Source organism: Osmerus mordax, chromosome 20 (assembly GCF_038355195.1).
Source record: "Osmerus mordax isolate fOsmMor3 chromosome 20, fOsmMor3.pri, whole genome shotgun sequence".
NCBI lineage: Eukaryota > Metazoa > Chordata > Actinopteri > Osmeriformes > Osmeridae > Osmerus > Osmerus mordax.
This window is the reverse complement of record NC_090069.1, coordinates 157006-295545: the sequence shown is the minus strand read 5'-3', so window position 1 is coordinate 295545 and position 138540 is coordinate 157006. Positions and strand designations below refer to the sequence as shown.

Here is a 138540-nt window from a genome sequence, read left to right as displayed (position 1 = left end):
ACATTCAGATTGTTTTGTTGGATACGAGTTCCCTGCTAGATGGCATATTTATGTGATCAGAATCTGGAACGTGTTCACACAACTCAGCATGGCCTCCATATTACCACAAAACCACAGTCCCTTGGCAAACTGTCACGTTTTACTGACTCTGCGAACCGTGTTGTCATCTTCCGCTAAATCATTTCCCTCAATGTTTGAAATGGGATTTATTGTGCTACATCAGCACTTCTAATGGATATCCTCAAAATACCAACACATACTTATAATCTGGTGTTTAAAAAAAGAAAGTTACATTTTAGGAAGAGGAAATAATACTAATAATTCCTAGTCTCAAAGTTGATGTACGTGTCAAATTTTCTACTGTCTAACTGAGTTAATACAAGTGAGTGATAAGACTGGATAGCTAGATGGAGGCTAGATGCTATAGATGTGCAAACAAAACAGCTGTTCCCTGAACGAATCATCTTCATGCGGTACAGCACACATAATGACCAAGTGCTATTTCTGCTTTTTATTGTTTAACCCTTGTGTTATCTTCGGGTCATTCTGACCCATCAGTCATTGTGACCCGAAGGCAGCACAAGAGTTAAATCCGACACCCCCACCTATCCCCACCCCCAGACACCTGCCCTGCACTGTACCCCAGACACCTTCCCTGCACTGTACCCCAGACACCTTCCCTGCACTGTACCCCAGACACCTTCCCTGCACTGTACCCCAGACACCTGCCCTGCACTGTGTGCGGGTGGTGTCGGTAGGGGGCTGTTACTGAAGACATCAGCACCATCTGGTTTCATGAACTCCGTCGGCTCAGTGTGGCTGGTGAAGCCAAACCACAGCAGTGACATCCATCCAAGCAAGAATATGAACACAATAGCTTCATTCATGTATGATTCAGTGTTTTGGCACGTAGCACAACCTGAAACCACCTGTTTACCGGTCAACCTCGACTGTAAATGACAACCCTAACCCAACCTCGGCAGAATGAGTTTCACATTGTCCTCCGCTGTCATCTAATGCAGTTAAGTTGTGTTGGTTCAACTCCCCGTACTCTACACTGATGCATCCCAGGAGGAGAACTTTGTAGTTTAGCTGAATCAGTTGAGGATACAGTGGAACAACGTTGAACCAAGCTTGAGTGTTCGGTGAGGCTGGACTGGAACCGCAGGAGATCTGAATCCATCTGCTTCTCTCTATCTCTGTCTCTCTATCTCTATCAAACCCAAGCCAGATTCAAACCCATAGTCGCTGCGGTAACCAGACTTATGGACGTTTCATTTGCATACCTCTAACAGCTGCCGAGCAGAAGAGGCTATCCCATGTACCAGCAGCCCTGAGCTAACCCTGAGCTAACCCTGAGCTAACCTTAACCCTGAGCTAACCCTAACCCTGAGCTAACCCTGAGCTAACCTTGAGCTAACCTTGAGCTAACCCTAACCCTGAGCTAACCCTGAGCTAACCCTAACCCTGAGCTTACCCTAACCCTGAGCTAACCCTGAGCTAACCCTGAGCTAACCCTAACCCTGAGCTAACCCTGAGCTTACCCTAACCCTGAGCTAACCCTGAGCTTACCCTAACCCTGAGCTAACCCTAACCCTGAGCTAACCTTAACCCTGAGCTAACCTTAACCCTGAGCTAACCCTGAGCTAACCCTAACCCTGAGCTAACCCTGAGCTAACCCTGAGCTAACCTTGAGCTAACCCTAACCCTGTCCCATGTGCCAGCAGCCCTGGGTTCTCATATTAACCAGTGACAGTGCTGTTGAAGGTTAGGTTTGTGGAAGGACTTCAACACCAAAGGATTAAGTATTGCATTGGCACAGGAGACCTGTTGAAAACCTCCCTTAAATCTAAAATGTTCCTCCAAAGGAGACATACAAGACAATACAAAGTCAAAGTTTAGGGTTAGCCTACAGCCACTCGGCACCACACTGGTCCAGTCCACAGAAGAGGACAGACTGCAGGGTTAGTACTACTGCACCATACTACTCTCATCATCATGGGAACCAGGGGCGTAGCCACGTGGTGGCCTACCGTCGTATTGCGACAACTTTACCGCATACAAAAACAAAGTGAAGCATTTTCTTTGAACCGTTGGGCTCTCAGACCCCCCACATTGCAAAGGTTAAAATAAAATTATTTTTATTTGTTTTTGTATTGGGTAAAATTGGGTAAACACAACGATGGTTCGTTATGAACCTTTGGGTCATGTGACCCAAAGGCAGCACAAGGGTTAAAATAGTAGTTTTTGACAATCAAGTGCCACCCCAAATAAAAGACTGGCCAGAGCTGGCCCCCCCAGAAATAATGTCCTGGCTACGCCCCTGATGGGAACCTTTCTGGTATCTAAAGCAACAGTCAAGGAGGAGCAAGAGAAAGTTTGACCCATGAGGACAGGATCTCACATCTGTCACCTAGAGGTCAGCAGGAAATGATTACAAAACAGAAATATGAAATATATTTTATTGGTATAAAAGAATACAGAGTGTATGTATATTTAAAAATAGAAAATGATTTACACAGTAAATATATATTCAGGTAAAAAAAAGTCCAGATGGATAGTTTACATTGAGATATACACGCATGGATAAAATACCAGTGTCTGGTGACGAACATCTCCAGCAACAGTCCTACAGCCTAAACTATCAGTGCTAATGAGGCCTCTTCTACCTCAACTTGATGAAGTTATCTGTCACATTTCACTGTACAAACCAGGTACCAGCGGCCTGCACTGGTGTACCACAGCACCTTGTGTTGTCATGCCAACATGAGACTTCATGTGAATCAGCAGGGCTACGTGTCAAATCAACCAAAGCAGGAAACTAGACCGAATGGGGCCTGTTTCACTTAGTGTGAATCAGCATGTAGTGAAGAGTGTAGTGTCTGTGTCTGGTCTGTAGTGAAGAGTGTCTGTGTCTGGTCTGTAGTGAAGAGTGTCTGTGTCTGGTCTGTAGTGAAGAGTGTCTGTGTCTGGTCTGTAGTGAAGAGTGTCTGTGTCTGGTCTGTAGTGAAGAGTGTAGTGTCTGTGTCTGGTCTGTAGTGAAGAGTGTCTGTGTCTGGTCTGTAGTGAAGAGTGTAGTGTCTGTGTCTGGTCTGTAGTGAAGAGTGTCTGTGTCTGGTCTGTAGTGAAGAGTGTAGTGTCTGTGTCTGGTCTGTAGTGAAGAGTGTAGTGTCTGTGTCTGGTCTGTAGTGAAGAGTGTCTGTGTCTGGTCTGTAGTGAAGAGTGTAGTGTCTGTGTCTGGTCTGTAGTGAAGAGTGTAGTGTCTGTGTCTGGTCTGTAGTGAAGAGTGTAGTGTCTGTGTCTGGTCTGTAGTGAAGAGTGTCTGTGTCTGTGTCTGGTCTGTAGTGAAGAGTGTCTGTGTCTGGTCTGTAGTGAAGAGTGTCTGTGTCTGTGTCTGTAGTGAATAGTGTCTGTGTCTGGTCTGTAGTGAAGAGTGTAGTGTCTGTGTCTGGTCTGTAGTGAAGAGTGTCTGTGTCTGTGTCTGGTCTGTAGTGAAGAGTGTAGTGTCTGTGTCTGGTCTGTAGTGAAGAGTGTCTGTGTCTGGTCTGTAGTGAAGAGTGTCTGTGTCTGGTCTGTAGTGAAGAGTGTAGTGTCTGTGTCTGGTCTGTAGTGAAGAGTGTAGTGTCTGTGTCTGGTCTGTAGTGAAGAGTGTCTGTGTCTGGTCTGTAGTGAAGAGTGTAGTGTCTGTGTCTGGTCTGTAGTGAAGAGTGTCTGTGTCTGGTCTGTAGTGAAGAGTGTAGTGTCTGTGTCTGGTCTGTAGTGAAGAGTGTCTGTGTCTGTGTCTGGTCTGTAGTGAAGAGTGTAGTGTCTGTGTCTGGTCTGTAGTGAAGAGTGTCTGTGTCTGTGTCTGGTCTGTAGTGAAGAGTGTCTGTGTCTGGTCTGTAGTGAAGAGTGTAGTGTCTGGTCTGTAGTGAAGAGTGTCTGTGTCTGGTCTGTAGTGAAGAGTGTAGTGTCTGTGTCTGGTCTGTAGTGAAGAGTGTCTGTGTCTGGTCTGTAGTGAAGAGTGTAGTGTCTGTGTCTGGTCTGTAGTGAAGAGTGTCTGTGTCTGGTCTGTAGTGAAGAGTGTAGTGTCTGTGTCTGGTCTGTAGTGAAGAGTGTCTGTGTCTGGTCTGTAGTGAAGAGTGTAGTGTCTGTGTCTGGTCTGTAGTGAAGAGTGTCTGTGTCTGGTCTGTGGTGAAGAGTGTCTGTGTCTGGTCTGTAGTGAAGAGTGTAGTGTCTGTGTCTGGTCTGTAGTGAAGAGTGTCTGTGTCTGGTCTGTAGTGAAGAGTGTAGTGTCTGTGTCTGGTCTGTAGTGAAGAGTGTCTGTGTCTGGTCTGTGGTGAAGAGTGTAGTGTCTGTGTCTGGTCTGTAGTGAAGAGTGTCTGTGTCTGGTCTGTAGTGAAGAGTGTAGTGTCTGTGTCTGGTCTGTAGTGAAGAGTGTAGTGTCTGTGTCTGGTCTGTAGTGAAGAGTGTAGTGTCTGTGTCTGGTCTGTGGTGAAGAGTGTCTGTGTCTGGTCTGTAGTGAAGAGTGTAGTGTCTGCTAATGGAATGCATCTGCATCAATATGCTGAACAGTCCACAAAATGATTTTTCCTGAGATTTTAGTTATGGTGTGTTCCTGTAGTCTATGAGTGTCTGTGGAGGCAGGGATACGTGAGGCAGGGGCAGGCGTGTCTGTGGAGGCAGGGAGGCAGGGCCAGGCGTGTCTGTGGAGGCAGGGAGGCAGGGCCAGGCGTGTCTGTGGAGGCAGGGGCAGGCGTGTCTGTGGAGGCAGGGAGGCAGGCGTGTCTGTGGAGGCAGGGCCAGGCGTGTCTGTGGAGGCAGGGAGGAAGGGCCAGGCGTGTCTGTGGAGGCAGGGGCAGGCGTGTCTGTGGAGGCAGGGAGGCAGGGCCAGGCGTGTCTGTGGAGGCAGGGAGGCAGGCGTGTCTGTGTTCTCAGTGATACGTGGAGGCAGGACAGCCAAAGAAGTCGATGCCAACGTAGCGAGGGTATCCTTCCAGAACATTCCTCTCCACGGGGTCAAACTTCCAGTACTGCAGACCGTGCAGGAAATGGACATAACCTGGTAGGAGATTCAGTACCAACTCTTGAATATTGGATACATTTTACCACCAAACAGAACTATATTGAACCATAATGTGAGTGTTATGCTTTATGTTGTAAGGTATGTAGTACGTAGGTACCTTTGTGGAAAGCCTGAAAAGAAAGGAGATTCAAATGACCAGCACAGCCCTGACTCTACCGATGCACAAACAAGGTGTTTAGTGATGTATGATGTAGTACAGTAGACCAGCACAGCTACAATGCAGTAACAGGTGTTACAAGACTGTTGTACTGGAATAAACTCTGGTAGTGGATGAGTGAGTTTGGGTGATTGTGGATATTTAAATGTACTTTCTTTTGAGGCTTTTCAGAAACTTACTACAGAAAACAGAGGTTTTTGTTTTTAAAACCATAATTCACAGTGGGTCTATGATATATCTGAGTTCAGGATTCCCCCTTGCAGTCTCACCCTGTCTGTCCTGGAAGGCAGCGTCGATGTGCGCGGGCGCGCCACTCCAGTCCTCCATGCTGCTGGGGTGGGAGGACTCCACACGGTTCTCCAGGGGGCTAAAGAGCCAGTACGCCCCAGCCCGGAACAGGAACACCTTCTGGGCCCCGCCCTCGCCCCACTTCAGGGCTGCTTGGAGGTCCGACACCGGCAGCCCCAGACTCCGCACAGAGTCCGGCCCCGTGATCCTCCTCTCAGCGTCAAACACCCAGTAACTGTCCCCTGGACAGACAGACAGGTCACACGTTAACACCCAGTACCTGTCCCCTGGACAGACAGACAGGTCACACATTAACAGACAGACGCATGGATAGAAGATCTTTCAGGTCACACATTAAACCACACCAGGCTGAGCCCCCCCAGGACAAGCTGCAGGAAGTCCACAGCTTTGTGATCCTAAAGCAACAATGCTCACAGAGTCCCACGAGGAAGTCATCTTAAAATTAACTGTTTATGAATGTATTCCAACAGTCCATGCGTTTTGGAACAGGTAAAGCATGTTAAAAATCATGAAAATTATTATTCATCCATCCATCTCTCCATCTATCCTATACTATCCTTCCCTCCATTACTGGTAGATCTGAGAGCGGGAGTACCTTGGAAGAACCAAATGTTCCCAGCGTTGTCCTCGTAGGCAGCGTCTAGGCGCTGGGGCAGACCCCTCCAGTGTCTGGAGGCCTGGGCGGGGTACCCCGCTTGCAGCGCCCGCCCTCGGAGACGCCAGACGTAGCCTGCCCGGAAGAAGAACAGCTCTCCCCGGATCATGGACACGGCGTCGAAGTCCGTCCTGCACGGGTCGGGCTGGGGAACGAGAGGAAACAGCTGTGGTTCAGACCCTGCAGAGGGTGAGGTAGGAAACAGCTGTGGTTCAGACCCTGCAGAGGGTGAGGTAGGATCACGTTTACATGTTTTCACCCTACTTGCCTCGGGGAGAATGTCCCTGTATTTACTGTAAGTCGCTCTGGATAAGAGCGTCTGCTAAATGACTAAATGTAAAATGTATTTCCCAGGCACAGTGTAAAGTAACACCTCAGCTACCAGGCACAGTGTAAAGTAACATCTCAGCTACCAGGCACAGTGTAAAGTACCATCTCAGCTACCAGACACAGTGTAAAGTGACATCTCAGCTACCAGTCACAGTGTAAAGTACCATCTCAGCTACCAGACACAGTGTAAAGTACCATCTCAGCTACCAGACACAGTGTAAAGTACCATCTCAGCTACCAGTCACAGTGTAAAGTACCATCTCAGCTACCAGGCACAGTGTAAAGTACCATCTCAGCTACCAGGCACAGTGTAAAGTACCATCTCAGCTACCAGACACAGTGTAAAGTACCATCTCAGCTACCAGACACAGTGTAAAGTACCATCTCAGCTACCAGACACAGTGTAAAGTACCATCTCAGCTACCAGACACAGTGTAAAGTACCATCTCAGCTACCAGACACAGTGTAAAGTACCATCTCAGCTACCAGGCACAGTGTAAAGTACCATCTCAGCTACCAGGCACAGTGTAAAGTACCATCTCAGCTACCAGGCACAGTGTAAAGTAACACCTCAGCTACCAGGCACAGTGCATCAATAATAATATTAAATACAGTATCATATATAGATCACTGGCTAATGACATGCAGGTAGCTTCCAGAATCCTCACCTCGCCTGTGTCAATCTCATTGGTCTCTATGATAGGGGGTGGGGTCTGGCGGGGTGGGCCGTACAGGGATTGGATGCCCTGCTTGTCATCGTAGCTGAGTTCCAGTGGGTAGGAGAAGCTGTAGAAGGGTGACATGACTGCGCCAGGCTCCAGAGAGTGCTGCAGACCCAGGACGTGGCCAAACTCATGAGCCGCCACCTGGAGGAGGTCTGTGCCTGGGGGTCAGAGGTCAAATAACGTCTTCATTTAGCAGACGCTTCCATCCAAACTGATGTAGAAATAGAGATTTGAACCTGCAACCTGTGGATCTGCAGCCAAATGTTGTACCACCCACATTAACAGGTATTAGTAACAAACTAACAACAGTGCTCTGGGCACAGCTTGCTACAGGGTTGGAGTGGTTCAACAAGAAACATGAAGACAGTGTGTGAGGCCCTATGTGTTCTATGTGTTCAGGGCCCTATGTGTTCTATGTGTTCAGGGACGGCCTGCAGACAATGTGTGAGGCCCTCACCCATGCTGTTGCCCACGGTCCAGCTCTCGTCGTAGTCAAAGTGGATGTCTCCCTGCCTGTGTGTCCGGGGGAAGTACGCGTGGGCCAGAATCCCCCCCGGGCCGTCGAAGGGCAGGTTGTCGCCGTGCCAGTACCTGGGGGGGGGGGGGGGGGGGTACTGTCACATTACAGGTCGGGGGGGCGGGGGGGGGGAGTCCTTATAAAGTTACCAGTAGTTACCTGTTAAAGTCGATGATGATGTCGGCCTGCTCGCTGTCCACCTCTGCGAAGGTGAGGGGAGTGACGTCACTCCACACGCGCAGCGCCTCCTGTAGTACACGACGCACCTTCTCCTGGGTCATCTGCCAGGGGAAACGCACCACCCTGCACACACACACACACACACACACACACACACCAGCATTAACACCTTATCCTGGGTTATCTGCCAGGGGAAACGCACCACCCTGCACACACACACACACACACACACCAGCATTAACACCTTCTCCTGGGTTATCTGCCAGAGGAAACGCACCACCCTGCACACACACACACAACAGCATTAACACCTTATCCTGGGTTATCTACCAGGGGAAATGCACCACCCTGCACACACACACACACCAGCATTAACACCTTATCCTGGGTTATCTGCCAGAGGAAATGCACCACCCTGCACACACACACACACACACTAGGGCTGGGGATATATCGAATATTTGAGATAATATCGCAATAATTTTTACGACGATGTAAAATTTGAAAATTTTGTGAATATAGAATATTTCAAGTTCAAGCATACTTTAAAAAAATATTATTGCATAAAGGCAGAAATTTCCTAAAACTGCCTACATTTTCACTAGACATGTTGTACTTAACGTAACAATAGCTGTTCTATCTAAATAGTTTTTGTTGTTTTCTAATGGGAGCAAAAGAAAATCATGTTTTTTTATTATTTAAAAGAAAATGCAAACATATCGAGATATATATCGAATATTGTAAACATTTTGATAATATCGAGATATCAATTTTTTATATATATCGCCCAGCCCTAACCTACACACCAGCATTAACACCTTCTCCTGGGTCATCTGCCAGGGTAAACGCACCACCCTGCACACACACACCCCAGCCCTACCTAGCCCACCACCCTGCACACACACACCCCAGCCCTACCTAGCCCTGCCTAGCACCCATCCCCTAGTCCCCCCGTCCCCCCATCCCCCCAGTCCCGTTGTGTTGAGAGAGGACCCAGGTTTATTTATTATTATTCAGAAGCCTGACAAGCCCAGACAGGACAGCCCAGCACTGCCACATCTCTCCACCCCCAGCTGGGACCCAGTTCAGCTGTGTAAAACATTTCTGAATCACATGTCATACAGTGCTGACATCAGAGAACTGTTACTTCTGTTGTTGTCAGGGCTAGTGTGCAGTTAGAGTCTTACTTGTAGGTCAGGTGTGTCTTCTCCCAGCGTCCCCCAAACAGGACGAAGCGCTTGCGTCTCTGCTGTCCTCCGGAGCGCGTCTCCGGGTGGGAGGGGGCGGGGGGGTCGGGGACGCCACAGCGCCGACGCTTCCACACCCCCATCCCGTTGACAGGAAGTTCCTTCTCCAGAGAGCTGTGGACTTCCTGCAGCGTGTCCTGGGGGGGGGACAGCCGGCCTCTCCTCAGGCTGGAGTGGGAGGTCTTCAGGTGCCGGCTCTGGGAACACAGCAGGGAACACTGGAGGGTCGTTAACAGGTTCACTCATGTTCAGATGAACTCCTCAGGATTTATGCTTCAAGCATTATTAATCGACTTCCTCTGCAGATCGGATGTTAAGTGACTGGGTAGAGAGATCCCCCACTCCTCTCTGGCCTTCAACCTTCTCTGAGAAGTAATTTAAGTACAGTTCCCTTTCGTCCCCAAGGCCTCCGGAAGATTGTTGTGTTGAGGGTGGAGGGGAGGGTTGAGGGTGGAGGGAGGGTGAGGGGAGGGGAGGGGAGGGGGGAGGGGGGGGGGGAGGTTGCAGGGGGTCCAAGGGAAGCTCTTAGTTCTGGTTGTGTTTGAGTCGTAATGGTCCCATTCATTCATGAATAATGATGTCTCAAATATATTTCTGATTCAACTCCTCCACTCACTACAGTAAGAACTCAACCACTAACCCTAAGCACCACGGCATCTAATCATGGATTAACTCGAGACACACATGTTGTCTTAGTGGGCTGGTGAGGGTTAGGGTGAGGGAAGCACTGACGTGTCAGACTGCAGCTGAACACCAGAAGGTGGAAGACTCAGCGAGGGGGAACTCCTGAGGTGAGACGCTGACGTGTCGTAGCAAGAGACCAACATGTCCAGACCAACATGCAGCCCTGCTGAACACCAGACCAACATGCAGTCCCTGAACACCAGACCAACATGCAGCCCTGCTGAACACCAGACCAACATGCAGCGCCTAAACACCAGACCAACATGCAGCCCTGCTGAACACCAGACCAACATGCAGCGCCTAAACACCAGACCAACATGCAGCCCTGCTGAACACCAGACCAAAACTAACCCTGTACAGAAATCGGGTACAGCAGTGAGTCCCACTCCTTACACACACAAACACATTCACCAACGCCTCCTCTCTCTCTCTCACACACACACACATTCACCAACGCCTCCTCTCTCTCACACACACACAGTCACCTATGCCTCCTCACACACACACACACATTCACCAACGCCTCCTCTCTCACACACACACACAGTCACCAATGCCTCCTCTCACACACACACACACACACAGTCACCAACGCCTCCTCTCTCACACACACACACAGTCACCAATGCCTCCTCTCTCACACACACACACACACACACAGTCACCTACGCCTCCTCTCTCTCACACACACACATTCACCAATGCCTCCTCTCTCACACACACACACACACACACAGTCACCAATGCCTCCTCTCACACACACACACACACACACACACACACACACACCCACAGTCCACTTCACTTTCCTCCCACTCAGCCAGGGCAGGGGAATGCAAGGGTTGGTTCGCAAGCAACCGGACAACATTAGAGCACTTGATGGCGAACACCATATACTCCATATACTCTAGAACACAGACCATATACTCTAGAACACAGACTATATACTCTAGAACACAGACCATATACTCTAGAACACAGACCATATACTCTAGAACATAGACTAGTTATATTGTGTCCTAACCCTAACCTTGTATGCTTTACTATGTCACTCACTCTTGGTATATCTTGTTGATGCCAAGTGATGAGATAAGTAACTTAATATAAGATAAGTAAGTTAAGTGCCCACTCATCTTCACTCATCTCTGCAGGATTATACATGTTCAGATATCTCTGGAGCTCTGGGATCTGGCTGAGGGGAAGGCTGGCAGCCTTATCATCTTAATCTCCCTTAGGAATGGCTATCCATCACTCGAGCCTTGATGGGTGAAAAAAGAGAGTATTCTGTGACCTGTCTGGCTTAGCTGACTGAAGGAGAGAGTAGTAGGGGGGGGTTGGGGGAGAGGAGAGGAGGGTGAGGAGAAGGAGGAGAAAGAGGAGAGGGTAGGATGTGGGGGATAGGGCAAGAGAGGGAGGAGAGTTGAAGAGGAGGGAGGCGGAGAGGGAGGAGGGAAAAGGAGAGGGAGGAGGGAGCAGGGGGAGGACAGGAGAGGAAAGAGGGAAGGAGGAGGGGGGTGGGGGGATGGGGTTGCCATGTTTGGCAAAGTTAATGGAAGTTGTAGTAAAGAGTGCTCAAAGAAGACCAAGTGCCTAATCTCTCTCTCTCTCTCGTCTCTCTCTCTCTCTCTCTCTCTCTCTCACTCACTCATTTTTCTAAGCTATGTTGTGCTCTCCCTTTTCCTGTGTCAGCAAACTCCAGAGTTTGTTATCCCTCAGCAGATGCCAGATGACTTGCCCCTGCCTGCATAATCTCCTCCTCCTCCTCCTCCTCCTCCTCCTCCTCCTCCACTCTTGTCAACAGCACCGCGCAGCGTCTCACGTCTCACAGCGGAGTGACGGAGACAACACAGCGGTGAAGACAGCGAATCCCCAAACTAACATTTCTCTCTAGCTTCTGCTCAGGGTAGATATCAGCTGAACGCTCTGAGACTAGGGGTTTAGAATTACTGAAAAATTACTTAATTATAATATATCTGACAAATTATAAGTAAAGTCACACAGTCACATAACGCGCAGACATCGTCCCATTATGCATGAACTGTGGTTGAACTGGACAGTATCAATGAGGGACTAAGATATGTGGTCAGTTTTCTATTTACAATCATTTAAGAATGCAGTTAAAGAAATGAATTTAACATGACCATGAGCAAAATTTAGATACATGAGATACAATATCACCATAAGACGCAGTATCAATAACACTGTAAAAACAAACTTACACAATATGCACGTTTTTTCCGTTTTTTTCTGTCTTTTGATAAGCTTCTTTGGTTTATCTGCAACAGCCGTTTTATCGGGTGGCATATAGCCCTACCTAACTCAGAACTGTCGCCAGGTGAAATTATTCATCCTGTAAAAATGACTCCTGTGCCAATAGTATACAACAGGACGTAGCCGACTGAAAGACCGTTTTTAATCCACAGATTTGCTGTGGCAATCTTGTACAAATGTTACAATTTAACAATCAAAATACACCAAAGAAATGTTCTAACCAATTAACCATGTGAAAATGCCAATGTCAATCTGCGCATTTGGGTTGTTAACAAAGTTCACTCACCGCCTCCCTGTACCTGTTGGTAGTTTTTCCCGCGGGTAGCGGCACGGAATAAGCGCAGTGCAGGAAATGCAGAGCGAGGATGCTACAGACGAGCCGTGGACTCAGCATCATGTTTAGAGATCTGGCGGACTGTCCGTGAAATTTAGCGGACTGTCCGTGTGCATCCAGCCCGCAGACAGAGAGCGGGAGACGGACGGCGCGCTGGAGTCTGTGAATGACGGGAAATATCTCGCGGGGGATTTTATACTTGCAGATTTCTTTGTTCTCTTCAAATTGCACTTCTTTATGGACAAGTTCGCAAGCGCTCACGTGATTTAACCCCTTCCTGCTCCACATGCGCCATTAGCTAACTATTTACTTCGATGACAAAATATATAGGGTACAAACGAATTAAATAATGCAAAAAGCGTTTCACCCCGAGGACCACAAGCGTTCTTCCAAATCAGAGAAGACATTTGGCATGTATGCCATCGGGGCCGGCCCTGGATGCCATGGACATCATCTCCATAGAGATCTTTTTATTTGACGATTTGGTTTCATTTAGAAAAACAGTTTTATTCAGCTTTTTATAAATCTGATAAATGCATCTTATAAGTAAGGTCGTTGGAACAGTGCTGTCTTAACCTACCGCTGTCATTGTCCCAGGCTTTACTTAGGCTAAGCATGCAGTCGGTTTTGGGGATGGGAGTGAGTAGGAGGGGAGAGTAGGGTTGTGGGGGAGAGAAGGGAGTAGGAAGGGAGAGACTCGGGGGTGAGAGAAAGGGGTAGGAAGGGAGAGACTCGGGGGTGAGAGAAAGGGGTAGGAAGGGAGAGACTCGGGGGTGAGAGAAGGGGGTAGGAAGGGAGAGACTCGGGGGTGAGAGAAAGGGGTAGGAAGGGAGAGACTCGGGGGGTGAGAGAAAGGGGTAGGAAGGGAGAGACTCGGGGGTGAGGTAGGGTGGTCGGTTATTGTTCTGTTGCTGGTCAGCAGATCTGATTGTGTGGATAGGGTTAGCGTTGGGACAACGTGGGACATGAGGGAGAGATAACCTGCTATTATTGTACTAGCTGAATATTAGATGTATTTTTGCAGTGATGTTAACATGCTTTATTGCTAATAGGCAGAGCCAGACTTTGTAAACATTAGGTGCTTATACAAACTAATATACCCTATACTCACCCTACCCCTACACACAGGCGTCCTGACCCCATGTCCTCCAGCTCCTCACCCTACCCCTACACACAGGCGTCCTGACCCCATGTCCTCCAGCTCCTCACCCTACCCCTACACACAGGCGTCCTGGCCCCATGTCCTCCAGCTTCTCATGGTCCAGACTTCTGGCTCCCTTATTAAATACACACACACACATACTAATACACACAGACATACATAAATACACACCTCTCTCGGACCCCCTCTCTCCACACTGGTCGGGGAACACAGGATCTGACCTTTGACCCCCTCGTGCCCCATAAGGAGACACTTAGGGTCAATTATGGGCAGAGTGGTCGGGGGACACAGAGGCAGAGCTGTCTGCCTTAATCGCTGGCAGATTTCCATCAAAGAGCGTTTTATGTGAAGAAAACTAGAAAGTAGAGTCACCTCAAATGACCGGGTGGCTCTTAAAAAAGAGAAATGACAGTGTTAAGGGACCAGCTTTGTGTCCATTTTGCCAGTTTGTTAACAAAGACTCTCCAAGGTGTGTAACTTTATTTGTATATTGAAACATTGAATAATCTATTTTTAAAAGTAGATTTTTGATCATACCATAGATACTTTTGATATCCTTACTGGAGCACTTCTAATTACAAATGTACCCACCATGGAAGTGTTTGTCTCTTACACAGATACACACACACACCTAGACACATACGCACTCACGCACACAGATATATACGCACACACACAGACATACAAGCACACACACAAACATACGCACAAACACCTGAGATCAGAATAAATGTGAAAAGAGCAGATGTCCAGGGAGGAAGAAGCACAGGGGGTTTCCAAGAGTGACTCAGTGACTCAAACAGCTGTAGTTTACAGATGTGACGGCCTATCAGCCCTGTATTAAACTATCAGCCCTGTATTAAACTATCAGCCATGTATTAAACTCCCTAAAGTATTTTGATGAGACAGATGTATGTCGCTGTCTTGGTCTGTGTCTTGGTGTGTGGGGCTGCATCAAATACCCCTTTTTGCTCTGTTAAATTGCTGCACCAGTCCACACTTGACCGGTGGGGATCTCATTCTATTATGACTGTAACTGTTAGCTGCTCCTGGCATTCTCTAATCCCTGCTCTCCTCTCTCTGTCCCCCTCCACACACATCCCTTGTGGTGTGGGGGGTTTGAGTTGTCAGCACCTGCCTGGTCGTCGGTTGGCCAACGCTGGACCTGGTCGCGAGTCTCCCGGTCCTGTCCTACATTTATAAAGTTGAACAATGGATTTTGGTGTTTCAAAACCCATCGACACTGTATGACTATGTTTAGCCTGTGTTCTGCTCCTCTCTCTCACCAACCGTCTCTGGAGGAGGGGATCCCTCTCTGAATTGCTCCTCCCAAGGTTTCTTCCATTTTTTCTCCTGTTGAGAGTTTTTCTGGGAGTTTTTCCTTGTCTTCCTTGAGGGTTTAGGTTGGTTGAGGGGCAGTTCTATGGGCGTATGTGAAGCCCTCTGTGACATGCTTGCGTGTAAAAAGGGCTATACAAATACATTTGATTTGATTTGATTAGATGTACTGAAGTGTTTCTGGTAGTTTCATGTAACATTACAGTTCTCTGTTTTCACATGAATACTAATATCCTCCAAGTTTTGCACCTCTCATAACAAACACAGGCTCCCCCAACCCTGCTCACACACACACAATGTAATTCTAACCCTAACACTAATTCTAACCCCAAATCTTTACCCACGAAAACCCCAAAAAAGCAACTCAAGTTGTCCCCTCAAGGTCAATGTCTTTCTTAATTTACTATCTTTGTGCTGACTGCTTCTTGTACTATCTTTGTGCTGACTGCTTCTTGTACTATCCTTGTGCTGACTGCTTCTTGTACTATCTTTGTGCTGACTGCTTCTTGTACTATCTTTGTGCTGACTGCTTCTTGTCTCATGTTTTACAGATGTTCCTTGTCCAGAGTTACTCATTTCCTGCTAGACACGCTCTGGGAACATGATACTGTTACTGTTCAGTTTGCTGCCTCTCTCATTATCCAGACTGAGTCATGCTCTCCAGGGAGACCTGTCCAGTAAAGTCCTCTATGAAGCCTTTGAAGCTTCACAGTCCTCTATGAAGCCTCACAGACAGTCCTCTGGTGCACCAGCTAAACCCTCTCCAGGCCTCATGACCTTTGAGGTCTGAAACCAAAGATTTCAACTGCAGTGTTTCATGTAAAGCTCAAACCAGCTATACTTTTATAATCAGATTAACTTGAATCCTTTGTATGTCACAGTGAGCGTACAGCACGCTGTTCTGGCTGTATCTTGAAGAACACAGGCTGCATTTAACACTTATCAACACAATAGTAATGTTGATTACATTTCAATCACAATACCTTGCAATTACATATGCATAACATATTATGAAATGCTTCTCCTAACAAAGCAGCCTGAGAGCGCCCTCTAGAGGTGGACTAGCCCCAGCCAACATGGGCTAACTGCGCATGTCGCCTACTGAACCATAGAAAGAAAGACATGCGTGTCAGTAAAATATTATACTTTTATGTCGGGCAATAAACCAAATAGGTCTGATAGCTCTCAATCAGCCTTTGTCCACTGAAAAGGTTGTCAGACTGCACCAGGTAATAGCTCAGTATCTATCTAATGTCATGTATTCATTTACCAGAAGCCTTCACCCCATGCCGCACGGATCTCACCATGCAGAATACACACACAGGCCACTCTCTGTTAGGGCGGACCGACCCAATGTTGCAAGTGTGATTGGAAGTGTGACTTTTTATTTGAACTCTTTAAATAACTCAACTCGCGTCTTATCCGATTCCTTTGTGTAATCGCATTACATTTAGCCTACGTTGTCCTGACCTGTTATACGCACTATAGACCGTGGCAGCGAAACATCTAGAAGTTTGTATAAAAAATAAAATGTCAATACAAATAGTGTTTTACTATGCAGAATTATTAGCTGACATGCTCAGGCAATAAAACAGTTCGACAATGTTAGTAAAAGTAAAGGTCCACAGCTTGCTTTAAAGTGTTAAAGCCAAACATGCGCAGTTGGGAGCCGTCCACACAAGGTCAGACACACGTGTGCTCACTGTCACTCTCGAGCCGCTAAACCCAGGCGCTTCCAGACGAATCTTCAAGAAACGACGGCAAGTTTATCCTGACAGAAGACTTTCATTTTTAAATAATATCTAGTTGTTTCAGCGATGGCGAGGGGAAGCCGCAGTCGTCCTTCAGCTCAAGCTAGGTATGTTTGTAATGTAATAATTCCAGAACTGTCTCCAGACGCCGGTATGCATTCTCTAATAATGGCGGCTGTTTATAAAAGCACATTCAAGCACACTTACGTTATTTAGGAAGATCAGAGTAAATACATACTTTCACTTAACTATGTATTATGTTATGCATATATAATGTCGCTTATACGACGTTAAACTCCCTTTTAAAGTTGAAGTGTAATTTTTCAGGTCTTGACCCCAAGGCCAGTGGGTAAAGGGTCAGAGATGGTTTAGTCTTGAGTGTCAGAGTAGTGGTTATGTCATTGTTTTATCATGTTTTCTTTTAATGTTTTATGTGCCATCAGCCTGCCAGGAACTGCATAGGAAAAGTAGCTGCTAAATCTGGCACATTTACATGATGGACCCAAGTTTCCATGATAATGGATGTGGATTGTTCCTTCTTATATAAAATAAGCATCTACTGTAGGCAACAGAAGAACTATCCATCTTGTTGTTTGATATAAATTGTTACAATCCGTCTTCAATTTGAGATTAGTTGTTTGATGTTATGAATGTACCTCATCCAAGATGGTGTCTGTTACGCAGTAACTAGCTGACGACAGACCAGGATGATGTCATGTTACATCAGTTAGATAAGCTCAGCAGATCTAGTTGTTCTAGATCTAGTGTCCCCTAACCCTAACCCTCTCTTTAGAGGTCATGCTTTGCCAGACTCTAAGTACATACAGTATGTTAACAGTGGAATCAAATAATGTATTTATTAGCATTTAGCAGACGCTCTTTATCCAAAGCAAAGTCCAGGGGGGATTTTACCCTGCCTATGCAGTCAAATGCTCTTCCACTGAGCTATTCCAAGCAACACAAACTATACCGAGCTATAAGAATCTGTAAGGAACTATACCGAGCCATAATAAGTTATACCTACACCTGTGTAGTATCCTTCCTCTAAAGAAACCCTTCTGTGTTGTTCTCTCATCAGCTCTTCCAGCCCGCCTCCGTCGTACTCCCCGGCCCCCGCCCCCCCGGCCGCGCTAGCCGCCCCGGCCGCCCCCCAGCAGCCCGGCCTCATGGCCCAGATGGCCACCACAGCGGCGGGCGTGGCTGTGGGCTCCGCCGTTGGCCACGTGGTGGGCAGCGCCCTCACAGGAGCCTTCAGTGGAGGCAGCAGCAGCCCAGAGCCAGCTAAGCCCAGCACCACCTACCAGGTCAGCAGGGCAGCTAACCCTAACCCAGCACCACCTACCAGCAGGGCAGCTAACCCTAACCCAGCACCACCTACCAGCAGGGCAGCTAACCCTAACCCAGCACCACCTACCAGCAGGGCAGCTAACCCTAACCCAGCACCACCTACCAGCAGGGCAGCGTGCCATCTGCACAGATCAGACAGATCAGCACAGATCAGCACAGATCAGCACAGATCAGACAGGGAAGGTTGACAGGGTTCCAGTGAAGGGTAACAGGGTTCCAGTGAAGGGTAACAGGGTTCTAGTGAATCAATCTTTATTTATATAGCGCATTTCATACCAGGAGGCAGCACAATGCACTTGTGAAGGGGAATGTTCCGGCTGATGTAGCTGAAGCGGTGTTTGTGAAAGGTGGTTGCTGAGTGCAAGGACCCTGGTTCAAACCCCAGAGTGAGACAAGGAAGCAATAGTGATGTGTGACAATGACACCAGTTGCATGTGCATGAAAATATGTTTTTCTAAGGTCTGGATAAATATCTGAATGTCCAACTTCCTGTCCAACTTGCTGTCCAACTTGCTGTCCAACTTGCTGTCCAACTTCCTGTCCAACTTGCTGTCCAACTTGCTGTCCAACTTCCTGTCCAACTTGCTGTCCCCAGGAGCCGTTGCGGCCCGCGCCCCCCCAGACTGGGCCCTGTCACTTTGAGGTCCGGCAGTTCCTGGACTGTGCCACCACGCAGGCAGATCTCAGCCTGTGCGAGGGCTTCAACGAGGCGCTCAAACAGTGCAAATACTCACATGGTAAGAGACCGTGTCTGTCTGAGCCAGGCCACCCAGGTATGCAGCAGGCCGCTGGCCCATAGGAACTACATGGTGTCCCATAGGAACTACATGGTGTCCCATAGGAACTACATGGTGTCCCATAGGAACTACATGGTGTCCCATAGGAACTACATGGTGGCCCATAGGAACTACATGGTGTCCCATAGGAACTACATGGTGTTGGCGAGGACATAAGTTGAAGGAAGCAACAATGTAAATGTAGACATTAGACAAACTCATAACTATACTTATTGTTAATCAGTAGCAATGACAATGTTTTATGGTTGGCAAGCATTGTGGTTTTAAAGTTAAACTGATTACTTTACATTTGCTGTCCCAAGATAATGACCTTGTTAGGTTTATAAGGGATAATTTGTCTTCCTGTGTTTGTAATTATCTGAATTATTGATTATTGTTTACATTTGTGCTTTTTACTAAAATGTTGACAAAAATAAAACTTTGCATAGTCAGAATTGTAGTATAACTATATGCAAACTTTTTTGGGATCTTTTTAGGAGTTACATCCCTGGTGTAAACGTCAACACCAGACACCGTTACTAGGCAGAGAAACTGTACCATGCAGATCACCTGGACAGAAGCCACAAGCCAGGAACTAAACTCTACACCTTCTGTTGTGACCAGGAAATATACGCTAGTCTGTGTGACCAGACTCTTTGTTTGTTGATATAAAAATGTATGCTGTGTGATGTTTTGCTAAAGTATGTGAGAAAGTGAAATAAAGAGTTGCTATTTACTGTATTTGTTCATTTGCATGGCAAAGTTAGAGAATGCGAGTGATACATGATTGTATGCTACTTTTAACAACAATATACAATATCTACAATTAGAAGAGTGTCATTCTGGGTGAAGGCCATTTAAAGCATTGATACTGGATACATTCCTAGCCTTACTGATGTGCTATGGTCACAGGGGTGCTACACTAGTTGTCTACAAACGTTGATCAAATACACCTAAAATGATTATTTCATACGCACAATGTGTAGATTTAAACTCAAAATCCTATTCTGAAGAACAGAATCATAACCTGTTTTAACCTAACTTTAAGAATTAACCTGGATGACATCAAGCGTAGCGACGCTAAGAAGCCTGTGATGAAGATTGTCCAATCAGAGGTCGAGAGGGATGGGCGTTCCTCTGTTCACCAATGAGCATGCGAGGGTTCCAATCGCTTTCCGGGGCATTGTAAGAACCGCTAGTTTTGCTGACCTTTTCCAGATTTCACACTGTTCTTACCTTCAGACACTCTTCTGAAACCCGACCAGAACCATGCCCTTCATAGATTTAGAAAGCAACTTACCTGCGAGCAAGTTCTCGGAGGACTTCCTGAAGAAACTATGTTCAATGACAGCTGCCGCTTTAGGAAAACCGGAAGATGTGAGTATCTTTACAGGTGGAATGATTGTTACTCTTGACAGCAGTCTAAAAATAGTCTTGGCTATCATCCCCTTACACATATAAAAGTATTATTTGCCATGTCTTCCCATTTAAAATGTCTTCACTCTACAATGTTAATCGAGTTAAATAGAGAAATACACCGCATAAAAGTTGCAACCTTGAGGTTTTCGGAGTGTTGTTGGACAGAGGTTGTAACTGCAGTGTGTTGTGTTTTTCAGAGAATGATGTTGGTGGTGAAACCTGGACTGCCGATGCTCATTGCTGGATCTTGCTCCCCGTGCGTGGTACTGTCCGTGTCTGCCATCGGTGTCACAGACACGGCCGAGAAGAACAAGGACCACAGCGCCAAAATCTTTCAGTTCCTAACGGGAGAACTCGGACTTGGAGAGGACAGGTTAGTACGTTGTCTTATATCGTCCCTATGTTGCACTCTCCATAAACGGGTATGGATGTTAATTAAATGAACATTTTACATTGAAAGTTTTTTCGCTAATAATGATGTAGTTCTCTCTGTCAGATGTGTTTCTAACTTAGAACTATGCACTAAACTATGCAATAAAATCAAAGTCAAGTCAAATGAATGCTGAGTGTACAGCTATGTGTGTATTCTGTATATTGAGCAAATGCTCCCTTGTTGAGTATGAAATCTGTGATTTGCCAAATTACAGCATCACTCCCCTACAGCAATAATTTCATTCTCGCTAAGTTTTCAAAATAAACCCATTATTTAGGTCTTTGTCCTGTCGCATCCATGTTGATAGTAGTTAAAGTTGTTACTTTTGGGGAGTTTTCCACCCCTCTGCAACTGTAATAGTAGTCTTCTAACAAACTTGGTTCACCAACAGATGATTTTCCTAAGAAGGGTGTGGGTTGTTACCTACCCAGGGGCATGCTCAGAGAATCATGGGAAGATTACCCAGTCTGAGTGTTCCTACCCAGGGGCATGCTCAGAGAATCATGGGAAGATTACCCAGTCTGGGTGTTCCTACCCAGGGGCATGCTCAGAGAATCATGGGAAGATTACCCAGTCTGAGTGTTCCTACCCAGGGGCATGCTCAGAGAATCATGGGAAGATTACCCAGTCTGAGTGTTCCTACCCAGGGGCATGCTCAGAGAATCATGGGAAGATTACCCGGCATGTCCTGATAGAGAAACTTAATTGGGCACGTTTTAGATCTGTATGTGTAGCAGCTCATTAAGCACAACCAAAAGGGCTTCACAGTGAATTAAAATGACTTATAGATGTTCTTATAGATATTCTATATGGCCCTATATATTCCTTACCATTTACCCTTGCCTGTTTACCCTGACCCTGCCTGCAGCCTGCCACACTCTTTTACAAGGGGAATTATTGTCTCACTATTATTGTCTCACTCAGAATGGTAAAATGTACACTTCCTTCCTCCAGGGTTGTGATCAGGTTCTATGCGTTGGAGCCTCATCAAGTTGGAAAGAAAGGAACCGTGATGAGCTTCCTGTAGAAGTTGCAACAGCTTCAGCAGTGTCAGTGGGAAGGAAACTGAACTGAATTAAATTACTAAATCAACTTGTTTTGTCAGTAAGAGATTTGATCAATTAGTTGTCACATGAACCATGGCAAGTGTGTTAGATTTTTGATCTAGATCATTTAACCATCAAATTTATTGTTGATCATTTGATGTAGCTTAACGTTGTTTATTTTTGGGATGAAACAACTTAATATATTTTGTATATTTGTTCAATATGTATGAATTGAGGAATTGTTATAAATGAAATGCAGAGTTTGAAGGGATGATACTGGTCATGTGTGAAGTACAGGTACATAAAACAACAGTTCTTTGACAATAAGAAGGATGTGGTTTATTGGAATCCGATTAATCTGTTGTACAAATGAACCTTTCAACCATAACCTTTCAACCATAATCTCGGTATTCAGAAGCTCATGTTCCCTCCTAGGATGTCTTCTCCAGATCTTCTACCAGGTAAGGGTCGGATGTTTTTAGAACCTGGTAGAACTCATCCTGGGCTTTGTTTCCCTTCCTTGAGATATTGGTGAGGAGAGCCTGGTTCTTTTTGGTTGAGGTGGATTGGCTTTCGATGTCCTCTCTCTCCTCCTCATTCAGGATCTGCTTGCTCTCCAGACCCCTCAGAAGGGGTGCCAGGCTGTTGATCCTGGTCTCCAGCGCTGCTTTGTGTGTCTTCAGGAAATCCCGTCCAAAGGGCTGTGGAGGGGGGCCTGGGTTCAGGGCAGGGGCTGCAGCTAGGGTCACTACAGAGAAACATACATGTAGGCATCACCACAGAGAAACATATAGGTAGGCAGGGAAGGGGGGTTAGGGGTAGGGGTGGAAGTTGTGGAAGGATAACTTTTAATATTTAACCCTTGTGCTGCCTTCGGGTCACATGACCCAAAGGTTCATAACGAACCATTGTTGTGTTATTTTGTGTTTATGTAAACTACGAAAATGATATATTCACTGAATTTACACTCGTTTTATATTTTATATTATATATTTCACTGAAGTATCTAAATACATCAAATTAGTAATGGCGGCAGAATCGAAACTTGAGCAACATTAGTTGGGGTGGTGCTGTTTACTCCCACACTAGTCAGGAAATAAATCATTTTAACCATCAAATATGTGTAGTTACATAACTTTTTTCACACTCACAGTGTTGCTTACAAGTTAAGAAACCACATGAGCTACAAGGACAGAAAAGGAAAAGTGACTAAAGGGAAGACTGATCCGTCAGCATTTCCGTAATTGTAATGTTACCTCCATAAGCCTTTCGAAGCTCCTCAGCAAGATTGATTTGTTTCATCCTCTCCAGGATGAGAAGGGTGATTTGTACCGACCCCTCAGGTTTGTAGTGCTGCTCCATTTTATCCACCACGTCTGTCCTGTCGGCGGTTTCTAGCTGGCTCACTGGGATGGCGGGAAATCCGTCAATACCATTTTTCAGATGCCACTTAAATGTTTTCAGATTATCTGAGGTTAACTCGTCCAAGATATTCAGCAGTTTCACACTGGCCATTGTTGAGTTCTAAACAAAACATAAAACGGCTGTCATCAATAGTTGAATGTTCATTGTGTAGTCTACTGGGTATATTTTAGTTAGTGTAAACGTATTTAGAACAATGCGATTGAATACAACTGAAAGAACTAAACATTTTTACAAGTATTTTTTACCGTAGCCTACAACGTCTTTAGGCGACACACCACCAATGCTTTCACTTTCTGTGAGTCGTTACAGCCCATCAGGAAGTCCACTGTCTGCGCGTGTGTGTGAGGAAGAGAGGAGAGATTACCTCTTGTCTTTTTCTGCATGTAGTATGTTGTGTAGTAGCCTATCACTGTCTCGACTGCAACCACTAAATAGTTAGATGTTTCTAAAGACATTTGCTGCACTGTACTATGTAGGCTACTAGACTGCTATTGTAGTTGAGATAGTTTTATTGTTGCACCGTGCCTGAGATGTGATTATTCTGCACTGTGCTGCCTGATAAATACAGACAGTTCCTTGACTGACCACCGAAATACTGTTAATTTACTTCTGATCCTTGATTTCCTGCTATGTACTAAATGCACTATTATTATGTCGCTTTTGGTACAAGGTAAATGACAAAAAATGACCTATGGTATCTCCACCTATGGTGGAGAGGGTGGTTCCTGCAGTAGGTGGTGGAGAGGGTGGTTCCTGCAGTAGGTGGTGGAGAGGGTGGTTCCTGCAGTAGGTGGTGGAGAGGGTGGTTCCTGCAGTAGGTGGTGGAGAGGGTGGTCCAGATTATCCAATATGGATAATAGTTTCTTCAGTGTCCTCTCCACCACCTTTTCCAGACTGTCCAGTTTGCAGCCTAAGATGGAGCCGGCCTTCTTAACAAGTTTGTTAAGTTGGTTGGTGTCTCCAGCTCCAATGCTGTTTTCTCATAAAACATTTTTTTAGGTTCTGATAGCATTATTCACATTTTAAGATAGGTTGAGTTGTAAGAGCGCTGCCCCTCAGTGTAAGATTGAGAGATCGAAATCTCTGAACACGTTTTTGTGGAATATGCTTAATGAATACATTATTATTTGATAATGTAGACTCGCGGCGAAGGTTTTGGAACATGCTTTTGCAACCGGGAAAGGGATGGCTATTTGAATGCTGGCAAAACTAGAGAAATATGTATTGTGTACACCTACTCTCTCACATCTCACATCTGTACCTATCTCTGTCTATCTAGCTCTGGCAATCTATCTATAGCCATCTCTGGCTCTGAATGTATATAGCGTCCGTAAATATGTCACCCCTCTAACCTACGAATATTAATGATTTCTGATGTCTTTGATTTCTGAAGCGTTTGAATAAAACACCATTTGTTTCGGATCCTATTAGACTGTAGCACGACACTAGGTGTGTTCGACTTCATGCAGCGCCGGTGGCGCCGACAGCTGGCTGCAGCTGGCTGACTTGAAGCAGTGAATGCCATTGGCTGCTTCAAGTCAGCCGGCTGCATGAAGTCGAACACACCTATTGTGTGATTTTTATCTGTACCCATTGCTTCGAAAGGTCGATACCGCTTCGTGAGCACGCCTTCGAGCGCAACATCCATAGATTCTACTGGTGAATAGAAGTCCAAAACCAGAATGGCGTTAGAAGTTTATTTGGACCTTTTCTCACAACCCTGCCGTTCGGTCTATATTTTTGCAAAAAAGAACAACATTCCTTTTGATTTTAAAAAGGTTTCGCTGATGGAAGGTATGCTGATATATTTCAGGACCATTTCAGTTAGTTTTCACAGTTTTTGTTGTTATAACCTTCGCACAATAGAAGAACAAGCTGTGTTAGACGTAGGCTACGCTAATTTACTTACTTTTTTATAGTCTTAGCAATACTGGTTGAAATGTTAAATGTCGCCTTTATATTAGACTGACAAATCATCCTGACGGTAGCCCATGTCACATTACAGGCAAGTAAACACAGCCTATCGTAGACTAGTGGCCACTCCCAAGTTCCAAGAATCATCAAGTAGGCATTATTATAGATGCCTACTTGATGATTACATTAACATTATTACATACATAATATTATTATAGAAGTAGGATATAATATAATCATTATTATAGAAGTAGGCTATAACAGAACATTATTATAGAAGTAGGCTATAACAGAACAGTCACCATTTCTGGTCCTCTCCACTTCAGGGGAGCAGTATGGAGAAGACTTTGGGAAGATCAACATGATTCGGAAAGCCCCTGCTATACGAGACGGAGACTTCTGCTTGGCTGAGAGGTGAGAATGTCCACATGAACACAGTAACCTGAGTTAGTCTGAAAGGTGAGAATGTCCACATGAACACAGTAACCATAGCCTACCTGTCAACACTCCCGTTTTCCCCCGGAGTCTCCCCTATTTCACACCCATCTCCCGCCCCCTTCCCGTTTTGTTATTTGGGTGTGCTTTGCCTTCGGCAAGGGCACAACCTTTGTTCTCTCACATATATATTATTATTATTTTTATTATTATTTTTGCCCCCCTAAAACTCAGTCAATATTTGGCGTACATAGACAACCTAGGTGTCAAAAGTTTCGTCTTGGTAGCGATTGAGTTGCTTCTATTGGGATTTACGTTCCGTTGCATGGTTTAGGCTCAAGTTAAGTTTTTGTGGCGAAAACTGAAGCTAACGGTGGCTAATTTGCTAGCCACAGTCACTGACGTTACTAACGTCACTACGTCACTAACATCACGAAAACACGAGTGACTACCTGTAGCAGAACATTCGTTTCGCGTCTGTTAACTTGGGGGATAGCTAGGCTAACTATAGCTTTACTGCAAGGCAGCTGCAGAAACTCCACAAGCAAAGAGGCCAGGGTGATAACTATTTACTCATTTTACTTTGTGATGTGAAACACAATTGTGATGTGTAATGTACAATATTAGCTGATATTGTTAAGGAAGTAGGCCCACATCTACTTTCGGAAACGGTAGTCTACTATCACTGAAGCATTAGCATGACATTAGCCTCTGTTGCCCGGGCAACACATACTACAGTGGTCTATGATGCATCTGTTTTCAATCGTTAAAATAAACATTCCTCACAAATACATTTTCGTTGTAGGATTTATTATGACATTACATTACAAGTAAACGATTTGTTGGTGAAATTATAATTCCCTGTGGTTTCAAACCAGTGTTGCTCACTGCAACGCTGTAGCCTACGCGAGACACACTACAAAAACATCTACACAGCTGTTTAGGAAGTCAAACGGCGACAGGACATGTTCGGCACTCCCCTTACTTAAATCAAAAGTCTTTCAATAGGTGAAACTATCTGACTACTAACCTGAACTTCATTGCCACAGCCTAAACTTTGTCAATCTGTTCATGAAAATAATTACTTTCAGCCTAAACCGTACAACGGAACGTTAAATCGAATTCAACCAACGCAATCGCTACCAAGACGAACACAGCAGTAGTCTAGTACTGTACCGTAGTAGTACAATTTACCGGGGCAGCTTCTCCACACAGGGCTATATCACATTTTGCGTTGTTACTGACAATGATCGCTACCAGTGAGCTTTTTATGAATGAGCGATTTTCCACTAAATAAATGTCAAGCTTATTTACGTTTTTGGGGGCATATTTTCAGTTAGCAGATGGTACTGTTTGAATCGCGATTCCATCTTCTACCGCCGGTAACGTCGTAGAATAATCTTCAAAGGGGGTTCTTTATTAATGAATGAATGCAATATGAGTAGGCTAAATGCCTGAAAATATCACGAGAAGGGAAAACTTAAAAGGACGTTTAGATCATAGAGATTAGGTCCATTTTTACACCGGTCTGCCAAATGTATTCGTTGATTCAGCTATGAGGCTGCCTCTTGCAGGGGAAATGAGAAGACATCATATTTAATTCTACACTTCCCTCGTATTTTCAGTTGTAAATGAGCAGCACAAAAAAATGCTTTTAAATCTATGTAATCTTTATAAATAATAAGTATGCATTTTAATATAAAATATACAGATATATCAGTTGTAAAAATGGCATTCGAAAACGGACCCCTGTGCAACCGACGCAAGCAAGCACACCCTACAATTTCCCCAGAAATTGTACCCTCTCTAGTTCTCTCTTGAAACTTCCCGTAATTTGTATGGGCCAAACCTCGTTATATGAATAAACACATCAATATACTATTCCAAGGTTGTCCAGTTGCCAGATCTTGTATGAAACGCATGCTACTCACATAATACATATCGTAAAATTTTCAACCCATTTGTGACCTCAACCTGGCAACCTACAACCCAGTTGCGCTGTTGATATCTGCGCAGGTAGAAAGGAGAATTAGAATAGTAGCTGGCGGGTCTGTGTCCAGCGCCTACCATGGCTGCAGGTCCAGATGCTGCTTGTCTACCCCCCCCCACTCCCCTTTGCAAGTCACATGTTTTTTGTAAATGTAAATGTTGTTGTGCTTATGTGCTGAGGTTTTTGTCTGTTCCCACACTGTACTCCTCTAGGAGCATTGTCTGGGTGTTGCCTTTTTCTCTCCTCCTCTCTCCTCATGTTATGCTGTAACTTTCTAGTTGGCGCCGAAAATGGCTGCCTAGGTAGGCTCTCCTGCCAAAGTAAATTCCTTGTCTGTGCAAACTTTCATGGCGAATACGGCAATGGCAATTCTGATTCTGATTAGACGGGGAAATTTGAATCAAGAATCAGTGGTAGAAATGGCATTAAAAGTCTCAGGTGGTTTTACCGCAAAAAAAAAACTAAATATGGTAGTAATTTTATTTCTTATCTCCAAGCCGCATCGACAATTCCCACGCCTTTTGCAAAGTGTGTCACACGGACCCCTACCGTGTGGGGGTCACGCTGCGGAGGCACAAGCAGTACACAGAGTCAAGGCAGTTTATTACTTGCGGCATTCAGCAAGGAGACAATTCTATGGTGATACAAAGTCTGAAGTCTGAGGAACTGTCAGTCTCCTTTTATCTTAAAGTTCACGCGCGCATGTGTGTGCGTGTGGTGTGCGTCATGGATCGGAAAACTACATCTTCAGTTACAATATTGAGTTTGACCCTGGCTCCAACACATTATGGAGTTTGACATCTGTTTAGCTTACTTGCTAAGTGAAAAATCTTTACATGCTGAGTAAAGGTAACGGTCAGCCTGTTTAAGTAATGGTCAGCCTGTTTAAGTAATGGTCAGCATGTTTAACTTCATTTGGGAGGTTCCTTCTTTCTGCACTCTAAGATATGTTGTACAACAGTATTCTTTTAGCTTGCATAACACGCACATAGAAATATTTCTAACAGTAACCACAGTAACCACAGTAACAAAGTAACCACAGTAAACTGAGCTAGTCTCCAGTTTTCCTGCTCAAGGCTGTGCACCATGACTTTCTTATATAATTAAAGTGAAGCAACATCAGATAAAGGGTTCCTCTGCTCAGATCAAGGCAACTGGGAGTCAGGTGGCTGAGCGGTGAGGGAATCGGGCTAGTAATCCAAAGGTTGCCAGTTCGATTCCCGGTCATGCAAACTGACTTTGTGTCCTTGGGCAAGGCACTTCACCCTACTTGCCTCGGGGGAATGTCCCTGTACTTACTGTAAGTCGCTCTGGATAAGAGCGTCTGCTAAATGACTAAATGTAACTAAACGAGCTTCTGACTGACGACAGAAACAAGGATAAAACAAAACAGAAACGGGATGGTTGATAGTTATCATGTCTCTTTGTGGTAACGGTAATGTAATGGTGGAATGCTTCTTGCTAACATCTGCAGCATTGCCATCATGATGTACCTGGCTGAGAAGTTCGGGACGCCAGAGCATTGGTATCCCTCCGACCTGCAGAAACGCGCGCGTGTAAACGAGTACTTGTCCTGGCAACACATGGCCATCCGAATGCATGGCTCCAAGATATTTTGGGTGAAGGTGAGGCAATAATCACAGCCAGTTCTGTCTATCTGAGAATAAAAGGAAATGTTTTAATTATGTGGTTCTGCTTTGGGATGTCATCCTTCTGTGTGTGCGCTTTGCTGCTACCTGGAAGTCAGAGATCACTAGTGTGTTTTACATCTAAAACTGAATGATAGCAGGGCCCTTTCCACACATTATTTTTCTAAATGAAAATGATGCATCTTCATGTAAATATCTTCTGCTGTGTTGTAGCTCATGATTCCAAAGATAATGGGTGTGGAGGTCCCTAAGGAGAAGATGGACGCAGCTCTGGAGGACTTGAACAGCTCGCTCACGCTCATCGAAGAGAAGTTCCTTCAGGACAGGCCTTTCATAGCGGGGGAGCAGCTCTCTCTGGCGGACCTGGTGGCCGTAGTGGAGGTGATGCAGGTGAGATCTATGGGTACAGTGTGGAGGTGATGCAGGTGAGATCTCTGGGCACAGTGTGGAGGTGATGCAGGTGAGATCTATGGGTACAGTGTGGAGGTGATGCAGGTGAGATCTCTGGGCACAGTGTGGAGGTGATGCAGGTGAGATCTCTGGGCACAGTGTGGAGGGGATGCAGGTGAGATCTATGGGTACAATGTGGAGGTGATGCAGGTGAGATCTCTGGGTACAGTGTGGAGGTGATGCAGGTGAGATCTCTGGGTACAGTGTGGAGGTGATGCAGGTGAGATCTCTGGGCACAGTGTGGAGGTGATGCAGGTGAGATATCTGGGTACAGTGTGGAGGGGATGCAGGTGAGATCTCTGGGCACAGTGTGGAGGTGATGCAGGTGAGATCTCTGGGCACAGTGTGGAGGTGATGCAGGTGAGATCTCTGGGCACAGTGTGGAGGTGATGCAGGTGAGATCTCTGGGCACAGTGTGGAGGGGATGCAGGTGAGATCTCTGGGTACAGTGTGGAGGTGATGCAGGTGAGATCTCTGGGTACAGTGTGGAGGTGATGCAGGTGAGATCTCTGGGTACAGTGTGGAGGTGATGCAGGTGAGATCTCTGGGTACAGTGTGTTCATTTAGCAGATACGGTGTTACTTTAGCAGATAATGTGTTATGTAGCAGATTATTATTTATAAAACAAATTTACGTCAGAAAACGTGGCGTTTGGTCATTTCCACGCAAAGCCCAGCATTTATAATCTTGGACCCTTAAGTCTTAACTTAAGTATGCAACTTGTTGAGTCAGCATGGACTTGAGGTGTAGCACAGTAACTCAGGGTGAACTGTTATTAGACAACTCATTCTGACCAGCAGAAGACACCAGAGGAGTTTTTGGGGCCGCAGGGATCTTTTCATGGAGAGAGACTGGTTCAGTTGTACTTGCAATGTTCTATTTTGATGTCAGAGAAGTTTCTCTTCCTGGAATTATTTTGCATCTCCATGTTGTAAACTCTGGGGGCAAGGCCTCTAAACTGAGAATATGTAGGGTCACGATATGCAAATTACGATTATTCGGCCACCACATTTATCAACGGCCGGTCATTCTTCCGCTGTGATTGGTGGGATAGGAACGTTTCATGAAATGTAAATCACAGATCCTGTGTCTCCAGCCTGTAGGCGCCGGGGTGGATGTGTTTGAGGGGCGTGCGAGGCTGAAAGCATGGCGAGACCGAGTGAGAGAGGAGGTCGGGGCAGAGCTGTTTGATGAGGCCCACCAAGACATCCTAGCTGCCCAGGACATGATCAAGAAGTTGGACGCCAGCAAGATGCAGGGCTTCAGACCCAAAATCCTCAGATTATTTTTCTGAAGGATTATGGTATCCCAATCCGGGTCGTTATCCAAGCCGACCATTCATTTGAATCAGGTGTGTTTCCAGCAGGGAAACATCTAAACAATGCAGGGCAGGGAGGCCCGAGGACCAGGATTGGGAACCCCTGGGATAGAACATACAGCTAGCATACAGATACATAACAACATATGCATACAGATACATAACAACATATGCATACAGATACATAACAACATATGCATACAGATACATAACAACATATGCATTTTATACAGTATAAAACAACCATAATCCATTATAAGAAAAAAAAAAACTTGATTTTTATTTTATTTAGAGTAAACTGTAAACCATTCACTTGCTAATCTTCGAGCTTTCTGTCCCCTATCCCTAGCCTCTGAATGGCCTGGTCACATGACCCTCCCTGTCCCCTATCCCTAGCCTCTGAATGGCCTGGTCACATGACCCTCCCTGTTGGGTTCATCACTCCCAGCTGTCGATTGCTGAGGGTTGTGGTTGGTCAGGATTGTGGGACGGGTCATGTGACATGTTGGCAGGAAATGATGTTTTCTCATGGGAGATAAAGGGATTTGCTAAGGGTAAAATGCAACCTTAGGTCAAAAATTTTGTTGAAATCCTTACGGTAGAGTCAGATAGGTGAAATTTGAACATGTTGGCAATTCATGCCATTCTCCATTCTGCTAGATAAAAACTGTCTTTTGTATTTTGATCTAGGACTGTATCAGTGTTTTGTTGGTAACCTCAATAAAGTTCCTTTCTTGCTTTCCTGTTGTGTTATTTACGTTAAAAGACAAGTAATCGTAAACATTCAAGAGAAACCGTACGCAATCCCATTCTTAGTGAATCATAAATGCAGGTTTTAATTTACATTTTTGTAATATAATAAAAAAGCTTGATAGAAACACTTGGCCAAGGGATTCAGAGAGGGTGTACAACTTTAGTGGAGTAGATTGTATTATAAAGGGACGCTTGCACAAAGCTGAACTGGGTAGTTCGGTAACTGGATAGTTGCCCTTTGATAACTTTCTTTCGTCCTGCTGCCACCTACAGGTAACTTAGGTGTAGTCTACATTAATAATAATTAGTGGTCAATCGTCAATTTACTTCTGACAAACAGTATGTAGTCTAAGAATGAGTTCTAGTATCTAGAACTACTATGGCCCCTACTTACTAATGAGTTCATGATAAAGCGCTGACCAGCATATGCGGAAGAAGGAAGGTGTCGGAAGGAAGTGAATAAAATGCAACAGGTTAATTAGTGTCAACAGCGTGACCAGCGGGAGACAGCCACCGCGGAGAGCTCTCAAAACAAAACTACAGCCCATTTAGGACGCAAATATGACAACGAACAAAGGATTTTGCGCGTCCGTTTGTCGCTGTTTTTTTGAGTATTCAACTCCGCAAATTCTCGTCATCAGGAGTACCAAAGTTGGGACCCTCAATAGAATTATTCAAGCTCTGGTACTGGGATACGTGATCGGGTATGTCTACCGCTCCCCAGAATCAGTTAAAGGCTGATGTTTTATTTCGAATGAACTTATGCTCGACACCTGTGCAGGTATGTCTGCGTTCTCAAGAAAGGATACCAGGATACCGACGGCGTCCTGAGCTCTGTCACGACCAAGGTGAAGGGGGTAGCCGTGACCAACACGTCTGATCTGGGACTGCGTGTCTGGGACGTGGCGGACTACATCATTCCGCCGCAGGTACCAGCAGGATGGGTAGATCCTAGAAGATGGGTAGGATGGGTAGATCCTGGGTAGAAGATGAGGTACAGGCCTGGTCTGTACGGTCTCTATGATAACCCCCGATCTCAATGCTGGTCCTTTCACCGCGTGTTTCATTGCGTGTATCACTGTTTTGGGCCAGTTCTTTATATGTAGCCTCCCCTGTAGGATGCTGGGTTTCAGTGTATGGCAAGCTGTGGGCCATTCCCTATGCAGCTAGGTAACCCGCCATCCCTCCTACTGCAAATCACAAACTGAAAACATATAGAGCGACATGTTTAACTAAAAAGTATTCTCTATTCACCTGCACTACCCATATCATAAATGCATTAACAGGGAGAGTAATGGTCTTGTGATTAATCTCTTACAGGTTACCAGTAGCAGAGCGTTTCAGTTTTTTGGTTTGGTGTTTCATTGCAGGAAGAAAGTTCCTTCTTTGTGCTCACCAACCTGATCATGACTTTGAATCAAACTCAGTCTCACTGTCCAGAGGTAAGGTTGAATAATTAACAGCAAGCACCACTGATTAACAATAATGACTAATATAATAGAGATGTCAGGTTTTTGCGCTGATTTTGCGCAGGCATAACACAAGTGCAAATCCATTGTGAAAACCTCCATGCAGTACCTGAAAGTGAACATTCATTTCCACATTCCATCCTACAGTGCCATTTATAGTTTCAGTTCACTTAAATATAGTTCTAGTAAGAGACCCACAACATTGTTTGATGTTGCACGTAAGAAATGTTTCTACTGTATTATGTGATATTGTAGTTGATGCTGTTGCTGCACTGCAGTATTGTCCTCTTCTGCTGTAATTTCTATATGCATTAAATGTTTCTGATATTTTGCCCTCTGTTGAGCTGCAGAATGTTGGGTTTGACTGCGTCACCGACTCAGACTGCAAGGCTGGTCTCAGCAACACCAGAGGAGACGGTAAAAACCTCATCCACCATCAGTCCATGTTTAGGAAATAGGTTTATGAGCAGAGCATTTATGGTTGACTCTTAACATGTTATTTGGGGAGATATTGTTGGAGATTGTATTGTTACTGTTAGATATGTTGCTGTTTGTTATTAATCATGTAAAGAAACGCCTGTCTCAGGTGTCCAGACAGGGAGGTGTGTGAACTTCTCTAGTGTGGCTAGGACCTGCGAGGTTCTGGCCTGGTGCCCTCTGGAGTTGGACCTGCAGCCGCCAGAGTGAGGGTTTATATTCTCCCAGAGTGAGGGTTTATATTCTCTGTTCCAAAGGTTAAGTTGGTGTAATTAAGTTCTAATTTGTTTCCAACCCTGGTTGTTCCCTCAGCCCTCCAATGCTGGCAGGTGCTGAGAACTTCACCGTGCTCATTAAGAACAGCATCCGCTATCCCATGTTCAACTTCAATAAGTGAGTTCAATATCAAGCTACAGTTACTTGGTTTGAGCTGGATACATGATGGTGCACTCAGGATTCATGTCAAAAACTTCTTACTCTCATTAACACTTCTTTTACTACAGTACTCTACTAACCCTTTAACTACAGTACTGGCACTCAGACCTGGGTTTTCTGTAGATTCCGGATGCTTTGTATGTCATCTACTTTGAGTGCTCGTAAAATGTCAAACTCAAGGTGTGAGGTCTAGTCTTCCTGGACTATAACCTGCATAGGAGTCAGTGCATGTTCTTTGAGAGGGCATTGATGAAACCACTTACTCTCAAAATCTGGCTTCCAGCTGGCCTGTCACCAGTGTGAAGCCTGTGTTTACTGAGTGTGGGATCATGGGGTGCAGATGCAGCTGAGTTGAAGTGTTTAATCTCACTCACAGCATACACCAGGATCAGTATCCCACCTGCTCCATCGAGCTACTAGCTTCACATTGGCATGGCTGGCTATAGCAGTGTGTCAGAGATGGCATCCGCTGGCCATGTGATCTAGACATGCCCAGAAGCTGGTACCACCGTCTGGGTAACAAGGACAGTGGTGATGGATGATGACATGAGGTGATGGATGATGGACAAACCAAGTATCCACAGAGAGTGCAGACTATGATGAAAACTGCCGTGATCTTAGATAGTGTAGAAGTGAAAAACAACGGTGTAATTTGATTCTGAGTCTGAACACATCCTCTGAGTTGTCTCCTGTCCTTGTTTGACTGGCAGAAGGAATATCTTGCCACACGTGAACAAGACCTACCTGCAGCAATGTGTGTTCAACCGAGTCACAGACCCAGACTGCCCCATCTTCCGGCTCAGAGACATGACCACGGAGGCTGGGGAGGACTTCCAGACCATGGCTGTTCACGTAAGCAGATGCTCCCCACCACGTCCACCATGATCATATGTACTACCTCAGGTGTGGACCATGATCACATGTACTACCTCAGGTGTGGACCATGATCACATGTACTACCTCAGGTGTGGACCATGATCACATGTACTACCTCAGGTGTGGACCATGATCACATGTACTACCTCAGGTGTGGACCATGATCACATGTACTACCTCAGGTGTGGTTACTTTGGTTTGCTTTGTTGAAGCACTCAGCTTGACTGTGCAAACGGTGCAAAACACCAAAATAGCATCCAACCATCAAGGACAGTTTGCCTGTTTCCCACCACCCTGCTGTGACTGCCCCTGCTGTGACTGCCCCTGCCCCTGATGTGACTGCCCCTGTCCCTGCTGTGACTGCCCCTGCTGTGACTGCCCCTGCTGTGACTGCCCCTGCCCCTGATGTGACTGCCCCTGTCCCTGATGTGACTGCCCCTGCTGTGACTGCCCCTGCTGTGACTGCCCCTGCCCTGCTGTGACTGCCCCTGCCCTGCTGTAACTGCCCCTGCTGTGTCCTCAGGGGGGCATCATGGGAGTGCAGATCAGCTGGTTCTGTGATCTGGACTTGCCAGCGAGCTGGTGCGTGCCCAAGTACACCTTCCGTCGTCTGGACAACAAGGACCCAGAGAACAATGTGGCACCTGGATACAACTTCAGGTACGGAGAGACGTGTTTACAGGCTGAGCCTAACCCTAACCACATACTAGTATACAACTGACAGCAGATTAAGAAGTATTGGGTTCAAATCCACCCCCTTCACAGTGGTAGGGATTTGGATTAAAGCGTATGCTGAATTAATTTGTTGTTGTTGTTGTTAGTATTAGTGTCTTCACGAAATCATTTGCTGTGCTTTGTAGCCTAGATCAGCAGCACTCCTAGCTTGCTGAAGCGCTGTCAAGCGAAAAACAAATGATGCAATAATGCAGTCCCTCAATATCTGCACACACAATCGTATCTGTTCACCTGCCCACAGCAGAAAGTACAGAAGGTCACCTGTTTAGTCAGCATTCAAATCTTGCTTTTCCCACAGATTTGCAAAGTACTACAAGACTAATAATAACAAGGAGACAAGAACACTAATCAAAGGATTTGGAATCCGCTTTGATGTGATGGTGTTTGGTCAGGTGAGGGTGTTTGATGTGATGGTGTTTGGTCAGATGAGGGTGTTTGATGTTTTTCTTCTCCCATTGGTTCCCAATGCTGCCTTCAGAATTGCCAGTAAACTACAGGTCTACATGTTAGGGTTAGTAGGTCAGTAAACTACAGGTCTACATGTGTTAGGGTTACTAGGTCAGTAAACTACAGGTCTACATGTTAGGGTTACTAGGTCAGTAAACTACAGGTCTACATGTTATTTCTTAAAATTTGGTAACTGCTCCTGCTTCAGGCTGGGAAATTCAACATCATTCCAACACTGCTGAACATCGGCGCTGGCCTGGCACTTCTGGGCTTGGTGAGTGAGGCTTGCCCCAGTGTCATCTCCTCTAGGATAATAAACACATATAACGTTCCCCTTAATTCACATCTTTTTGTTTTGGTTCTGTAATAATCAGGGGTCGGATCCATAAAGCGCGCTGAGAAAAGTGGGGATTAAAGTCCAAACCTAACTTCAGTTGGGGCTAAAGCGGGGGGAGAGCCAGTAACCCTAACCCAGATCAGTTGGGGCTAAAGCGGTTCGATGGAAGCCTATTCTAGTTCACGCAATCAGACTCATTCAAGTCAGATTCATGTAGTCAAGATATTTGCATTCTGTTCTTAAGTAGACCGAAGGGTCGAACATCGATCAAATTGATCCACCATTGTAAAAACCATGTTCACAGCTGTGTGAAACATCCCTGACAGCACTGTCCCAAACAAGGTTAGTTTTTCAGCATGTGTTGCCATAGTGACTGAGTTTGAACCATGTTGAATTTGCTTTGAGCAGAATCAACTGAAATTGAGTCTTTTCATAAAATCGCTTTATGGAACAGGCTCTTGGTGTCACTAAGGTGTCTTGATCTCTCCCTCTCTCTCAGGTAACTGGTTTGATCTCTCTCCCTCCCTCTCTTTCTCAGGTAACTGTGGTTTGTGACTTGATCGTCCTGACATGTATGACGAAACGGAATCTCTACAAGGAAAATAAATATTCATATGTAGATGACTTTGAATTGGTGAGTAATTGAATTTTTAAGAGACAGATTTTAGCAAAATTTCACATTTCAGTTTTACAGATTTGTTTGAAATAATTTACAATAATTATATAAATGGCTCTCAGATCATCAGTTTCAACAAGTTAGAGTTGTCACAGGTCTTTCTGCAGGTGTCTCATTGATGTTAACACATGCTTCCTCTTGCAGCTTCCAGATGGAACGCCATGAGTCCCTGCTGAGGCTGGTTACTGCAACACATCCTGAACATTTCTCTTCAGAATAATGGATTTATTCAACTGTAAACAGACATGTATATTTTTTTGGCTTTGTCTCAAATGTTTGAGTGAAATAAATGCCTGGAGGCAAAATCTGGACAGTAACAAATATTGGTAATGTTTTTACCCCATCAGGGGTCTTGAGACTTTCGGCCCCTCTACCTCCTCACTACAAACCTCCTGAAAGCATCCATTAACTTTATTTACTATAAACATATTGAGCCTGTACAGGTACAGCAGCACCTGTAGTAAACAGCAGAGCCTTCAGTGAACATGATCACTGCTGTTATTGATATCATTCATGCCATTATCAGGAAGGTTGGTGGTGGTTTGGCTGTATGATTTGAACACTTTAGATTTCAGGAAAATTTACAACCAAAAACCCCAGTCACTGAAAAACTATCATTGATGTTCAATCAATGTAATTTGAAACCTGTGTGTTTTAACATCGGAAGGAAAAATAAAATTCTTCAGTTGTATGACACCAAGTCCATTAACTATTAGATCTTTACAATGACACCTGCATTCTTAAGACAAACTCATTCATACAGACGCTTATATGCTGCCGGAGCTGCTGGTGGACAGCTGCCCCTGGGTTGTGACCTCGCTGCCCCTGGGTCGTGACCTCGCTGCCCCTGGGTCGTGACCTCGCTGCCCCTGGGTCGTGACCTCGCTGCCCCTGAGTCGTGACCTCGCTGCCTCTGGGTCGTGACCTCGCTGCCCCTGGGTCGTGACCTTGCTGCCCCTGGGTCGTGACCTCGCTGCACCTGGGTCGTGACCTCGCTGCCCCTGAGTCGTGACCTCGCTGCCCCTGGGTCATGACCTCGCTGCCCCTGGGTCATGACCTCGCTGCCCCTGGGTCATGACCTCGCTGCCTCTGGGTCATGACCTCGCTGCCCCTGGGTCGTAACATCGCTGCCCTCCAGCAGGCCACAGGCGTCGTTCCCGGGGTCGCCGTCATGGAAGCTGCTGATGCGGACAAGGTCCCCGTTCAGATGGACCGTCCAGAGCGCGTCGCTCAGACGGCGTCTGCAGAACCTCCGGTTGGAGAACACCACGCCCACCAGTACCGCTACCACGACGACAGCTACCACGCAGACGGCTACCTCAACAACGCTGAGCTGCGGCCAGGATGCCCCTGTTGTGGTGTTTGTGAGCAGAACAGGGGCGCTGGGCTCCAGAGGCCCAGACAGGGAGGCCTCTGTTATAGGTCTGGACGGTCCTGGCACCACAGGGTCACCCGGGGGGGCTGGGGGGCCTGGCACCACAGGGTCACCCGGGGGGGCTGGGGGGCCTGGCACCACAGGGTCACCCGGGGGGGCTGGGGGGCCTGGCACCACAGGGTCACCCGGTCCCTGGGCTGGAGGGCCTGGGGGGCTATTTCCAAGGGCAGGAGAGGCTAGGTCAGATGGGAAAACAGGTTCAATAAAGTTAGATTATAGGAACATCACACTTAGTCTTTAGTAGCAGAGCTTCAGTAAAAAATAAAGTCAAAATATTTAGAAACTCCTTTCTAGTGCTTCCTCTTACCCTACAGCTCTGCCCCCCGCCCAACCCCCACCATCGCCCTTCCAGGTACGCTCACCTGCAGGGGTGCAGCTGTTGGTGATGGTGTTCCCCTCGTAGCCCTCAGCACAGTGCTCGCAGTGTCGGCCCGCGGTGTTGTCACCACAGCTAAGGCAGTAGCCGGCCTCTGGCTGGCAGCGAGGTGGCGCCCCCTGGGGGAGGGAGTGTCCACTGCAGTTGCAGGGTAAGCATATGCTGTCTGAGTTGTAGAAACCGTCTCTGCACTGGTCACAGTGGGGGCCTCGGTACCCCAGCTTACACTGGTCACACACGGGGCATCTGCTGGAGTCTGCAGTCAGGACAGGTGATGGGGGGGGGGGGGTATAGCTGCAGATCAAGAGGTCTCAGATTCAAATCCCCCCTGTACATTGCTTTGGATAAGCATTTATATAAATTAATACATATATAGACTTCAATCACAGACAACATAATAACAACAATAGTGTAATAACTGTAAAACATTTAATAACCATTTCTAATCCAAATTTCTTTCTCCCTCATATATGGCCATGGGTTATCCGGAATGTCTCTATTCTCAGTCAAGTAGACATCGCTAACTCCCTTTGTCTCATCCGTAACATTAGCCATTCTTCTAGTTGCCTTCTGCCTTGCTCCATAGTAGCTTTGTAGATGAGCTTGCGTTTGTTGTACATGATAGCCAGGAAATGAAAAAATGCGCGCAGTGACAAGAAATCATATTCATCATGCCATCAAATACAGATTGAAACTAAAGTAACAAGCCTAGTTTAAAAATGTAAGTACAAAGTACAGATATTTGTGTACAAAAATTAAGGAGTGAAAGTAAAAAGTTGTATAATAAATAAATTGTGAAGTAAAGTACTGATACCAGAAAAATCTACTTCAGTTCAGTAAGTATTTGTACTTGGTTACTTCCCATCTCTGGTTATAACTATGTCCTGCTATGTTAGCCTATCAGGGTTAGGAGTAGTAGGCCCAGCAGAGTACTAGATTCTGTACCTAAACACTTATTTCCTATTCATCCCAGTAAAACTCAGGCACTGGGGCATTTTCGCTGTAGTAAGTATAACCTGCATTTCTCTATATTCAGCACAACACACCTGTGTTGCTACAGCCAAGCCTTGTACATGATGTCACCTGTGATGCTGTTTCCCGCTAGCTTCCTGGTTCCTGCTGATGCCACAGTGTGTCGAGGGATATGGGCGATGCACTGATTAATGGCCTGGGGTTGGGGCTGGGGCTCGGGCTAAGGCTGGGGTTGGGGCTCGGGGCTAAGGACTGAGGCTGGGGTTGGGGCTAGGGGCTGGGGCTAAGGACTGAGGCTGGGGTTGGGGCTTGGGCTGGGGGCTACGGCTAAGGACTGAGGATGGGGATAGGAGTTGGGGCTGGGGCTAAGGACTGGGGTTGGGGCTGGGGCTAAGAACTGAGGCTGGGGTTTGGGCTGGGGGCTAGGGCTAAGGACAGAGGATGGGGATAGGAGTTGGGGCTGGGGCTAGGGGCTGGGGCTAAGGACTGAGGCTGGGGTTGGGGCTGGGGCTAGAGGCTAGCGCTAGGGCTGGGGGCTCGGGCTAAGGACTGAGGCTGGGGATAGGCGTTGGGGCTGGGGCTAGGGCTGGGGGCTCGGGCTAAGGACTGAGGCTGGGGCTAGGCGTTGGGGCTTGGGCTAGGCATTGGGGCTGGGGCTAGGGGCTGGGGCTAGGCGTTGGGGCTGGGGCTAGGCGTTGGGGCTGGGGCTAGGGCTGGGGCTAGGCATTGGGGCTGGGGCTAGAGCACTCACCAATGTGGCAGCTTCCTGTGGAGGTTATGCTGGAGCATGGGCAGGGGGCACAGCCCTTGGTCAAGACTGAGCCTGGCCTCCGGTAGAACCTGGACCTGCACCGCTCACAGCTGGGTCCTTCAGTGTGGTCCTGGCAGTCCAAACAGACGCCTGAGAGAGAAACGGAAGAGTGAACATGTAGAGGGTTAGGGTATACTATACTATAGCTCTGGCTGTGAGTTAGGGTATACTATACTATACTATACTATACTATACTATACTATACTATACTATACTATACTATACTATACTATAGCTCTGGCTGTGAGTCACTGAGCGACGAGGCAGGGTGTTGCAGAGCAGAGAGGGGCAGGGAGCAGGTTGGCACAGCATGAAGGCCTATAAAGAAACTGACCAAAATGAAAAACTGTGATTGCTGATGTGATCATAAAAAGTGTAGAAGGCCTAAACGTTACATAAGACCACAGACCCCTGTGAGATGTATACACAATTTTACCATGTTACTCTTCACAGTAATGAGTACATTTGAGTGCATGACTTTGACCATTAGAAAATGTGGGACATACAATCTTATTGTTGAACAATATGCATAACTGTCCTTATTCTATTACCTTCTGATCTAAGCAACCTCTGTACAGAGTATACATGTGTTGGATGAGTCTGGGTGGCTGAAATTAGTTCAGATCTACGCCACCACAGGGCATGGTGCGGGCGGGCGGTATTTAGCGGAATCTAAGCAATACAACTTGGTTACACAAGACTGTAAACCATGTAACTGCTAAATTAATCTGCTTATCACAGTATTTGTCTGGGAGTGATGTGTTAAATGTTCTCATTAACAGGAAGGGAAACTTTGGCTGAAGTCGACAAAATCACATTTGAATGCTGGCTGAGAGTCGGCAGGGTTTTGGCTGAGCTTGCTAAACTGAGGCACACTGTGAAGACATATGAATTACGGGACCTCAAATCCTTTGTTATACAAACAGTGTTGTACATAACATCTATAATGTATTTTTTTTTTAGGAATCATTGCATTATTGAATGTACTGGAGGAAGAAAATCTAAGTCGGCTTATTTTCAGATTCAGGAAACTTTATTGATCCCAAGAAGGACAATTCCTTAAAACCCTACATATAATATGGTAACGGTACTTAGGAATGATTTGCTGGACCTGATGCTAGTTGATGCTAGTTTTGTCCAAGATCACAATGACTCTTATTGAGAGACTTGTTGCTCTTGTTGGTTAGTTGTAACGGTTTTAAATTATTGTACTCGCTGTGAAATATTTTACTGTTGATGGTTTTTCTACAGGTACACTCTTGCACTTTTTGAGTTTCATGTTGTTTAATTGTAACTTGTTTAACTGCATGCTCTTATGGTTCTTCCCTTTGGCACTTATTTGGTTTTTCACAAGGTTGGCTTCATGTTTTGGCTGCTCGCAATGTTTGGGGCTATGTCGTTGTTATGATCAGTGACCTATGCTCTTTTGTAAAGCTCTCTCTTGGAAGTCGCTTTGGATAAAAGCGTCTGCTAAATGAATAAATGTAATACAATACTTGGTTATTGAAAACTGAAAACAACTTGCACTGTTGCAACGGTTACCGGCTTGAATGGCATGTTTCTTCAGAACGGTGTAACTGGGTTTGAGGTGCAGCTGGTGTTCAACGCACCACCGTTACATTTAATAATAATTTCACTATGTTTTATCAGGGCTGATGGCGCCCCAGGTGTTTCCTGTCTGACTCACCTGAGTGTGGATGGCAGGAGCTGGAGTGGTTGTTGCAGCGGCACGGCTGACAGCCCTCACTGAGGAGGAAGAACCCTGGCTGGCAGCTGTCACACTCGTCTCCAAACACACCAGCGCTGGAAAACATGTGAACAGGTATTGTTTCAGTGGAAGGTCCCTTAGTCCTGACCGTGCAGGTGTTCCCGCTACAATATTCACTCCTTAAACTAAGGCTTATTAGTGCTCTTCTTTGTATGTCGCTTTGGACATGTGTGCGCTACATGAAAAGAATGTCAACCATGGTGTTCTCAGAACACGGCTCACCTGTCACAGGGGGGGCCGCGTGCCCCAGGGGGGGCCGCGTGCCCCAGGGGGGGGACAGCTGCAGGGGGGGCAGGTGCTGCAGGGGGGGCAGGTGCTGCAGGGGGGGGACAGCTGCAGGGGGGGCAGGTGCTGCAGGGGGGGCAGGTGCTGCAGGGGGGGCAGGTGCTGCAGGGGGGGCAGGTGCTGCAGGGGGCACGCCCAGCTGGGGGAGACAACAGCTGGTGCTGAGTTCAACACAACCTGCCTGTAGGGTCCGGGGAAACTGTGGCGGTAGAGTGTCAAGATCTCCTCACCCTGGAGACTGTCGAGGCTGAGGTATGACCCCGTCATGAAGGAACAGGCACGGTGTAAGGACTAAATGAAGCTGCCAGACTGAGTATCATGATGGGAATTTATAAATGCATCTGATAAATGAATGAAAAGAACGACTAAAATGTATTGCAGAATGTTACGTAAAATGACATTTCCATGTTTCAGTAATGCAGTGCCAACATCAGTCTTCAGTCTAGCCTGGTCACACTCTGTGGTTGAGGGGCTGGAAATGTGAGTGGATTATGCAACGCTGTCAGCATGCAGTATTGTGATCCTGCATGTTTGTGAGACAGTAGATTAGGCAGACAAAATGTACATAGGCCTATACATATAAACTATGGTATACTTATAGTATACACATAGAAGTGACCTTCAAGACTACCCTCCTCCTAATTTATTTTCCAAGAGTTATGCATACTACAAGATGTTAGAGCTGACAATTCATACTAGATTATATTATTAAAGCTGACTGCGACGCGTGCAGTACTGTACCGTCATTTAGTTCCTTTGACAGTGAGTCACTCGTGGTGGTTCTGCCTCGTAGCAGCTCCGAAGGTGGAAGTTCAGAGGATGCATTTTGAATGGTTGAGTTTTCGTACAGCAGTGTGGAAGCATTTGGAGCTCGATTGAGCGATGAGTCTGTGGATCCTGTGAAAGTGTCTGGAAGTGAGGAGTTCAGAATGGTTGCAGTGGTCCTTCCGAGCCCGCTTGCCGGGACGGAACGCTGCCTCAAGTCTGATGGTGCAGCTCGGGATAACATAAATGTCAGAAGGAGCAAAATGAATTCCCCAATAAATGATGAACACAAAGTTACGTGACGACACTTAATTCTCATCTTCATCTCTCCGCGTTAACTGTTTGAACAAATTCAGACATAAGGCGGGACACGGTTGCCGTGTGTCCGGCGCTGCATTCCTCTGCGGTCTTCACTATACTTTCTCTTTGCTGACAAACAATACTCCTCACGCTCTCTCAACCAATCTCTAGCCTACTACAATTATAAAATGGTTGACATGGGGGGACGGACGGACGGACATCAACTACATTACGACGAACATGATGCGTAATAACAATGTAAAAAATAACGCACTCGGTAGCATATTTTTTGTCAGCAATGGTCAAAGGCGTTTTATTTGCGACGGCATAACTGCACTGAAGGATTATTTCCACTACAGGGCTTTCCACTTTGAGGTTTGGGGTTGTGAAACATGGTCAAACGTTGAAAGTCTATAAGCTACAGATCACGTTTTTATTCATTCATAATAAAAACGTGTTTATTTATAGTGACAATGTGTTTATTCATTCATAATAATGTGTTTATTCATTCATAATATGTTTAGTTATTCATAATAATAATAAGTTAATTTAACAGATGCTTTAATCAAAAGCAACTCACAGGGGGATTTGAACCAGAGATCTATTGATCTACTACTGACATCTATAGTTTCAATAAACACTCAAATCTAATCACATGACTGAACAACTGATGGTGCAATCATAACCCATCGACACCTCAAGCTGCTGTTCACACCATGAAATATGAATTCAGCGATGTAAGAGGCCTCACAGGATGAAGGAGTGATCAGAAGTGTGTAGTGGGGTTACAGAGGTTAAGTCAGTGATACAGTTACGTGTCAGGATGAGGTCGAGCTGTTTTCCTGCCTTGTGGGTCGCCGGTGTGTTCAGCAGCTTCAGGTCGAAGGAAGTCAGAAGAGACTTGAAGTCGACGGCCTGCGTTCCTTCGAGGTGGATGTTGAAGTCCCCAAGGAGTATCAGTGGTGTTCCATCATCCGGGAGGACGCTGAGGAGCATGTCCAGCTCCTCCACAAAGTCAGCTAGCGGCCCTGGTGGGGGATAGAGGACAACTAAAAATGCTTTGATAGGATCAGTTAGCATCACATAATGGTGTTCAAATGATTTGGCAGTAACAGAGAGTGGGGTGGATGTGTATTTAATATGTGGGGAAAGAAGCAACCCTGTCCCACCACCCCGCCCGGTTGAGCGGGGTGAGTGAGAGAACGAGTGGTTGACGGAGAGAGCAGCTGGAGTTGCCGTGTTCTCTGGGCGGATCCATGCCTCTGTCAGAGACGTGAAGAGAAGCATGGGATGCAAACGCCGGGATGAAGTCGGGAAGCATGGGATGCAAACGCCGGGATGAAGTCGGGAAGCATGGGACGCAAACGCCGGGATGAAGTCGGGAAGCATGGGACGCAAACGCCGGGATGAAGTCGGGAAGCATGGGACGCAAACGCCGGGATGAAGTCGGGAAGCATGGGACGCAAACGCCGGGATGAAGTCGGGAAGCATGGGACGCAAACGCCGGGATGAAGTCGGGAAGCATGGGACGCAAACGCCGGGATGAAGTCGGGAAGAATTACTTATTTTGGGCTGTGATGCAGAGATCCTATGTCAGTGATTCATTCTGTCATGACGCAGCGTGTCCCTAACATCCACCCATCTCACCCTAACTTCAACCCATTTCTAGTCAGCTACGAGTACTATCCCCTCAAAGGCTGAGTTCAGCTCAGATTATATTTACATGTTCCATTTCAGTGCAAACATCATGAATGTCAGTTTCAACAGGATTTTTATTTGTTTAAGGTTTCATTCATACAATAACAACATTTAAACATAAACAAAAGGGTGCAGATATTGAGGTATATATGTACACAAAGACATTAACACACACACAAACATAATTGATCCATTACATTTGACTCTTTTGCAGATCTGAAAGGACTGTGTTGCATCGTGGCTTTGTCAGACAGGGTTGTTTTAGTATTCAATAAAACATCATATGCAAATGAGGAAACACAAATTTCTAAACTATAAACTAACAAAAATGGAGACAGGTCTTTCTGGACACACCCTGACCAGAGTATTTAGAGCATTAAACTGTCCAAACATTGACTGTAAATAAATGAGTTAAACATGATGCAAGTGATGTCCACTTTCCTTGAATTCAGGAATCCATATTGAAGGGCAAGAGGGTGAATCAGAGACAAATAGAATCAACACGTCTGAACTACTTAATTACTTACAGTACACTTGATTGATGACATCTAGAATGTTCAAAACCTAACCATGGTGACCTGATAACACACACAAATTATTTAGACTTTAAATCTGACAAACACTGTTAACCCACAAGATGTGTTCAGACTTTTAATCCTCTGGCATAATTTCAAACAAAAATAGTGTTAAGGGTGCCTGAATCGGAAATATCTTGTAATGATTGTTTTTGTTACAACCATCAATATATGCAAACAGCAAGACTGCCTGGGAAAACTGAGGAATCGAAATACATAAATATGTATTGCTTTAATTCTAAATAAATGTTCATAAACGTCAGAAGAGACCTTGTTGATAGAGGTGTAAGTTGTTGGAACCCATTTCACCATTGCATTATAATTGTATTAAAATGATTATTCAGCTATGTTCACACAGCTACTCTATCTGTCAAACAGGGTACAGCTTTACAGTGAACTGAGAGTAGAGTTCCCTGTTGCATAACTAGACTATTTACTGATGTATCATTCTAAACATGATGGTACACACGTGTATTTGCCTCTCTGTACATGTTTGGGAACACAGAGTATGTCTGTAGGACTTTGTAAAGGTATGTGCTTGTGTAGCGTTTACACTGAACAGTACAAGTGTTTGTGTGTGTGTGTGTGTGTAAGGACCTATAGGAAGCTCCAGGTGTGTGTTGTGAGTGTGTGTGTTGTGAGTGTGTGTGTTGTGAGTGAGGACCTAGCTAGGGAGCTCCAGGTGTGTGTGTGTGTAAGGACCTAGCTCAACAGCTCCAGGTATGTCACGGGTACTTTTCCTTTCTGGTTGCCTCTCTCTCCCATCAGCCAATCAGGATCCATGCCTGGCACAGTGTACACGGTGATGAGCTGAGAGAAACAAGGATGTCAGATTGGACCAAAAACTCACAAGAAACATACAGTCGCCGTGCTACCTCTTGATCTGCAGTCAAAGCAGATGCTCTAACACTGAGCTACACCCATCCCCATGCTCTAACACTGAGCTACACCCATCCCCATGCTCTAACACTGAGCTACACCCATCCCCATGCTAGGGTTACCCTCCCATCCCCCTCCTACCTCACTCCCATCCCCCTCCTACCTCACTCCCATCCCCCTCCTACCTCACTCCCATCCCCCTCCTACCTCACTCCCATCCCCCTCCTACCTCACTCCCATCCCCCTCCTACCTCATCGGCCAGCAGAGATAGCTCGTAGGCATCGTGGCCATCGTAGTCGTAGAGGACCCTGGCCTTGCGTGCGCCGGTGGCAGGCCGCTGCTCCTCCTGCAGAGCGCCGGGCGTCGGGGCCCGCAGCGACGGGGACACGGGAGAGGGGCAGGAGGAAGGGTTCGCCGAGAACGCGTTCGGAAATCTGATCGGTTTCAGTCAGTAGAAAAAAGACATGAACAATGCTTACAGTGTAAATCAGCTTACAGTGTAAACCCAGTTTACAGTGTAAATCAGCTTACAGTGTAAACCCAGCTTACAGTGTAAATGCAGCTTACAGTGTAAACCCATCTTACAGTGTAAATGCAGCTTACAGTGTAAATGCAGCTTACAGTGTAAACCCAGTTTACAGTGTAAATCAGCTTACAGTGTAAACGCATCTTACAGTGTAAACGCATCTTACAGTGTAAACGCAGCTTACAGTGTAAACGCATCTTACAGTGTAAATGCAGCTTACAGTGTAAACGCAGCTTACAGTGTAAACCCAGTTTACAGTGTAAACCCAGTTTACAGTGTAAATCATCTTACAGTGTAAAAGCAGTTTCCAGTGTAAAGCAGTTTCCAGTGTAAATCAGCTTACAGTGTAAAAGCAGTTTCCAGTGTAAAGCAGTTTCCAGTGTAAATCAGCTTACAGTGTAAAAGCAGTTTACAGTGTAAATCAGCTTACAGTGTAAAAGCAGTTTACAGTGTAAAGCAGTTTACAGTGTAAAGCAGCTTACAGTGTAAACCCATTTTACAGTGTAAACCCAGTTTAGTGTAAAAGCAGTTTACAGTGTAAACACAATTTACAGTGTAAAAGCATATTAGGGTTTGAACCAATACATGAAAAGTTAATCTAAAAACACTTAATGGTCAGATCGTTTTTTCAATGAGTAAACCCAACTTTCATGTGTTTTTAAACCTGATAAACACTTTATAAATACTATTTAAACATGTTGTTTGCGAACCTTAGCTCAAGTATGTCTCGTGTGCTTGCATTAACACACACACACACACCAGGTTGACTAAGTTACCCTCAGGTTACAAATACTTACGTATCTCCATTAGCACTGACAGCAGGAAATTGAGAGAAAGAGAACCTTGTGACAATAAGTTATCAACAGAGGAAAAACTAAATTTTATTTGAGTACAATTTCTGGAGATTTTTCAGAACATTAGGACCTGAGATTAGCCATGTGAAGGAAACTAGAGTTGCTGTTAAGTAACAGTAAATATTTGCGGACAGCATACCCTTCTGCATCTGCAGTTCCCCTGCTAGCTGACATTATTAAGGTATTGGAAAAGCCAATGTTAGGACCATTAAAACTGTAGCAATAAAACATGACGCGTGTCCAGTTTTATTTACATTGTGCAATTTGTGACGAGAACAAACAGAACATTCCTTCTTGTTACACTTGCAAATTTGTGTGATATATTTATGATCCTGTTGTATGACTGTCTTGTAAGAGACTGAACCCATGAAACAGATGTTATTGGAAGCAGGAAAACTGGACCCATTGTATTAATGTTATGGTAAATGTATAATGATTGTCCTGAATGTGAATTAGGCTGATCTGAACGTGATCCTTGAGAGAAGTTAAAGCAGAGCACACAGCTATATTTAATCAGTTGGGAGAAACATGCTCTCACTACATTTTTTTGTACCAGGCCAAGGGCTGGCATAACTTGATAGGAAAGAAATCAGACACCATAGGCTCTAGCATGTTACCAAATGTTAGGTGACATGTTACCACCTGTCACCTGTCTGCCGCCACCTGTCTGCCGCCACCTGTCACCTGTCTGCTGCCACCTGTCACCTGTCTGCCGCCACCTGTCACCTGTCTGTTGCCACCTGTCACCTGTCTGCCGCCACCTGTCACCTATCACCTGTCTGCCGCCACCTGTCACCTGTCTGCCGCCACCTGTCACCTGTCTGCCGCCGCCTGTCACCTGTCTGACGCCACCTGTCACCTGTCTGCCGCCACCTGTCACCTGTCTGCCGCCGCCTGTCACCTGTCTGACGCCACCTGTCACCTGTCTGCCGCCACCTGTCACCTGTCTGACGCCACCTGTCACCTGTCATCTGTCTGCCGCCACCTGTCTGCCGCCACCTGTCACCTGTCTGCCGCCACCTGTCACCTGTCTGCCGCCACCTGTCACCTGTCATCTGTCTGCCGCCACCTGTCTGCCGCCACCTGTCACCTGTCTGCCGCCACCTGTCACCTGTCAGCTGCCTGTCACCTGTCTGCTGCCACCTGTCACCTGTCTGCCGCCACCTGTCACCTGTCTGCTGGCCAGAGGATCTGGATAAGCCTCACCTGCGCAGCTCCGTCTGCAGCTCCTGCATGGCCTGGTGACACTGAGCGTAGAAGGTGGCCTGAGCCTCCACAAACTCATGCAGGCAGCGCAGGTGGTTCACCTGGCGGGGGAAAACACCTCTCACGTTACACACGGACTGGAGCAGCTTTATGCTTGATAATGATGATGGTATTATTGATGATGATAATGGTATTAGTGATGATGATAATGATGATGGTGATGAGGATATTGTGTTTGGTGGTGGTGGTGTTGATGATGATGAGGGTGATGATGATGGGTTAGGGTTAAGACCCTGAGAGTCTGTCCTCACGTGTGTGCTGCTGATACCCTCCAGCAGGAGGCGGGTCACCTCCGCTTGTCTGTCAAACTCAGTCTGGGCGACACGCAGCTCCTGCTCCGCCTGCCAACACACACACACACACACACCAGCATGAGCACGGGCGAATGTACACACACACACACACACACACAGGTACACACACAAACACACATGCAATGCTAACTCCAACCCAAACGTGAACATACATCTTACTTACACGCCTATAGAACCCTGAGGTCTACATACACTGGCCTATAGAACCCTGAGGTCTACATACACAGGCCTATAGAACCCTGAGGTCTACATACACAGGTCTATAGAACCCTGAGGTCTACATACACAGGCCTATAGAACCCTGAGGTCTACATACACAGGCCTATAGAACACTGAGGTCTACATACACAGGCCTATTAGATCCCTGAGGTCTACATACAGAGGCCTATTAGAATCCTGAGGTCTACATACACAGGCCTATGGAACCCTGAGGTCTACATACACAGGCCTATTAGAACCATGAGGTCTACATACACAGGCCTATGGAACCCTGAGGTCTACATACACAGGCCTATTAGAACCATGAGGTCTACATACACAGGCCTATGGAACCCTGAGGTCTACATACACAGGCCTATGGAACCCTGAGGTCTACATACACAGGCCTATTAGAACCCTGAGGTCTACATACACAGGCCTATTAGAACCCTGAGGTCTACATACACAGGCCTATTAGAACCATGAGGTCTACATACACAGGCCTATTAGAACCATGAGGTCTACATACACAGGCCTATTAGAACCCTGAGGTCTACATACACAGGCCTATTAGAACCATGAGGTCTACATACACAGGCCTATTAGAACCATGAGGTCTACATACACAGGCCTATTAGAACCATGAGGTCTACATACACAGGCCTATTAGAACCATGAGGTCTACATACACAGGCCTATTAGAACCATGAGGTCTACATACACAGGCCTATTAGAACCATGAGGTCTACATACACAGGCCTATTAGAACCCTGAGGTCTACATACACAGGCCTATGGAACCCTGAGGTCTACATACACAGGCCTATAGAACCCTGAGGTCTACATACACAGGCCTATTAGAACCATGAGGTCTACATACACAGGCCTATTAGAACCATGAGGTCTACATACACAGGCCTATAGAACCCTGAGGTCTACATACACAGGCCTATGGAACCCTGAGGTCTACATACACAGGCCTATAGAACCCTGAGGTCTACATACACAGGCCTATTAGAACCATGAGGTCTACATACACAGGCCTATGGAACCATGAGGTCTACATACACAGGCCTATTAGAACCCTGAGGTCTACATACACAGGCCTATGGAACCCTGAGGTCTACATACACAGGCCTATTAGAACCATGAGGTCTACATACACAGGCCTATTAGAATCCTGAGGTCTACATACACAGGCCTATTAGAATCCTGAGGTCTACATACACAGGCCTATGGAACCCTGAGGTCTACATACACAGGCCTATTAGAACCATGAGGTCTACATACACAGGCCTATTAGAACCCTGAGGTCTACATACACAGGCCTATTAGAACCATGAGGTCTACATACACAGGCCTATTAGAACCATGAGGTCTACATACACAGGCCTATTAGAACCCTGAGGTCTACATACACAGGCCTATGGAACCCTGAGGTCTACATACACAGGCCTATTAGAACCATGAGGTCTACATACACAGGCCTATTAGAACCATGAGGTCTACATACACAGGCCTATGGAACCATGAGGTCTACATACACAGGCCTACCTAGAGGGTATTTTAAGGACTACTTACTTTGTCCACTTCCTCACTCCAGAGCTGGGAGAAGCAGCATGACAAGGAAATGAGACATTTTCAGAGCAACAATTCCACAATGGTGACATCACACCCCAAGCTACATGCACATTCATACTTCTCTCACTGGGTCCTCAAGGAACTTTTATGACACATTTGTGATGGTTTTTGACAAGTACAAACTATCAGCTGCATTCGGTTGATTTGTAACTGACAAAGGCAACAAAGACTGTCCTTAGTCAACATTCTGTACAGTTTGGCAGCTGCAGAGGACTCACAACAATAGAACCATTAAGACATAAAAGAAAACCAAAAAGACTATAAATCTTAAGGACAAGAAGGAAACATGAAAGGAAAAGACTTCAGTAATATAGGGAGTATTTTCCTGGATTTCATGATTGTGCTCCGATTCAAACCATGGTCTGCAGTTGGAAATAATTTAACACACAGAAGATATATTAAGCAGCATTTACTGACTTTGATGGGAGACATATTCACTTCATGCTTCATAACCATATTTCTCTCGAGCAGTCTTAATCATTGCCATAATGGTGAAGGATTCATAAATTAAATATTGACTGTCATATATCCATCTGTACTCAGAAAGTAAAGACGGCCTACATAAACCTTAACTGGGGGCAGAAAATACAGCTGGTCTGAGCCAGCTGCAGTCACCATGGAAACCAGGAGAGTCCCTCAGTAGACCTTTTTAGTGAGCCAGCTGCAGTCACCATGGAAACCAGGGAACTCCCTCAGTAGACCTGTTTAGCTGGTCTGAGCCAGCTGCAGTCACCATGGAAACCAGGGAACTCCCTCAGTAGACCTGTTTAGCTGGTCTGAGCCAGCTGCAGTCACCATGGAAACCAAGGAACTCCCTCAGTAGACCTGTTTAGCTGGTCTGAGCCAGCTGCAGTCACCATGGAAACCAGGGAACTCCCTCAGTAGACCTGTTTAGCTGGTCTGAGCCAGCTGCAGTCACCATGGAAACCAGGGAACTCCCTCAGTAGACCTGTTTACTCCTTCCAACAGTAAGCTGAGTGCCGCTGGCTGAGTCAGGGGAAGCAACAGGGTGTTTAAATCACGAGGAGGAATCCACACAACACTGACACAAGCTCACACCCGTTTCTAGGATCCTTCCACGTGTAAACAAACACTACACATAACTCCCTAGTACTCTCTACAGAATCATATCCTCTAACTGCGGGTGTCACCATCTACCTAACACTGGCGTTCTTAAACAACATACAACCTTTCTCTCCTCAGACACAGCGGTATCTGAGAAATCCCAGCTCTCCCATCCATTGTTTAGCTATGAGGCATTGGGCCAGAGAGGTGAGAAACAGCAACACAAGTTTATAAACAAATATAGAATAGTCGCAGAACCTTCCCTCTAATTGGTCTGATCAGTGAAACAAAAAAGGCTTAGAATGGAAGTATAATTTCTCTGACCTTTCCTCCAGTCACCACACCGCTGGAGTGTGTATATACTATATACATGGATCTGTGTGTGTGTGTATATACTATATATATGGATCTGTGTGTGTGTGCTGGTCTCCTCCACTACATCTGGCTCTCTTACCGCGGAGGCGCTGGCAGACAGGACGTAGTTTCGAGGCCTGGTTTCCTGAAAGTCTGGGGCGGCCTGAGGAGGGGACAGAAGCGCCATGGTCAGGTGGGGACACTCGCAGCTTCAACAAACAGAAGACCAGAAGAAGAAAAAAAGGACGATGTAAACTTCTACATATTTATAAAAACTTTATATTAATTTGTAAAGAACCACACAGGCCACCTGTACAGTTGTGAGAGTTCAGAGACCTGTGTGTGTGCAGTCAGAACCTATGACACCCTAGTGCTGGAGCTGTTCAGAGACCTGTGTGTGTGCAGTCAGAACCTATGACACCCTAGTGCTGGAGCTGTTCAGAGACCTGTGTGTGTGCAGTCAGAACCTATGACACCCTAGTGCTGGAGCTGTTCAGAGACCTGTGTGTGTGCAGTCAGAACCTATGACACCCTAGTGCTGGAGCTAACCAGGAATCTTCTCACCACAAGTTGTATTGGAGATCATGTACCACTGCAGCATCAGAGACCCTCAAAACAGTTTCATGTTGCACTTCAGATATTATATATCGGATATATGCTTTTGCTGTAATCTACTATGTAATGCAGCCGTTGATATTATATTGTTGCTCTGTAGTAGAGATGTTATATTTTTGCTCTGTACTTGAGATGTTATATTATATATCTGTAGATGAGATGTTATTACATTTAGATTTAGCCATTTAGCAGACGCTTTTATCCAGTGCGACTTACAGTAAGTACAGGGACATTCCCCCGAGGCAAGTAGGGTGAAGTGCCTTGCCCAAGGACACAACGTCATTTTTTGCACGGCCGGGAATCGAACCAACAACCTTCTGATTAATAGCCCGACTCCCTAACCGCTCAGCCATCTGACTCCCTTATTATTGTTGCTCTGTCTGGTAACTGAGATGTGGCTACTTTGCACTGCGCCTAGTTTACGGAAATCAAGATCACATGGAATGTTGTTCATATTTTTTTATAGCAGCAGAAGAATATTTTCTATTCATGACAATAAATAGCCTGCCTCCTGCTGGTCAGGGATACCAAGCGCAAGGGAGCACATGGAAAGGTCTTCTGGAAGAACAAGATGACACAGTAAGAAAAGGATAGGCACGCAAGATTTAAAAAATAAGATTCTTTTTTTAAATATAACCAAAAGCAGAATGGTGTTCATGTCAATACTCACGTCTCCCTCACACTGGGCAAATGATAAGAGAAACAGTTTAGTTAAGAGTCAGCAGGGGGGGCCAAATAAACATAAATTGGAATGATGATGTTCTGGTGGCATGACAGGCACATAGATAACTGGACCTCCAGATCACACGTATTAGCAGACCTCTCTAACCCGAACCTCACCCCTCACCCGGTCCCAAAATCTCTCAAGATGGGTGAGGAGTCCAGGGCAGGAAGGATGGGTGAGGAGAATTAGGGTTAGCGGGGGTCCAGGGTTAGCGTTGGGGTTAGCGGGGGTCCAGGACAGGAAGGCTTACCGCAGCTTTGGCCTCTGCTTGTTTGGCTTTCTTTAGACGTGCTTTACAGATGTCCAGGTCCAGACGACGGTTCTCAAGGAGACGCCTCTCTTTCTGCAAGAGGGAGAAACCATCAGGCAAGGGCAGGAGGTAAGGGGCAGAGGGTAGGTGGCAGGAGGTAGGGGATAGGGAGTAAGACGTAGGAGGTAAGGGGCAGGTTTTAGACCTAGGGTTAACTCACTGAGATGGTTCTCCAGTCTCCCTCCAGGAAGTTGCGGAGAGGTGTCAGGAAGTTGACGGCTGAAGTCTGAAGGAACTCCCGCTCTGCTCCTCCAAGTCTCTTCTGGTACTCTCCCACCGTGACCAGAGTGCTGCCTGTTCACACACACACACACACACACACACACACATCAAGTCTCTTCTGGTACTCTCCCACTGTGACCAGAGTGCTGCCTGTTCACGCACACACACACACACGACCGGAGTGCTGCCTGTTCACACACACACACACACACACAACCGGAGTGCTGCCTGTTCACACACACACACGACCAGAGTGCTGCCTGTTCACACACACACGACCAGAGTGCTGCCTGTTCACACACACACGACCAGAGTGCTGCCTGTTCACACACACACAACCAGAGTGCTGCCTGTTCACACACATCCAGGTCTGCAGCCAGGAGAGCTGCTGAGATGATCTACAGATAATGTAGACTCACGGCTCCTTGGTCCGGTCACATGATCATTGTGTGTTGTTTTGGATAAAAGCTAAATGAATCAAATGTAAGCCAGGTACCGTAGGGTGTGCCGGGGCCGAAGTCCCTGGCCGCGTCCAGCATGTACTGGCCCAGAAGCTCCCCATTTGTAGTCCGGCAGGGGAGCTTCTTATCCAGCTTCTCATAGAAGAACTCCTCTATTCGGGCACCTGGGCAGACATAGACATGCTGAAGGGTTCAGAAGAGGAACCCTAACCCTCTATACAGGCATTTGGGCAGACATAGACATGCTGAAGGGTTCAGAAGAGGAACCCTAACCCTCTATACAGGCATTTGGCCAGACATAGACATGCTGAAGGGTTCAAAAGAGGAACCCTAACCCTCTATACAGGCGCCTGGGCAAAGACAGAAGCATGCTGCAGGTTCAAAACAGGAACCCCTGACCCCATTACCCCTGACCCTACCCGTTAAACCTTGACCCATAACATATAAACCCTGACCCCATTACCCCTGACCCTACCCGTTAAACCTTGACCCATAACATATAAACCCTGACCCCTATTTCTTAAACGAAGGTAGAACGAAAAACCCAACAACTCAACATTGAAGACAATACAATGTTACCGAACAGAATCACCATTAGGAAGGGGGTGGAAGTACTTTCCTATAGTTCATCAGAACAAGTAACAGCCTATTTTGTCTTTGAGAATACAGAGATGTAGTCTATTGAGCACAGAGAGATGGATTCTATTGAGCACAGAGAGATGGAGTCTGTTGAACACAAAGAGATGGAGTCTGTTGAACACATAGAGATGGAGTCTATTGAACACAGAGAGATGGATTCTATTGAGCACAGAGAGATGGAGTCTGTTGAACACAGAGAGATGGAGTCTGTTGAACACAGAGAGATGGAGTCTGTTGAACACAGAGAGATGGAGTCTTGCTGCATTCATGTTTGGCTAACTGGGTCCCTGATGACAGTTGAGGGAGTTGAGGAAAGGCCTGCAGATCACCCTTACCCCCGAAAAGGGAACAACTAAAAGCTTATTTTGTGACTCCTAGCTAGCTGTAAGCACACAGACCTCCATACTTGGTCCTGTATGAAGTAAGGCTAGAAGGAGCAGTTCTATACATCAGGAGATCTGTGCATCGTGAATACAGAACAACGTACCTGTGTGGTCAACTGTAGCATGAGGATAACAAAGTCAAGGGTTAGAGTTTTCCATTATGTCTAATTACTGTGATCAGATAATGAATACTCCATGCTTCATAACAAAAAAGTACAAGATTTGAAATACAAAACACTGAAGTGGATTTGTTAAGGTGCGATATGTGGCATATGTGAAGCCGGGCTATACAGATTTGGATCAGTGAATCCGCCAGCTCTACAAGAGTGACTCACTTGGGTTGGGTTGCAGCAGCACTTCCGTTTGTCTGAAGATCTTCTCAGTCCAGTTCTTGGTGCAGTCGGCTCGAGCCAGCAGGTTCTCCAGGTGGGCATCCAGCTCAGTCTTCTCTGCTTGACCCAGTTTCTCCTCAGTGAACTTCAAACGCACCAAGCATTTACACCCAGCATTGAGTATGTATCCTGTACAGTAGTATGCTCTATGAATCCTATATATGATATTTTATTTAAGTAGGTCTTTAATACACCAATGTCACCAATAGTCCAAACATGGACATTTTAAATAAAGCATTTGAATTGCTTTCAAAGTGTCTGAGTTTTCTTTTGTTTTTAGTCCACATGAATCTCTGTCCGAAGAGCACCTCAAACGAACTAATTGCGAGTCCATGAAGCGCTCCATATTTAATTTTATATTAGATCATGACTGGATGTGAACAGACCCACGCGGACACGGCTGACCCCGTGACTCCACTCCAGGGCTCGTCATGGTGCTGTACTGAGACGCTAGCAGAAAGTGTTGATCAGGCATGAGTGCAATGTGATCAATAAGATGGCAAAATGACTTCGATGACAATTCCAGGGACCCAAATGAAGAGAACACATTTGACAGCCTTGTAGGTTAGGGTCTACACGCGCCTAACCTACAGCACCCGTCGCTACCTAAAGGACTGTATTAACTCGTATGAAACATGAGAAAAGCGCGGTGTTGTCTCCATAGAGCCGAGGAGCGACACATCAGCTCCTCCACGGTAACTGTCACATGCACCCCGTGGCTCTACGGTTAGGAACAGCCATCAATAATGGATGCAGGCTTAACTAGCCTTTATCGGCTTACAATGACGTTAAAGGGAGACATCCTTAACAGGAATTGTACAATTAAATGTAATTGTCGCTTGCATGGTTATTACCCAATTAATCACCATTAATAATAGTTCTGTACTCTAAATTCATACTCGCAGGGATTTGGATCACAATAGTTTATCACAAATAGGCTGATTTAAAAACGACTGGTTTTCTAAATAGCCTACCTGGACTGCACGAGTAAAGAACACCCCTGCGTCCGAAGCGAGCTTTTTGACATTGAAATCCATCGTATCAGTTTATGCAAACGTTGTGTTCCCGCAACATCGGCTAGTTTGTGTCCCCTGCTAAGGGAGTCCTTTCGCTCGATTAAAAGATGTAGTAGCATACGCACTGGCGACCAACCCCTAATCCGCCTGCATGTGGTCGGTAATCTACTACATGTCCTAGTTTTAAAGAGACCCGATGCAATTTCCCCCTCCCACGTCTGTTGTTAGGATTACAGCCATCCAACAATCCACGGTAACATTCGTTTACAGTGTTAGGAATATTGGCCTCACCTAGTAACGAGTCACACTATGGTCTACATTTAAAGTAGAATCATATTCATCATACCCTGGGCTTGGTATGAAAATGGTAGCACAGAGATAAACTTGTATTCTCCCTAATCAGATAACAACATATCAAACAAGGTTTAAATGGTTTTCGTTTATGTATTTCATTCTCAAATAGGCCTATGTCGAAAGGATTTGTTTGGGGAACATACAGCATCAAGCTGTATTAACGTAACACAGAATTAATTCATGTTGTATTATTCACGTGCAAAACAGATTAAAAGCAAACAGTTACGTCAAACTAGATAAAGGCCAAAAATAACAACAATACACAATAATTACACACCCGACACAAAGGAATTCATGTTCTGGAGCAAGCCATTTATTTGACAATTTTGGTTCCTACAACGAGCTATCTTGTTGGGTCTTGGACTTTAGTGTAATTCTTTGTGTTAACTAACATTCAGATGTGATGCATTGTGTCAGTACCAGTAATGTAGCAGCCAGTACTTTACATATTCAGATCATCTGAAACACCTTTGGAACAAATTCCAGCGAACATCCATCAGCAATCGCTCTCCATCAGAGCCTAAAGATCCAGGTTCAAATCATATCCCGGAAGACAACCCACGGGACCAGTCTTCACAATGTTAATTAAATGAGCAGAATATCTTATATTTAACTAAGAACTCATCAGCCTCTTTCTGGTCTTGCCATTTTTCGCACAAAGCATATATAAACAATATCTGGGGAATATTCACTTGTCTGTGAAGGTGACATACAACACTGAAACCGGGAGTAACACTTCAATGTTCATAAAAAAAGAAACAAATTCATAATAAAGAATACAACTGTGTCTCATCAAATTCAAAAGTAAATAAAATACATATTTGTTATCGGTAAAAGTAAATGAAAAATTAATTACCTCGCAATGCCAATTAGGAAATTATATGTAGCAATCACAGCACTTTATTTTGACAGGTAAGTTTGTGTTTCTAATCTTAACACTTTAGGAAAAACTTGTATGCTGCAGAGGATCTTGGTGCCTCACTAAGAGGTAGTTCTGGGTTTAAGCATGTTGACACATGGAGATGAAGCACAGCTTCAGGGCTTTGGGAGGGCGGAGCTTCATGTTGTCAGGGTTACTGTGTCTCTGTCCTGCTGTGGCAGAGCAGCAAGGGGAGGAGTCTCTGTCCTGCTGTGGCAGAGCAGCAAGGGGATGAGTCTCTGTCTCCATGACTCTGCTATGATCCTCTGACTCTATGACCCTCTGACTCTATGATCCTCTGACTCTATGACCCTCTGACTCTATGATCCTCTGACTCTATGGTGCTCTGACTCTATGATCCTCTGACTCTATGATCCTCTGACTCTATGATCCTCTGACTCTATGACCCTCTGACTCTATGATCCTCTGACTCTATGATCCTCTGACTCTATGATCCTCTAACTCTATGATCCTCTGACTCTATGACCCTCTGACTTTATGACCCTCTGACTCTATGACCCTCTGACTTTATGACCCTCTGACTCTATTATCCTCTGACTCTATGATCCTCTGACTTTATGATCCTCTGACTTTATAACCCTCTGACTCTATGGTGCTCTGACTCTACTGGCTGTGGTCCTGCACCCAGCTGCACAGCCGCAGGCAGTAGGTGGAGGGGCTGACGGTGGAGAAGGTTTGCCTTGGATGCCTCATCCTTTTCCACAGGTGCTCCAGCCGCTTCCTGAAGCCGTAGACCGTGAATATGTCGATGATGCCCAGGAAGTATCGATGCTCGGGGCCGTCGATGACGTGGAGGGGGTTCCTGGTGCTGGGAAGCAGCCTGCGGTTCTGCACCTGGAAGTCCTGCAGTTCTGCAGCGTTCGGAAGGGTGTCGGGCGGGTCACTTCCTGCCTGCGCTCCTACCACCCAGCAGCTTCCTGTCTCTGACTCTGCCCCCAGCACCGCCCCTGGGATTGCCCCTGGGTCAGAGTGGGCGGGGCTGGAGCCTGCGATCACCGACCTGAAGATGTGAGTGGATCAAGAGGGTAACTGTACTGTACTGTAATACTGCAGTCAGGTGGCACTGTGTAATACTGCAGTATGAAGTTATTGTTGCACTGTGCCTGTTAGCTGAGACGTGGATATTTGAACTGTGACTGGTAAATCAGACCGTTCTTTGATAATTCTATTAGAACTCTGCGCTTACGATCCTTGATATTCTGCTGTACTTTCTACATGCTGCTTTGGAGAAAAGCGTCTCCATAAATGAAAAATGTACAAATGTAACAACAGGACCTGTATCTCTTTAGGAAGTACGTTACAGTTTTACAACTTTATAGCACACATTAGTGGTAGAAGAGCAGAGAGTGTGTGGAGGTGCTCACTTCTTGGTGCGCATGATGAGGCTGGCGAAGGAGAGGCCCTGTAGACGCTCGTCCTGCTGCAGGGGCTGCTGGGCCAGGAGCAGGCTGTAGTCCAGAACATTGAGGCGCTGCAGGAAAGACGTGTCCATCTGCACCTGGCGCAGCAGCCAGGGCCGCTGCTGGGCTGGGGGGAGAGAGAGAGAGACAGAGAGAGAGAGAGAGACACACAGAGAGAGAGAGACACACACACAGAGAGAGAGAGAGAGACACAGAGAGAGAGAGAGACACACACACACAGAGAGAGAGACAGAGAGAGAATGAGAGAGAGAGACACACACACAGAGAGAGAGAGAGAGAGAGACAGAGAGAGAGAGAATGAGAGAGAGAGACACAGAGAGACACAGAGAGAATGAGAGAGAGAGAGAGTGAGAGACAGAGAGAGTGAGAGAGCAAGACACAGAGAGAATGAGAGTGAGAGAGAGAGAGAGAGAGACAGAGAGAGACAGTGAGAGAGAGAGACACAGAGAGAGAGACAGTGAGAATGAGAGACAGAGAGAGAGTGAGAGAGAGAGCTAGAAGGAGGCTGTCTAAGGTGCACCGACAACACTCCTGCAGTTAATACTTTTACATTCTACATTAACAACCAAACTAGAATAAGAATGATGATGCTTTATCCACAGTGACATAGAGGTTACAGTTAAAAAAAGTGGGTTCATATGAAACTCGATCAAAGATGTTACTCGATCTTACGACATATTTTTAGGTTCAGCAGTTCGACTCTCACCTAAAGTGATGTACTGGCCCTCAAAGTTCAGGTCCTTTAGAACCACGATGACCTGGCTGTCTTCTGGTGCCGGCTCAGTCCACCGACTCACCTCACAGCCCTTAATGTCATACCTGAAATACCATCAGACACCAACAGGATCATGTCTGTCTGCAGACAAAACACCAACACCTTCTTGAGGACGATACACATTCCAGAGGATTAGATGTGTTCCCTCAGAGGGCTTTACCTGGCATCGATCCTGTCATCTGGGTAGAAAACACTCTGCATGACAATAAAATACTTCTGTGGACAATACGTGGGGAGTTAGTTTGCTCGTTGTATAATTGAAAACATGTTTAATTTAATTAAATCTCAAATAGCTTACAGTACCTTCTTTCTATGAGGAATTTTAATCATGTGAACACCTTGAATACACAGAATTAAACATGATCTTAGTCATAATCACGTGAACACCTTGAATACACAGAATTAAAAATGATCTTAGTCATGAAATGGCTTGCTTCATATACAGTTTACTCAAGTTATTTTGATTTAATAGCAGGGGTTTTGTTTGGGTTATCTGAACCATTTCTGACAATTCTGGTATAAAGAATTGCCAGCACAAAAGGAATTCAATAAGTCCTCTAAATTAGTGTGTTTGTGTACGTGTCTGTCTCACCTAAGAACTTCACCAGGAGTGAATGAGGGTATTTCTCCAGGTGCTCCATATAAACCCTCAGATTAGACAAGAGAAACTTCACTTCTCTTCTGTTCTGAGTCTTCAGGAAGAAGCGTTTATCATTCCTAGAGAGAAATCACAAAACGCCAGACAAGTGAACAAACATTGTGTGTGTGTGAGAGAGAGAGTATATGTGTGTGTGTATGTGAGAGTCTGCGTTTCTGTCAAAGAGAGTGAAAGAGCATTTGTGCTGACTCACGTCAGGAAGAAGTCGGCCTTGCTCTTGGAGTTACTGATGAACTGCAGGTAGCAGCCGCTGGAACACAGTGAGTGCTGGTACTCCTGCTCAGTCATGCCCAGCGAGCGCCGCAGGCTGGAAAACACTGGCCCCGCAAACGTCTCCATCCTAAAGTCCTTCAAACGAGAAGAGATTCATGGAGGAGGGTTAAGATTGGTGTTAGGATTAGGACAGGGGCTGATGGGGCATGGTCAGGTTCTGTTAGATGTGTTAGGATTAGGACAGGGGCTGATGGGGCATGGTCAGGTTCTGTTAGATGTGTTAGGATTAGGACAGGGGCTGATGGGGCATGGTCAGGTTCTATTAGATGTGGTTCTCGCTTCTACGTACCTCGTGTATTTGAGTAACTTCCAATCTGAAATCCTTCTCTGAGAGCTCATCCTGACAAGAGAGGAATTGAATAGATATGACATCACAGATGTGACATCACCCTGCAGGCACAGGATGTCAGTGTATATCTGTAACAGTGTAGGAAATTAAGAAATATGAGAAACAAGATTTCACCATTATTTTATAGAGTTCTACCAATTAATATTAGTTTGCTGTTCGACTTAAAATAATTGTGAAAACGTCCATGCCAATAATTATTCAATGTAAATTGTATGGAAGCAGAATCTGAGGTGAGGGAAGCAGAATCTGAGGTGCTGGGTGGTCCAGCTTCCTGTTGGTTTGGTTTGGAGGGTCAGGGTTAGTCCAGGAGTTACAATGACTAAGAGACAACAGAACGGACATTCATGCTTTCAGCTGATGAGTCAGCAGACATGTTTCAATGGGACCTGGACTGCTAGGCATCACATGGTGGTGTGTGTGTGTCTGTATGTGTGTGTGTGTGTGTGTGTGTCTGTATGTGTGTGTGTGTGTGTGTCTGTATGTGTGTGTGTGTGTGTGTCTGTTTGTGTGTGTGTGTGTCTGTCTGTATGTGTGTGTGTCTGTATGTGTATGTGTCTGTATGTGTGTGTGTGTGTCTGTGTGTGTGTCTGTCTGTATGTGTGTGTGTCTGTCTGTATGTGTGTGTGTGTGTGTCTGTATGTGTGTGTGTGTGTCTGTATGTGTGTGTGTGTCTGTATGTGTGTGTGTGTGTGTGTGTGTGTCTGTATGTGTGTGTGTGTGTGTCTGTCTGTATGTGTGTGTGTGTGTGTGTGTGTGTGTCTGTATGTGTGTGTGTGTGTGTGTGTGTGTGTGTGTGTGTCTGTATGTGTCTGTGTGTGTCTATCAGTCACCATGAAAATGTTGATTACATTTACTTACTTAACATTTCTAATAACAATAATATTCCTAAGTAAATGTAACATCGTTTTTACAAAGGTTGATATATATTGAATACTGTCAATAGGAGCAACGTGACTAGTCAATATATGTAAGTATATATAAGTATTGTGTATGCCAGTCATTTTAAAAACACAGAGAAACAGTTGTACCTAAAGGTTTCTGTATATATTTTTGTACATGGATTCTACCTCAAAGCTACTGTCCTTGGGTAAATACCATTCACATAATCTGGAATACTGAAATTTGTTTTTTGCTTTACTGGTAATTAAAAAAATGGTATAGCTAGTGGATCTCTCCAGTCTAAGATCTGAATTGTTAATACATAGTCATCGACTGATAGAGGGAAGTACTATCTGTAATTGTACACTTGAATCTAAATGTGAATGAGTTCCTCTGACAGAGGCTGAGCCCTACTGACTCTACCCTAACCCTGACAGAGGCTGAGCCCTACTGACTCTACCCTAACCTTGACAGAGGCTGAGCCCTACTGACTCTACCCTAACCTTGACAGAGGCTGAGCCCTACTGACTCTACCCTAACCTTGACAGAGGCTGAGCCCTACTGACTCTACCCTAACCCTGACAGAGGCTGAGCCCTACTGACTCTACCGTAACCCTGACAGAGGCTGAGCCCTACTGACTCTACCCTAACCCTGACAGAGGCTGAGCCCTACTGACTCTACCCTAACCCTGACAGAGGCTGAGCCCTACTGACTCTACCCTAACCTTGACAGAGGCTGAGCCCTACTGACTCTACCCTAACCCTGACAGAGGCTGAGCCCTACTGACTCTACCCTAACCTTGACAGAGGCTGAGCCCTACTGACTCTACCCTAACCTTGACAGAGGCTAAGCCCTACTGACTCTACCCTAACCCTGACAGAGGCTGAGCCCTACTGACTCTACCCTAACCCTGACAGAGGCTGAGCCCTACTGACTCTAATACAAGCCAGTGTATTGTTTTCCCTTCTCCACTGTGGGGAGAAACACAATGGTGTTTGTCAGACACACCAGCTTGCCTGGGGACCACTGAGGGCAAGCAGCCTTGCTCAGCAAGATCAACAAAAATACCCAGAACTAGCCCTCCTAAACAAGCTACCAGAACCAGTAGAGTAGAGACCACCAGAATAGAGACCACCAGAGTAGAGACCACCAGAGTAGAGACCACCAGAGTAGACACCAGACCACCAGAGTAGAGACCACCAGAGTAGAGACCACCAGAGTAGAGACCACCAGAGTAGACACCAGACCACCAGAGTAGAGACCACCAGAGTAGAGACCACCAGAGCAGACACCAGACCACCAGAATAGAGACCACCAGAGTAGAGACCACCAGAGTAGAGACCAGACCACCAGAGTAGAGACCACCAGAGTAGACACCAGACCACCAGAGTAGAGACCACCAGAGTAGAGACCACCAGAATAGAGACCAGACCACCAGAGTAGAGACCACCAGAGCAGACACCAGACCACCAGAGTAGAGACCACCAGAGTAGAGACCACCAGAGCAGAGACCACCAGAGCAGACACCAGACCACCAGAGTAGAGACCACCAGAGCAGAGACCACCAGAGTAGAGACCACCAGAGTAGAGACCACCAGAGCAGAGACCACCAGAGTAGAGACCACCAGAGTAGAGACCACCAGAGCAGACACCAGACCACCAGAGCAGAGACCACCAGAGCAGACACCAGACCACCAGAGTGGAGACCAATAACCGGAGTGTAACCAACAATAACTCACAGTTCTGTATAGTAAATTGACTTGGTACATATTCAGTCTGTACTCTACTGTCCTCAGGAACCAAGTAAATTAGATCAAATCCATTACAGGATGTTACAATTACAAGTTCAACTTCCACTACAAGCGAGCAGCTTTTTGTCAGTAGCAGGCATCAAGATTCCTTAGTTAGGGTTAGGGTAAGGTTCCTTAGTTAGGTTCCTTAGTTAGGGTTCCTAAAGCACCTCAGCATTCACAGGTGTTGGGTTGTCGATGGTGTTCTGCACGGCGGCAGCCAGGCCCTCCTTCATCATGCAGGTGAGGCTGTAGAAGTCGTGCTGCTGGTCGATCTCAAACAGGCCCAACAGCTTCCACTGCTGTCTCAGGCCTCCCCACAGCCTCCTCTTCACCGTGCGAGAGCGCTGGGGTGACCCTGGCCCCACAGCCCTGGACATCTCCATCTGCAACACACACATACTTTAAACAGGTACACACACACCGCTTAAACCTGCAACACACATGCTTCACAATTCACACAACCATAACTCCACGCACACACACTTCACACAACAGTAGCTCTATAGAGTTCTATGTTGTATGCACACGTCAAACAACAGACGTTTTCGCCCTTTGCACGAGGCTAGTAAAGTTGACCTGAGATGTGTTCCAGTCTCAGGTATTCTTCCCAGCAATAAACAATTGTGTTGCTATGTAAACCTGCCTAGCAACAAGCCTTCTGTCCTGACAGCGCAGTGGCACTATTGAAGCATACTGGGTGCAGAGAATGGAAACTTGTATCGGCACGATAGTGATTAACTTTGGCACAATGCATTTCCAATGTTTGAAACAAGCAGGTGGGTGTAACTACTCACTCTCCTTCTCTGTCCATCTCACCTAAATGTATTCTCACCGTAATGAGATATGTAAATACAACCAGTGATAATGAATCAACCAGCTTGTCTCCTTGACAACTGGTACTTAAGGAAAGAGAGGTATCATGTGAAGTGCCTGGATGTTGCAGTTAACTCAAGCATCAGCAAAAACCTTTTATGATCTATTCTATAACTATTGAGTCGTTGCTGTGTGGAATAATAACTATTGTGCTTTAAGTAGCCAATCTATAATCAAAGTAACAAAATCTGGATCCGCCCCTTAAATTCTCCATTCCTGCTGAGGGGTTACAGCAATGACTTCAGTTTGGGTCAGATGGTCTGTGGAGAACCCGTCTGAATGGCTGTTTAGGACAGGCCACAGTCCTCATCACCTCCGGACACTGTCACTTCTGACCACTCAACAGACTCTAATCATCTGAATTTAAACCATCTCATTTAGAGCCACAACTATGGTATTATGTCCATATTGGGGCATTTCAATGGATTTAGCCTACCTCCGATGGAAATCTTCTAGTGGCCGGTGATGTTCCGATCGCTCGCGTAAAACAAGTTTCTCGCCATGCGCGTAAATAATAGCATCCGATTCTCAATTGTAATCTCATGTAGCCTATATATTATTATAAATTCATAGACGCGGACATAGCTGAGATAAAATCACAAATACTTGCCTCAGTTAGACTCATCGAGTCCGGTAATGCAGGTCGTTCCTGCCTCACTCTTCAGAAGGATACGAGTTATCAGAGCACTCCCTCCATGCCAAATGAATCCGTTATTTCTGTGAATGAGCGCAAGCGGTGATGCAGCGACACGGAGCGGAATCTATCGATCTGTCCTGGACTCAGGCTCACGTTCATTACGATGATATAGTCTAATCCACGATTCTGACAAACACATTATAAGGGTGTGTACTTCAAACTCCAGTGGTTCAGAATTCTTCAAATATCAGCTAAATAAGTATGTTAGTGATAAATAAATAATGTATGTATGTTATAAACGTGCATTTGCCTTCTGATCGGCTACATCAACGGCAAACAAGAATGAAACACTGAGAAGCTGTAGGCTACACATCTACAACCATCCTAACATCCTGTGTGAAAACAAGTTACACTGAAAACAAGGCATTCAATGAACCACAGTAAGCCACAAATGTGTATGTGCCAGAAACATCTCATTGAGAAACGTGTTTTCTGCAGGATGACTCAGGCCTTGTTTTCCCATTTGCAAATGTCAGCTTACTTCCAAGTTTCACTACTGTCAGGCTTCCCCCTGACTGTTGTGAGAACACCAGCCCAGAGCAGAGACTTTCTTATGCTCTATGCAGCTGAAACAGAACTATTATCTATATGTGATCAAAGTAGACATGTCTATACTATAGAATGACTCTCTATAGAATGGGATTTGTTAAAAAATAAAATTAAAAAAGCTTTCTGTCAATTTAACTTTTAGTTTCCCATTAGCTAGTTGACTGGACAAGAATGTTTGGACCGTTAAGAAGATAAGAATTCTTCAGGAGTCTTCAAAGTGATGTTGCAGTTGTGTTTACATTCGATTTTTTTTAATGAAGTATGAACTTTCCTAACATGTAGTGTAAACACATAAATAATGACAATTAAAAAAAGGACTTTCTTGATAAAGAAGCATTTCAGGTCAGAATAACATGTCCTAACAAGTGGAACATATATCTGGACCTGTTCATCCTCACAGACGTCTATGAAACACACCACCTTTTAGAGTAGATAACACTAATGAAGAGGTCTGTCATTAAACACTGATCAATTAACAATAATAACGATTACAAATAATGTTTTCTATATGACTTTTATACTGTTTTAAATGTTCTAAATATAATAAACAATGTTTGATCTATACCTTGCTAGCTCATGGAAATATGACCAGGAGCTAATATAGCAAATTGTTAATTATATTTAGAACATTCAAAACAAAATAAAAGCAATATAGTAATCATTATTTGTAATGTTTATTATTGTTAATTGATCAGTGGTTAATGACAGAATTCTTCAGTACACACCATCACAACAAGACTGTAGGCATTCTTATTGAAGGACAAATGTGATAAAAAATTATTGAGCAGTTCTTCAACAAATCCTGTCACAATTCTCCCGTCATCTAGATTGTCTGGGTCTTGAGTGTTCAGCTGGTGGCACAGGCCGGACCGCTAACCCTGAGGGAATGAGGATAACCAGGAGGTTCTAGAGACACTAATAGCACAGCAAGCAGACACATCTCATCATGCTGACAGCTTGCATTTTAGTCCACCTTCTTTGGTTTGCGATTTTTCCAAGTGACCACACCTATAAATGTCCCTGTAGAGAGGAGAGGGAAGGTTATTCTGGATATGTAAGCAAGTTTAGTCCTTTTTTATTCTAAGACATTTTCAGTTGTGTGAGCTATTTTTTCCATGTTAATACCTATGTTCCAACACCAATACAAATTATGAAAGAAATTCAAGTGTTTGTTTTAAAATCTCAGAATGTACTTCCTCATCTGAAGCTGTAACTAATCAACCAAACACTACTGACGACCCGATTAGGTTAAACTAAATCCCAACCTCTTTATTGTACTAATCCATAACATAGAAAAGGTCAACTTTATTATGTGCATGAAGAAGATGAAGCGAGCTCCTGTTTCCTGTGAGGATGTTGTGTGATGAAGCAGTGAGGATGTTGTGTGATGAAGCAGTGAGGATGTTGTGTGATGAAGCAGTGAGGATGTTGTGTGATGAAGCAGTGAGGATGTTGTGTGATGAAGCAGTGAGGATGTTGTGTGATGAAGCAGCTCACCGATAAAGAGCAGCAGCAGGAGGGCTGCGATCCCAGGCAGAATAACAGAATACTCCCGCGGAAGAAAATACTTGTGTACAACATGGTCACCATCCACAAAGGGCTGCAACAGAACCAAGATTAACTTAATGTGGTAAATACGTCAAAAACTGTTTTACTAAAGCTAAAACACAACTAGCAGTATTGGGTTAGGGTTAGTGATAGTTATAGTACTACCGGCAGATACAATTAATACAAGCACTGAAGTAAACTGATAGGGTATACTGTTACTGTAGGCTACCGATCACGTCTGTATGTTACATACCAGAATGATGACCCAGATCGTGTAGTAGGTGAACAGGAAGAGGCTGAAGCCAACCAGGCTCATGCCCACGGCCTGGTCTGTCCCCGTGGCCTGGAAACACACATGGGACCTGACACGTTGGCTCAGTGAAGTTCATGTCTGCGATGCAATAGCTTCAAGGAACGTTACAAAGACTGTGTCCGCTCGCTTTTGTCTTGTCTTGAATAAAAGTTACACAGAGAGGAGCGATGCTTGTTAGCTCAGTACCTCATCAAGTTGATCATCAGCTTGCTACGCGACACGGTTCCACCACAGACACTCAGACAAGAAGCTAGTTCGAATACAACACCTACGGTATTTGACTAATCTGAGCCAGTTTTGGATTTAAGATTAAGTTATGATTGATCTTGCTAACTCGTAAGCAATCAATTCTAATTCGCAAGTACTAGCTAGGTAGTGTATGATTGGACTTACAACTAATTAGCTACTGTAGCTAGTCTAGCTAGCTCTAACAAACTGTCAAGAATAGTTTTGCAGCAACTAATGTAGTCTTCACAAAAACCGTGCACTGCAAATCTTCGCATGGTAGCTAAATAAAAACATACATAATTACCATGACGTGAGGTGTAGCTAGGTTCCTGTTTTGAAAACGTCTTGGATGAAGCTAATATCAATTAGCTAGCTATTATACATGCCGTTTTGACCAGCGTCTGCGTCACGGTCACGCCTACAAAACAACGAAGTACGCAAAGAATGTCTACGTTTTTTTCTTCTTCTTTTTCGGTTAAAGTTGACAGATTGCAACCAACGTTTATGAGACCGCCACCTACTGTTCAGGAGTGTGAGACCGGTGACCCACACTCCAAACCAAAACTAAAAAAATACAGAAATCCAACATAAAAACCTACATCCTAAACCCCGTCCCAGTTTAGGAGGTAATGTTGAGTCATGGAAATGAAAAATAAAGCCAACACAAAAACTGTAAATAAACTGTAAATAGGGTAAGTGTTTAAATAAATTGGCTTGTTCCAGCAAATCGCCTGTAAACAACTGTCAATCAAACTCGTGCCGGAGGCGTAAATGTTCAGGCAAAAATTGGGGGGCGCTGTATCTCACATTTGTTGACTATTATAGCAAAAACTACAGTTTGTGCAGTATAATGAAAAGGGTACCAAAAATGTGTTGCTGAACTCCATATGACCTCCATGGTTCTGGAACCAAGATACTGAGAGAAAGTCTTGAGAAACAAGATCATGTAAGTGCTCATTTTCTAACAAGAGGGGGAATGTTTGGTATGATTTCACCAAGAACAGTGCAACCCTGCTTCACGACTGGTCGGGTCAGACAAAAAAAAAAGAAGAAAGATGTATCTTTTCTTTAGGTATCGTGACACAGGATACCGTAAACATTATTTTAAGGTGTTCAATTAACCTTAACCACTTGTTGCATTACCACTATTTGCAGTTTCAATATTTTATTAAATGCTTGATTCATGAGTAATTCTTTCAAATCTAGGGACCTTAAAATGAGGTCACTTTTCCATTACTTTCAAATTGTACTTTAATTGATTATGTTATGCTTAAATAGTTAATACAGAAACAATGTTCCAGATTACCAACTTTTTTATTTCCCCAAAAATATTAAATGAAACTTTTCCAATAGACATATACAATCAAGAATAGGACATTCAAATACAGTATTTGTATACAAATATAATTCAACCTCTTCTCATCTCACTGCTCTTATCTAGAGGGACAGGAAACCCCAGGCATAAATAATAGAAAACTTTAGAGAATTGCCTTTTAAAATTTATGTAAAATACTCATTTGTTAAATATAGCAATTTAATAATTTTATGTTGATACAATTCACTAACTGTTTAGATTTTTATAATAAATATGTCATATATTTTATATATTTATCAATATACATATTAAAAGTCTAGATTACAATCTGGGTAAAGTTCTGTGAGTCTTCAACGTGTGCATAGATTAAATCCTTTACAATGATGACCAGTGCTGAATTTGGGTTAATTTAGAGATACACCTTTGTTATAAGGGAAATGTGTCAATTGATATAAAAACAAACAAAAGCCAAGGTACTTTAAATGAATGATTAAGTCTGTCTTTAGATGGAAATTTCGTACCTAAAATAAACATTTCATATTCAGTACATCATGTAGCCAAAAAGAAAAGAATGTGTTGTGTTTCATCCATGACACCAGAGACAGCACTACGATTTTGTTAAAAAATCACATTACAAACTGTCAAGTATGTAGGAAAAAAAACGTACTCAAACAATACACTTTCTGAAAACAGTAGCAGAGGAACTAGATCAACATTTTACCATACCATACATACCACATACATAGCAATATTTTCACCACAAACGAAAAGGTAAACCAGCCTGCTGATTTGGAATCACAACAACAGAAAGTTATTTAGGTTCAGACTGTTCTTAGAAAGAGGGAAAACAACTTTATTTCTAAAACCACAAAACAAATATAGTGGTTTCATTATTTAAAAAAAGGTAATTTTGAAATCCAGTGTTGTCCAGAGGGACATGTCACACAACAGGTCCTTGTGTGGTCATGTTACACAACAGGTCCTTGTGTGGTCATGTTACACAACAGGTCCTTGTGTGGTCATGTTACACAACAGGTCCTTGTGTGGTCACGGGTCGCTAATGTCCCAGAGTAGTAATGCATGAAGAGGATTTCAAACTTTATTCAGTGGTTTCTTTTGCTGTATACAAGGATACACACACATACACACCACAAACACAACACCTATAACAATCATGAAGGTGTAAGAGTGAAGAACAATAATAAACATCCTGTAAGCAGCAGGTCGTTTCAGGTCCGTTCTCTCTGAGATTCGGAGGATGAAAGACGTGTTCTGACTTACTCAAATAAAGAATCCAAGTTGGCAAAATTTCATACATGGGTCATTTTCACACTTTTTGGTTGTTGATTAAACAAATAATTAAAGATGAAAGCTATTATTGGACAAAGGGATTGAATTAAGTATATATAAAAAAGATAACCTACATTTAGAAGACACAAATCAAACAGAGTTTGTACATTTTCCTGATTTCAACTTTCAGACCAAATGAAAAACAAGCTCTTTAAAATCTCCCTTGCACAGGCAAATGATCTGCTTACACACACATTCACTCTTTGCACACATACACATAGTTTTACTTTAAAGCATTCGCATACACACATGCGCAAACAGACACGTAAACACATGGAGACACACACTCAGAGGACACTGTCCTGTACGGATGAGGGAGCATTGACTGAAACCACTGTTGACGAGGACACAGTGGAAGATTGGTGAAGCATGCACCCTTCACCCTGCAGCATGCACCCGTCACCCTGCACCCTGCAGCATGCACCCTTCACCCTGCAGCATGCACCCTTCACCCTGCGGGTGCCTCCACGGCTCTGAGAACCCCAGCTGCAGACCCAGCATGTGCAGAGACAGGGGAGTTAGCCAGCTAACTACTTACATTTTTCAAAATAAAACATTGTATTTTTGTAGTCAGACAATCAGAAGGGTACATTTTTAAACTATAAGATCTAACATGCATTCCACTCAGATCTCTGCTGTCTGTGCAGTCATACATTAGCGGCTGCCTGGGTTGTAGCTCTCTCCAGTTTCTACCGCCTCAAGTAAAACCCTTCCCTGTGCTTCTGTAGTCACCAAACCAGCTGGTGAGTTCAACACTGCTGTCTCTCATCAAGCATTACTCTCTCAAGGCGAGCACCCAGAGACAACACTAATGCTTTGCTTTAAGTAAGCAAGAGTAGAATCCCCCTGTCTGTCTGTGTGCTTGCATATGGCCGTGATGTTCATCACATATGGCCAGCCATATGTGATGAACATCACATCAGAGAACAACTCCAGCCATATGTGATGAACATCACATCAGAGAACAACTCCAGCTTGTACCTTTCTTATTACCTGACTCGGCAACACTAACCTGAACTGATATATGTTTCATCAGGTGGCTGCCAGTGCTGTAATATTTTGGATAAAATACCTTCCACCAGTTCAGTAAATATTTTAAATTAAGTGCACAATATTTTTTTTTTACTGCAGTACAATGGTTTCTCTAAAAGTGAACATCAAAGACATGTTCATGTGCAAACATTCAATCTCATAACAACATAACCCTAACCCAACCCACTAACCCTAACCCAACCCACTAACCCTAACCCTAACAACATAACAACCCTAACCCAACCCACTAACCCTAACAACATAACAACCCTAACCCAACCCACTAACCCTAACAACATAACAACCCTAACCCAACCCACTAACCCTAACAACATAACAACCAGGTGATCATCAGGGTGTCTCTCCTACACCAGGTGATCGTCAGGGTGTTTCTCCTACACCAGGTGATCGTCAGGGTGTCTCTCCTACACCAGGTGATCGTCAGGGTGTCTCTCCTACACCAGGTGATCGTCAGGGTGTCTCTCCTACACCAGGTGATCGTCAGGGTGTCTCTCCTACACCAGGTAATGGAAAGAGACACCGAGCTGTGTAGTGTTAGTGGCTCTCAATCACGACTGGCTCAAAGACCCCAGCTGTCACCCTGGAGGAAGAACAAAACAGGAAAGGTTGTCATATGACCCTACCTCTCTTTCAGTATTGGGACTCACACACCTTCATATTAATGGACCCTCCCCAGCACCAGGCCTCACCTGCTGCCCATCTGCACTCCACTGAGTGACGTGGTCCCATCCCGGCTGACAAACAGCCTCAGGTTGCTGTCTGAAAGCAGAGGGAGGAGGGTTAGGTAGTGTGGGGTTAGGTAGGAGCTCTTCTCCTTCTGGTGTCTGTCTGAAAGCAGGGGGAGGAGGGGGGAGGTGAGGGTTAGGTAGTGTGGGGTTAGGTAGGAGCTCTTCTCCTTCTGGTGTCTGTCTGAAAGCAGGGGGAGGAGGGGGGAGCTGAGGGAGGGGGGAGGTGAGGGATCCCCCCCCCCTGAAGAAGCTGGGCTGTTATAAACCTTGTAGTTGGGATATTTTGTACTTTCCAGTATGTATGCTATTATACTTCATCTCACCTTCGTTGTTGCTGACATCAGCAAAGTTTTGGCTCTGAAGGATTTTCTCCACGACATCGTCAGCGTCAATGCGTGTGTCGTCTACCCAGGTGGGGTGGCTCTCCACCGAATCCTTCTGCCTCCTGTTAGGTAAGGAGAGGGTTAACTAAAGCTATGACCCTGCAGGGCCACCATACACACACATACCATTGAGCTATCCAGCAATATATTGTAGTTGACATGAGTCGAGTTGGGTACACATTCACATGTGCTGGAAAATGGAGAACAGCTACAACAATGCCTTTGTTCATGTGTGGGTTAGAATTAGAGTTAGATTACCTTGAGGGTCTTTTGGAGAGCAGGGCAGGGCGGGGGGGCCTGGGGGGCCTCTCCGGCCGGCCCGGGGGGTCGCTGTGGGGATCTGCGGAGGCCAGGGTCAGGGTGGGGGTGCACACGCCCCCAGAGGCGCTGCTGCTGCTGGAGGCTGTGCGCCGGTGGGTGAGGTCCGTCAGGCTGGAGGACCGGGAGTGCTCTGTGCTGTAGCCTGGGGGTAGACCAGGATTACCTCACATGCAGATCACCTCACATGCAGATTACCTCACATGCAGATTACCTCACATCCACACAGCCTCACATGCAGATTACATTTTACATAACAATTTATTTATTAAGAAAATAAAGTGACGATTACCTCATACCAACACAGCCTCACATGCAGATTACCTCACACCCACACAGCCTCACATGCAGATTACCTCACACCCACACAGCCTCACATGCAGATTACCTCACACCCAGACAGCCTCACATGCAGATTACCTCACACCCAGATTAGTTCACATTCAGGATGACCTCACATCTCATATCCTGCTTTACCTCACATCCAGACTAGCGCACACTCATAATACCCTGCACCCTGGATAACCCCACACCCATATTACCTCACATTCAGGATTACTTCACACACACCCAGATGATCTCACATTCAGGATTACCTCACACCCAGATTACCCCACATCCAGATGACCTCACAACTATTTTAAATTAAATCCAGATGACTTCACAACCAAATTATCTCACATTCTGGATGACCTCACATCTCATATACTGGATTACTTCACATCCAGATCACCTCAAATAAAACGTTACTAAGTGATCATGTGATGTAAGTGACTGACCTGAAATCCTGCTCTGCTGGCTGGCGTAGCTGGAGTTGCGTGAGTGTCCAGAATGGAAGACCTCGTCAGGGCTGGACATGCTCTGTTCCTGCTCCCCAGGCAGGCCTGCAACCACACAGAGTTAGGACCTGTAACCACACTGACTGATGCTAACACGGACTGATGCTAACACGGACTGATGCTAACACGGACTGATGCTAACACTGACTGATGCTAACACTGACTGATGCTAACACTGACTGATGCTAACACTAACTGATGCAGCTCACATTGAATGCTATTAATCACAAACAAATATTACTAATTTGACTTGAATTAAAACTAAACAAAACTCAATAAGAATGTGGAATTGGCACTAACACCGATATAAAAAAAACGTTAAGAACGTTGGCAGTAACACCGAGATCCTGGTCATCCTGAGCGACCCTGGATCCCTGTAATGAAAACAGACTGTCCTAGTTAGGGGTCAGATGGCTGAGCGGTTAGGGAGTCAGGCTATTAATCAGAAGGTTGTTAGTTCGATTCCCTGCCGTGCCAAATGACGTTGTGTCCTTGGGCAAGGCACTTCACCCTACTTGCCTCAGGGGGAATGTCCCTGTACTTACTGTAAGTCGCTCTGGATAAGAGCGTCTGTTAAATGACTAAATGTAGTTACCAGAGGTGAGCGGAGGGGGTCTTGCCCTGAGTGGCCGTCCTGCAGTGCTGCCCCCTGGTGCTGGGGGAGAGGTGGTGCCCTCACCCTTACAGGCCAGCTGCAAGGAGGGGTCCTGGCCTGGGGAGGAGGTGGACTTGGCTGTGCTGGGGGGCCTGAAGCAATGCAGTTTATTTCACCCATTTTGTCACAAAGACCTTCTCTTTGCTTCATCAATGTTAGTTCATGACAATGTTATTCCAGGACACAGTTATAAGCAAAGCAATGTCTTTATTCTTTATGACCAGGCATTATTATACTTTATAACTACAGTGGGTAGATCAGTATGTGGTCGTACATATATAGAGACTCTAACAAAAGTCACAACGTACCAACTTTAATAGAAGAATATTTGTTAAGGAACCATGTGATGTGTTACCCATGTTGAGTTTCTCTCTGATCAGCTGATCAGCTGTAGAACGTTTAACCATCAAGCCCAGCAGCTGGCGTGAGGTCAAATCATGAGTAGTTAAACACTCACGTTTTAAAGCAGGGGTCCCCAGACAGCAGAGTCATACCAATCGTAACCTGCGGAATGTGAAATGTTAAGTATCACTGGACGGTAGAAGCTCAACACTAAACCAACCCGTAAGTGCTATAGGCAGAACCTGAACTAAATAAACACAGTAACAGAACAACTGCAGTCTATGATGACCTTGACTGATGCGATCTACCTGTCTGACTGCCTGTCTAACTGTGTGTATGCCTGTTTACCTCTCTGTCTCTCTGCCTGTCCTACCTTGAGGATGGAGTTGTCCTGGCGTGTGTTCTTGGTGTCGTAACCCTCGAGGATGCAGCAGCGCACAGCAGAGCCTGAGCCTGCAAACTCTGCCATGTTGAGATCAGCAAAGCCCAGCTAGAGAGGGGGGAGACACGAGGGAGAGAGAAGGGAGAAGTGGGGGGCAGCGGGAGAGAGAGGGAGGGACAAGGGGAGAGAGATGGGAAGGGAGAGGAGGGGACAGGGGGAGAGAAAAAGATGGGGGAAGGAGGGAGAGATAGGGTGAGAAAGATGGGGAGGGAGAGATAGGGGAGAAAGATGGGGAGGGAGAGATAGGGGAGAAAGATGGGGAGATGGGGCCAGCCAATGTTACATGAACAAATACCCTGCTGTCTGATGCCTTGTGAAGCTTTTAAAGACAATAAAGGTATTTTAAATAGTTAGACACGCAGGATAAGATAACATACAAAATATTAGAGGAGATGTAACAATGACAATGGCACAGTGTACATATAACTGAGATGGTACTTTACACTATGCCTGGTAGCTGAGATGGTACTTTACACTGTGCCTGGTAACTGAGATGTTACTTTACACTGTGTCTGGTAGCTGAGATGGTACTTTACACTGTGTCTGGTAGCTGAGATGTTACTTTACACTGTGTCTGGTACCTGAGATGTTACTTTACACTGTGCCTGGTAGCTGAGATGGTACTTTACACTGTGTCTGAGCTTCCGATCCTTGATATTCTGCTCAACTTTCTACATGCACCTTCTTGTATGTTTCTTTGGATAAAAGTGTCAGTTCAATTAATCAAATGTCATTCAAAGATGTCATTAGCAATAGATAACATGTTTCATCAGGTTTCCTCCTTCATTATAATTAGAATAGAAACCCTCCCTCTGCCCACGTTAGGGTTACGCCCTGTGCAGCACAGGGTTAGGGTTACGCCCTGTGCTGCCCACGTTAGGGTTAGGGTTACGCCCTGTGCAGCACAGGGTTAGGGTTAGGGTTACGCCCTGTGCTGCACAGGGTTAGGGTTAGGGTTACGCCCTGTGCTGCACAGGGTTAGGGTTAGGGTTACGCCCTGTGCAGCACAGGGTTAGGGTTACGCCCTGTGCAGCACAGGGTTAGGGTTACGCCCTGTGCTGCACAGGGTTAGGGTTACGCCCTGTGCTGCACAGGGTTAGGGTTACGCCCTGTGCTGCACAGGGTTAGGGTTACGCCCTGTGCAGCACAGGGTTAGGGTTATTACCATGCATGACACCGTGCTTCACAACGACCCGCAGACAGCGCTACGGATAACCCTCCCGCCCGCCATCCTGATACATCGTCTATACATCCCAGCATGTGGTGGTAATCCTCTCTTTGTTACGTAACCATGGGGAGGCTTTGCAAGGTCGCCTAAGCAGAACTTCAACACACACTCCATTTGGGGCACAGCCCCACCCCCCCACCTGGATCCTCCTCCTCTCCAGTTCTCTGTCCCCTTCACTCTCCACCAGTTCCCACACTTAGAACACATCACACACAGTAGAACCAGTCTTACAACACGCCACAAACAGTAGAACCAGTCTTAGAACACACCACACACAGTAGAACCAGTCTTACAACACGCCACAAACAGTAGAACCAGTCTTAGAACACACCACACACAGTAGAACCAGTCTTCCAACACGCCACACACAGCAGAACCAGTACCCACTGTTAGAACATATCACACACTAAATTAAGTTTAGTAGAACAGTCACTACAACACTACAACACTACAAAACTAGAACACTACTAGAACTACACTAGGTGTTCTGCTGACTCGAAGACTGTAACAGAGAACAGACTTCCTGACTCATACACTGGACTAGAGAGGTCAGAGACCTTGTCCACCATCATGTCACATGTCCTGCCTGTCAGTGCTGAGTCAGCAGAGCTGGAACCAGCTCCTTCCTGGACGGATCAGCGAGGGGCGACCAGAGCGCTGTCTGAATGATAACATCCAGCAAGCTTCCATAACACACAGTACACACACACACAGTATACACACACACGCAGTACACACACACACGCAGTATACACACACACGCAGTATACACACACACACACAGAGACATATAGACTAGTATGGAAACCCAGAGACTAGTATGGAAGCACAGAGACTAGTATGGATGATTTTACAGTGCAAAATACCCTATCAGATTGTCCTGATACTCTAACTAGTATGGACTAGGGACTAGTATGAGTAACCAGAGTAAGTTTCATGCATGTGGCAGCTTCCTTGTCAGAGTTAGAGTTAGCAGGAGATGCATTTATTGGCAAGACACTACAGCCATGCCCTGAAATGCACCCGCCCCTCCCCATGTCATTTCTGTTCTGTATATCCCAGCATAAAATGATTCTTACTGTATATTGAGGGGACTAGAAGCACAGAGGCTAGTATTGAAGCATTATCGCTCTGGATAAGAGCGTCTGCTAAATGACTAAATGTAAGCATGGGTTTGTGGTCACGTTGACCACAAACCCGCCCAGACACACACCTCCTCATGACATTTACAGCAGACACCACCTCTTTACTGCTGCAGCTGTAAAATGCTGCTTCACATTGGAGGTCAGGTGTTCCCTAGGTCAGTGGTTCCCACCCCTGGTCCTCAGGGAACCCTGTCCTGCATGTTTTAGATGTTTCCCTGCTCCAACACACCTGATTCAAATGAATGGTCATAAGCAGGCTTCTTCAAAGCTGGATAACGACCTATTCATTTGAATCAGGTGTGTTGGAGCAGGGAAACATTACATTACATTACATTTACTCATTTAGCAGACGCTCTTATCCAGAGCGACTTACAGTAAGTACAGGGACATTCCCCTGAGGCAAGTAGGGTGAAGTGCCTTGCCCAAGGACACAACGTCAGTTGGCCAGACCGGGAATCGAACTGGCAACCTTCGGATTACTAGCCCGACTCCCTCACCGCTCAGCCAACTGACTCCCTAAACATCTAAAACATGCAGGACAGGGGGTCCCTGAGGACCAGGGTTGGGAACCACTGACCTAGGTTACCGTTTCCCTAGGTTACTGTCGGTATCAGTTGTTCCCTAGGTTACTGTCGGTATCAGTTGTTCCCTAGGTTACTGTCGGTATCAGTTGTTCCCTAGGCTCCCACAGGTTACTGGCTGTGTCAAATGTTTCCTAGGTTACGTCAAATGCTTACCTTTGAAAATGCTTTTCCTCCTTTTAGTTCCTGAAATGAGAGAGTGTTGTTGTTCAGATGTTTCAATGAGCAGTGTTTATTTTTTTTTATACATTATATTAAATAGATTTCAACTTGCTCAAATACATTTAAATGTACTCCCTGCCCTTTCAGTAAAATAACTGAGGTTACAGTGAACAAATGAATGCAGATACGTATAGCTACAACATGACATGTCTACTATAGCATTTACAAGAAAATGATAATGTTTACTGTAGCCGAAACCAGATCATTTTGTGTTCCTTCTTGTCAGCACATGCATCAGGGAGATATTGATACTGTACATGTGTAAAATAAATGTAACTATTTAGAATTCTGCTAAACCATCACATTTCTTAATGCATTAAATTAGGCTGGGTTGCTAGGTGAGCAGGAAGGGAAGGTGCATGCTGGGAGCAGGTACCTTGCGTACAGAGACCCTGCAGATGCAGGGGTCCAGGAGTCCTGTGGTGGGACTGGCACTCATCTTACACACAAAGGAGAACTTCTTCCTCCAGCATACACAGTTGTGCTGGACCTCCTCCCTGCAGGCAGAGAGACAGAGCCATTAGAGACACCTTCAGAGGAGAAACATGGGGGTCGTCCTAGTGGAAGCCACTTCCTGGTTACTGCAGTAGTGACTCCTCCCCTTCCTGTCCCCTGCTGTAATGACACCTCCCCTTCCTATTCCCTGCAGGCCTGTAGTGACTCCTCCCCTTCCTGTCTATTGCATATTTCTATAGTAACTCATTTTCTCAGAATGCTGAAGATGTAATTGAGCTCCAACAACCAATCTGTCCTCCCATGTGCCATGACACGCTGCATGTGCCATGACACGCTGCATGTGCCATGACACGCTGCATGTGCCATGACACGCTGCATGTGCCATGACACGCTGCATGTGCCATGACACGCTGCATGTGCCATGACACGCTGCATGTGCCATGACACGCTGCATGTGCTACACACACACGTAGCAGAAGAGAAGGATGCGTTCATCACATGGCCCTTCATTCCTGTGTGTTTGAACTCCCTGAGAGGCTGCCTGGCTCCAGAGAGGGTGAGGGTCAGCCATGCCCCACCATTATCACATCTACAGTAGTGTGTGTTCCTGCTGGATTGGGAACAGCTATTCCCTATACTGGGGGCATGCTCTCTGGGTACACAAGACTTGGGACATGTTATGACAAGTTCAGAATGTCTCCCTTTCTCTCTCTCTCCCGCTCTCTATCCCTCTCCAATTCCCTCCCTCTCTCCCTTTCCCACTCCCTCCCACTCTTTCTCTCCCTGCTCTCTCCCTCTCTCTCTCTGTGCTCTCTCCTTCTGTCTCTCCCTCTCTCTCTCCCCCCCACCCCCAGACGTCCACCTCCAGTCACACAAACACACACAACTCAACTCAACCTCCAGCCCCACTGGCCAGGTTAGAGAGGAGGTTGATCAGCTAGTTATGTCTGGAGAGAGAGCAGGGTGATCAGCTAGTTCTGTCTGGAGATAATCTGCTGCTCCCAGACCTGCTGACGTGGCCTCAGGACTGCATGAGTCAGTCTGGCTGCCCTCAACAGACCACACACACACACTAACCCTGCCCTCAACAGACAACACACACGCTGTACACATGTACACACAAACTCAAATAGAAGACACCTGTGTTGTTACAGACAGAAGGAGGAACGTGAGGAAGGATATCCAGACTAAGATGAGTTTTAGACGTAACCTTAGCCCAAGCCATTGCATGTCTTTTATATGACTTCACTAATCTTCAACACAACTGCCTGGTGTGGGCGGGGACTGTGTGTCTTGGCACGGTTGCTATGCAGGCATGCTAGCTATGCAGCGCAAGTGAGTGTTAAAAGGCTGTCCCTACTCACACTACACACACACACACACAGGCACACGCACACAAACACACAGGCACACACACACAGGCACACACACACACGCACACACACAAACACAAACACACAGGCACACACACACACACAAACACACAGGCACACACACAAACACACAGGCATACACACACACACACACACACACACAAGCATACAGTGAGTGGGTGAGTGAGACAGAAGCCTTGGACCGAACCCTACTGTAACCCAACACTACCTAACCCAACACTACCTAACCCTACTGTAACCCAACACTACCTAACCCAACACTACCTAACCCTAACCCTACTGTAACCCTAACCCTACTGTAACCCTGACACTACCTAACCCAACACTACCTAACCCTAACCCTACTGTAACCCTGACACTACCTAACCCAACACTACCTAACCCTAACCCTACTGTAACCCTGACACTACCTAACCCAACACTACCTAACCCTAACCCTACTGTAACCCTGACACTACCTAACCCAACACTACCTAACCCTGACACCAAAAGGAGAAGAGCTCCTACCTAACCCCACACTACCTAACCCAACACTACCTAACCCTAACACCAAAAGGAGAAGAGCTCCTACCTAACCCCACACTACCTAACCCCACACTACCTAACCCCACACTACCTAACCCCACACTACCTAACCCCACACTACCTAACCCAACACTACCTAACCCCACACTACCTAACCCCACACTACTGTAACCCCACACTACCTAACCCTAACCCTAACCCCACACTACCTAACCCTAACCCTACTGTAACCCTGACACTACCTAACCCCACACTACCTAACCCTAACCCTAACCCCACACTACCTAACCCCACACTACCTAACCCTAACCCTAACCCTAACCCTAACCCACACTACCTAACCCCACACTACCTAACCCCACACTACCTAACCCCACACTACCTAACCCTAACCCTAACCCACACTACCTAACCCCACACTACCTAACCCCACACTACCTAACCCCACACTACCTAACCCCACACTACCTAACCCCACACTACCTAACCCCACACTACCTAACCCTAACCCTAACCCTAACCCCACACTACCTAACCCCACACTACCTAACCCCACACTACCTAACCCTAACCCTAACCCTAACCCCACACTACCTAACCCCACACTACCTAACCCCACACTACCTAACCCCACACTACCTAACCCTAACCCCACACTACCTAACCCCACACTACCTAACCCCACACTACCTAACCCTAACCCTAACCCTAACCCCACACTACCTAACCCCACACTACCTAACCCTAACCCTAACCCTAACCCCACACTACCTAACCCTACTGTAACCCCACACTACCTAACCCCACACTACCTAACCCTACTGTAACCCCACACTACCTAACCCCACACTACCTAACCCTACTGTAACCCCACACTACCTAACCCCACACTACCTAACCCCACACTACCTAACCCAACACTACCTAACCCCACACTACCTAACCCCACACTACCTAACCCCACACTACCTAACCCAACACTACCTAACCCCACACTACCTAACCCCACACTACCTAACCCCACACTACCTAACCCCACACTACCTAACCCCACACTACCTAACCCAACACTACCTAACCCAACACTACCTAACCCCACACTACCTAACCCTAACCTAGGTTATGCCCCAGCATGCCAGCAGCACATCCATCTTTCTGCTGTAGATTACTAAATTGGGAAACATTAGCTGTTGTTGTCAATATATTTAACAAGTAGATAAATACAAACTATGCAGTGTGTGTAGCAATTTATAAATTATTACAATTGTAGTGTGTCTATTACTTGTATATTGCCTTAGTATTTGTTTATAAAAAGCACCATCTTGGGTTAACCCTTAGCTGTGAGGACGACCAGGGCCTGCAAACCCTAACCCTGCAAACCCTAACCCTGCAAACCCTGCACTGAGCTGCTGCTGAAGTACGTGTGTACCCGTGTGTATATGTATCAGTGTGTGTGTGTGTCCACGTTCACCAGTGTGCATATAGCAGTATGTGTGTGTCAGTGTATATCAGTGTGTATCAGATTGAGCATCAGTGTGTGTGTCAGAGTGAATATAAGAAGCTCTCCACCCTCATCTCCCCAAGGGCTTCATTTAACCCAGTTCCCTGTAACACACTACCAGATGGCATTCTCCTCTGTCTGGTTTCATCACTCCTTCCCTTCATGCCTCCCTCCCATGCATGATGCAGTTCCAACACCCCTCCCCTGCATGATGCAGCTCCAACCCTCCTCCCATGCATGGTGCAGCCCCACACCCCTCCCATGCATGGTGCAGCCCCACACCCCTCCCATGCATGATGCAGCCCCACACCCCTCCCATGCATGGTGCAGCCCCACACCCCTCCCATGCATGGTGCAGCCCCACACCCCTCCCATGCGTGGTGCAGCTCCAACACTCCTCCCATGCATGGTGCAGCCCCACACCCCTCCCATGCGTGGTGCAGCTCCAACACTCCTCCCATGCATGGTGCAGCCCCACACCCCTCCCATGCATGGTGCAGCTCCAACACCCGAGAGGGAGGGGGGGAGACGGAGAGGAGGGAGAGAGGAGGCAGAAATAGGAGGAGGGAGAGAGAAATAGAGGAGAGTAGGAGAGAAAAATAAAGACAAAATGAAAGAGAGGAGAGAAAGAATGAAAGGAGAGAGAGCGATAAAGAAAAAGAAAGAAAGAAAAGAGAGAAACAGAGAGAGAAAGAGGGATGCAAAACAGCTAACATAACGGTCATCACCCAAAGAAGGTTGTAAAACCACTCAGGTATCTAGAAACATTCTTGGTATCCTGGAAGTGATGAGAACAACCCCTCAAAAGGTTTGGGTTAACCCTAACCCAAATGTGTGTTCATGTCTGTATCAGGTGTGTGTGTGTGTTCATGTCTGTATCAGGTGTGTGTGTGTGTTCATGTCTGTATCAGGTGTGTGTGTGTGTTCATGTCTGTATCAGGTGTGTGAGTGTTCATGCCTGTATCAGGTGTGTGTGTGTGTTCATGTCTGTATCAGGTGTGTGTGTGTGTGTGTGTTCATGCCTGTATCAGAAGTGGATAGCCTCTCCTTCCCACTACTGAGAATGAATGCTGTTACTTGAGCATATATTTCTAGGTATGTTTGTCAGAAACAAAAACTCCCCAGAGAGATCTCTCTCAAGCTAATTACACTTTCACACATCTAATTACAATCATACTCACTAATGACACATCTAACGAGCCCATAAGGACAAAATCTGTGTGCAATAGGGACTAGAGGTCCAAGTGCTCTCTGGTGAATGCTGTCCTCATTACTACTGTAGACATAACTTCAGTCATGTATCATTCAAGGCTTCAGGCTTCTAACAAACACAGCTGTTTTGGTCCCAGTCATACAATAAGGACTCTTATTATAGTCCCCAGTTAAGAGATTTTCTACCTTGGGACCGTAAACATGGTAACACTAGTCTCTGGCATGTTCAGTGTTTCTGTACAAGGTGGAGCCTGCTGAATCAGTCCCTGGGCAGTGAGGAGGAGGACAGGGAGAGAGCAGGACAAAGACATAGAGAGACAGGGAGAGAGACAGGGAGAGAGAGAGACAGGGAGAGGGAGAGAGAGGGACACAGACAGAGAGACAGGGAGAGAGAGAGATAGAGAGAGCGGGACACAGACATAGAGAGAGAGACAGGGAGAGAGAGATAGAGAGTGGGACACAGACATAGAGAGACAGGGAGAGAGACAGGGAGAGAGACAGGGAGAGAGACAGGGAGAGCGGGACAAAGACATAGAGAGACAGGGAGAGAGAGAGACAGGGAGAGACACAGAGGGAGAGAGAGAGAGCGGGACACAGACATAGAGAGAGACAGACATAGAGAGAGACAGACATAGAGACAGGGAGAGAGAGACAGGGAGAGAGAGAGGGAGAGAGACAGGGAGAGACAGGGAGAGGGAGACGGAGATAGAGAAAGGTAGAAAGAGATAGGGAGAGAGAGACAAGGGGAGAGAGAGACAGGGAGACAGGGAGGGAGAAAGAGAGACAAGGAGAGACAGGGAGGGAGAGAGAGATACTGAGAAGCAGAGGGATAGAGACAGAAGAGCAATGCATTAAGCAGATCAAAATCTTTCTAAATGTATCAATATGCAACATCCTGTCCCCAGCATACAGGGGGGATATATGTCCTGGAGGCCTTTCTGGAAGAGGGCCGGGGTGTGAGTGCTCTACCATGGTTACTAGGTGTATCGCCTGGGAGTGCTCTACCATGGTTACTAGGTGTATCGCCTGGGAGTGCTCTACCATGGTTACTAGGTGTATCGCCTGGGAGACCTGGTGTTCCCAGTAACACAACCAAGCAGACCAGAGAGCTGTGTTAGCATGACGACAAGGCATCAGTTTAATGCTTAGGTGGCAGTCAGGTAGCTGGGAAAGAGAACGAGGATAGGGAGAGAGAGGATATGGAAAGAAGGGTTAGGGAGAGAGAGGATGAGGAGATACAAAGGGAGAGATGCTGAGGCAGAGAGAGAGAGAGAGAGAGAGTATATGTGGGCAGCTATCATTGGGACATATCCTGCACATAGAATCTGTGACATCTATGACGGCCTTGGAACACAGTGTGACATAACACCAGAGCCAGGGGCAAACATTCACCCTGCCCTGCACAGAAACCACTACAAACCTTCCTCTCACATGGAAGGGTCCAAAGTCTAAATGTTGCAGGAGTGAGTTAGTTTTGGACTTGGTTACTCAAATTATGACATTTGAAGTTTGTCTGAAAAATAAAATGACTATCTGAAAAAAAATAGAATGTCTTGTCTGTCTCTCTGTCTCTCTCTCTCTGCTCTTTCCCTCTCTCTCTGTCTGCTCTCTCCCTCTCTCTCTCTGTCTGCTCTCTCCCTCTCTCTCTCTCTCTGCTCTCTCTCTCCGTCTGCTCTCTCCCATTCATCCCTGTCTTCTTGTTACTGGCTGTTCACAACTGCTGAATACAGAGCAGCAATGTTCTGGGACATTTGTGACATAAGTCCCAACCCATCCCCCTCTAACACACTAGACACACACAAACACACACACACACGCACACACACAGAGTGACACAGAGGCACACACAGCGTGGTTGGAGGGGGGTTGTATTGGCGCTGCCAGTGCCTGGTACAGAGAGGCACTGCAGCCACAAGACTGTGACTAACAGCAGTGACCACTCAACCACACACACACTATTTCCATCACAAACAAGCATCTCATTCTATTTAGATGTGCTCAAAATAACTTTCTAAACCACTATTAGACAGACAAATGTAAATGACTAAATGTATTACAGTATTACTATTAGGGTTAGCACTATTACAGTATTACTATTACAGATACATACTTGAGGGTTTAGGTTGGTTGAGGGGCAGTTCTATGGGCGTATGTGAAGCCCTCTGTGACATGCTTGCGTGTAAAAAGGGCTATACAAATACATTTGATTTGATACGTCATGTCTTGTTTAGTGACTGCATGAGCCCCCCACTCCACTAACGACTCCCGCCTGGCCAATGACCTGAATGAGTTCTACTGTAGATTTGAAAGACAATTGGACTGTCCTGAACTACCCCTTCCCACCCACGGGGCCGCCTCCCTCACCCCCTCTACAGTGACAACTCTCTCCATTCAGGAGGGTGAAGTTAACAGACTTTTCAAGAGGCAGAACCCCCGCAAAGCAGCTGGGCCGGACTCTGTCTCTCCTGCCACCCTCAAGAACTGCGCTGACCAGCTGTGTCTGGTGTTCACCTACATCTTTAACACCTCCCTGGAGACATGCCATGTGCCAGCCTGTCTCAAGTCCTCCACCATCATCCCTGTGCCCAAAAAGCCAAGGCCAACAGGACTCAATGACTACAGACCCGTCGCCCTGACCTCTGTGGTAATGAAGTCTTTTGAGCGCCTTGTGCTGGCACACCTCAAAGCCATCACAGACCCTTTCCTGGACCCACTGCAGTTTGCCTACAGAGCCAACAGATCTGAGGATGACGCCGTTAACATGGCCCTCCACTTCACCCTACAGCACCTGGACTCCCCAGCATCCTATGCCAGGATCCTGTTTGTGGACTTCAGCTCTGCCTTCAACACCATCATCCCTGCCCTGCTTCAGGACAAGCTCTCCCAGCTGAACGTGCCCGACTCCACCGGCAGGTGGATCACAGACTTCCTGTCTGACAGGAAGCAGTGCGTTAAGCTGGGAACACAAGTCTCTGACTCCCGGTTCATCAGCACCGGATCTCCTCAGGGCTGCGTCCTTTCCCCTCTGCTCTTCTCCCTGTACACCAACAGCTGCACCTCCAGTCATCCGTCTGTCAAACTTCTGAAGTTTGCGGACGACACCACCCTCATTGGGCTCATCTCTGACGGGGATGAGTATGACTATAGGTGGGAAACTGACAACCTGGTGACCTGGTGTAGCCAGAACAACTTGGAGCTCAATGCTCTTAAGACAGTGGAGATGGTTGTGGACTTCAGGAAGAATACAGCCCCACTCACCCCCATCACCCTGTGCGACTCCCCAGTCAACACTGTGGAGTCCTTCCGCTTCCTGGGCACCATCCTCTCCCAGGACCTCAAGTGGGAACTGAACATTAGCTCCCTCACCAAAAATGCACAACAGAGGATGTACTTCCTACGGCAGCTGAAGAAATTCAACCTGCCAAAGACAATGATGGTGCACTTCTACACAGCCATCATTGAGTCCATCCTCACCTCTTCCATCACCATCTGGTACGCTGCTGCCACTGCCAAGGACAAGAGCAGACTGCAGTGTATCATCCGCACTGCTGAGGTGATCGGCTGCAATCTGCCTACCCTCGAGGACCTGCACACCTCGAGGACCCTGAGGCGTGCGAGGAAGATTGTGGCCGACCCCTCCCACCCTGGTCACTCCCTGTTCCAGCTACTCCCCTCTGGCAGAAGGCTGCGGTCCATCAGGACCAAAACCTCACGCCATGAGAACAGTTTCTTTCCATCTGCTACTGGCCTCTTCAACAAGGCCAAGGACTCCCATTGACATTCATTCACTTATTTAACTATTATAAGTCCATCTAATGGCAATTCAGTATGCATAAGCCACTTTATCTCAGTATCCGATTGCACTATGTTGACCATTCACGCTGCTCATTCTATTCTTATTTTTATATAATTTTATTTTATATTTAAATTGTTGTATTCTTAGATTGTTTAGTTCTTAGAAATAGTTAAACTTTTGTACTTTTACTTAATTTAAGATTCGTATATGTTTAGTGTTTTGCACCTCCCTGCCACAGTAAATTCCGTGTTTGTATAACATACATGGCGAATAAACCGAATTCTGATTCTGATGAGTATCAGCTCAGATGGAGCCAGAGCAGAACTGGATAGCTGGTCTAATTCTGAGGCAGGCAGAAAACAGGCAGGCAGGGAACAGGCAGGCAGGGAACAGGCAGGCAGAAAACAGGCAGGCAGGGAACAAGCAGGCAGAGAACAGGCAGGCAGGGAACAGGCAGGCAGAGAACAGGCAGGCAGGGAACAGGCAGGCAGGTACCAGGCAGGAAGGGAACAGGCAGGAAGGGAAGAGGCAAGGAACAGGCAGGCAGGGTACAGGCAGGCAGGGAACAGGCAGGCAGAGAACAGGCAGGCAGGGTACAGGCAGGCAGGGAACAGGCAGGCAAGGAACAGGCAGGCAGGGAACCGACATCCGGATGTCAGCCATAGGTTGGAGTGCAGAATCTCAAGCAGCTTCTGATCCAGTTGACACAGAATGCCTGTTCACACAAGCATCCGATGTTGACTGCATGACTCATCACACTGCGTATTAAATTGCATGAAGTAAATTCTGTGTTGTCGCCCCAGAAACAAGCCGCATGCTGTTAGACTCAGTCTGCAGGCCATGATTGGCCTAAGGACTGGACCTTGGACACACTATCCTGTTAAAGTAATTATAGCAATCATAAAAGGTCACATGATTTACTCTAGAATGGCGTTCACTCTCAGTTGGTGAACCAAAGAAAAACTGATATGGCGTTGCCTGGGCAACAGCGAGGCCATAGCTCCTTGTTGCCATAACGATCTCTGCCTCGGTCGACACACACCATCACTATCTCCTTCTTCATCTCCACGGTAACCCTTCTTCCCATCACCAACATTGCCAGATTTCTTCTGTAAATGTCAACTGACAGTAACAAACTGGAAGGTAGTAATGCATTCAGTAGAGAACAGAATTGGATTGAGTTTCTGTACATCCAAACAGATCTGTTTACTGTTCACAACCAAACAGCTTATCCCATTAGAATCTATAAGGGTTAGCAAATATTAGCATGTCTGAGATACTGCCCCCACACACAGCAAGAAGTGGAGACTGGATACATCCACACATGGTTAGGTAAGGCTAAGCAGTTAAAGCTACTTCCTGGAAACTATATTTCCACTTTTTCAATTTTAGTTTGAAATTTAATTCCCAACCAATGACTTTGAATGACTGGAAACGCTCCCCAGCCCTTTGAATTTGGACTCTGAGGCTCAGTTTCCCAGACATGGATCAATCCTAGTAGGACTAGACCTAACCAGACATGGATCAATCCTAGTAGGACTAGACCTAACCAGACATGGATCAATCCTAGTAGGACTAGACCTAACCAGACATGGATCAATCCTAGTAGGACTAGACCTAACCAGACATGGATCAATCCTAGTAGGACTAGACCTAACCAAACATGGATCAATCCTAGTAGGACTAGACCTAACCAGACATGGATCAATCCTAGTAGGACTAGGCCTAACCAGACATGGATCAATCCTAGTAGGACTAGACCTAACCAGACATGGATCAATCCTAGTAGGACTAGACCTAACCAGACATGGATCAATCCTAGTAGGACTAGGCCTAACCAGACATGGATCAATCCTAGTAGGACTACGCCTAAACATTCAATGGAGATTTTCATTGAGTTTTTCTCATACTTTAGGACGAGGCTAAATCCATGTCTGGGAAACTGCGCCTGGGTGCAAACAGCTCCTGATGAGGGCTTGCTATGCAACTTGACCAAGGCAAAGACATGAGTGACAGAGCCAATATGTGTTATATGAGTTTTTGGTGACACACATTACAAATAAGAGTATAAACTGGCTTAACACTAGATAAAAAAAGCTTTCAAAGGCTGTCTTACTGTTGATGTAGTATTGGTTGTCTCACATATCCTGCATGTGTATGATTCACCTGCCAGCGTGTATGTCCCAGATTAATCACACTCAAGCACAACTAGATAATAACCATAAACTGAGTTATTCAGAAAGATACATTTTTGATAACTACACGTTAAATGATGTATTATGTATATTCATGATTTAACATTCGTAGGCTACCTGGATGACGAGCTGGCAAAGTCCCCTCCGTCCAACAATCTGATTTTGCAGAAAAGGACGCCATTGACAAACGGTACGGCGGCTAGCTCCTCCAAAGTAAAATGGATTTGAAACCTGAACTTCTTCCTTTTCATTAAAAACGCCATTGAGGTGTTCACAGCTGAAATCCTCAGTGTTGACAACTAGTAGAGCGACGAAGAAGAGGGGTATGAGGAAATGCAACAGAGTTCGACTTCTCAAGAGCTTGGAAGTCCTTCCCGGTGTTTTGGCTCAGCATCTCGGTATACTCTGTGGTGAATTGGACCTGCAACGGTAAAGACAGATTAATGATATGGGTTAGCCTACAAATTTATTGCTAACCAACTACTTCAAAGCATGACTTTGCTGAATTATTATTATTGACAAAAGGGTACTGGGTTAGGAAAACGCAGACGATTTTCCCCACCATCTGAAAAACATAATAATTGGAAAATGCATTTCCAAATGTTTCACGGCGAATCAACTAATCCCTAAAAGTTGCTGTTTTACCAGTTGTCAGAAGAAGCAGTGCTCTTCTTTCAAATAGGCTACTTACAATTGCTGGATACGTGCACTATTATAGAGCACAACTGACGTGACATGCGAACACAAAACTATATTTCATCGGTGGACACTCAACGATGACCCAAATATTGTCTGTCAGATCGTGAAATTTATTGGTAAATTTGGTGTTTTACCTCATAATTTGCATGGACTCCTCACAGCTAAACCGACTGACCAAACAATCTGGCACACGCACTTTGAATCGATGTAGTGGTGAGGTAGCAGTGGTCGATCCAGTCTAGCCCCGCCTCCTAAAAAAAAATACAGTAAGCGAGCAGCTTTAACGTGGCTTGTAGCGAAAGAGATGTGACGAACGATATTTGTTATTACTGTGTAGTCAAGATGTGCGGCATTTGAATTCTACCACCAGATTAAAATACTAAATAAATAATGTTGGTGTTCAAATGCGTTTGTAAACGGGCGAGTAAAGACCAGATTACAGTTTATGTGAATGTTAGGATAGGGCGACATCTGCCGGTACAGTGTGAATTCCGCCTGGTAAAGTCTTCTTAGACAGACTGGCGGCAGTTTCAAACTACATATTAAACATAACTAAAATAATAAAATGCCCAGTTACTTAAACAATCATACAGTAGGCCATGATGAAATATGATGAAATAATTGTATGATTACAAGTCGCTCTGGATAAGAGCGTCTGCTAAATGACAACAAAAAAAAAAATTACATTCATAAAGTAGTTGAGTCATCGAGTCAAAATCCAATAGGATTTATTTTTGTTTTATTATCGAATAGGCGTTTGTGCACATGTACCTTCAGGCAAAATCATCCGAGACAGCAGTGTAGAACAGTCTGAGCTTCAGATCCGTGACATCATGTACACTTTAAGCACTCTGTCATAGGCCTAAAATCAGGACTTTGAGAACAGTAAAAGCTCTTTTACAGCCAACATGGTTCTAACCCTTATAACCTACATGCTTGTTCTATGGCCTTTATATATTCTCTCTGCCTCACACACTCACACAATTACACACACACACACACACACACACACACACTCACACAATTACACACACACACACACACACACACACACACACATAGCTTACTTACACAAACACACATATTTAAAACACATGCATCCCCCCACACTAGTCCACAAATCAAACATTTCCCACTTCTCTCTCTCTCACACACACACACACACACACACACACACACACACACACACACACACACACACACACACACACACACACACACACACACACACACACACACACACACACACACACACACACACACACACACTCATTGTCTACCCTCTGTGTGCTGTGGAGACTTGGGTCTCTGTTCCCCTGCCTCCGAGCCCCCTGCCCCCCCTAATGGAGACTTGGGTCTCTGTTCCCCTGCCTCCGTCCCCCCCAGGTTTCTAGGGTTCCCTGGCCCCCCCAGGTTGCTAGGGTTCTCCCCCCCCCCCCGCCCCCCCCAGGTTGCTAGGGTTCTCTCCCCCCCCCGGCCCCCCCAGGTTGTTAGGGTTCTCCACCCCGCTCTGCAGGAACTTGCGCAGGTCCTTGAGCGCGGGCCGCAGCATCTGCACCAGCGCCAGCAGGGCAGCCTGCGTCCCCTCCAGCGCCTGGGCCTGCCGCTCCTGGGCGTAGGCCTGCGCCTCCTGCCAGCGCCGCATCACCTGCAGCAAGTCGTTCTGGCCCTCCAGGTGCTGCGCGATCTGGCGCATGTGCACGTTGGTGACACGCTGCTCCTGAAGCAGGCGGGCCGAGTTGAGGGCGATGCGGCTCTTCAGCTCCTGGGGCTTGGCCGTGCCCTGGGGGGGTGAGGGGGCCAGCATCTCCACCGGGGCCTCCAGCGCCGCCACCATGCTTGGAGCTGCCTCCGAGGTGGTGCAGTACTCCACCACCCCCCCCTCCTCCAGGGTGTGGTAGGTGGTCTCTGCTGTGGACCACAGAGCACTAGGTCAAGCCGGGCCCACACGTGTGACCTACTGCATCTAAACACGATCACGTCTGAGTCAACTAGTTCAAGACTGGGTGCATCGAGAGATTGTAGGTTTACAATCCAACCCTGCTCCTGAAGAGCTACCCCCCTGTAGGGTTACACTCCAACCCTGCTCCTGAAGAGCTACCCCCCTGTAGGGTTACACTCCAACCCTGCTCCTGAAGAGCTACCCCCCTGTAAGGTTACACTCCAACCCTGCTCCTGAAGAGCTACCCCCCTGTAGGGTTACACTCCAACCATGCTCCTGAAGAGCTACCCCCCTGCAGGTTTACACTCATTGAGAAACACTCATCTCTCAAATATATCAAATCAACAACTTACCATCTAGAGTTTTTGTTTCTTCGCAAACTCCTGTTGAACCTGATTGAAGACCTAGAGATAAACAGAAGCATAACTTGCCGTTTGAACAAATATTGTGTGAAAAGTGTCAGATAATATTGATCAGCGCTCCTTATTTATGTTTCTAAGAGAAGTGACAGCTGTCATTAGTGGCCAAAAATCTGACAGGATCAACAGCTGATCAACTTGCATTTATTTGTACAATAGCCGCCGTGATTCTGATGCTGATAAACTGCCATGTGATTTAGCATTGAGAAATGTGGACATTACATTTTTCACCTAAACGATCGATGCTAACTTTATAACAGTATATACTTACTTTCTGTGAGAGTCACAGTGGTGGCTGCGCTCATGGTGGCAGGGAGGGTCAATTCTGCATCCGAGTCCCCCGCAGGTAAACTGATGATGGTGGCTTCTCCAAGGAGATTACAGATGCGCTGCTGCATAGCGGTCAGGATGACAGGCACGGGCGTACAGTCCGCGGATGTCCCCTCAATTGCCGCTCTTGCTTGGGCCACTTTGCGCCTAACTTCAGTCTTCATATCGGACCACTTCTTCTTGACTTCAGCCAACTCTCTTGGACAGGTAGTTACAGCGTTCACCTTCTTCAGAATCTCTAACCATGCGTTATTCTTCGCAATGTGAGTGACTCCAGCATTGAAGTGGTTAACGAGTGTATGCTTTTGTTTCTCTATTTCCTCCACAATAATTTCTACCTCTCTCTCTGAAAAATTCATTTTTCTCTTTTTGGCAAACGATGCCATATTTGAGTAAATTGTTGTTTTTGAAAGATAATTGTGCGTATTGTACGCAAAAATAGTACGATTTACTCAATCGATGTGCGCAACGTAATGGCTTCCAGAATCGGCTTCTTCTTCCCACAAACAACGCTTACGTTCGTTGTGTCTACAGCTCCACCCACATTGCTTCGTCGTTGGTTACATTTTGACCGACCCCACAGTGTTGCCTTTTACCATTGGCTAAGATATGTGGCAGTAACTCATCCTGTAGGCCGGACAACCTATTGGAACATGTGGAGAGGAATGCGAATTTTAGTTCACTATTTTGTTCATAAAAAAAATAATAAAAGATGTTTATTAGATTTTGAAATTGTAAACGTTACATGTAAATACCCCGGTTTACGGTCATTATACTGATGAGTGTGATTGGTTGTTGGATATGTCCGTCATGAATGCTACAACACCCCTTCCCCCATCAATTTCCCCCCTGGAAGGACTAGCCCCAACGATACCGGCTTTCTGTGTTGCGTCAGCTGACAAACGGACCGGCGACCGCCAATTCAAACGTGAAGTTATTCGTTTTTACAGCAAGCCAAATTGGACTAGAAATGTACACAAGTTTAAACTAGGGTACCGTAATTAATTTAATAGTTTAATAATCTTGGAAATTATTACACTTGACTGTAAATGTAATCTGCGAGCGGACTTTCGAAACCGCTTTGCCTGATGCCTGGGGGTGCCTGTTGGTTTGGGAGTGCTATAATCTCTCGCTGAAGTCCGCTGTGGATTCGAAATACAAAGTTAATGGCCACCTCAACACATTTTTAACGTACTATATTTTACAAACCAGGCTTTTCCCATTGTATTCCTACTTTGTTGACGAGCAGTTGAGCATTCGCTTTTGATTTCGCAAGCTTAACTACTACATAGCTAGCTACTAGCACGGGCGACGTGGGGTCTGAAACAAGCATATCAGAGTTGTGATCTGGCCAACGAGCTGGATTGTTCTCTACACGTGTATCTTCGGATTGGATCGTGTCGCTGTCTCATGCACCAGCAAGGGTCTTTCGTCTCCCCCTTGCTCAGCGGGGTCTTTTGTCATTGTCAGTCCAACGATGCTCAACGGGGTGCCGACCCAGGTGGCGGGCATAAGGAGGACCCATCCGCACCAGTTCCACGGGCACCGACAGAAACGGAATGTTCAGTGTCGGAAGGGGGGAACTGCAACCCATCGCATCTCTGCGAGGTCTGCGGTGGACCCGAACAGGACCACAGACTCAAGGTGCTGTTTCAGGTCCTAGATGTGAACGGGGATGGTGGGATCTGCATCAACGACTTGACCATTGGGCTCAAGAAACTTGGGGTTCATCGGACAGAACACGAGTTAATGGTAAGTGTGTTATGAGCTCTCATGGCTGTAATCAACGTTTGTGTCGTGCTGCCACTTGAGCAGCCGTATAACCCTCTGCTCTGAGTCGGCAGCAGGGTGGAGAGATCCACCAGTGAGTCCAAAAAAATAAGCTTCTTAAAAACAGACTAGAAAGGCTTGCGTCATTGATGACTGGTAAGTGTTTTACATAATAGTTTAATTTAACTATAAGCCATTTAAGAGTCATGGGTCAAAGAGCTAACATAGAAGCCACACTGACTGTCAGTTGAACAGCAACAACTTGTTGGATGTGTCCTGCTGTACAGAGCAGACCTGTTTACATGATCTCTGTGTTGGTAGTGAAAACATGTTACTTAATAATCTGGCTTTGTCACTCGCATGTGACATTGTTTATGAGGTTGGAAAGAGTCAGCTTGTTGAACAGTCAGGGGAGTAGCTGAGTTAAATGGCAGCAAGAACAGGAGGGGGGGGGGGGTCCTGGGCGTTTATGCTGCTGATTGTATGTTATATAGAGTACATAGTTAAATTGTAGATATCTGAAATTGGAATCACAACTCGTCATAATTCAGTTGCTGCAGGTCACATTGCAGATATCTGCAACTGAATTTTAGATATCTGTATTGTGTAATTCTATTCACATGAATGGCAAACACAGTTTGAATCTTACTAGTCAAAATTATATTTAAAGTTAGAGTTTGGACAAGTCAAAATATGGACTGAGTTTACTTTGGACCAAGTGAATTTACATTGCAGAAATCTGTAATGAAGATCCAGTCTAGCAGCTTGCCGTAGACTGAGTGGTCTGGATCAGCCTGCAAGGCTGTAGTGTTTAGAGACACAGGCTGGGTCTGGATCAGCCTGTAAGGCTGTAGTGTTTAGAGACACAGGCTGGGTCTGGATCTACCACCCTGCTCTGGGAGAGAATGGCCCGGCTGGTAATAACCCACTGACTGCACCCTGCTGTAGCCGCTGCAGAGACAGGGTTAGAGACAGGGTTACACACAGCAGGAGAGACTCTACCTTGCTGTGTGAGTGAGCTCTGAATATGTAAATTGTTACCAGATTACAGTGGTTATCTGTACTGGTCTAGTTGAGTTACTGGTCTAGATTTGTGTATCTAATGCTTTTATGATGAACAAGAGTTGGCCTTTTTATTCAAAATATTGGTTTCTTTTCACAACATGAAGGATAAGAAAATCAATCTTGTGGATGTTGGTTTATAATGATTCATAGAGCTAAACCCCGTAACCTCCCCAGGGTTAGCAGAGGGCCCAGCCAGGACTCCGCTTGTTAGCTGGGGAATCCCTCCTCCCCCCACCAGACCTCAGGGCAGGATGACACAGTGATAAATAAATGGCTTCTTGCGTATTGTGGTCTGATTGGTTGCAGAGCCCGGCTCCAGGGCTCTCCAGCTGGACCTGTCAGTGTAGGCTGCTGTGATTGGCTGGGACATGGCTGCAGTGAGGAGCTGTTTTACTGCATGACTCTGCAGCTTAGTCTGGCGGATCAGCAGCAACACTCTACTGGAAGAACACAGGTAGTGTGGAACTCTTCACTTTTAATTTAATGTTATTAACAGATAAAACAGTTAGTTTGTCTATGCATAATTTTAGTTGTGTGCTTCTCTGAAGCAGTGACTTGCTGAAGTAGAGGAGGACTTAGAGGATGGCAGTGTGGAGCCGTTAGTGGTGAAGATGAGGGGAGAAGCACAAGCCCAGGGGGGCTCTCTGAGAGGAATCTGAGACGAGAGAAACTTGATGAACATCCTTCAGTCCACCCTGCTGTGGTATCCCTCTACAGACACACTTGGTGCCATTTCTATTCAAGGGCAGACTGCACATACACTTGCACACCCACGCACACATGCACACACACATACAGACACCCACAGATCACCCCCTGCTGGAAGATGCTGCAGAGGGTATGGTCGTTCCTCTCCCAGGGGTTTGTGGGCCAGTGTGAGTGTGAGCCTGTAGGGACACAGTCACCAGAGGAGCTGGAGGCAGGGGAGCCTGAGGCAGGGGAGCCAGAGGCAGGGGAGCCGGAGGCAGGGGAGGTGGGGGAGGCAGGGGAGCCGGAGGCAGGGGAGCCGGAGGCAGGTGAGGCAGGGGATCCGGAGGCAGGGGAGCGGGAGGCAGGGGATCCGGAGGCAGGTGAGGCAGGGGAGCGGGAGGCAGGGGAGCAGGAGGCAGGGGAGCTAAAGGCACAGGAGGTGGGGGAGGCAGGGGAGCGGGAGGCAGGGGAGCTAAAGGCACAGGAGGCGGGGGAGGCAGGGGAGCGGGAGGCAGGGGAGCTAAAGGCACAGGAGGCGGGGGAGGCAGGGGAGCGGGAGGCAGGGGAGCTAAAGGCACAGGAGGCGGGGGAGGCAGGGGAGCGGGAGGCAGGGGAGCTAAAGGCACAGGAGGTGGGGGAGGCAGGGGAGCGGGAGGCAGGGGAGCTAAAGGCACAGGAGCTAAAGGCACAGGAAGCGGGGGAGGCGGGGAAGCTAGAGGCAGGGAAGCAGACTGGAGTGCAGAGAAACGCTGGCAGGAACATCAAGACAAGGACTGATGCTGTTTCTGCCAAGAAGACCACGGTTTATATCATGGTGGCGTTCCCTAAGGATTTCCAGGAGGTACTACAGCACGACATACTATCATCATTTTAGTAACAGGGACAGCAGTTGGACAGGGACAGCAGTTGGACAGGGACAGCAGTTGGACAGGGACAGCAGTTGGACAGGGACAGCAGTTGGACAGGGACAGCAGCTGGACAGGGACAGCAGTTGGACAGGGACAGCAGTTGGACAGGGACAGCAGCTGGACAGGGACAGCAGTTGGACAGGGACAGCAGCTGGACAGGGACAGCAGCTGGACAGGGACAGCAGCTGGACAGGGACAGCAGTTGGACAGGGACAGCAGCTGGATAGCGACATCAGCCTGCAGTTCTAGGGAATGTGTCGTATTGTTCATGCACTGTCTCAGACCGTGTGTGGCATGCTGCAGTTTACAGAGAAAAGCTTTGCCTCTGATTGTGTATCTAACAGGCCTACTGTGTTAGTCCTGAATTCACATTGTTTCGATGCTCATGGTGGTGCTGTGAGAGTACAGCTCTGTGTCTCTCCTCCCGTAGAAAATAGTAAAAGCAGGCGACAAGGACCTGGATGGCCAGCTGGACTTTGAGGAGTTTGTTCACTACCTGAGGGATCACGAGAAGAAACTGAGGCTCGTCTTCAAGAGTCTGGACAAGAAGAATGACGGTGAGCAGAGCAGAGTTCTTGTCCAAGTTAAATGTATCATTGTTATCCTAGGTTCTTGTGTAGGATTTGGGTTAGTATCATAGTAATTCTAGGTATCTCTGTTATGATGGATAGATGACAAAGCAAATAGTGCTGTGTTTGTCTTGTTATTTTTCAAGAATAACAAGATAATCTCTTCAGCTACTTAGCCACCAGGGGATAAACACCTCAGTAGGGAGGCAGTTATATCTGGTGGCCGTTCTGTGTGTTTGAAAGTGGGGCGGATGTGTGTGTTGTTCCACAGGTCGTATTGACTGCCAGGAGATCATGCAGTCCTTACGAGACCTGGGGGTCACCATCTCTGAGCAGCAGGCAGAGAAGATCCTCAGAAGGTGAGGACAGCAGGAAGCCCATCCTGACCCTAACCCGGTCTCAACCATGTCCAACTGTTCTGTCTGACGTGTCCCTCTGTCCCTGACATCCTTACTGCTGTCCTTTCTTCCGTTCTTTCCATCTCTCTCCCCCATATCTCTCTCTCTTTCCTTCTTTCTCCCCCCCTCTCTCTTTCCCCCTCTTTCCCTCTCTCTCTTTCCTTCTCTCTCCCCCATATCTCTTTCCTTCTCTCTCTCTCCCCTCTCTCTTTCCCCCTCTTTCCCTCTCTCTCTTTCCTTCTCTCTCCCCATATCTCTCTTTCCTTCTCTCTCCCCCATATCTCTCTCTCTTTCCTTCTCTCTCTCCCCCATATCTCTTTCCCCCTCTTTCCCTCTCTCTCTCCCCCTCTCCCCCCATCTCTTTCCCTCTTTCTCCCCCATCTCTCCCTCTCCCCCATCTCTCTCTCCAACTGTCTTTCCTGTACTGCTGTAGCCCTGTCCTGTTTGTTCTGCTGTTCTAACTTTGTCTGTCTGTACGCCCCTCTGTCTGTACCCTCTCCCCGCCCCTGTCTCTCTGCTTGTCTCAGAATAAGGAGGGGTCAAATGTGGGCACCTATCATGGTGTAAGTAGTAGCCTCCTTGGACTGCTTGCCTGTTGGTCATGTTTTCATTCTCCTCCTTAGCCTCCCTAACTCCTCCTTCACTTCTCTTGTCTCATGTCTTTATCAAATCTCTGCCCTGTAAATACTTCATAAATAAGGTTAATGAATAAGCAAGAAATAAAGACATTTAGATGAATAAGGAAAGTAGTGGTTCAGATGATGCATTGGCCAACACATCACAGGATTATAGAGATTCATGTTGGAGGAAGAGAGAAGAGTTGCATGCATGAGTATAGAGGCTCAGGGAAAGACTTGTTACTGACTTTTCTTACTCGTTTGTTCTGTAACTAGCATGGACAGGAATGGCACTATGACCATCGACTGGAGTGAATGGAGAGACTACCATTTGATGCACCCAGCAGATAACATTCCTGAGATCATATTGTACTGGAAACACTCTACAGTAAGTCATTATATCTGGGAAACCCTCCAGGTATTCACCTCTCAGTGAAACCACAGCTCATATCAGTCTTCAATACACTCCATAGCAGATCAAACTAGGTGTTTCTGATCTGTGTAATCCCTGTGACCAGATCACTGGCAGGGTAATCCCTGTTACCCTCCTGGGGTGTAAACCTACAGGAGGGTATCTCTCCAGGAGCAGGGTTGGGGTGTAAACCTACAGGAGGGTATCTCTCCAGGAGCAGGGTTGGAGTGTAACCCTACAGGAGGGTATCTCTCCAGGAGCAGGGTTGGAGTGTAACCCTACAGGAGGGTATCTCTCCAGGAGCAGGGTTGGAGTGTAACCCTACAGGAGGGTATCTCTCCAGGAGCTGGGTTGGAGTGTAACCCTACAGGAGGGTATCTCTCCACAGGAGGGTATCTCTCCAGGAGCAGGGTTGGAGTGTAACCCTACAGGAGGGTATCTCTCCAGGAGCAGGGTTGGAGTGTAACCCTACTGGAGGGTATCTCTCCAGGAGCAGGGTTGGAGTGTAACCCTACAGGAGGGTATCTCTCCAGGAGCAGGGTTGGAGTGTAACCCTACTGGAGGGTATCTCTCCAGGAGCAGGGTTGGAGTGTAACCCTACAGGAGGGTATCTCTCCAGGAGCAGGGTTGGGGTGTGTATGGAACATACATAATATGATGGTATATAATGATGATGGTAATTAAATAAATGCAGATGTTTTGCTAAAAATAAGTAGTTAAATAAATAACCTGTATCATACTTTTGTCTTAAGATTTTTGATGTTGGGGAGAGTTTGATGGTGCCTGATGAGTTCACCGCGGAGGAGAAGAAAACGGGCATGTGGTGGCGCCACCTGGTGGCAGGAGGAGGAGCAGGCGCTGTCTCCCGGACCTGCACGGCCCCACTGGACAGGCTAAAGGTCCTCATGCAGGTAGATGTTAGGGTTAGGTCTGTCATGCAGGTAGATGTTAGGGTTAGGTCTGTCATGCAGGTAGATGTTAGGGTTAGGTCTGTCATGCAGGTAGATGTTAGGGTTAGGTCTGTCATGCAGGTAGATGTTAGGGTTAGGTCTGTCATGCAGGTAGATGCCTCACCAGATAAAAAAGATAACCACTTCTCTAGGCGCCTACCAGGGCCGGTCCTTCCTACAGGCGACATAGGCAGCCGCTTAGGGCGGCATGAAGAGGGGGGCGGCATTTTCCCAAGTGCATCCATTAATTAACCCTCCCGCACAACCAGCAGAGGGCGCCAACCGCGCCACGTCATATCTCCGTGTTGCGTTTGGGGGGGGGGGGGGTTCTGTTGATACATTTAGCCTAGGGCGCCAGATGTGCTAGGACCGGTACTGGCGCCTAGGTAAACATTGATCTGGAGATGTAGCAGCAGCTGGTGGTGACTGATGTTGCTTATCCTGTAGGAAGATCATGCAGTAGATGAAGGGTCGTTCTGAATAATCCGTTTTGGTGACTATGTCCCTATCCTGCCTGTTGCTAGGTCCACGCCTCCCGTAGCAACAGCATGGGCATCGCAGGCGGCTTCACCCAGATGGTCCGGGAGGGGGGCGTGAGGTCGCTATGGCGAGGGAACGGCATCAATGTCATCAAGATTGCCCCAGAGTCCGCCATTAAATTCATGGCTTACGAGCAGGTAAGCCAGTAACACCTGTAGAAACATCTGTACCGACACCTGTACCCACACCTGTACCCAGACCTGTACTCACACCTGTACTCACACCTGTACTCACACCTGTACCCACACCTGTACTCACACCTGTACCCACACCTGTACTCACACCTGTACTCACACCTGTACCCACACCTGTACTCACACCTGTACTCACACCTGTACTCACACCTGTACCCACACCTGTACTCACACCTGTACCCACACCTGTACCCACACCTGTACTCACACCTGTACCCACACCTGTACCCACACCTGTACTCACACCTGTACCCACACCTGTACCGACACCTGTGAGTAGTCCCCTTACAGTAGTACAGTAAGAAGGATTTGATGCTGGAATCTTTTATTTTCCTACCTTTTTTTTTATCCCCTGTTAACTCTGACTAGGAAGGTGCCACATGCAGAAAACTTACTCTGGTTAGTCATACTAGTCCCCTCAATGTACAGTAAGAATCATTTGATGCTGGGATATACAGGTCCAGCACCCCCAGGAGAGCAGGGAGGGGTCAGTCTGATGACCACACTACTGGGACACAGAACCAAGACTAGGGGCCCATTTGTATAGGGATGGATTATGACCTTGTCACAAACAGGTTCCCCGTATAGTTTGGAGGTGTAACGGTTTGGTTAAAGGTAACAGTTTTTACTACGTGTAACTGGTGTTTTGTGACAATTCCAGATCAAGCGTCTGATGGGCAGCAACCAGGAGACCCTGGGCATCCTGGAGCGGCTGGTGGCCGGCTCACTGGCGGGGGTCATCGCCCAAAGCAGCATCTACCCTATGGAGGTGCAGGATAGGGTTATACTAGGGGTGCAACAATTCAACAAGCCCATGGTTCGGTTCGGTTTTATGGGTCACGGTTTCGATTACGGTTTGGTTTGTTTCGCACATTAGGGGGAAGAAAAAAACATTACCATTTCAGTGTTCTCTCTGTGTTTTCGGTGTATTTTCTGTATATCCGGCGTAGATGCCCCATCCTGTTAGATCAGTGGTTCTCAAACTATGGCTATACCCTTCTAGTGGTACGCAGAGGAATCTCAGAAATATTTTAATAGCTTAACTATTATATAATTGAAATATCTATAATCAAAAATCTATAATATTTTTGTTTCAAAACAAAAATGAATGTTGGCACGCGCTACTAATGGACTGTTCCTGGGTAGTGGCGCATGCAAACATCCTGCATGGACTGGGTGTAGCTCAATAGGGTAGGCTTCTGTATTTTCACGTTGGTCATAATGGTGGTACTTGGAGAGTCAAAGACTTTCTGAGGTGGTACGGGGTGTAAAAAGTTTGAGAACCACTGTGTTAGATGTATTACCGTTTACCATTTACACGTGCCTAGCTTCGTATGATTTGCGTCTCCAGTGTTGCCAACTCCTCAGTAAGGAAAGTAGCAGTGCTGCTCGAGGCTATAGTGAGACTGACCGCCTGTGAGTGCTTTGGGACGGCAGAACTCGCTGCTCGTTAAGGACAGTACTGCAAAACGCTCCGTGCTTTCACGTCAGAGTTTCTAAAACACCAGAAAGTCTCCCAACAACACTAGAAAAAGTCGATAAATTTGTCAGTAGTCGCTTTTGACAATAAAAGTCCCCAGGAGGGTTTGGAAAGTCGCCAGATATAGCGAGAAAGTCGCCAGATATAGTATATCTGGCGACTTTCCAAACCCTCCTGGGGACTTAGCGACTTTCTCGCTATATCATATAGCGAGAAAGTCGCTAAGTTGGCAACACTGCTCTCCAGTTCCTTCCAGTACGTGACTCATCATTGATATACTGACAGTTCATTGGACATTGCTACTCTCCAGGAAAGGACAAAGGGTGTTGGGTTGCAGTGTTTCCTTTAGGACTTTTTTAGCAGTGGGGGTAGGTCTCCCCTAAAGCAATAAGGTTAGGCTACTTAAAGACACCTTCCACTCATAAAGTATGTTCTGAATGGCAAATGCTGCCAATTAAGAATTTACACAACAACTTATTGTAAATGGTCAGTAGCCTAGCCTATCGAGGTAGGCCACTCGAAAACATGTACACTGCCTGCTTCATTTGATCTTGATAGGCTCAGCATTCTGTAGCAAATAATAGCAATAAACCCACTATTTATTAATTAAAACTCCTTCAGCATAATAATGCACCTAAAATACAAACGTGAGCAAGGGCATCAATCGCTATCAAATCAACAGATGTGCAATTTAGCTAGCAGGTGAAGAATACAAACAACGAAATTCACCAGTTAACTTAATTTCAATTTGCAAGAACTATAGACTAATACAATAACAGGCTTAAATGAACTGACAACATAAGTTATACGACTTACAGTTCTCAAGGACGCACACACGCAATCTCAACTGCGGTGTGAAGCGTGTGTCGGTGCTATTCTCCGACATGCCCTCTAACAATCACTGCAGATAGACGGCCTTTTGTACTGCCCTATTTCTGATACCGTGGCGGCAGAAATTTTGAGACATAGAGGAACACTGAGTTGTGTTTTCTCGTAGATCCGAAAACCGCGGTTTACATGTAAAAACCGAACCATGGTTTGTGTGTTGAACAATTCTTTTTTTTGCGATTCGGTTTTGCACCCCTAGGTTATACACACATCCACTCACTTAGCACTGCAGCACACACCCACTCACTTAAAACTGCACATCCACTCACTTAACACTGCAGCACACACCCACTCACTTAACACTGCACATCCACTCACTTAACACTGCAGCAGTTTATACACATATCCACTCACTTAACACTGAAATACACATGCAGGTATAAATGAAATTACTCTCTGTCCTCCCTCTGCCCTCTCTGTGTCGTGTCTGTCCAGGTTCTGAAGACACGCCTGGCCCTCAGAAGGACAGGCCAGTATTCTGGTATAGCAGACTGTGCAAAACACATTTTCCGAAAGGAAGGCTTGGCTGCCTTTTACAAAGGCTATGTCCCCAACTTGCTGGGGATCATCCCCTACGCTGGCATCGACCTGGCTGTCTATGAGGTGTGTGTATATGTAAGAGAGAGAGACGTGCACTTTGGCCCAACTGTTGATGTTTATGTCCATTCCTTAATATATATATGTCTCAGTCACACTGTTGGGCCCTGGCTGCATCTGTCAGCATCAGGTGTCCATCTTCTAACCGCTCCCCTGCCCCTCCAGACCCTGAAGAACTCCTGGCTGCAGCACTATGCCAGCACCAGCGCAGACCCCGGTGTGTTTGTCTTGCTGGCATGTTGCACCACCTCCAGCACCTGCGGCCAGCTGGCCAGCTACCCGCTAGCCCTGGTTCGGACACGCATGCAGGCACAAGGTCAGCACATCTGCATGGCTCACTCACACCAGGGGATGAAGTATGTTCATTTAGCACATGGAGGGTATTTAAACCTGTAATCTCATCACACACTACCAAGTACTCTACCACCCATCCCTATGCTCTACCACTGAGCTACACCCATCCCCATGCTCTAACACTGAGCTATACCCATCCCCATGCTCTACCACTGAGCTACACCCATCCCCATGCTCTACCACTGAGCTACACCCATCCCCATGCTCTAACACTGAGCTATACCCATCCCTAAGCTCTACCACTGAGCTATACCCATACCTATGCTCTACCACTGAGCTATACCCATACCCATGCTCTATCACTGAGCTATACCCATACCTATGCTCTACCACTGAGCTATACCCATCCCCATGCTCTACCACTGAGCTATACCCATACCTATGCTCTACCACTGAGCTATACCCATCCCCATGCTCTACCACTGGGCTATACCCATATCCATGTTCTACCACTGAGCTATACCCATCCCCATGCTCTACCACTGAGCTATACCCATCCCCATGCTCTACCACTGAGCTATACCCATCCCCATGTTCTACCACTGAGCTATACCCATCCCCATGCTCTACCACTGAGCTATACCCATCCCCATGTTCTACCACTGGGCTATACCCATCCCCATGCTCTACCACTGAGCTATACCCATCCCCATGCTCTACCACTGAGCTATACCCATCCCCATGTTCTACCACTGGGCTATACCCATCCCCATGCTCTACCACTGAGTTATACCCATCCCCATGCTCTACCACGGAGCTATACCCATCCCCATGCTCTACCACTGAGCTATACCCATCCCCATGCTCTACCACTGAGCTATACCCATACCCATGCTCTACCACTGAGCTATACCCATCCCCATGCTCTACCACTGAGCTATACCCATCCCCATGCTCTACCACTGAGCTATACCCATCCCCATGTTCTACCACTGAGCTATACCCATCCCCATGCTCTACCACTGAGCTATACCCATCCCTAAGCTCTACCACTGGGCTATACCCATATCCATGCTCTACCACTGAGCTATAACCAACTCCATACCATTCTACCGTATTGACTATCACTAACCTCTCCTCTGTTTAGCCAACCATTTTTCAATGTTGATTTTGCATTACATTTTTGTATTTTGTATTCCTTCAGCAGACACTCTGTCCAAAGCCATATACATACATTATGCCTCAGTATGGCGGCATATATATCAGTCTGCCCTTCATTTAACCCTGCCCTCTCCCCCAGCTACACTGGAGGGGGGACCCCAGATGAGCATGATGGGGCTGTTCAAACACATCGTGAGGACGGAGGGAGCTACGGGCCTCTACCGGGGCCTGGCCCCCAACTTCATGAAGGTCATCCCCGCAGTCAGCATCAGCTACGTGGTCTACGAGAACCTCAAGATCAGCTTGGGGGTGCAGTCGCGCTGAACACGCACAATGGACATTATTCATTTTGCTTTTGAAAAGAGAAGTTGCAAGGGTGGTGAATCCCTCCTTTATCTCCTGGTCTAGAGAGGCTCTGCTCAGCTAGTCAACGGGATGAATGAAGAGAGGAAAGGATGCAGCACCATGGACGCATGGAAGACCTGCTTAGCTCATCATCACCTAGGAATTATTTAATGAAAGCAATCACTTCAGCAACAAACAAAAAAACATGATAACTTGTATCAGTTTCATCATGCTGTCCATTGTACTGGTGTCCCAGTACCCTACGATCTACGTGGGGATATGGACATGCTTGACTGACAGGAAGGTGTTGTGTGCGGGGGATCACAGATCAACTAGGGCAGCTACAGTTCTTGTGTATCAGGGTTGTGTCAGCATGTCTTGTTTGTGGAAGAGTCAGTATCCTAAATACTTAACCTAATACCATTTTTTGTCAGCACTGTACACCATTTGAAATTTGTCCATTTGTCAAACTAGTTTCTAGTTAGTCTTTAGTCTGCTGGTCCCCATTCTCCCTGAATGACTTGAAGACCTGCAGGGTCAGCCCAGCGTGTCTTTATGTCCAGTTGGTCTTCAACTGGAAAATACATGAGATGTATTTGCTATGCTAATTTATTTTTGTATATTCTAAACCAGATTTTTATTTAACTGCGATGGCTACTTAAGGTGTGTTTTCTTAAGTTTAAGTACTGTTTCAGAGATGAACACAATATCATAATGATATTTTGCAATGTAGGGGGGATACCGGCCAATCGTCTAGCTGGATTAGCAGATCTGATTGACTGGGTTAGGGTTACAGTTACAACTCGCGTAGGAAAATGCATAAATGTAAATGATTAGCTTGACTACAAGGATCTCTCTCCAACACAACCTGGCTACTGACAGACTAATATTTTCATCATCGCACTAACCCAGCCTGGACTGGAACTGGAAACAAGCAGTGAACTCAGAAAATAATAAAGAGTTCCTCCTTTTAACAACACTAAGTGAAAATGTGTAGGAACACATTAATTACATGAATAACTGGTCTGTAACACACAACCATTAAGAAGGAAGATCTCAGGTTCTGCAGTCACAGGAACATGTTTCTGCTCTGAACATTTTAGTTACCCTTTAACACACATCCCTCTGCTTGTGTCCAGTCATGAATGTGTACTTGGTTAATACTTATGCACTTTAAAGTAGTTTGCTTTAAACAGACCGAAAGCTTCCATGTATTTTCTGTATGATAAGGAGTATGCCAGCATTACATTTACACTTTGTGTTAAACTGTTCTGGCATTGCCTTTATAAGGAGAGCATGGGCCCTGTTCCTCTGCCTCTTGTTGTGTTAGGGTTAAGGTTAGGGAACTGAGGAAAGGTTAGGGTTAGGGAACTGAGGATAGGTTAGGGTTAGGGAACTGAGGATAGGTTAGGGTTAGGGAACTGAGGATAGGTTAGGGTTAGGGAACTGAGGAAAGGTTAGGGTTAGGGAACTGAGGAAAGGTTAGGGTTAGGGAACTGAGGAAAGGTTAGGGTTAGGGAACTGAGGAATGGTTAGGGTTAGGGAACTGAGGAAAGGTTAGGGTTAGGGAACTGAGGAAAGGTTCCCCTCATGCTGCTGCATGTTCAAGCCTCAGACAACTGGGCATGTTGACTATAGATGTTTTGGGGTCTGGACATGGTAGATGCTGATGTGTGTTAGCAGGCACTGTCTCTCTGCGGCTTACAGTCGTAAAGAATCACCTCCCCAAACCTCACCCTCAGAGCCACTTTCCTAGGGGTCAGATCCTGCTCTTCTCTGGTGTGTCCAGGCTGCTACTTCATTGCATGTATCAGAGGAAATTAGATGCAGATATTACATTTGTTCAAAAGCAAATGTCCTAGCTGGCCAATAGCAACACTATACTGGAAAGTGGCGCCTTACCTTGTTTAAACAGCAAACTCGGCTTTTGCAACTTCAAATGCTTCTTTTATCCTTTACTGTTGAAGGCAGATATGTAGTATTTTTCTAGGTCTTCAGATTTCCCTTAGTATGAAAAATTTAAATTGATATTACTGGCTATTTCACCTTGTCAAATCTATGAATTAATCTATTTATGCTGTAAGGGAAGAACTCAAATAAACATATATATCAAAACGGCTGTGTTAAGTTACCATATCATGGTTTGAATTTGAATTACAACTACATGATTAGCAGTAAAAATGTAATACACACGCACTGTTTTTACATCAGGCTATTCCGAGCCGACCCAACATCGAACGCGTTTGAGTTTCCACTGTAGACCTCCATATGCGCCCCGTTCCGCCTTCATCACTTATGCTATATTATTACCGTTATTAGAACCGGTGGATGCGGATCTCATACAGATGTTTGACCCATTGAACACGTCCACACTTTCCAGGTCGTGTCTGTCACGTAGAGTTGCGGCCATCTGGAGAGTCTATATATTTAGATATTTTATATGGTGATTATGCATACTTGTTTCTATAGCTCATTCAGTCGCCTGTATAAATGTATTGTTAGTAGAACTTGGACGGCGCGTGTTTCGTGTTCCACTTCCTCGGTCCTCAGCTGCTATCAAGGATGAAACGCTGTTGTCACATGATTTTCTGTTGAGGAAGTTCATGTGACTGTCTTTACGATGAGCGGTCTATTTTGTTCGAATCTAAATAACATTCTTGCCTCCTGAACACCTTCTATTACCCGTTATTGACTCAGTCGTCTAGTTTTTGTCGGGCTGTTTTGCCTTGCCAATGCCCAAAACTCCAATTTCATCACGAGTTACTTTGTGTATTTTGCTCATGCCCAGGTGAGTGTCACGAGTTTGATATTTGAGAAGTGTTGCAAAATAAAGGCAGAGCGAAATTCATTTAGCCTGTTTATCTAAAGGTAGCGACCAGTTGGTTACATTTGTTTCGAAAATGCTTTCAGTAGAGGAGGTTAGGTCTAGTTTGGAACGTGCAGGTCAACTCCACGTTCTACAGTTTTGGCCAGAACTTTCTGAAGATGAGAAGAAAACGTTTCTTTCGGAATTGTCTCAGTTGGATTTTGATGAGCTGCGCGAGCACTGCCGTGGTGCTGCGGAGGCAGCGACTCGGTCCACAACAAAAGTCGATCAAAAAATGGAACCCGTGCCATTGGAATTTATCGGCAGCGTTGTGAAAAGTGACCGGGACACTATAAACGAATGGCAAAACGAAGGTATGCTATTCTATTTGATTATGTTTTGAAACAGGCCTAAGGCATATACCGTTCAGTGCGAATTAAATAATAATTTTTGTTACATAGCCTACTAGGCTGTTTTGAACGGGAAAATACATACTTTTTTTGTATATTCAGGTTACAAACCCAGACATTCCATTTAATTTTCACTTTGTAAACTTGTTAGATAGTAGACTTTTACCTGCAGAAAAACAATTAGCAGTTAATAAATGTTGTTTGGCAAATTCAGCTTCTTATGCAGGCAGCTTGACTGAAGTCATAGGACCTCCTTCCACTTGGCATACTGGGAAACATGTGGGAGTCTCCACCCTCCAATAGTCCCACCTTCCCTCGACTGGCCCCACCCTGCATACTGCCAGCCTGTGCCCCCTGCAGTCAGCCCCACCCTGCATACTGCCAGCCTGTGCCCCACCCTGCATACTGCCAGCCTGTGCCCCACCCTGCATACTGCCAGCCCCACCCTGCATACTGCCAGCCTGTGCCCCACCCTGCATACTTCCAGCCTGTGCCCCACCCTGCATACTGCCAGCCTGTGCCCCACCCTGAATACTGCCAGCCTGTGCCCCACCCTGCATACTGCCAGCCTGTGCCCCCTGCAGTCAGCCCCACCCTGCATACTGCCAGCCTGTGCCCCACCCTGCATACTGCCAGCCTGTGCCCCACCCTGCATACTGCCAGCCTGTGCCCCCTACAGTCAGAGAAGCGGGTGGGGCATGATGTCTGTTCGGGTTAGGGTTCTCCTCTGATGAGTTCTTTGAGGTCTGGTGGTTTTTTTCAGGATATTTGCACATTTCTGAAAACCAAGTGGCAGTGCTGCTCTTGGCCGGCGGGCAGGGGACCCGCCTGGGTGTTCCTTACCCAAAAGGCATGTTCAACGTGGGTCTCCCCAGCAGCAAGACCTTGTACCAGATCCAGGCGGAGCGTATCTGCCGAGTGCAACAGCTCGCCAACATGAAGCACGGATCAAAGTGCATCGTACCATGGTGGGATTATACCACTCCAGTCTGTTGTTAAACACGTGTCATTTCACTTTCTAATTTCTTTAACTTCAGTCCTGAGTTTATGTTTATTAAGGATCCCCATTAGTCTACACCGTAGTGGAGACTATTCTTCTAGAGTCTCAAATCAGTAAACATTCTGCTGCTACTCTTACTCTGTTCACCTATACTGAATACGTTAGTTGAAATTATATAACATTTAATGAATTAATAACATTAAATGAATCAAATGTAAATATGTGCAGCAGAAGTACTACATCAAGCCTAATACCTGTGGAGCTAACTGTAGCTGTTCCCCTCAACCTGCAGGTACATCATGACTAGTGAGTTCACACTGGATCCAACCAAGAAGTTCTTTGAGGAGAATAAGCACTTTGGTCTGGATCCCTCAAATGTGGTCATGTTTGAACAAAGGATGATTCCAGCCGTGACCTTTGATGGAAAGGTCATTTTGCAGAACAAGGGGAAGTTGGCCATGGCTCCAGGTAAGGAAAGGCCATGACAGGAATGTTTCTGCCTTGTTACTGTAGCTTGAGCAAACATATATTTTGACAGATACATTTATCAGGGATAGGGTAACTTCAGGGCTGGGGTCATTTCAGGGATAGGGTCATTTCAGGGATAGGGTCATTTCAGGGATAGGGTCATTTCAGGGTAATTGTAAGTCTCGTCACCAGATCAGTGTATGTTCTTTAGAAATCATCACATTAAACTACATGTTTAGAAATGTGATTATATCCACTCAAATATGATGTCTAGATCACAAAGTTGTTGTGTTGTCACCAGATGTGTTTCACTGGTCCAGTTAAATAGGTTTGATGACTGTTCTCACCCCTGTCTATCATTAAACTTTTACACTCAGATGGAAATGGAGGGCTGTACCGTGCTCTGGTGGATAACCAGGTGCTTGAGGACATGCAGAAGAGGGGTGTGAAGTACCTGCATGTGTACTGTGTTGATAACATACTTGTCAAAATGGCGGATCCCATTTTCATTGGATTCTGTGTGAGCAAGCAGGCAGACTGTGGAGCGAAGGTATCTGAAACACACACCTTGCAGTGTACATTCTGAGCTATGTTCTGTATTGGATTTCTACATCAGGACCTGTGAAAGGTATTCACATTCCTATTATCAGAGTAGGAACACAGCCAAGCTCCCAGCAGTGTTGGGAGAGGAACATAGCTGTGGTTCCAGAGTAACATGGTGGTTCTACAGTAACATAGCTGTGGTTTCAGAGTAACATGGTGGTTCTACAGTAACATAGCTGTGGTTCCAGAGTAACATGGTGGTTCTACAGTAATATAGCTGTGGTTCCAGAGTAACATGGTGGTTCTACAGTAACATAGCTGTGGTTCCAGGTGGTGCAGAAAGCCTCCCCTGAGGAGCCTGTGGGGGTGGTGTGCCGCGTGGACGGTGTGTTCCAGGTGGTGGAGTACAGCGAGCTCCCACTGGAGGCTGCGGAGCAGCGCCTCCCTGGAGGAGAGCTGCGGTACAGCGCTGGAAACATCTGCAACCACTTCTTCACTCTGGGCTTCCTCCAGGAAGTGGCACAGTAAGATTGTCTAAACTGTCCATTTGTTTGTTGTTAATCTGGGAGTTAATCTGGCTGCATTCAGACTGGCCAGTGCAGTGCTAGGTTTGAGTACATTTAACTTAATAAAACTTTAGCGGGCTGCTAACCTTGATTTAATTAGCAAACAGAAAAGAGAGAAAGAATAGAAAGAAGAACCCTTGGGTGGAGGGTTAAGGTTAGACAGAGATCTAATCTCACCCTGTTACAGAAAGGGCAATCCTTCACAGTGAATGTAAAATATGTATTAATACAACAAAACCTTCAGAAAGTTTCAGAGCCAACTGAAGCAGCATGTGGCTGTCAAGAAAGTGCCCTTTGTGGACAAGGATGGCAACATGGTGAATCCAACTAAACCCAATGGAATTAAAATGGAGAAATTTGTCTTTGATGTCTTTCAATTTTCCAGGTGATATGATTACTGACCACTTGCATTATTTACATCTTCTCACACAACACTGAGGCTCCACTGTGTTATGCAACGCCTGTCCTGTCAGGAAGCAGTGTTCAACTCTTCTCACACTTCCAAATAAACAAAGACATTTATATTCTTCCAGGAGATTTGTTGCGTTTGAGGTAGCGAGAGAGGATGAGTTCTCCCCCCTAAAGAATGCCGCAGGAGCTCCCCTGGACACCCCGTCCTCGGCACGGCAGTCTCTGCTGGCGCTGCACCTCCGCTGGGTGCTGGCTGCAGGGGCGTGCTTCCTGGAGGCCCCAGGGGGGGCAACCAGGCCCAGGTGAGCCCTGCACTAACCTTTAGCCTACTCATATTGCATACTTCATTAAGAACCCCCTTTGAAACAAGCTATTGTAACAACGTTGTGACCAGCAGTATTTCAGATGGAATCGCGATTCAGACAGTACCATCGACTAACTGAAAATATGCCCCCAGAAACGTAAATAAGCTTGACATTTATTTAGGGGGAAATGGCTAAAGAGCCGGAAATAAGAACGTTTCTTTTGACATCAAGTTTAGGCTGTGGCATTGAAGACAGCGATGCACTACACAAGCTTGAGTTTAAACACATTATTTAATGTGACATTACATACTGTACATGCAAGATTTGCTTAAATGTAACCTACATGTGCTGCTAGTACACCACGGCACGATACGATACTCGCTGTGCAACAGCACATCTATGCACGTTGTATCCATGCAGCCTAAACCGTGCAACGGAACATAAATAAAAATACAAGCAACTCAATCGCTACCAAGACGAAACTTTTGACACCAACGATGTCTATGTAGTCCAAATATTGACATCCTTAGGGGTGGGAAAATAAATAATAATAATAATAATAATAAATATATATGTGAGAGAACAATGGTTGTGTTTGCCGAAGGCGTGAGCACACCCAATTATCCGGCAGTTTTGCATCTACCTCATTCATATGGAAATTGGTAATGTTGCCATGTTAGTTTAATGCTCATGTTTCTAGGGTGACACAAGAAGTTACAGTTTGATGTTGTTGTTTCTAGGGTGACACTAGAAGAAGAAACCCTAGTGGTTTGTGAAATCTCCCCGTTGGTCTCCTGCTCTGGAGAGGTAATACCCCACTAACACTAACCATAATACCCCACTAACCCTAACCTCATTGTGGAGAGGTAACTACCTCGAAGACTGTGACACTGGAACACTGTAATCATTACTGTAATAATCCTTTTAGGGCCTTCAAGTTTTAGGGTTAGTCGCCACAGATACTATCCCAGAATATTTTCATTTTTACATTTTTTGTCATTTAGCAGACGCTCTTATCCAGAGCAACTTACAGTAAGTACAGGGACATTCCCCCAAGGCAAGTAGAGTGAAGTGCCTTGCCCAAGGACACAACGTCATTTTTACATGGCTGGGAATCAAACCAGCAACCTTCTGATTAATAGCCCGATTCCCTAACCGCTCAGCCAACTGACCCCATAACGAATATGATTTAATGTAATTTCTGATTTTCATGTGCATATTATTACAGCCACAGAGCTGGCTATTAGCAAAGCATTCCTATTACACGTTCTAACCCTCTATAAACTACAATCTCACAGAGCATCCAGTCATTTACTATTTCAATGATGCATTCAGACCAGGTGAAGGGAGGTGGAAACCACTGTCAACCGTAATCCTAACCCTCCTCCTGTGTCTGGTCAGGGGCTGGACCTGCTGTTGAAAGACAAGATGTTGACCTCACCTTTTCTTCTGGATGAGAAAACAGCAAAGCAACTTCTTAAGTAGCTACACAGCATTCTGGGTAACTTGTACCTAGGGTAACAAGCAACAAAAATGTTCTCTTGAAAGATAATGTTTACAGCTAAAAGTGATTCTCAGTGGCATTGTAACAATATCGGAAATTAGCTAAATGGTTATGGGTGTATATAAGTATAATAGTCTTCATCATGTTAGCCATGACACACTGCAATCTGGCAAACAATGATATTAATATCCATTAATGACCTCTGTGTAATTTCCTCTTTGATTATCATGTACAGTAATCAAGCATTTATAAATGCAAGAACTTTGTTTACAATTTTTTACGTACATTCTGAGGAAATGATGTGACTAACTTGTCATTTCTTTTTAAGCACGGATATTCTGTTTAATCTGGCATTCTCTCTAGAGTAGCATGGTTGATTCTCTCTAGACTACCATGGTTGAATGTATCCTGGTATTTCAACTGATTAGCAGAACTTGATTTACATACCGGTAATTTGATCCAGTTCAATCTCCACCATTGCTTAGTATCTTTGTGAAAATAAATAAACACTTCTGAACTTTTTCTTGACTTAGAATTTAAACTTTTATGTATTATTATTTGTAAGCTTAGTATACTTGGTGTGTTTTTGTGCTAAACATGACAGCCTATGGTCAAGATATGGAACATAGATGCATTTACAGGAAATTCAACAACAATCCTGAAGTCTTATGTTTGCAAATATACATGTTAAAACTGTACCTTTTTGTTTTTTAATAGAACAACTTCCCTTATAGACAGGACACTTATTTCACAAAAGCATTTATTTACAGTCTTGGTTGATGGTCAGTCTTGGTTGTCACCTCCGACATGAGGCCACGCTCCTGCAGCAGGCAGACCTCATTGTGCAGACCCAAGTGTGGGAGGAATCTGTTGTACAACTTGTTGACCCATTCACACAGTCTTACACTTAAATTTACATTTATGCTTTAGCAGACGCTTTTATCCAAAGCGACTTCCAAGAAAGAGCTTTACAAAAGAGCATAGTTCACTGATCATAACAACGAGATAGCCCCAAACATTGCGAGCAGCCAAAACATGAAGCATACATTGTGAGAAACCAAATAAGTGCCAAAGGGAAGAACCATAAGAGCATGCAGTTAAACAAGTTACAATTGAACAACATGAAACTCCCCACAAGAGTGCAAGAGTGTACCTGTAGAAAAAACAACAGTCAACAGTAAAATATTTCACAGCGAGTACAAACAATTTTAAATCAGTTACCACTAACCACAAGAGCAACAAGTCTCTGAGCAAGAGTCATTGTGATCCTTGAGGAAACTAACATCGGGTCAAGCGAACCATTCCTAAGTACCGTTGTACTCCCGGAACAAGTGCGTCTTGAGCCTTTTCTTGAAGGTGGAGAGACAGTCAGTGTCTCTGATGGAGGTGGGGAGTTGATTCCACCACTGGGGGGCCAGACAGGAGAAGAGCTTGTGTTGGGACCGGGCGGTCTTGAGCGGTGGGACCACCAGGCGGTTGTCTGAAGAAGACCGTAGGTGACGGGTGGGGGTGTAAGGCTGCAGGACAGACTTGATGTAGACGGTTGCAGTCCCGTTCACTGCTCGGAAGGTCAGTACCAGGGTCTTGAAGCTGATACGGGCCATGATAGGTCGTAGACCAGGCGGGCCGCTGCGTTCTGAATCCTCTGAAGAGGGCGGGTTGCACATGCTGGGAGACCAGCGAGCAGCGAGTTGCAATAGTCCAACTTGGAGAGGACAAGTGCTTGGACTAGCAGCTGGGTGGATTGCTCAGACAGGTACCTCCTGATCTTCCGGATGTTGTAGAGGGTGAATCTACACGACCAAGAGACTGCAGCAATGTGAGCCGTGAGGGAGAGCTCGTCGTCCAAGGTAACCCCAAGGTTCCTGGCAGAGGATGAAGGGGTCACCGTCGCAGATCCCAGGTTGATTGAGAGATTGTGGGAGATGGAGGGTTTAGCCGGGATGATAAGTTCTGTTTTGGCGAGGTTCAGCTGGAGGTGGTGCTCGGTCATCCAGGCGGAGATGTCTGTGAGGCAGGCCTCAATCCTAGCTGAGATCCCCGGATCGGTCGGGGGGAACGACAGGTACAGCTGCGTGTCGTCAGCGTAGCAGTGGTAGGTGAAGCCATGGGAGGTGATGATTGGTCCAAGTGAGGTGGTGTACAGAGAGAAGAGGAGGGGTCCAAGGACGGAGCCCTGTGGGACACCAGTGGAGAGCTGGCGAGGGCCTGACAGTTTGCCTCCCCAGGAGACCTGGTAGGATCTTCCCGACAGGTAGGATGAGATCCACTGGAGTGCAGTGCCAGTGATGCCCATCTCAGAAAGTCTGGCGAGCAGGATCTGGTGGTTAACCGTATCAAACGCTGCAGAAAGGTCCAGCAGAATGATGACGGATGACCTGGAAGCCGCTCTGGCAGACTGGAGGGCAGTGGTGACTGAAAGGAGGGCAGTCTCTGTGGAGTGGCCAGTCTTGAAGCCCGATTGGTTGGGGTCAAGCAGGTTGTTCTGAGAAAGTTTGACAGTTGGTTAGATACAGCACGTTCAATTGTTTTTGAAAAGAAGGATAGCAGTGATACCGGTCTGTAGTTCTGGAGGACGGCAGGGTTAAGGGAGGGTTTTTTGAGTAGAGGGGTAACTCTGGCCTGTTTGAAGGCAGAGGGGAAGGTGCCGGAGGTAAGAGAGGAGTTTACATCAAGTTGCTCAGTCTGTGATACGTCCTCTAAAGACCCGGCAATTCAATCAATTTCCCGGCACATTTGCAATGTAATGCAATGCAGATGTGCACACTGCCCCCTACCGAACAAGATGGGTAGCTCGGTCAGCAGGGAGCTGAAGAAGAGCGGCTACTGACATCACTCTGCTGCGCCGCTCAGAATGCTTTTTTGTTCATTTTGCATTTCTGCAAATGCATTTGAATTGTGGTCACGATTTTGCAGCCACGTTCTTAAAATGAAAATGCATTTCTGGAAATGCATTTGAATTTGAATTGTGGTCACAATTTTGCAAAAAAAAAAAAACATTTCTAATTGAATTTTGGTATCTATTTGCTGGGGCATGTTTTGAAATTAAATCTCAAATGTCTATTTCTTTTTCATTTTAATTAAGTGAAAGATTGAGCACTCTTGAAGAAGAAAATTAAGATGCAAATAGGATGATTGATTACTAATTTCATTTATGAGTCAAATAATGCAGCCACATTCTTAAAATGCAAATGCATTTCCAGAAATGCATTTTCATTTGAATTTTGGTGACGATTTGCTTCCATACCTTTGAAACAAGCTGAACCCCCTTGAAACAAGCTTTTCTAAGTAACAACGTTCTCACCGGCAGTATTATTAGCTAGATGGAATCGCGATTGAAACAGTACCATCTGCTAACTGAAAATATGCCCCCAAAAAACGTAAATAAGCTTGACATTTATTTAGGCGGAAATGGCTAATTCAAAAGAAGCTTGCTGGAAGCGATCATTGTCAGTAACAATGCCAAATACGACCATTTGATCTTAGACTAGAGCCATGCACGGTGGAGAAGCTGACCTAAGTAAATTGTGCTACGAGCAAGCTAGTTGTGGTGGCTAGCCAAACTGAGGGAATTGTTTGAAAGCGCCGGAAATTAGAACGTTTCTTTTGACATAAAATTTAGGCTGTGGCACTGAAGCCAGCGACGCACCACACAAGCTTGAGTTTAATACATTATTTAATGTTACATTACTTACTGTACATGCAAGTGTTGATTTGCTTAAATGTACATGTATGATGCTGTTAGTACACGACGGCACGATAATCGCTGTATCGTGCAACATCTATGCACGTTGTATCCATGCGTCGTTGCTAACGTGTGCTGACGCTGTGACGTAGGCTAGCACTGAGTACCTTTTGTTGACAAAAGGCACTTTTTGCCACAAAAACGTAATTTCAATTTAAACCATGAAACGGAACGTAAATAAAAATGCAAGCAACTCAATCGCTAGCAAGACGAAACTTTTGACATCAACGTTGTCTATGTAGTCCAAATATTGACTGATCCTTAGGGGTGGGAAAATAATAATAATAATAAGATATATGTGAGAGAACAATGGTTGTGCTTGCCGAAGGCGTGAGCACACCCAATAATAATATATATGTGAGAGAACAATGGTTGTGCTCGCCAAAGGCGTGAGCACACCCAATAATAATAATAAGAATACTAACAAAAACAATAGGTTTCCTCCTACCGGAGGAACCCTAATAATAGGAATACTAACAAAAACAATAAGTTTCCTCCTACCGGAGGAACCCTAATAAATGGCCCGAGAATTGGCGTAATGCAGTGCATGCCTATATCACGATTTGTTTATAAATCTAGGATATATGTACTTTCCGGTAGGCTTTGCTAAACGAGACTCAGACCCCTGCCCCGCTCTTCCTTTTGAGGGAATCAATTATTTGTTACACAGGTGAACCGGAAGTGGAGGTTGTTTTGTTGACATCGGACAGCCACCAAGAAAAATACCAAAACGATAGGTTAATTGAGTCAACCGAAACAATTGCCCGTGGCATAGGATAAGGTAACCATAAACGTTAGTAAAAAGCTAGTTGGATAGCTTTCTAATGCAACATTAGTGTGTTAGCAAGCTAGCGTTAGGAATATTGTCTTGGCTAGCTGCATTGCTTGCAGCAGTAGGTAGGTCCCATGCAAGAACTGTCTCTACTTAGTCTGACGCAATTGCAGCAAAATAATGTATTTAGCGAGTCCAGGTACGGAGTTAAATGAACTGCGAGTTGGCAAGTAAACATGAGCCGATATTGCTAGTTGACAACATTGCAGAAGAACAACATTGCATCTGCAGCAAATAAAATGGCTGTCTAGATATACAGCATTTTAGCTAGCTAGCCAACACAGTGACCTTTTTTCAAAACTGTAGATAAATCTTGAGGTGTATATGAATGACAACCCAAACTGTCTGGCTAGCTAGTTAAGATCTTTTCCTTGTAGGTAGTTCGCTAGGTAGTTTATCATGCATCACGTTAGCAGGTGTTGTTCTAGACTGACACAGGCTACTTTACTTTACAAACAGCAGCGTAACAGGCATTCGTATTGTGTCAAATGATCCGTTCGCTATTTCTGTATTGATGAGCATGATGAAAGCAATGGGTTTCGACATGAGAGAAAAATACATCTTTAAATCAGGATTAGCTGACTAGTTGTGTTTAGGTTTGACAATTAGCAAATGCTATAAAGGAAAATCCTTAAGCTGACAGACATTCTCTTTCGTCTTACCAAACATGTTCACATAAGATCTAAATTTACTAATGTGCAGGGCTTGTAGATAGCCAGCATCTTTTTTTAAATTAAAGTTTATTTCAAAACTTTTTAGCACTATATTTGGCTAAACAATCAAATTAACAAAATCTCACCCCCATACATAGTTTTATGAACAGCATAATATCATGGTAAGTAGGCAGTGAAGGGATTTTTGTCTGTATCCTCTGAAGATGGCTTCTTGTCAATAGATTACTAGTCAAGAACAGAGCCCTTTTAAGTACTTTGTTTTTCCTTGATTTGCAATGTAGAAGCTCCAATGCCTCTTGTGATAAGTTTCCGCCACAGGTGATAAAGGTGAAGCCGAGATGGCTGCCAAAGCAGGGGACGACCCAGACACCCTGATGGCTCTGTCTACGGCCTACTGCCTCAGGAACCTGAAGAGGACCATGTGTTACCAGGGAGACGGGGACAAGCTCTGTCTGCGATCAGACGTCTTTCTTCCCAGTGAAATTTGTGACAAACTGGTCAACACGTATGTATAACCTAATGATTTGAAGTAGGTGTCTTGGTACATGGAGCTTGTGTGTAGGTACATGGAGCTGGTGTGTGTGTGTAGGTACATGGAGCTGATGCACACAGACAGTAACTTTGAGCCAGAGGATGGCTTTTTCCAGCTGTTCTGGGATCCCAGAAGCACCCGTCTGACCAGGGTGCAGCTGCGGGAGGACTTGGTACGCGACCGGGACCTGGAGGCTATTGGCAAGCAGGTGGGATGCAACCATTCATAGAAACTTTTCCTGTAACAATACATACATCCTAACGTTGTTACAAGAATGTTATAATAATATGGCTATTATTGATGTGAGGTATTCACTAGCAATATATGTTGAGATGCCTATTATTGTATTATGCTAATTATCCGTTGTATGCTGTTTCTTTACAGAACCAGACACACACAAAACACACCCTTAAAGGCAAATCTAACCAACACCATTCCTCTCAACTGTACAATAAAAAACAACAACTTTGGAACAGTACATGATCTCCGTCATTTTAATCAGATGCACCACAGTGGCTTCTAAGCATTACTGACCAGAGAACATAGTCTCCACAACACTGCTAAAAATGTCAAATATGAATTGCAAACTACTGTCATTCTTTTGACATTTATTTTGATGTCAACAAAAGCATGCTGCACAAAGCATGGATGATGCATAGCCTATTCAGAATCCCTACCCATTTTATGGTGATTGATTTATAAGTTTATTTTGTCTTCTCAATGACATTTCTGGATAAAAAACTTTTTAGTAAATTAACCATTTAATCCTGACAATTTACATTTGCCAGGATCAACTGGCAAATCTGATTGTAGTCAAACAACTGTACTGATAAAGGGCTCTCATCTGTTCTAGGACCTGATAGAGCTTCATCTTACCTACTGCAACAACTTATCTGCACGCAGTCTGAAAACACTAAGCTGCTTCCGGCAGACCCTGATCTCCCTCAGTCTCTTCGGATGTAGCCACATCTTCTACCGGAAGGGGGGCGCGCCCCTGGCAAACGAGGACGATGAGGAGGAGAGCCCAGCGTCCAGGCAGGCGTTAGAAAAGGACTTTAGCTTCCAGGGCTTCAACCGCCTCCGTCTGCTGAACCTGGGCGGGCTGCCGGAGGAGGCTGATGTGGAGGCTCTGCTCCGGCCCCTAAAGGCCCTCACTGCCCTGGACCTGTCAGGGGTGCAGCTGGCTCGGACAGCCTTCCTGACCCAGTGGAAAGACAGACTGGCCTCGCTGGTTCTGTACAACATGGACTTGTCAGAGGAGCTAGTCACCACTGTGGTCAGACTGGCCCAACTCAGGTGAGCCTGGGGGATGATCATGGGTTGGGATAAGAAAGTTTAGAAGGAAGGAGGATGGGTAGATACTTAGTACAGTGGAATGTCTGAGCTTGTTAGAGAATGAAGAGAAGTGTGTGGAGCAATGCATTTAGTACTAACCCAAACCCTAATACACGGGGCTGACACGGGGCTGACACACGTTTACAAAAAAACAGGCGTTAGTGTCTCTACAAAGTTATACACTTTACTAGCAACAGGGATTTTGAATATTGTATATGTGTTGTCTGTGTGTGTGTCTGTTGCATTCTCAATTTAACAACAGTTTTCCATCATAGGCACCTGGACATTTCTAGGGAGAGTCGGAGATCTTCTAAATTCAAGATGACTCGAAAGATCCTAACAGCCATTGTTCAAGGCCTGGTGAATATGGTCTCCCTGGACATCTCAGGACACATCATGCAGGACAACTGCACGGTGCCTCACTTTGAGGAGGCCGTGGGACGGCCAAGGTGGATTATTTTTAGATAAAGATGATCTGATGGATCATTTTCTATGTCTTGTATCTGGAGGGTTATTTAGCATGATCATGTCTCCTTCTCCCTCTTCTAGCACTGAGCCCTGTAAGAGCAGCATATACCCTCTTCAGGAGCTGAAGAGGCCTCTGCAGTTTCTGGGGCTTTATGACACCACGCTGTGTAACGTAACTCACATCCCTGCATATAAGGTACATGTGAACGCAAACATTGTAGCTAAACTAATATTACACTCCGTAGCACATTCTTGCCATGTCACTTTAGTTGTCCAGAAGAACCTTGTGTTATACTGTGTACATTATAATATATTTATTTTACTTTTTAATTTATAAGTATAAAGTAGTTTTCAGGGCATTATGATACTAATATTACCTACCACCGCCATACATACAATTGTACAGTTGTTAAACATGATTCTCAGATCCATCTAGTAATATTTAAGATAATTTTGGTCCATCTAGTAATATACAAGATAATCTTGATCCATCTAGATAATCTTGTCATGTAATTGCAAATAAAAATAATTGTCAACCAGAACCCATAGCTCTTATTCCTTGAATGCATTTTTGTTTATTTTGTGTTGGTATAAATATTGTTCTGAGCTTGTGTGCGTCACTGCTGTTTTCAGGTGACAGGTTCCAAGAATGAGGAGCAGGTTTTGAATGCCATTGAAGCCTACACAGAGTTCCGCCCTGAGCTGGCCCACAGAGCTATCAACCAGCTGTTCGACATCGCTAGGATACAGCACTGCAGCCAGCTGCTCCGAGCCCTGCAGGTTCTCTCCTCACACTAACCCTTAATGATGCAGGATCCCTCCACACACTCTCAAAGTAGCAGATTCACTCCTCAGACACTCTGCTTTTAATGTAGCACGTTTGAACTCAAAATCCGGTCAAGTCATATCAGGCTTGGAACGTTTAAGGTTAAAAAGGCATATGGCATGAAATCAGCTGTTGCTACTTGTACCATAAAGAACAAAATTGTGTTCTGTTATATTCTTACATTCTAACAAAAAAGATTTAAAACATCTGAGTAGTTGAATAATTGTAGAACCAGTATATTTAATTAATATACATTAATATTAATTTTCAATGTCAAAGAAATGTCAGACTATCATGGGTTAGGGTGGAGTCTAACCCCGGTGGCGTCCTCTCAGCTTGTGATTGCAGCTCTGAAGTGCCACAAGTACGACAAGAGCATCCAGGTGACGGGCAGCGCAGCGCTGTTCTACCTGACCAACACTGAGTACCGCAGCGACCAGAGCGTGAGGCTGCGGCGGCAGGTCATCCACGTGGTGCTCAACGGCATGGAGCAGTACCAGGAGGTCACGGTGAGCATGGTGGGGACCCAGGGTGGGGAGCAGTACCAGGAGGTCATGGTGAGCATGGTGGGGACCCAGGGTGGGGAGCAGTACCAGGAGGTCACGGTGAGCATGTTGGGGACCCAGGGTGGGGAGCAGTACCAGGAGGTTATGGTGAGCATGGTGGGGACCCAGGGTGGGGAGCAGTACCAGGAGGTCACGGTGAGCATGGTGGGGACCCAGGGTGGGGAGCAGTACCAAGAGGTTATGGTGAGCATGGTGGGGACCCAGGGTGGGGAGCAGTACCAGGAGGTCACGGTGAGCATGGTGGGGACCCAGGGTGGGGAGCAGTACCAGGAGGTTATGGTGAGCATGGTGGGGACCCAGGGTGGGGAGCAGTACCAGGAGGTTATGGTGAGCATGGTGGGGACCCAGGGTGGGGAGCAGTACCAGGAGGTCACGGTGAGCATGGTGGGGACCCAGGGTGGGGAGCAGTACCAGGAGGTTATGGTGAGCATGGTGGGGACCCAGGGTGGGGAGCAGTACCAGGAGGTCACGGTGAGCATGGTGGGGACCCAGGGTGGGGAGCAGTACCAGGAGGTCACGGTGAGCATGGTGGGGACCCAGGGTGGGGAGCAGTACCAGGAGGTTATGGTGAGCATGTTGGGGACCCAGGGTGGGGAGCAGTACCAGGAGGTTATGGTGAGCATGGTGGGGACCCAGGGTGGGGAGCAGTACCAGGAGGTTATGGTGAGCATGGTGGGGACCCAGGGTGGGGAGCAGTACCAGGAGGTTATGGTGAGCATGGTGGGGACCCAGGGTGGGGAGCAGTACCAGGAGGTTATGGTGAGCATGGTGGGGACCCAGGGTGGGGAGCAGTACCAGGAGGTTATGGTGAGCATGGTGGGGACCCAGGGTGGGGAGCAGTACCAGGAGGTTATGGTGAGCATGGTGGGGACCCAGGGTGGGGAGCAGTACCAGGAGGTCACGGTGAGCATGGTGGGGACCCAGGGTGGGGAGCAGTACCAGGAGGTTATGGTGAGCATGGTGGGGACCCAGGGTGGGGAGCAGTACCAGGAGGTTATGGTGAGCATGGTGGGGACCCAGGGTGGGGAGCAGTACCAGGAGGTTATGGTGAGCATGGTGGGGACCCAGGGTGGGGAGCAGTACCAGGAGGTCACGGTGAGCATGGTGGGGACCCAGGGTGGGGAGCAGTACCAGGAGGTTATGGTGAGCATGGTGGGGACCCAGGGTGGGGAGCAGTACCAGGAGGTCACGGTGAGCATGGTGGGGACCCAGGGTGGGGAGCAGTACCAGGAGGTCACGGTGAGCATGGTGGGGACCCAGGGTGGGGAGCAGTACCAGGAGGTTATGGTGAGCAGGGTGAGAAACCCAGGATGGGGAACCACCAGATTTTTCTAATCTATGAACTATACTATACTTAACCCTTGTGTTATCTTCGGGTCATTCTGATCCATCAGTCATTGTGACCCACCGTCGTATTGCTTTACCGCATCCAAAAACAAAGTGAAGCATTTTCTTTTAACTGTCGGGCTGTCTCAGACCCCCCACATCACGAAGGTTAAAATAAAATGCTTTTTATTTGTTTTTGTATTGGGTAAAATTGGGTAAACACAACGAAGGTTCGTTGTGAACCTTTGGGTCATGTGACCCGAAGGCATCACAAGGGTTAAACTATCGATTATCCAAATATGCGGTTCATCTCCTCTCCTGACTTTCTGCAGGTCCAGAGGAATTGCTGTCTGACGCTGTGCAACTTCAGCATCCCAGAAGAGCTGGAGTTCCAGTACGGCCGGGTCAACCTGCTCTTGCTGAAGATCCTGCAACCAGCCAGGCAAGACGAGTCCATCCAGCGCATCGCCGTGCACCTCTGCAATGCTCTGGTCTGCCAGGTTGACAACCAGCACAAGGAGGCTGTTGGCAAGATGGGCTTTGTCAAGGTACACATCCTCTTTATCTTGTTAAAACTTTGAGAATACTTGGGTGGTATTTTTAATCCATGTTTAACTTCGAAAACTTGGAAACTTTCTTTAAACTTCAGTGTTGGGTTAGATGATTGCAACTGTAGCAATATAGTATGTCAATATTTTCCACCTGAAATACAAAGAACAGCCAGCAGGGGGGGGGGATACAAACACCACAGTTTGGCACTAATTTCCCTGAGGGAAGAAACACACCAGATCAGGGTTATATAGGGTTAGGGTTACAGGTTACTTATATATAGGAGAACTGTAATCATTGATCCCAGACCTCTTAAATGAGACGATTGAGCACTCTCCTGGAGAATGTGAAGTGCCAACATATTACAAAGCACACACATAGCATGAATGAATACTATATCATAGGAAACATGACATGTTATACAAACAAAAATGTTAAATACATGAAGTTAATAAATAAAATATATACAACATTTTACAATGAATGGTACGCGAATATATGTGCATTAAGAGTATATACATCACAAAACGTTGTTGAACAACTTTAATAAAAAAATTCAAGTATTTAACAGCAAGCTACTGGAAAATATTGGATTAACGAGAGGCCGTTATACTTACCTGCTTTACAGCAAGTTTGTCAAGCTAGTTCTGCGGCAGAGGTCAAGAGATAGTGGAGATGCTACTGGCCTGTAAGCTAGTTATGCAGCAACATTAAAGAGACAGTACAGACCACAAAGTATCTTAAAAAATGAACAACATAAAATGTGAGCCTGGTTTAGGGTTTTTTTTATAGTCATTTGTGGATTCATCATAGTTGACATGTCTTATGTTGCTTTTTCTTAGACAATGCTAAATCTGATCCAGAAAAAGCTACAAGACAGAATGGTGAGTCTAGTCCAGTATTTATTTTAGTCAACACATTTACCTCCCTGTTTTGTAAATCACTTTGTAAACCCATTTCCTAACTATACTGGATTTGTAGACTGCAACCTCCCACAGCCTGACACAAGTTAAACAGGCTCTGGTCTGTGTGTCAGGTGTATCTAAGACCAGTGATCTGTGGTTAGAGTAGTATCTATATACAGCTATCCATTGTGGTTAGAGTAGTATCTATATACAGATATCCATTGTGGTTAGATTGGTGACTACGCCTTTGCGGTTGCTGTTCCTAGACTGTGGAACAGCTTTCCCCTCAGTTCTGCCCCCTCATCTTCTCTTTAAGTCCAGGCTTAAAACATAATTTTATTCACTAGCATTTGACACCCCTTGATGTAATAGAATTTTGGTTTGATGTTGAATGCCTTCATCTTTATGTCGGTGTTTCCTGGATTTGAGATTTTTAGTCTGTGCAGCACTTTGGTCGACGTGGGTTGTTTAAAATGTTTTTTATAAATACACTTGTTGTTGTCAGAGTAGTATCGATATATAGTTATTGATTGTTGTTTGAGTACTAGGCTATCTATATTTAGTTATTTATTGGAGTAATTACCGTGGTTGGAGTAGTGTCTATATCTATTGTGGCTAGATTAGTGTCTATATAGTTCTATTGGAGTAGAATAGAGTATTATCTATATGCTAAAGTAGTATCCCTATGTTAAAGTAGTGTCTATATCTATTGTGGTAGTATCTATATGTAAGAGTAGTGTCCACAGAGTATCAATATATAGCCATTGGGTTATAGTTCTGGTATCTATATTTCTATTGGGGTCATTTGTGGGGCGTTGACGGGCAACGTCCCAAAAGCTGTTAGAAAAACACTGTTAAATTTACGCATTTACATCAAACCAAAATTGTCAAGTTAAGAAAGAGGAGACAAGAACAATAAAATATGTTGCTTGGGAGAAACATAGATAATATTTTTTTGCCAGCAATTAATAAAAAATAAAAACAAAGTGCGCATATAGTGATCTCAATAAATACAAATGTAATCCAATCCAAATAAAAAATCTGGTGCAAATTCAATATGTATTCTAAGAAATACAACTTGGCAAAACAAATTTTAAGGAAAAATGTTTTCTTAGTTGTCATCTTTTGTAATGCTCTTGCCAGTGTGACCAGGTGATGGAGTTCTCCTGGAGCGCCCTGTGGAACATCACTGATGAGACTCCAGACAACTGTCAGATGTTCCTCAGCTGTCGAGGCATGAGTCTGTTCCTGGACTGCCTGAAGGTTGGACACACTCACATCCATTCCTTTTTTAGCATACATTAATTTCAAGTAGGCAGGTACTTTATTCATACTCATAGGGTTGTCGCTTATTGCGACATAGCACCCAATATAAAATATTTTCAAACAAGAGAAGGGCAACAGGACATGGTAGTTTTGGGTTTGAATTAGTGTTGTCATGGTAGCAACATTTCAGTAGTCGGTACCAATACCAGTGAGCTGGGTTAAGGCAGGGCTGGGGTTAGGGCAGAGCTGGGGTTAGGGCAGAGCTGGGGTTAGGACAGGGCTTAAGGCAGGGCTGGGGTTAGGGCAGGGCTGGGGTTAGGGCAGGGCTGGGATTAGGACAGGGCTTAAGGCAGGGCTGGGGTTAGGGCAGGGCTGGAGTTAGGACAGGGCCTAAGGCAGGGCTGGGGTTAGGACAGGGCTTAAGGCAGGGCTGGGGTTAGGGCAGGGCCGGGGTTAGGGCAGGGCTGGGGTTAGGACAGGGCTTAAGGCAGGGCTGGGGTTAGGGCAGGGCTGGGGTTAGGACAGGGCTTAAGGCAGGGCTGGGGTTAGGGCAGGGCTGGGGTTAGGACAGGGCTTAAGGCAGGGCTGGGGTTAGGGCAGGGCTGGGGTTAGGACAGGGCTTAAGGCAGGGCTGGGGTTAGGACAGGGCTTAAGGCAGGGTTGGGGTTAGGGCAGGGCTGGGGTTAGGACAGGGCTTAAGGCAGGGCTGGGGTTAGGGCAGGGCAGGGCTGGGGTTAGGACAGGGTTTAAGGCAGGGCTGGGGTTAGGACAGGGCTTAAGGCAGGGTTGGGGTTAGGGCAGGGCTGGGGTTAGGACAGGGCTTAAGGCAGGGTTGGGGTTAGGGCAGGGCTGGGGTTAGGGCAGGGCTGGGGTTAGGACAGGGCTTAAGGCAGGGCTGGGGTTAGGGCAGGGCTGGGGTTAGGACAGGGCTTAAGGCAGGGCTGGGGTTAGGACAGGGCCTAAGGCAGGGCTGGGGTTAGGGCAGGGCTGGGGTTAGGGCAGGGCTTAAGGCAGGGCTGGGGTTAGGGCAGGGCTGGGGTTAGGACAGGGCTTAAGGCAGGGCTGGGGTTAGGGCAGGGCTGGGGTTAGGACAGGGCCTAAGGCAGGGCTGGGGTTAGGGCAGGGCTGGGGTTAGGGCAGGGCTTAAGGCAGGGCTGGGGTTAGGGCAGGGCTGGGGTTAGGACAGGGCTTAAGGCAGGGCTGGGTTAGGGCAGGGCTGGGGTTAGGACAGGGCTTAAGGCAGGGCTGGGGTTAGGGCAGGGCTGGGGTTAGGACAGGGCTTAAGGCAGGGCTGGGGTTAGGGCAGGGCTGGGGTTAGGACAGGGCTTAAGGCAGGGCTGGGGTTAGGGCAGGGCTGGGGTTAGGACAGGGCTTAAGGCAGGGCTGGGGTTAGGGCAGGGCTGGGGTTAGGACAGGGCTTAAGGCAGGGCTGGGGTTAGGGCAGGGCTGGGGTTAGGACAGGGCTTAAGGCAGGGCTGGGTTAGAGCTGGACTGTCACACCTCTCCTGGTTCTTCCTGACTCCTAGGAGTTCCCAGAAAAGCAGGAGCTTCACCGCAACATGCTGGGTCTGCTGGGGAACGTGGCAGAGGTCCGGGCCCTGAGACCACAACTCCTCACCCCAGAGTTCATCTCGGTCTTCAGGTAACAACTGAAATTCTGTATCTCGGCTGGTCAATCTTATGTGCTTTATTTGTCTGCTTGATAAAGCAGAACATGAGCTTATTACATGTTTTATGACTAAAGCCAAAGCATTTTTATTCCCTCATGAAGATCTTAAAATTCTGTCTGATGTCAGTATTGTATATTACATTTACATTTATTCATTTAGCAGACGCTTTTATCCAAAGCGACTTCCAAGAGAGAGCTTTACAAAGTGCATAGGTCACTGATCATAACAACAAGATAGCCAAAAAACATCGCGAGTAGCCAAAACATGAAGCACACATTGTGAACAACCAAAGTAAGTGCCAAAGGGAAGAACCATAAGAGCATGTAGTTAAACAAGTTACAATTAAACAACATGAACCGCTATAAGTGCAAGTGTACCTGTGGAAAAAAAGCAAGCAATAGTAATAAAACAATATATCACATCGAGAACAAAAATTTAAAACAGTTACCACTAATATATATGGCAGTGTACATGGTTAGGGTTAGCTTAGCTTTCATGTAACTATCACTGTACTACTTAATTTGTTTGCTGAAAATCAATGTTTGCAAAGTTATAAGTTGGTGTCAATTTACCAGTAATTTACATGTGCATATCGTTTAGTTTTATTGTGACTGTTTTGTGTGGTGGCAGTAATCTGTTGGACAGTAAGGCAGACGGTATCGAGGTGTCCTACAACGCGTGTGGCGTTCTCTCCCACATCATGTTTGACGGCCCTGAGGCGTGGGCCATGCTGGAGCCACAGAGGGACTCTGTCATGAACAAGATGTGGGACGCAATCCAGAGCTGGGACATCAGCTCCCGGCGGAACATCAACTACAGGTGAGTCCAGACATGCCTAACCCCTAACCCTGGGCCCTGAAATAACCAATAACCTCACAGTCCAGACATGGGCCCTGAAATAACCACACAGTCACAACATGGGTCAACTTTCAGAATTTGCTCAGGTCCTGTAAAATTATGTGCATAAAATACTTATTACTTTTTATATACTAATTAGTGCTCAGTCTGTTTTCTTTCTACCTAACTTTTCTGACATCTGCCAACTCTGTTGCCTGGTCAGATATAACATGTCCTTGATCATTATTTACTCAAGTAAATTCCTTTGTTCCTTGAAATACATGATCCTCACCTAAATTGACTACAGTTGCATGGGGAAGGGTATAGCTCAGTGGTAGAGCATGGGGATAGGTATAGCTCAGTGGTAGAACATGGGGATGGGTGTAGCTCAGTGGTAGAGCATGGGGAAGGGTATAGCTCAGTGGTAGAACATTTTACTTAGGATAAAAAATATAAAAACATTAAGTGTGTGCTAAAGCTTTTCTCTCTTAGGTCATTTGAGCCGATTCTACGCCTGCTGCCTCAGGGCATCTCTCCTATCAGCCAGCACTGGGCCACCTGGGCTCTGTACAACCTGGTGTCCGTCTACCGTGAGTACTGGAGCACATGCGCATGTTACAGTCTAATACACAGTAGGATAAATACATTCAAATGTTTAATACAACTTCCACATAATCCTTGTAAAACAAATCTATAAATGGTTCTCACACTGGTCCTCTTCTCCCTGTACTCTCAGCAAGTAAGTACTGCCCCCTGCTGATCAAGGAGGGCGGCATCGCTCTTCTGGAGAAACTGATGGAGCTGGACACTTCACAAGAAGAGACCAAGAACATGGCAAGGTATCACCTTCTGCTGTCTTACCTTCTCAAAAACTTTATTTTATTGTCGTTTGAACAATTATTATTCACCTCACACATACATGTGTTAGGGTTTGATGTATGAATTATTTGGGAAATGTAAAATTACTTAATGTTTTTAATTCCCAGGCTGTCACTGGCAAGATAGGAAGTGAAAATACAGTTGAAAGAAACTTAATGGTGATGAACCAGCTGATGTTGTTTACACAGGAAAGTGATGGAGCAGTGTGAGAACTTCAAAGAAGACCCCATGGAGACCGGGCAGGAGGTCAACAATGGACAAAGAGGTTGACGTCACAATGACCGCACTGCCCCAATGAACTAAGGGAAAGCTGTAGGAGTCACTATCCACTCTCCACCAGGCTCTGTGTGCATCAGGACTATCCACTCTCCACCAGGCTCTGTGTGCATCAGGACTATCCACTCTCCACCAGGCTCTGTGTGCATCAGGTTGCTGTAGAGCACAACAGCTGAGTTTGTACTCTGGAATGCAACACTACAGGAAGTTCAGATGGGATTAAGGGTTGGTGTGTGAGTGTTGCTGTTGCGTCATGGATTTGTTTTCTCCTAATTGATTGTTTTGTTTATTATGTGTTTGTCCTTATGTGTGTCAGTTTTTAAGAAAGAACTGTAACAATAGAGGCGTGAGTAAGACGCCATGGAGATGCTTGCTACTTATGAAAAGGAAACAGAAACATAAAGCTTTTTCCCCTCTCTCATTCAGTGTTTGTTATAGTGCAGTGAGAGGCCTGTCTTCATACAAGATTAGTTCCCAGCACAGTGGTCAAGAGTTTAGCTACCCCAATCCCCTCAGCCTCCCCCTCAGCCTCCCCTCAGCCTACCCCTCAGCCTCCCCTCAGCCTACCCCTCAGCCTCCCCTCAGCCTCCTCCCAGCCCCCCCTCAGCCTCCCCCTCAGCCTCCCCTCAGCCCCCCCTCAGCCTCCCCCTCAGCCTCCCCTCAGCCCCCCCTCAGCCTCCCCTCAGCCTCCCCTCAGCCTCCTCCCAGCCCCCCCTCAGCCTCCCCTCAGCCTCCTCCCAGCCCCCCCTCAGCCTCCCCTCAGCCTCCTCCCAGCCCCCCCTCAGCCTCCCCCTCAGCCTCCCCTCAGCCTCCCCCTCAGCCTCCTCCCAGCCCCCCCTCAGCCTCCCCCTCAGCCTCCCCTCAGCCCCCCCTCAGCCTCCCCTCAGCCTCCCCTCAGCCTCCTCCCAGCCCCCCCTCAGCCTCCCCCTCAGCCTCCCCCTCAGCCTCCCCTCAGCCTCCCCTCAGCCCCCCCTCAGCCTCCCCTCAGCCTCCTCCCAGCCCCCCCTCAGCCTCCCCTCAGCCCCCCCTCAGCCTCCCCCTCAGCCTCCCCTCAGCCTCCCCCTCAGCCTCCCCCTCAGCCTCCCCCTCAGCCTCCCCTCAGCCCCCCCTCAGCCTCCCCCTCAGCCTCCCCTCAGCCCCCCCTCAGCCTCCCCCTCAGCCTCCCCCTCAGCCTCCCCTCAGCCTCTCCAATCCTCCAGAGGATGATTGAAAGCCTCTGGTGGCAGGGCAGTCTGCTTCAGCACAACAGTGATCTTGGGACAGTGGTAGTTGTGACAGTACCAACAGTGACAATAATAACAGTGAAGTTGCCACCATCTGAAGTACACTGGAGAAGCAGTGTCACCACGACGACAGCTCTGAAGTCTGTCGTCACCACGACGACAGCGCTGCAGTCTTCCCGGATGGCGTGGGCAGGGACTACCCTGGCCTCTGTGCATTTTCATCCCTATTCTGTATGTGTGTTTTTATGATTAATTATAAACACTCCTATTATTTCTCTGTAAACTTATTATTGGCTCCCTATTTTACATTCAATATCCAACTTTCAGTGACAAACTACCTATCAATTTTATGTTTATGAAACATACATGAAGATGGGAAAATCTATATTTGGAAATGGTCTGGGATGTATCATGTACATTTGTAATTGTGTTAATGTTTTAATGTAATTGTTTGGATCAATGGAGGGATGTCAAGTTGGTTAGGCCTTTGTTCGGAGACTGCTTGATACACTGCAGCATGAGGACATTGCTCGGTTTTTGCTTCATTGTAGGGTTAGGGTTATCTATTGACCCTAACCCTACTACTTTGCTGATGCCTTCCTCTGATAGAAACTCTTATGATCTGGCTCCTTATTGGGGGACTGCTTGAGCATAACACATAACCCCTATAGTGCTTCACCTGTACTGTTGCTCACTCCAGGCCTGCAGTGTTACTCCATCGCTGCTCCTGGAACAAAGTTATTGGAGAAGACAGAGCTCCTGTCCAGTCTACAGTTAGGGTTATGTTGATGAATGTGGGTCAAAGTCCGATTGGCTACTCAGTACCCATGAGCCACTGCTCTCTCTCTATGACACGCAGGATGAATTCCTACACCACTATAAGACTGCATTGATAATGACCACTTTGTGTGCATCAAACCAACACATATGAGATTGATTGGGAGATATATTGAAAAGGGCAATAACTAAATGGATAATTATACATATATGCTGTATGTTTTAACTGGTCCAAGATGATGAGTTTTCAAGACCTGGATCATGGATATTATTACTATGTTATGCAACTCCATGTCAAATCTGTTACAAGAAATGTTTGATCTAAATAGCAATTTCCCCAATACAAAAATGATATGAGGTATATTTTAACCCTAACCATAGGAACACTAATGGGCTTACAGCCTTGTTATGTCCTCACACATCCAGGCAACTTTCCCTCCCTAAGAATTGGCTTCTGTTCTGGTATTTTCAAACAGAACAATTTAATAATTCACTGTTGTGTGACATCTCAAATGCCTTTTCATGTGTTTGTGCTGGGTTCATCTATATTTATATTGTTCTTTCAAATTATAGTGATTGTTTTATTTTCAAATGGGAGATCGAATCGGCAGAAACAGTGGAGGATTTTACAGATGTCCTTGGCTGGTACATCAACATGACCCAAGCCCAAGATGGACGGGTGGACCCTGACCCTACATCAAACTTCAAAGTATGCCTTTGACATCTCTGATGCCCCCTGATATTTGTCATGAAGAGCAATGAAAGGTGTTGTATGTCACAAACTGCTGTGGAAGTAGGTTAGCTTGTTGGTTAATGCAACAACATTAGCAGTGCAAACGTGCCATGATTGTGCTCCACCTTTTTGTTTTCTAAAACGGACATTGTAAATTGCATGCCCATGACAAAACCATGTGAAGAGAAATTAGATATAAAATGTAGTCCTGCTTTTGAAAGAGGTGAAGTATAATGTTTAACATGGCATCACAGGCTGAATTCCTTTTAGTAGCACTAGTTTTAGACAGTTCATTACTTCTCTCTAGTTACAATATTGGATGATTTACCAATAAAGTTGGAGTGGTTTTATGAATGTAATTTGGGATTTTATTCTGTGTACTTGACAAGGGCTTGAATTTGGTTGCTACCATCCCAACCTAAATCTGTGATTGTGGTACATGAAGTTTTAACTGAGAGGGGGGGGGGGGGGGGGGGGGGGGGGGGGGGGCAGGCAGGACGGGACGCAGGACGCACAGACCTAGTTGGCTTTAGAGGGCTGTCAACGGGGCATGGAAGCTCCTATTGGGTCAAACAAGGTGTCAATCAAAAGGGGAGGGTTCAACGGACATTTTGATGCCTTCATATTGTAAATACTCCGTTGCTAACCGGAGAAAAGAACACTTTTATGTGAACAAGTTGTTTCTTCTGTCGGCTAACTTGCATAATGAAAAAAAGGATAATGGCTATTCATGAAGTAAAACATTGTAGTTGGACGAATTACTTTACATGGTTAGATACTTTGAACCCTTGGGACTGTAAGCAGATCAAGTTTTGATGGCATGATTTGCACACCTGGACCTATTTGAACCACTTAGGGTGAGTAAAACTTTTTTCTTTGGCATTGTTGAAGGAATTTTCACCGGAACAAGACGTTGACTTTGCTTGCTATTGCGACTTGATCTTGAATTGGTTTATTTCAATGGAAGCACAAGAATCGTAGCTTTCCAATGATATATAACATGTGTAGCGTCTAAAAAATATATTTGTTAGAATTTAGTGCGTCGTAACTGAGGAAGGGGGGGGCAGCATTTTTGTAACGCGGGCGAAACAGGACCATAAAAAGGTTTTAAAAATCCAATCCAAAACACGCCCGTAGAGGGGACTCTGATGAGCAGACCAGACCAAGTTTGGGGCATGTAGGGCCTTTCTAGGCAGAGTTATGGGCCGGACAAAAAGGGAAGAGAAATATGGTCGAAAATCTTAAAATCCAATCCAAAACACGCCCGTAGAGGGGACTCTGAAGAGCAGACCAGACCAAGTTTGGGGCATGTAGGCCCTTTCTAGGCAGAGTTATGGGCCGGACAAAAAGGGAAGTCAAATATGGTCAATTTAAAACAAAATCCAATCCAAAACACGCCCGTAGAGGGGACTCTGATGAGCAGACCAGACCAAGTTTGGGGCATGTAGGGCCTTTCTAGGCAGAGTTATGGGCCGGACAAAAAGGGAAGTCAAACATGGTCAATTTAAAACAAAATCCAATCCAAAACACGCCCGTAGAGGGGACTCTGATGAGCAGACCAGACCAAGTTTGGGGCATGTAGGGCCTTTCTAGGCAGAGTTATGGGACGGACAAAAAGGGAAGACAAATATGGTCAAAAATCTTAAAATCCAATCCAAAACAGGCCCGTAGAGAGGACTCTGATGAGCAGACCAGACCAAGTTTGGGGCATGTAGGCCCTTTCTAGGCAGAGTTATGGGCCGGACAAAAAGGGAAGAAAAATATGGTCATATTTTTTTAAATCCAATCCAAAACACGGCCGTAGAGGCGACTCTGATGAGCAGACCAGACCAAGTTTGGGGCATGTAGGGCCTTTCTAGGCAGAGTTATGGGCCGGACAAAAAGGGAAGTCAAATATGGTCAATTTAAAACAAAATCCAATCCAAAACACGCCCGTAGAGGGGACTCTGATGAGCAGACCAGACCAAGTTTGGGGCATGTAGGGCCTTTCTAGGCAGAGTTATGGGCCGGACAAAAAGGGAAGAGAAATATGGTCGGAAATCTTAAAATCCAATCCAAAACACGCCCGTAGAGGGGACTCTGATGAGCAGACCAGACCAAGTTTGGGGCATGTAGGGCCTTTCTAGGCAGAGTTATGGGCCGGACAAAAAGGGAAGAGAAATATGGTCGGAAATCTTAAAATCCAATCCAAAACACGCCCGTAGAGGGGACTCTGATGAGCAGACCAGACCAAGTTTGGGGCATGTAGGGCCTTTCTAGGCAGAGTTATGGGCCGGACAAAAAGGGAAGTCAAATATGGTCAATTTAAAACAAAATCCAATCCAAAACACGCCCGTAGAGGGGACTCTGATGAGCAGACCAGACCATGTTTGGGGCATGTAGGCCCTTTCTAGGCAGCGTTATGGGCCGGACAAAAAGGGAAGTCAAATATGGTCGAAAATCTTAAAATCCAATCCAAAACACGCCCGTAGAGGGGACTCTGATGAGCAGACCAGACCAAGTTTGGGGCATGTAGGGCCTTTCTAGGCAGAGTTATGGGCCGGACAAAAAGGGAAGAGAAATATGGTCGGAAATCTTAAAATCCAATCCAAAACACGCCCGTAGAGGGGACTCTGATGAGCAGACCAGACCAAGTTTGGGGCATGTAGGGCCTTTCTAGGCAGAGTTATGGGCCGGACAAAAAGGGAAGTCAAATATGGTCAATTTAAAACAAAATCCAATCCAAAACACGCCCGTAGAGGGGACTCTGATGAGCAGACCAGACCAAGTTTGGGGCATGTAGGGCCTTTCTAGGCAGAGTTATGGGCCGGACAAAAAGGGAAGAGAAATATGGTCGAAAATCTTAAAATCCAATCCAAAACACGCCCGTAGAGGGGACTCTGATGAGCAGACCAGACCAAGTTTGGGGCATGTAGGGCCTTTCTAGGCAGAGTTATGGGCCGGACAAAAAGGGAAGTCAAATACGGTCGGAAATCTTAAAATCCAATCCAAAACACGCCCGTAGAGGGGACTCTGATGAGCAGACCAGACCTAGTTTGGGGCATGTAGGGCCTTTCTAGGCAGAGTTATGGGCCTGACAAAAAGGGAAGTCAAATATGGTCAATTTAAAACAAAATCCAATCCAAAACACGCCCGTAGAGGGGACTCTGATGAGCAGACCAGACCAAGTTTGGGGCATGTAGGCCCTTTCTAGGCAGAGTTATGGGACGGACAAAAAGGGAAGACAAATATGGTCATTTTTTTTTTAATCCAATCCAAAACACGCCCGTAGAGGGGACTCTGATGAGCAGACCAGACCAAGTTTGGGGCATATAGGGCCTTTCTAGGCAGAGTTATGGGCCGGACAAAAAGGGAAGTCAAATATGGTCAATTTAAAACAAAATCCAATCCAAAACACGCCCGTAGAGGGGACTCTGATGAGCAGACCAGACCAAGTTTGGGGCATGTAGGGCCTTTCTAGGCAGAGTTATGGGCCGGACAAAAAGGGAAGAGAAATATGGTCGGAAATCTTAAAATCCAATCCAAAACACGCC

The 138540-nt window shown here is 46.1% G+C and overlaps 14 protein-coding genes across 30 annotated transcripts; 7 read left to right on the top strand and 7 right to left on the bottom strand.

Annotated features, from left to right (window-relative positions):
- Window positions 1–4913: 4913 nt before the first annotated feature.
- mmp11b (matrix metallopeptidase 11b) lies at window positions 4914–12762 on the bottom strand. The gene is made up of 8 exons (XM_067258448.1): window positions 12427–12762; window positions 9126–9382; window positions 7918–8061; window positions 7699–7832; window positions 7185–7399; window positions 6127–6331; window positions 5492–5752; window positions 4914–5041 (listed from the first exon to the last, which is right to left on the bottom strand). The coding sequence occupies exons 1-8, from the start codon at window positions 12760–12762 to the stop codon at window positions 4914–4916; spliced, it is 1680 nt and encodes a 559-aa protein (XP_067114549.1).
- A 3427-nt stretch (window positions 12763–16189) lies between these two features.
- On the top strand, window positions 16190–19584 carry chchd10 (coiled-coil-helix-coiled-coil-helix domain containing 10). The gene is made up of 4 exons (XM_067258466.1): window positions 16190–16832; window positions 17804–18029; window positions 18668–18809; window positions 19346–19584. The coding sequence occupies exons 1-4, from the start codon at window positions 16792–16794 to the stop codon at window positions 19363–19365; spliced, it is 429 nt and encodes a 142-aa protein (XP_067114567.1). The 5' UTR covers window positions 16190–16791; the 3' UTR covers window positions 19366–19584.
- A 434-nt stretch (window positions 19585–20018) lies between these two features.
- Window positions 20019–21792, top strand: ddt (D-dopachrome tautomerase). Its single transcript, XM_067257937.1, has 3 exons — window positions 20019–20225; window positions 20465–20640; window positions 21655–21792. Exons 1-3 carry the CDS (start codon window positions 20118–20120, stop codon window positions 21725–21727), a joined length of 357 nt encoding a protein of 118 aa, XP_067114038.1. The 5' UTR covers window positions 20019–20117; the 3' UTR covers window positions 21728–21792.
- Window positions 21793–22065: 273 nt separating this feature from the next.
- LOC136964051 (apoptosis-associated speck-like protein containing a CARD) lies at window positions 22066–23514 on the bottom strand. Its single transcript, XM_067257936.1, has 3 exons — window positions 23417–23514; window positions 23003–23270; window positions 22066–22494 (listed from the first exon to the last, which is right to left on the bottom strand). The coding sequence occupies exons 2-3, from the start codon at window positions 23259–23261 to the stop codon at window positions 22178–22180; spliced, it is 576 nt and encodes a 191-aa protein (XP_067114037.1). The 5' UTR covers window positions 23262–23270; window positions 23417–23514; the 3' UTR covers window positions 22066–22177.
- Window positions 23515–24763: 1249 nt separating this feature from the next.
- On the top strand, window positions 24764–31666 carry gstt1b (glutathione S-transferase theta 1b). The gene is made up of 5 exons (XM_067257935.1): window positions 24764–24965; window positions 25412–25499; window positions 28985–29135; window positions 29373–29549; window positions 30706–31666. Exons 1-5 carry the CDS (start codon window positions 24854–24856, stop codon window positions 30901–30903), a joined length of 726 nt encoding a protein of 241 aa, XP_067114036.1. The 5' UTR covers window positions 24764–24853; the 3' UTR covers window positions 30904–31666.
- A 355-nt stretch (window positions 31667–32021) lies between these two features.
- Window positions 32022–37447, top strand: p2rx4a (purinergic receptor P2X, ligand-gated ion channel, 4a). 3 transcript variants are annotated; one of them, XM_067257933.1, is made up of 12 exons: window positions 32022–32384; window positions 32462–32609; window positions 33051–33122; window positions 33500–33566; window positions 33736–33832; window positions 33939–34019; window positions 34772–34913; window positions 35461–35597; window positions 35971–36064; window positions 36328–36393; window positions 36995–37090; window positions 37277–37447. In XM_067257933.1, exons 1-12 carry the CDS (start codon window positions 32242–32244, stop codon window positions 37295–37297), a joined length of 1164 nt encoding a protein of 387 aa, XP_067114034.1. In that variant the 5' UTR covers window positions 32022–32241; the 3' UTR covers window positions 37298–37447. The 3 variants fall into 3 exon arrangements, with proteins under 3 accessions (XP_067114034.1, XP_067114032.1, XP_067114035.1); XM_067257931.1 differs by having other exon boundaries at window positions 33494–33566; XM_067257934.1 differs by lacking the exon at window positions 36328–36393.
- An 8164-nt stretch (window positions 37448–45611) lies between these two features.
- On the bottom strand, window positions 45612–58082 carry LOC136964102 (endophilin-B2-like). Of its 3 annotated transcripts, XM_067258038.1 has the most exons (12): window positions 57935–58082; window positions 56904–57045; window positions 55582–55710; window positions 55024–55157; window positions 54804–54896; window positions 53315–53377; window positions 51736–51759; window positions 49895–49984; window positions 49584–49684; window positions 48321–48335; window positions 47248–47431; window positions 45612–46927 (listed from the first exon to the last, which is right to left on the bottom strand). In XM_067258038.1, the coding sequence occupies exons 1-12, from the start codon at window positions 57995–57997 to the stop codon at window positions 46820–46822; spliced, it is 1146 nt and encodes a 381-aa protein (XP_067114139.1). In that variant the 5' UTR covers window positions 57998–58082; the 3' UTR covers window positions 45612–46819. The 3 variants fall into 3 exon arrangements, with proteins under 3 accessions (XP_067114139.1, XP_067114140.1, XP_067114141.1); XM_067258039.1 differs by lacking the exon at window positions 48321–48335; XM_067258040.1 differs by lacking the exon at window positions 51736–51759.
- A 1747-nt stretch (window positions 58083–59829) lies between these two features.
- pip5kl1 (phosphatidylinositol-4-phosphate 5-kinase-like 1) lies at window positions 59830–65802 on the bottom strand. Its single transcript, XM_067258523.1, has 9 exons — window positions 65599–65802; window positions 62687–62737; window positions 62318–62472; window positions 62059–62183; window positions 61770–61804; window positions 61627–61682; window positions 61398–61510; window positions 60635–60797; window positions 59830–60270 (listed from the first exon to the last, which is right to left on the bottom strand). The coding sequence occupies exons 1-9, from the start codon at window positions 65800–65802 to the stop codon at window positions 59874–59876; spliced, it is 1299 nt and encodes a 432-aa protein (XP_067114624.1). The 3' UTR covers window positions 59830–59873.
- Window positions 65803–67756: 1954 nt separating this feature from the next.
- On the bottom strand, window positions 67757–70061 carry dpm2 (dolichyl-phosphate mannosyltransferase subunit 2, regulatory). Of its 3 annotated transcripts, XM_067258367.1 has the most exons (5): window positions 69932–70061; window positions 69340–69429; window positions 69036–69138; window positions 68512–68558; window positions 67757–68416 (listed from the first exon to the last, which is right to left on the bottom strand). In XM_067258367.1, exons 1-5 carry the CDS (start codon window positions 69932–69934, stop codon window positions 68411–68413), a joined length of 249 nt encoding a protein of 82 aa, XP_067114468.1. In that variant the 5' UTR covers window positions 69935–70061; the 3' UTR covers window positions 67757–68410. The 3 variants fall into 3 exon arrangements, with proteins under 3 accessions (XP_067114468.1, XP_067114466.1, XP_067114469.1); XM_067258365.1 differs by having other exon boundaries at window positions 67757–68558; XM_067258368.1 differs by having other exon boundaries at window positions 67757–68558; window positions 69340–69537; window positions 69932–70032.
- Window positions 70062–73634: 3573 nt separating this feature from the next.
- Window positions 73635–92233, bottom strand: LOC136964259 (early estrogen-induced gene 1 protein-like). Its single transcript, XM_067258291.1, has 12 exons — window positions 92141–92233; window positions 91425–91728; window positions 80605–80725; window positions 80163–80192; window positions 76984–77100; window positions 76726–76772; window positions 76209–76360; window positions 75554–75658; window positions 74715–74919; window positions 74397–74518; window positions 74035–74104; window positions 73635–73925 (listed from the first exon to the last, which is right to left on the bottom strand). The coding sequence occupies exons 2-12, from the start codon at window positions 91568–91570 to the stop codon at window positions 73880–73882; spliced, it is 1161 nt and encodes a 386-aa protein (XP_067114392.1). The 5' UTR covers window positions 91571–91728; window positions 92141–92233; the 3' UTR covers window positions 73635–73879.
- Window positions 92234–93423: 1190 nt separating this feature from the next.
- Window positions 93424–95170, bottom strand: naif1 (nuclear apoptosis inducing factor 1). Its single transcript, XM_067258675.1, has 3 exons — window positions 94639–95170; window positions 94302–94352; window positions 93424–93917 (listed from the first exon to the last, which is right to left on the bottom strand). Exons 1-3 carry the CDS (start codon window positions 95081–95083, stop codon window positions 93424–93426), a joined length of 990 nt encoding a protein of 329 aa, XP_067114776.1. The 5' UTR covers window positions 95084–95170.
- An 847-nt stretch (window positions 95171–96017) lies between these two features.
- Window positions 96018–109658, top strand: slc25a25b (solute carrier family 25 member 25b). 8 transcript variants are annotated; one of them, XR_010879059.1, is made up of 12 exons: window positions 96018–96449; window positions 99561–99687; window positions 99971–100058; window positions 100625–100660; window positions 100991–101102; window positions 101879–102037; window positions 102601–102753; window positions 103472–103579; window positions 105614–105781; window positions 105941–106091; window positions 107370–108900; window positions 108932–109658. XR_010879059.1 is itself a non-coding variant. In XM_067258384.1 (11 exons), the coding sequence occupies exons 1-11, from the start codon at window positions 96108–96110 to the stop codon at window positions 107552–107554; spliced, it is 1629 nt and encodes a 542-aa protein (XP_067114485.1). In that variant the 5' UTR covers window positions 96018–96107; the 3' UTR covers window positions 107555–109658. The 8 variants fall into 8 exon arrangements, 6 of the variants coding, with proteins under 6 accessions (XP_067114485.1, XP_067114486.1, XP_067114487.1 ...); XR_010879060.1 differs by having other exon boundaries at window positions 107370–109031; window positions 109157–109658; XM_067258384.1 differs by having other exon boundaries at window positions 107370–109658.
- Window positions 109659–110213: 555 nt separating this feature from the next.
- uap1l1 (UDP-N-acetylglucosamine pyrophosphorylase 1, like 1) lies at window positions 110214–116116 on the top strand. Its single transcript, XM_067258249.1, has 9 exons — window positions 110214–110755; window positions 111555–111759; window positions 112084–112259; window positions 112637–112809; window positions 113133–113326; window positions 113613–113753; window positions 113902–114081; window positions 114825–114891; window positions 115486–116116. The coding sequence occupies exons 1-9, from the start codon at window positions 110476–110478 to the stop codon at window positions 115567–115569; spliced, it is 1500 nt and encodes a 499-aa protein (XP_067114350.1). The 5' UTR covers window positions 110214–110475; the 3' UTR covers window positions 115570–116116.
- A 3893-nt stretch (window positions 116117–120009) lies between these two features.
- zer1 (zyg-11 related, cell cycle regulator) lies at window positions 120010–132938 on the top strand. Of its 4 annotated transcripts, none has more exons than XM_067258611.1 (16): window positions 120010–120114; window positions 121146–121344; window positions 121429–121579; window positions 122225–122667; window positions 122982–123155; window positions 123256–123370; window positions 123808–123954; window positions 124336–124509; window positions 126225–126440; window positions 127284–127325; window positions 128490–128609; window positions 130139–130254; window positions 130913–131101; window positions 131612–131709; window positions 131856–131958; window positions 132187–132938. In XM_067258611.1, exons 2-16 carry the CDS (start codon window positions 121178–121180, stop codon window positions 132266–132268), a joined length of 2337 nt encoding a protein of 778 aa, XP_067114712.1. In that variant the 5' UTR covers window positions 120010–120114; window positions 121146–121177; the 3' UTR covers window positions 132269–132938. The 4 variants fall into 4 exon arrangements, with proteins under 4 accessions (XP_067114712.1, XP_067114711.1, XP_067114713.1 ...); XM_067258612.1 differs by lacking the exon at window positions 120010–120114 and adding an exon at window positions 120118–120126; XM_067258613.1 differs by lacking the exon at window positions 120010–120114 and adding an exon at window positions 120210–120230.
- The last annotated feature ends 5602 nt before the right edge of the window (window positions 132939–138540 follow it).

Bases quoted from the DNA above. Each gene is read 5' to 3' on its own strand.
- mmp11b (XM_067258448.1), bottom strand. From the start codon at position 12,762: ATGTGGAGCAGGAAGGGGTTAAATCACGTGAGCGCTTGCGAACTTGTC. The intron at 6,332-7,184 runs GTGAGGATTCTG...CTCGTTCCCCAG, and splicing joins ATGAGATTGACACAGGCGAG to CCCGACCCGTGCAGGACGGA. The intron at 5,042-5,491 runs GTGAGACTGCAA...ATCTCCTACCAG, and splicing joins TGCCTTCCAGGACAGACAGG to GTTATGTCCATTTCCTGCAC.
- chchd10 (XM_067258466.1), top strand. From the start codon at position 16,792: ATGGCGAGGGGAAGCCGCAGTCGTCCTTCAGCTCAAGCTAG. The intron at 18,030-18,667 runs GTCAGCAGGGCA...TGCTGTCCCCAG, and splicing joins AGCCCAGCACCACCTACCAG to GAGCCGTTGCGGCCCGCGCC. The intron at 18,810-19,345 runs GTAAGAGACCGT...GGATCTTTTTAG, and splicing joins ACAGTGCAAATACTCACATG to GAGTTACATCCCTGGTGTAA.
- ddt (XM_067257937.1), top strand. From the start codon at position 20,118: ATGCCCTTCATAGATTTAGAAAGCAACTTACCTGCGAGCAAGTTCTCG. The intron at 20,226-20,464 runs GTGAGTATCTTT...TGTGTTTTTCAG, and splicing joins CTTTAGGAAAACCGGAAGAT to AGAATGATGTTGGTGGTGAA. The intron at 20,641-21,654 runs GTTAGTACGTTG...TCCTTCCTCCAG, and splicing joins CTCGGACTTGGAGAGGACAG to GGTTGTGATCAGGTTCTATG.
- LOC136964051 (XM_067257936.1), bottom strand. From the start codon at position 23,261: ATGGCCAGTGTGAAACTGCTGAATATCTTGGACGAGTTAACCTCAGAT. The intron at 22,495-23,002 runs GTAACATTACAA...GTTTCTCTGTAG, and splicing joins GCTTCGAAAGGCTTATGGAG to TGACCCTAGCTGCAGCCCCT.
- gstt1b (XM_067257935.1), top strand. From the start codon at position 24,854: ATGGCGTTAGAAGTTTATTTGGACCTTTTCTCACAACCCTGCCGTTCG. The intron at 24,966-25,411 runs GTATGCTGATAT...TCTCCACTTCAG, and splicing joins AAAGGTTTCGCTGATGGAAG to GGGAGCAGTATGGAGAAGAC. The intron at 29,136-29,372 runs GTGAGGCAATAA...GCTGTGTTGTAG, and splicing joins CCAAGATATTTTGGGTGAAG to CTCATGATTCCAAAGATAAT.
- p2rx4a (XM_067257931.1), top strand. From the start codon at position 32,242: ATGACAACGAACAAAGGATTTTGCGCGTCCGTTTGTCGCTGTTTTTTT. The intron at 32,610-33,050 runs GTACCAGCAGGA...GTTTCATTGCAG, and splicing joins ACTACATCATTCCGCCGCAG to GAAGAAAGTTCCTTCTTTGT. The intron at 37,091-37,276 runs GTGAGTAATTGA...TTCCTCTTGCAG, and splicing joins ATGTAGATGACTTTGAATTG to CTTCCAGATGGAACGCCATG.
- LOC136964102 (XM_067258038.1), bottom strand. From the start codon at position 57,997: ATGGATTTCAATGTCAAAAAGCTCGCTTCGGACGCAGGGGTGTTCTTT. The intron at 57,046-57,934 runs GTAGGCTATTTA...GTGCGTTTGAAG, and splicing joins TCTTTACTCGTGCAGTCCAG to TTCACTGAGGAGAAACTGGG. The intron at 55,158-55,581 runs GTACCTGGCTTA...GTGTGTGAACAG, and splicing joins CGGCCCCGGCACACCCTACG to GCAGCACTCTGGTCACGGTG.
- pip5kl1 (XM_067258523.1), bottom strand. From the start codon at position 65,802: ATGGAGATGTCCAGGGCTGTGGGGCCAGGGTCACCCCAGCGCTCTCGC. The intron at 61,683-61,769 runs GTACTGTAAGCT...TATTGTCCACAG, and splicing joins AAATTCCTCATAGAAAGAAG to AAGTATTTTATTGTCATGCA. The intron at 61,511-61,626 runs GTAAAGCCCTCT...ATGGTATTTCAG, and splicing joins GATGACAGGATCGATGCCAG to GTATGACATTAAGGGCTGTG.
- dpm2 (XM_067258365.1), bottom strand. The intron at 69,139-69,339 runs GTATGTAACATA...GTTCTGTTGCAG, and splicing joins CGATCTGGGTCATCATTCTG to CCCTTTGTGGATGGTGACCA. The intron at 68,559-69,035 runs GTGAGCTGCTTC...TCCTCTCTACAG, and splicing joins CCTGCTGCTGCTCTTTATCG to GGACATTTATAGGTGTGGTC.
- LOC136964259 (XM_067258291.1), bottom strand. From the start codon at position 91,570: ATGGCGTTTTTAATGAAAAGGAAGAAGTTCAGGTTTCAAATCCATTTT. The intron at 75,659-76,208 runs GTAACTACATTT...GTGTGGTTGCAG, and splicing joins ACCCCCTCCGCTCACCTCTG to GCCTGCCTGGGGAGCAGGAA. The intron at 73,926-74,034 runs GTGAGGCCTGGT...TTCTTCCTCCAG, and splicing joins GGAGTGCAGATGGGCAGCAG to GGTGACAGCTGGGGTCTTTG.
- naif1 (XM_067258675.1), bottom strand. From the start codon at position 95,083: ATGGCATCGTTTGCCAAAAAGAGAAAAATGAATTTTTCAGAGAGAGAG. The intron at 94,353-94,638 runs GTAAGTATATAC...GTTTATCTCTAG, and splicing joins CACTGTGACTCTCACAGAAA to GTCTTCAATCAGGTTCAACA. The intron at 93,918-94,301 runs GTAAGTTGTTGA...TGTGGTCCACAG, and splicing joins AGAAACAAAAACTCTAGATG to CAGAGACCACCTACCACACC.
- slc25a25b (XM_067258384.1), top strand. From the start codon at position 96,108: ATGCACCAGCAAGGGTCTTTCGTCTCCCCCTTGCTCAGCGGGGTCTTT. The intron at 100,059-100,624 runs GTGAGGACAGCA...TGCTTGTCTCAG, and splicing joins GCAGAGAAGATCCTCAGAAG to AATAAGGAGGGGTCAAATGT. The intron at 106,092-107,369 runs GTCAGCACATCT...CCTCTCCCCCAG, and splicing joins GACACGCATGCAGGCACAAG to CTACACTGGAGGGGGGACCC.
- uap1l1 (XM_067258249.1), top strand. From the start codon at position 110,476: ATGCTTTCAGTAGAGGAGGTTAGGTCTAGTTTGGAACGTGCAGGTCAA. The intron at 111,760-112,083 runs GTGGGATTATAC...CTCAACCTGCAG, and splicing joins TCAAAGTGCATCGTACCATG to GTACATCATGACTAGTGAGT. The intron at 114,892-115,485 runs GTAATACCCCAC...GTGTCTGGTCAG, and splicing joins TGGTCTCCTGCTCTGGAGAG to GGGCTGGACCTGCTGTTGAA.
- zer1 (XM_067258611.1), top strand. From the start codon at position 121,178: ATGGCTGCCAAAGCAGGGGACGACCCAGACACCCTGATGGCTCTGTCT. The intron at 123,955-124,335 runs GTTCTCTCCTCA...GCGTCCTCTCAG, and splicing joins AGCTGCTCCGAGCCCTGCAG to CTTGTGATTGCAGCTCTGAA. The intron at 131,102-131,611 runs GTGAGTCCAGAC...TTTCTCTCTTAG, and splicing joins CGGCGGAACATCAACTACAG to GTCATTTGAGCCGATTCTAC.